Source organism: Photinus pyralis, unplaced genomic scaffold (genome assembly GCF_008802855.1).
Source record: "Photinus pyralis isolate 1611_PpyrPB1 unplaced genomic scaffold, Ppyr1.3 Ppyr1.4_LG4, whole genome shotgun sequence".
NCBI lineage: Eukaryota > Metazoa > Arthropoda > Insecta > Coleoptera > Lampyridae > Photinus > Photinus pyralis.
Genome location: NW_022170511.1, coordinates 25608318 through 25752496, shown reverse-complemented (window position 1 = coordinate 25752496; position 144179 = coordinate 25608318). Strand labels below are relative to the sequence as shown.

General features: G+C 35.7%; 2 protein-coding genes and 1 long non-coding RNA gene across 3 annotated transcripts; 2 read left to right on the top strand and 1 right to left on the bottom strand.

Moving 5' to 3' along the window:
• Positions 1-2686: 2686 nt before the first annotated feature.
• LOC116169037 (uncharacterized protein K02A2.6-like) lies at positions 2687-4516 on the top strand. Its single transcript, XM_031485067.1, has 3 exons — positions 2687-3098; positions 3162-4312; positions 4379-4516. Exons 1-3 carry the CDS (start codon positions 2687-2689, stop codon positions 4514-4516), a joined length of 1701 nt encoding a protein of 566 aa, XP_031340927.1.
• Positions 4517-5505: 989 nt separating this feature from the next.
• LOC116169035 (uncharacterized protein K02A2.6-like) lies at positions 5506-6900 on the top strand. Its single transcript, XM_031485066.1, has one exon. The coding sequence runs from the start codon at positions 5506-5508 to the stop codon at positions 6898-6900; it is 1395 nt and encodes a 464-aa protein (XP_031340926.1).
• Positions 6901-52219: 45319 nt separating this feature from the next.
• Positions 52220-124807, bottom strand: LOC116169849. Its single transcript, XR_004145091.1, has 3 exons — positions 124230-124807; positions 74963-75005; positions 52220-52256 (listed from the first exon to the last, which is right to left on the bottom strand). It is a non-coding gene; the product is annotated as an uncharacterized LOC116169849 (long non-coding RNA).
• Positions 124808-144179: the final 19372 nt, after the last annotated feature.

Sequence of the window (144179 nt, the reverse complement as noted above, 5' to 3'; positions counted from 1 at the left end):
TTATCTCGAAACGAATTGAACTGAAAGTTCGATTCAATTTCGTTCGTTCTTGGATAGGACATACGCGCGGTCTCGGTGGCTGCGCCGCCTCAGCCAGTGGACTATATAATCATCTAGCAATATGAAATATATTTTACGATATATTCACATACCAAACACAATATTTTATAAGAATAGGTTGAGTCGTTTCGTAGGAGTGCGCCTACAACCGGCGGGACACAAGATGTTTATACAGGGTGTTACGAAATTTGCGCCTACTAACAATGGAGGCATAATTCTGAAACAAAACTGAATAGAAAGCCCCATCGCACTTTTGTGATCACACAAGCACATTTCAAGATACGAGGTAGCAAAGAAAATGAGAAAGAAATGAAGAATTTGTTATGGGTTGTTAGACGTTTGTCAAAATTTGTTAATCAGGCAGTTGACGTTTTGACCTGTTGTTATCTATTTTTGAACGGCAAAGATGTATAACCTCATAAGCCGATGTGCGAACTTACCAGTGGCGGCTCGTAACACATGAATTAAAAGTGGTAATAAAAAAACCGAATAGGCGCCACTTAGTCTTTAGTAAATTGCAAAAGAAAGGAGAGAATAGTTAGCAAAAGGGAAAAATCAGGGCAGACTGAGAGATCGTTGTTCTGGTCTGGATAAGCTAAAAAAATAAAATAATTGACAGGGATAGAAAGATAATTGACGTCTCAATCGAGGGTGATTTCATAAATGATCTCAAAAATATTACAAATAGTACGCTATAATATTTACATATGCAATGTCAACATTTAAATTTAAATTAATTAAAGGGTTTCGTAGAAAGTATTAATATCAAAACCAGGTTTCGGCAGAAAACAACGGAGCTATAATCGTTAAATGAATTTCAAGCAAAGGTGGTAATTACAATTCGATTGTATCGAAAACAATATGCAATCAAACGTTATACCAAGGAGTCGTCGAAAATAAAAAAAAATTGCTTTTCAACTTCAGGTCACAACCTTCTGAGCTCAGAAGGACGCGTACTGCCAATCTGTAACACACAGCAACACAAACAGACAAACAAAAATGGTAGTGAATAGTGCGGCACATAAAATATCGGCAATCGAATATAAAACCGTAATTAAACCTCAATAAAACCAATAATTCGAATGATTTGACACTAGCAAACGCAATATTTTGACTCGACTACGGATTACCCTTACAAAATCTGCACATGACGTTAAATTAAAGAAAACTACTTTACGGTACACAAATAACTAAATTTCTATTCAACACCAAAGCAATCTAATTAATTCAAAATGCAAATCAGGTAACATGAACAAATTCTTCGGAGTAAAACAAATAACGTAACTAAAAATTGTAGATATCGGCTTCGGACAAAGTCCTCGTAACTTTAAAAATTTTGTTACCAAGCAACGGTAACTAAGATCTCAAAAAACACAGCGAATCTAAAGGATACTATGCAATCAAACTAACAGAAATGAATTTTCGGAGTCACAAAAATGATCGTCCACAAAATCGTGTCTCGGAAGATATATTTTTTTTAGCAAAACAAGATTGACAAGATCGTTAATCTCCAAACGTTTCGTTATACTTGCGGTCACAATTCAGGATCAAATATCGAAGTGTAGGTAAACAAATTCCACGTCAGTAGGTCACGAGAAATAGAATAGAATTTGTAAAGCCGGTAAGGTAGAAACATACACCGCGTTCTTTAATTGATAAGATGGCGGTGGACGTTCCGAATGAGAAAATCCAAAATTCTGCGGTTTCCACTCAGGAATATCGATGTAGAAAGTAACAATCAGGTAGGTAATAATGAAGAAAAGGGTAAGGTAGGAGTGAGAAGCCTAAAAAATTATTATTCAAAGCCAAAGTAATCCGTACATTATGGTACATACCGAACCGAGAAGTGTCGAAAGCAAAATATCACCGAACTGATATGCCCACAATAAATCCATAACTAAACCGTCGAGTAGCCAATATGGCGTGTAAGTTCTTCTTACAGGTGATGGTTGCATCTGGTTGTGTACAAAAAAGTGTCTGCGACGAAAAAAATTAAGAAAAGCTCTGAACGACCTTGAGCGGCAAAACAAAGAACTATTGTAATAAGAAATCTATAACACTAGGAACCAATTTACTACAGGAACCACTAACATCTAAACAAGTGGATGCTAAAGGAAATACTTAGATGGCGTAAGAATTTAAATTAGGGTAACAATACACAATCGGTAAGAAAATAACGTTACTTTTTGTTGTCCAGAATAAACAAAGTAAACAAACATTTATTTTGTACATTTATTGAACGGTGGTCGGTGATTCGTATGAATTGAAGAAAGGAATGCACGAGTACATACCATCAGATCTGGTCTATGCAAGAGGTTGTTTGAGCTTCATGCGGGCGTATGAGATACACACGCGTCTTGCAAATGCGAAGCTCGGTTAGAATACGACTTAGGAACCTCTAAAATTTGAGCTTCACACTTTTACTATTTTTATTTCAAGATTTTTTGCCATATTAATCCCCGGTATAATAAATTGTGGCCATTGTTATGTCTCTGAATTAATGATACGTATAATGCATAGTTGGCATCGCTCTAATTTTTCGAGATGTAATTATTTTTATTACGAATTGAATAGAACGAAAAAGTAACAACTTGCAACTTATTTCATTAAACGTGAATATATAAAAATGGCGACGGAGATGGGATCAAAACTCGAGAACGTTTTGGACCGAATTTGTAATGTTTTACAAGATTTACATGAAACGCAACGAAATTCCACGGGAACAGGAAATGCAATTCCAAAACGGAAGGTACATTTTCACTCCTACGATGAGACAAACGAAACGATGGAAAACTTTATCGATCGATTAGAAAACTATTTAGAAAGAAAAGAAATCGCAGAGGATAAGGAAAAGGTGGGAATGCTGCTTGAACTTATTCCGCCGTCAGTATTCCAAACGCTCACAAATTTGACAGTTCCGGAAAAGCCAAAGGCAAAAACCTACGACGTATTAATTAACTTGTTGAGGACACATTTGAGCCCGAAGCCGAACGTATTTGCACAGCAACATCGCTTCGCAGTGCGAATACAGAATGAGAGTCTATCATGAAGTTTATTGAAGAATTGAAACGCCTCTCCATCAATTGCTCTTTTACATGTAGGTACCGATTGTGGAAAATCGACCATCGAGACACATTTGCGGACACAATTTATTCGTGGATTACGTGACGACGATATTCGGCAGGAGTTGTTGCGTCTAAAAGAGGACACAAAGTTCGACGAAATTGTACGGGAGGCGACAGCGATTAACACATCAAAAATTGAAAGCAGAGAAATCCAGAGAAGCCAGCAAACCCATAATAGTGAGCCTGTTAATGCAGTGAAGGAGCAACGAACATGGAAAGCGTACGGAGGCCGACAAAAAGTTAACCCGACATCGTCGAAAGAAACTACAAGATTTGACTTCACGGGAAAATGTTACAGATGCGGCCACGAAGGGCACCGTGCTTTTAGATGTTCCATGAAAGACAAAATTTGTGCGAAGTGTAAGAAGGTAGGCCACATTGCCACCGTTTGTATGCAGGGGGGAAACATTAAAACAGTTCAACAAGTAACGCAATCCGAGGATAATGATGACATCGTTGAAGACGATCAATTTGAAATGTATACGATTGGAAATATTTTTCACATGCACGGCGTAAAAAGCGGAGGGAGTGGCAAGTTTATGGTGAACATCCAGGTGGAACAGAACAATTGTGAATTTGAACTGGACACGGGGGCAGCAGTTTCGACGATGTCTTACCGAAATTTTTTGAAGGTGTGTCCTGGGCTCTCGATTTCCGACACATCTTCTCGATTGAGGACTTACTCTGGTGAGATAATTGAGCCACTGGGCACATGTAATGTTACGATCAGTTTTGGAAACAAAGTAACCATTGGGCGCTTATTTATTGTGGGAGATGATGTTGACTCTATTTGCGGCCGACAGTGGATTAGGATCCTGGATCTTCATAAACGTCCGCTGAATGACTTAGAAATTCACGAGGTCACGGTCACGCAAGCAAATTCCGATGAATTGTTGAAGTCGTTTTTGAAGGAATTCGGCGATGTTTTCGATGATAAATTAGGTCGAATTCCAACGATGGAGAGCAATTTACAAATGCTAGAGAACACCGCACCAAAATTTTGGAGAGCTCGACCAGTACCGTATGCCTTGAAAGATCGTGTGAACGCTGAAATTGATCGACTTGAGGCGATGGGCGTGATTGAAAAGGTTGTTCACAGTCAATGGGGAACACCTGTGGTTCCGATTGTAAAATCTGACGACTCCATTCGTTTGTGTGCGGATTAGAAGGTGACATTGAATCGATTTTTGAAGGATGACAAGTACCCCATTCCCAGGATCGAAGATATTTTTGCGAAAATGAGCGGGGGAAGATTTTTCTGTACACTTGATGTCAGTCGCGCGTATCTACACATGCCTGTTGACGAACATAGCGCAATGTTGCAAGCATAAGTACTGAAAAAGGGGTTTACAAGGTCAATAGATTAATGTTCGGAGTAAAGACTGCACCCAATATCTGGCAGCGCTTTATGGATCAACTACTGCACGAATTGGATGGGGTAGCCTGTTTCTTTGATGATATAATCGTGCAAGGATCAACGATCGAAGAAACTATGCAAAGATTAAGAAACGTACTGAAGAAACTGCGAGACAACGATTTGCACTTGAAGAAGGAAAAGTGCCAATTCTTCAAGTCGAACGTGAAGTATTTGGGCCATCGAATTGATTCGAGGGGCCTGCATCCTCTGGATGATAAGACCACTGCGATACGCAATGCTACAACACCTACAAACGTCGAGGAACTGCGTACATTTTTGGGCTTGATAAATTATTATCACCGTTTTATACCCGATCTGGCTACAAAGATAAAACCGTTGAACAGTCTCCTGGGAAAGGAGGTTAAATTTATCTGGTCAGATAAATGCAAAAAGGCGTTTGATATAATAAAAAAAGAATTGACCAGCGACCGGGTTTTGATGCACTATGACCCGAAATTGCCATTGATCGTGGAAACTGATGCATCATCTGTTGGTCTCGGTGCCGTGTTATCACATAAGATGTCCAATGGAATGGAAAGACCAATCGCCTTTGCATCCCGAACATTGTCGAAAAGCGAACAAAATTATAGCCAAATAGATAAGGAAGCAACCGCAATTTTTTTGGGCATTAACAAATTTTTCCAATATTGCTACGGCCGGAAATTTGTATTGCGCACGGACCATAAGCCGCTAGTGACGATCTTTAACCCCGACAAGGCACTACCAACGCTTTCAGCAATGCGAATGCTGAATTACGCAATATACTTGTCAGAATTCAATTATACAATAGAGTATCGGAGCACGCACGAAAATTTAAATGCAGATTATTTTTCACGTTTCCCAGAACCAACAAAGATTGCTGAAGACGAAACAAGCATATTTTAAACGAAGCAGATAGAGTACATGCCAGTAACACGAGAACAAATTCGACGAGAAACTATTAAAGATGAAGTATTGCGTAAAGTTTGCCACGAACTGGAGAGTAGTTCATCGAACCCGAACGAAACACAAACGAAGTATAACATGCACGATGGATGCATTTTCTATGGTATGCGCGTTGTCATCCCAAAATCACTGCAACAAACAGTTTTGAACGAATTACACGATGCTCATTTGGGAATGACGAAGATGAAGGCTATGGCACGTAGTTACTGTTTTTGGAATGGTATTGATGCCGATATTGAAATGACGGTAAAGAAATGTCGAAGTTGCTGTTTGGTTCAGAAGGAAGCCGCCAAAGTTCCAGTGCATTCGTGGGAGTTTCCATCGTTCCCATTTCAACGAATTCATATAGACTATGCTGGGCCATTCATGAACACGAACTTTCTATTGATCGTCGACGCTTACAGTAAGTGGCCGGAGATTTTTCCTACGAGGAATACTGACACGAAAACTACGATTCGAATTTTGAGAAGGACGTTTGCTAGGTTTGGTATTCCAGTTACGATGGTTAGCGACAATGGCCCACAATTTCGATCAAACGAGATGGACACATTTACGAAACAAAATGGTATTCGCCACAAATTCACGGCGCCATACCATCCAGCAAGTAATGGGCAGGCTGAACGTTATGTGCAAATGCTGAAGAAGGGTTTGCGTTGCATGGCAGATGAGCCTGGTGATTTGGATTTGAAGTTGGATCGCCTGCTGATACAATATCGAAAGGCACCGAACAGTACAACAGGTCAAAGTCCAGCTGAACTCATGTTTGGGCGACAAATCCGAACCAAATTGGTTCTCATGAAACGAGATCTGACCACTGAGATGAATGAAAATTCGTCGAATGAACCAGTATCACGAGAATTTGTATCAGGTGACAAAGTACAGATACGGTCATACCGAAACTTACGAGTTAAATGGGAATTTGGGACTGTATTCGCACGATGTGGCCTTACACATTATGATGTAGAAGTGGATGGCAGACATCGAAAGTGTCACGTAAACCAGATGCGACGAACGCTTTGTGAAGGAGGAGATGATACCCATGCAGATCATTCAGATTCGGCCTTAGAAGCCGCACCAAGTACATCGCAACCACATCCAACCATTATGTCGAAATCATCCGAGACAAGACCAGCGTGTGTTTCTACCGATTCTTCGGTGATTGACTCAACTTCACCCATGAGATTACCGGTTGGTCAATCAACACCTTATAGGCAATCAAATACTTGGCAACAATCGCCGCAGCAACAGGAGTCTGAAACTGACCAAGAACCGACGTTGGTACAACCAGATTCAGCAGATATTCTTCGTAGATCAGGCCGATTGCGTTTACCGCCAAACCGCTTGAATTTATAGTTGTAATTAAGGAGGGAGGATTGTTATGTCTCTGAATTAATGATACGTATAATGCATAGTTGGCATCGCTCTAATTTTTCGAGATGTAATTTTTTTATTACGAATTGAATAGAACGAAAAAGTAACAACTTGCAACTTATTTCATTAAACGTGAAAAAAATTTAAAAAAGACTAAAAAAAATGTTTTTAAGGCCTGACCCAAAAAAAACTTTACAGTTACGGAGGCCCTGTATTCCTGGCAAAACAAATAGGTCGCACCATGTAAAGATGTTTGATCGAAAACGGTGCAGAGCCATCAACTTGTAATTATGTGTCTTCCCTATTCTCTATTTGTGAATAGTTTGCAAATAAAAAACTAAAAGGTACATGTTATGTAAATGTATGAAATACTCCTATTTGGGCACACAAGCAATGCGTTTGTACTGTTCCACATCAAAATTGGTCAATAAATAATCCCTTTCTACACACTAGAACCAATCGATGCGCTTCGTCCACATCTATCATTGTCCCATTGTAATTATCCTCTTCCGACACTACGTTTTGGAGATATTCACACTTGAAATTTTGACCCCCCGACGCTACGGATGCCTCTCGTGTCGTGTCTATCATTTTTCCCTTTTTGGCCCCGTTTTCTATATTTGACAGTCGATTAATTTGTTTTTATTAGAAAGAGACAGCATTAAAATCCCTCCACACATAAGATTCAGTAAATGTTTCTTTACTTCATTAGAATTCTCCCTTTAAAGTGAGAGTCTTTCATGAAGCTCCAAATCAATAGGGTTCATACAATGAGGCACGGTAAACAATATTTAGTAATAAAAGGTTTTTGTACACAAGAGAATCTATCGTGATAGAAAAAGTTCGACAGCGAAACAGGATTTTTGTTATTGTTTGTTTTAACAACAGTTAGTTATAATACTAATATACCAAACTGGGAACATTATATGCTCAATATGTTTAACAATATTTGGGAATTAGAAAAAATACCTCGTTCTTGGTCAATAATAATCATCACGCCAATTCATAAGAAAGGACCGAAAAATGATCCAGCAAATTACAGAGGTATAGCCCTAACCAATAGTGTTACAAAATTATTTACCCAAATCCTATACAATAGAATTTACAACTTTGTTGAAGAATCTTCCATTCTAAAGGAATACCAAATGGGATTTAGAAAAACTAGAGGCACTTCGGATAACATATTCTCATTAATGGCAATTATTCATATACAACTAAGGTTGGCAAGAAATGCAGTATATGTAATGTTTATCGATTTTAAACAAGCATTCGACAGAATCAACCATAACATACTTTGGAGGAAATTGTATGATAATGGCATTAGTGCAAAAGTTATTAGAATGATAGAGAGTCTGTATAAGAATGCAAGTTTGCAGGTTAAAGTGAACAACAACTTAAGTAATACGATTCCTATCACAGAAGGGGTGTTGCAGGGGGAAAAACTATCTCCAATACTGTTTTCACTTTTTATAAATGATATAGAGAGTTATTTCCGAGCACATGGAGTTCGTGGTTTAAATATCGATCAGAACAATGATATTTTGTTAATTGCATATGCTGACGACATTGCTTTGTTCTCCCATTCTCCCATAGACTTGCAAAAGAAAATTAATATTTTATACAATTATTGTAAGGAAAATAGTCTGACGTTAAATACTAACAAAACTAAAATAATGAAATTTCAAAGAAACTGGACACATTCAAAAACTGTTAAGTTTTATTATGATCGCGATCCATTAGAAGTTGTAAATAAATTTTCATATCTTGGCGTTACATTTACATCAACGGGCAAATTTAATGAAGCAACAAAAGAGGCAAAAAAGAAGGCCTTAGTTGCAATCGGTAATGTTAAAGCAATCCTCATAAAAGGCAAATCGAGTTCATGGAATGAAAAATTCAAACTATTTCATAGTCTTGTCCAAGCTACCGCTCTGCATGGAGCTGAAACATGGGCCGTTTTTAAACCGGAAGGGCTTGAAGGAATACTCACCAAGTATCTCAAAGACGTTCTGCAATGTCAGAAAACTACCCCTAATCATATGCTCCGCCTGGAAACCGGCGCGAGGCATGTTAGTAACTTCGTATGGGCGCGAGCATTAAATTGGTGGAGGAAAGTATTAAAACAAAAACCAACGTCTTATACGAATTTGCTTTATAATCGGTTGAAACACCTCGACTCCTGGGAACAGAATACGGCTGAATACAACTGGGCATCACAAATACGTCATTTTATAGAAAATCTGGGGTATGGGAACACCTGGCTACAGCAATCGCATCATATGACTAAAAGCTCTATCAGAAATGTAATTGACCAACACTTCACAACTTTAAAATCTGCAGATATCGTAACGAGTACAAAATTTAACGACCACTACAACAAATTACAGGCTATGAAGCATAATTATGAAATGTCAGCATATTTAACGTTTAAAGTCCCAATTATAAAGATCAGAACAGTAGCACAACTCAGACTGGCTTACAAAAATGGGACGCGCATTCTTATAAAAAATATGCTTTACAAACTAGATAACATAAACAAATGCCAAGTATGTAATCTTAACGAAAACGAAAATCTTATACACTTCCTTTTTAAATGCCCAATATATCAACCGATAAGGGTCGTTTATTTAAAAAAATATTGCATCGATGAGGACGACGAATCTAATATCTGTCACTTACTACAAGTAAAGGACGCAGCCCAACTAAACTGTGTTTATAATTATATACTTAATGCATTAAGAATAAGATCATTTTGTTTAAATGAATGATAGTTGATTTACTTATTTATAGAAAAATGGTTTCTTTTATGTCATAATTATTTAGAAATTTATAATTTGTTTAAGTTATCTATCATATCTCTCTCTATTTCTTTGTATGAGGCATTGCCTTAAAACAAATATACGTTTATTATTATTATTATTATTACTAATATTTAAATGATTGATGCAGATTGAAAAGGGAAATGGAAACAAACAACTGAAACGAAACAATACGTAGTTTGTAAACTCGAAAAGGAAATCCATAAATTATATTAAGCACCTGACGTTTGAATTTGCACAAGGTAGCACCTGGTATCATTTTCTCGTGTAACCCGCGCAAGTACATAACACACAAAATATAAATTTTAGGAGCATCGTCATTCCCGAGGGAGTTGCTGGTATCCCGGGTCATAAACTGGAACAATATTATCATACAAATCAATGTCTTTTTTTGTCACCTTCCATCTATGCCTTTATTTGCTATATCTAAACATGTAGGAAAGGTTTTCTTCCAATATGAAAAGTAGTTTCCGGTTGAGAAACTCAAGACATGTGATTTCAAACAAAAACTGAAATTTAAGACGCCCTCCGCATCGACAAAATTTATAGCCCTTCCCTTTGATCTTTAAACAAAATCAAATAAATTTCGATGCTCTTACATTTTACATAGCCGTTTTCTGCACACACAATACAATGAAGAATGGCAGTTTCTATAACTACCCTTGAGGGAGAGAATACACTGGCCCCTTACGTCCATTACAGTCTCGAGAGAGTTACTTTATAAAGGCACTCACTCACTCCATGATGACTACGTCGGATTCGTCTGGTAACGTGATTACATATCGCCCGCAATTCAACGGAAACAAATTCTAGATCAATAAAGACGGTTTTTAATTTCTGTACTAAAAATGGACAAATTCTGAGTTAAATAAGCTCTCATTCTACTTTGTTCGAGTTTTCCTTTCTTGTTATGACATTATTTGATCTCTCACAACAATTTAATTTAAACTGCAGGAGAAGCGAATAATCCATCTCACAAACAGTGTTAGCGATCTACGAGAGAGAGCTTTTTCTTCTTTAGAAATAATTGGTAATATTGGAGGAAAGGATCGGTCGCTCGTCACTGCTAGATGAAATTTGACATTTGGGCCAATATCTCATTCCATTAAAGTAAGTTGGGATTCTATTTCCGTGTATCTCAAAACGAAGGGTCTGAACGTAAATGTCTATTATATTTTTAGACATGGGGATCTTGTAAAATGAAAAAGGTCTTAGTATAATATTAGTAAAAAGCGAATCATATTAAAGATTTTTTAATTGACTGTTCATTTTCTCTATTTCGTTAGAGTGCAGCTTTACTTATTGGCTGATAAGAATTATGAGTTATGACAAATGCTACTATAAAACATCGGAATCTATTTTGTGATGTCAAATTGCAAAAGCTTTCCATTATGGTCTCTGTTGTTCACACGATCATTCTAAACCTTCATACGGACATGAACAGTCGCTAGAACCTCTTATGGTTTTAATTTTACTTCCACGACTCACTAGTTCCGTATAAAAAGAACTAATGCGAAACGAAATGTTGGCGCCCGTACGGTACTTCATTTTTGTGGTTAAACACATGGAATTTTGATTTAGGTAGTCATAAACAGCGCTGCCTCTATCGGGTGTATGCTCGTAAAAGAAGTTATAAATGGAATTTAATGCTTGTTTCGTTAACTTCGTTTCGTGTTGGGTGGTGTACTTGGGTTTGGTAAATTGTGCACGTTACCTAAGCCATTCTTTGGCATTTTATTATACCTGAATCACAATCTCCGTTTTAAACACTCAAATGCGTGCGAAAAAAGGCTTTAAAACACACGTGCTTTAAAATTGCTAAGTAATGATACTTACGATGACTTTTGAAACTCAAATAACAAATCCTCTTAGGCCGCTTTCTGTAAATGCAGAACATTTCTTTGGCTTGTACCTATCCTTTGGTTGAATCTTTCACAAACGCGCGGAATTTAGGGTTTGCTTCCAAATCTGTTCCACTTTTTAATCACAGCATTGTTTGAAGTTTTGAATGAATGCACCAAAAGATAGAATATTTAAATACCTTTGACATTTCCTTCATATATGCCAGCATTATCGATGCATTTAAGACTTTATTCGTAAGTGCTTCCTATTCATCCACGAAGAGAACTTTTCATATTCTTTATAATAGGTTTTACTGGATTTGGATTTTACACCTACCAACGTTTGTTTAGATTTTACAACAAACGATTTAATGGACGGTGTATTATGTTTTTCAAAGGAAATCGTTTTATTCACAAAGCAGGCCCGTAGCCAGGAAGAAGTAGCAGGGTGGAGGGTATTTGTCTAGAGGGGGCTTAAGAAGTTTTTGATAAGCCTTCCCTTGTAATTTTTGTAAAAGGACCATCAACCGTAACTTTCAGTGGGGGCAAGACCACGTTCTAGGTGGGGCTCAGCCCCCCATGGCCACCCCCGAGCTACGGGCCTGTCACAAAGACGATGTTTTTTATAAACAAACGTCAAGTGACATTTCTATGACAATCGTGAAATTACGAACACCCAGCCCACTTAATTAGACATGTATTCGAGTACAACGTAGTAATATGCGCTCGCTTTGTTAAAAGACCTTTATTCGTTTATTGATATAATAAAAAATACGTGTATAATTGGTCTTTAAAGCACTTGCAACGTTAAAGGCACTCCGCTTCGCGTCGGGCCATTAAACTCCTTGCGCGTGCTTTAAAGACTTGATTATACACTTATATCTTAATATAACATTTCATTACATACCTATGCATTAAAATTTAGTTAGGGGTTGAGTGTTCATATCACCGCATTCAATAAGTAATAATAATAATAATAATAATAATATTGCCTTTATTAAAAAAAAAACAAGAAGTATAAACAACAAATAAGTTCAGATTAGCAGTAAAATAATGCCATCTGTTCTTACACTTAACCTTAAATAATAGTATATGTGCGTGTCACAACACGAGACGTAATGTGATGCAACGAAGGACTGGAATCTGAGTAGGACAGTGGCACAGAAAAACAGAAAAATAGCATTCGCTCGATATGGGCAAAACAAATATTTTTAACTGGTTAGTACGTACTATCAAGGAACTTATAAAAAAGTCAGAAAACGATGTAGATAGTATAAGAAAACCAAGGCGAGTAACCATAAGGCATTTTCCATGCATTGATCAGTGTTTCCCAAAAGGCTATAGCTATGTGCGATATGTTTTCCTTTACTAGAGGCACCTATACTAAAAATTTCAAAGAAATTTGTCCATAAATAAGAAAGTTGGCATTACATAGTCTGTCACATGTGCATATCTGATTTTTACAATATGCGATACGTTTGTCTTTAGGTACTAGAAGCATCTGTGGTTAAAAAAAAATATCTCCACAAATAAGAAAGTTGACATTGCGCAGTGTGCGCATGTGCAAATCTCATTTTTACAATAGGCGATATGCTTGCATTTATTCGAAACACCTGTGGTTAAAATTTCAAAACACCATTAGAAGTATTTCAGGAACGGTTTGGAATTTCGAATCGGGACCCCATTACCTTTTTTGAATAATCGATCGAAAGAAATCATTTAAAAATATTTTCAAGATAGCCGCTTTTCCGATTGTATCAGAACGGTACCGGACTTTCTTATTTCAAACGGTACTATCTTTTCTGATGGCATTTTCGGATTGCTCATAAAAAATCAGTATGATTTTGTTAATATGATGCTATGTCTAACTGGCATGGTTTTGAAGTTATTTGACATTTTTGAAATTTTTTTAGAGTTTCAGAGGTTCAGCCATATCTGACTGTTTCAAAAACTCAAAATTTTCAAATGGAAACCACTATGTATCAACAGAAAAATTGTACTTGCAAAATTTTTCTAAAGTGGACAGTTTTTTTAAGTTTTTTTTTTTAAGAAAAATTTTGCATGTACAATTCTTTATCCGTTTTTTTATGCTCTTTCCATTGATGCATAGTAAAGATATGGTTTCCATTTGAAATTTTCGAGTTTTTGACCAAAAACCGATTGTTAACTTTAAACGCTTATTCGTATTATTTTCGAATCGCATTTGAAAATCAGACCAATAGCGTTTGATAGAGTGGACTTTTAGCTGTCCATTCGTGAAACAAACATTTTGCTAAGTTGCCCGACAACAGTAATGTGGCTAAGTTACTGAACCTCTGAAACTGTAAAAAAATGTCAAAAATGTCAAATGACTCCGAAACCATGTCATTTAGACATAGCATCATTTTAACAAAATCATACTGATTTTTTATGAGGAGTTCAAAAATACCATCAGAAGGGATAGTGCCATTAAAAAATAAGAAAATTCCGGTATCGTTCTGATACAACCGGAATAGCGGATCTCGAAAATATTTTTAAATGATTCCTTTTGGTCGATTATTCAAAAAATGAGTCCCGAATCAAAATTCCAAACCGTTCTTGAGATACTTCTGATGGTCCACTTAAAAATACCACCCTGTATAAATAAACAAGCAATCAGCATATGCATGATTAAAGCGCATTTTTGGTCATGCAGGTCAGTATTTTATTAGCGAAGTTTAAAATTATCGATCTCACGAGAAATTTTGGCTGCGTTAAATAATTAATTTTATTTAATTTCAATTGACGGTACGTCTTCATTTTATAAAACAAATCACAAAGTAAATAATAAGTTTTTATACTGGTAGCGCTATCTAACGGTAAAATTATAGCACCTCCGAAACCCATATCGAAATTATTTTCTTCAATTATCGATCTCACAAGTAATCTAACTCAAAATAGACTAGTGCCTGCACATCTACACTATAGCAGAAAGCTTTTAGTGAAAATTTGAAGTCTCTAGCTATTGTAGTTGTGGAGATCTAACGCGGACAGCCGGCCTGCCAGCAATAACGAATATAATAGCGTATTTTTTTCAAAAATGCGCTAAAAAGTTGACACGTACGCATGTGCACATTAGTCGTTAAGATTTTTCTTGGTTCATGTGCCAGAGTTATAAGCTACCGAAGGCAAAAGAACGAAATAAATATTTTGAAAACTGTAGGAGTAGTTAAGGCCTTGGACGGACGGAGGAATGGAGAAAGTGGCCAGAACAGGAGTTGAAAATGCGCTGAAAACTAGAAACCCACACAAACAATTGGCATTGCTGGAACTCAATTCTACAATTAATGAGAAAAAGAAGAATTTGCTGTGGCCAGCGCAGTAAGCACCTGTACGATATTTCAGTTGTTAGTAATGTGTCTATGGAACATACCTATGTACCAAATTTGGTTTAATTAGATGCAGTAGTAATATGGAAAAACGTCAAAAATTGACAGATTTTTTTCTTACTTTGACACACTTGCGCATACGCGATTCTGCGCAAAAGCTTCTCAGCTCTTCCTGTTATGTTTAAGAATATTTGTACCAAATTTGGTTCCAATTGTATTAGAGGAAAATGATAGTACAGACAGACGGACCGGCATCATTGACCCTTTGATTCGCATTCCTGGTGCTTCAAAACGTGTACTGACGTAAAAAAAGTGGAGGGTCATTTTTTATCCCAATGCATACCCCCCTTACTAACGTGCATGTGGTAAAAATGGCCACTCTCTTTGGTCTCAGTTCAATTGTTATTTATATAAGAAATATACAAATATGTTTGCGGGATAAATCCGTGAAAATCAACCTTTTCAGGAATTTAAAAATTACTTTAAATGCAAATTCCTTTCTTTCTTGCTTTTATCGATGCATTGAAATATTTCTCCAATTGTCAGATGGATTTCTTCTTTGAAAGGCAGTAGCAATTTGGAAAGTTGGATAGTGAAACACCTTAGGTTCGGCAATATGAATGGACTTCCCGTACTACTTGTTGACAATTCATTTGATAGGATGGTTGACGCAATTTGATTCAGGAATAAACCTTGCTTCAAGCTTGATTTAACGGATTGAATTGAGTTATTCACAATACCAATTACTGACGTTCCACAACGTGTAAATGTCAAACGGTAGGTACACTTGTTAGGATTTTAACAGCTTGAATTAATTGTTATTAATGTTTTTTACCAGTAGCCGTCTTATTTGTAAATTATTTGCATTTATTATAAACAAATTGGATGCGCAACGTAATTAATAAATCAAGTTTTTACGTAACTTGCCACTGCAAATATGGCACAACGGAACGTTTTTGCACCTTGGGCCCAAACGCTTTCGTAGTTAATTTAAACGCGAAACATCTTAATCCAAATATGCACCAAAAACGAAAAAAGGTTCGCTTTCTACGGCAACGCTTCATCCGACTCACGATTTAAAATTATAGTAATCGTCCAATCGTCTCTTTCACGCAGTGAATTTATCTTCCTACATAAACCAGCAACGTACTATTAATTTACTTCTGCTAGTCACACGTAGCGAATTTAGAAGGCATCTACGTTTCGTTAAACTTGTTAAAAATGGTGGCACTGTCTCCGGTTCTCACACACATCGCGATTATACGGCTTTCGGTTCGAACTTTAAATTAACAATAAGGTTTTTTCACTACTAGCGTCTGATGACATGATTATTAAGCTTTTTTCCACTTGTAAAGTAGGCTTTCTCGGCAGTTGTTCAAAGTGGTTAATAATGTGGACATTATTAACTAGTAGTCAATAATGAGAACTGTCACGCTGTCACTTTTAGAAAACACAACCCGAAATTTCGCTCAATAAACGTTTAGACAAGTTCTCTAAAATGAATAATTGCCACCATCCGCCATTTCCAGAGAAATTACATACCTAAAATTATCACATTTTGAAAAAATTCGAACGAAATTACTCTTTGAAAATATCTCAATGACAGAACAAAATACGGCCTGTTTGACTTGTACTTCCACGCACTTGATTGACATGTTAAATTAATAAACCAAAATTCTGTCCAACCGTTCACTTTCTTATCAATATAATATGTTAATTTAGAGGACTTCAAGTACTAGTAGTGAAAAAAATAGTGTATATACCACGGTAGAGAAGTCTATTATTGCCTTCGCACCTTACACCCCTCGACGCAAGCGCCTCGAGATGTAATCTTGCCTACAATATGTAACTTTGCCCCAGCGGTTCGGTTAAAAAATCAATACCCTCATGTTAGTCAGAATGAATCTTTCCCACCAGATTTTTCCTTAAGTACTTCACCGAATCCAAATGTGAAACTGACCCAACTCAAACAACGCGTCCATGCGATTTTTTACACACGCCAAAGTATAGCGGTGATTACCCCTCTCATGCTCCGTAGCGACGGTTTTTAGAACCGGCAACATTGTAACGTTTCGGATCTGCTTAAACACTCTTCCTTATCTTTCTCAAATATAAGTTCTGTTCGGCTGTTCTCTTTCATAATGAAGCGGTACATTATAAAATTTCCTACACTTGTAAATTTAACGGAAAAATCTTTAAAGCCTAAGGTTGCAGGTGCCAGAGCTATAAGCTACCGAATTCAAAAAGAACGCACTAAATATATTGAAAACTGTAGGCCTCGATCCGATATACGGGCGAATGGACGGACTGAGAAAGTGGCTGCAATATCACACCCAACTTCGTTGGAAAATGAACAGGTCCTTAAACTGGTACTTATTATAAATTAAAATCAAAGGCAAACCCTCTTCGTTGATATCATAAATAAGATGGCTTATTATAGATGAAGTAACAATTGTTGAAGGAAAAAAAGCCCAATTATATCCTCCTTTAAGGAGTTAAAGCCGAAGCCGTCCACTAATTCTTCTAGAATCCCCAATTTAATAAATCCAATTGGCAGAGATTAATAAATTATGGATGATGGCAATAAAAATTCCATGCGTTCTCAACTAACGGTTCGGCTGTTTTATTAAAATGAAGTGCACTTTACCACGGCTCACAAAAGAAAGAGGACAATCAATAACCACAAATCACGGAATCACCTGGAAGTATTAATAGAAAATAGACATAAAAAGTCCCTTCGTTATCACTTACCTTAAAGTCTTAAATCAGCGGTCTCTAAACTACAGTCCGTGGGCCAAAACCGGTACGCCAACATCACCAATCCGGCCCGTGTACTTGAAAATTGTACTTTTATTAATCAGTGGGCCGCACCTCACCTATTTAACCGGGTTGAAGGAATACAAAAAAAATTCATACGTGTATCTAATTACAAAAAACAGATGGCACTAATAATACTATTTATATATATTGTTTGATAGCTAACGAGACGAGGCCTGCAGGAATGATTGCAATAATTAGGAATACGGTTGAAGATAAGTAGATACGTTTTGGCCCCGAGGAGAAATTAATATGACAGTACAGTTCAAAAGTTTGGCGACCTCTGTCAAGCCACTGCGAAGGGATCAAAGTTGAGGTTTGCTGTCTGTTTTCGACGCGGGTATAATCGAACGTAATACGTTAAAATCAGTAGCTACCTACGTAAAATCTGCACAATAATTTATTCTTCACCACCGACGACATGTACATGGTATATCGTCTCTCGGAATTAACATTTACTTTTTTCAGCTAAATGAATTAAAAACGAACTGGAATCAATTGGGTCGTAAGCAATAATTACGGTTATAGAGTATTGATAAGTATTATACATCAAGCACTGTTCAGCGTTAACATCTCATTACAATGCTGACCACGATGTTAGTTTCAATAAAATCAAACAGTTGCCACCGGAAATTCGGTATAAATTCATAAAGGCCAATTCAACGAAAAGAATGCAGGGATTTCCACTCTGAATCACGAGCACTAACGTGCGTGCCTTGCCGGATTTCATCCACAATTGCTTGTGCTTTCGCAAAATGAAATTGCCCTTTTTCACGTTTTATTTCATTAATTATAATTAGAGCAGCGGAGGAAAAGGTTTCATAGTAGGTATGTGACTAATTTTTGTTTCAAGCCTCGGCCACCATATTTACTCAATTTCAAACTAATCTGCATTAATCCACCTTTTAAAATTCAATTGTTGCACAACATCATATTTTATAAAACCCTTCCCAAACAATGCAATTTAATAATTATACATTGAATCTCCCAAGCACGCTTTAAAGCTTAATTGTGTTTATTTTACTGGTTTAATATGTAACGCTCGCCCATTGTATTAATGTTGGTTTCATAAAATTCAATAAACCCCAAAATCCATTCACAAATTTAAATTAAAAACACATCGTAGATAAAAGTGTATAAATGGGAAACCCGAAAATATTACGGTAGGGCAATATATTGCTTCGAAGATTAATGATGTTAGCTACCGTTCCGAAATTTTATCAATTAATTATGTCGCACTGGAAAATTGCCAAACACAAATAGTGATTAGATCACCAGCCATAAAAGCGTTAAACTGTGTATTGCCGTCACAAATTAATTAGGCATGTAAAATTTCTTTCTCTTTTTGCTAACTTGACTACATCTTTAATTTCCGTGGACCTTCTGGAACAAGAACAAGTCAAGTATTATTTGATAGCACGTATAGCATCTCTAGATGTCCGCCATTACTAATCATTACTAAAATATTTATATTTGTAGCTTAATTACATTTTTTTCCTCTTAGTTTGGTTTCATGTTTTTCCCATTCGGGTTTTATTTTGCGCCATCGTCTGTATGAACTGCTTGGCTGTTGCCATTACAGTTCTAATGTAAATAATTAATGCGAAGGGGTTAAGTGGTAGAACAGACGGTAGTTTTATACCTAATACGGCAACCGTTGAAAACTTAATCGCTTCAAACCACAAATGGCAAAATCCTAAAACGAACATACCGGAAAATTATGTGGTTAAAGAAGATGGCCGTATTTACGTATGCATCAACTTTAAATTCAAATTATAGCCTCCAGCACGAGAGGAAAGTGTATCTCGGTCCGAGTCAGTTCGTGAACACACCAAATTTGGTTAATCGTCAGCAACAAGACTTTAAAAATGTTGCAATTAAACCTGTTAAAAGTTGCCAATTTTTAAGTGAAATCCCAACAAAACATAAACGAAGTGCGTGAAGCCTGCGCGTAAAAAATGGTGCACCAATAGGAGCTTGTTAAACTAAACCAGCTGCGATAGCAATGGTCCTCATTCAAAAATGACAGTGATACCCAACCAATAATAATTTATATGTACTTCGGAGATAGCTGCTGCATAACCCATTTGCCCGTTTCAAAAATGATACGATATCATTACAAACGAATGTGAATATCATTACAAACACTTTTGAAACCACTTTGGATCTAAATTACGAGTTCTATATTAATCTTGCTGTCAATTTTACATTAGCTCTAAGTAGTTCGTAAGTAGACTAAGCCCTGACACGATTTGATGCTACAGATGTACATACCTACCCAACTGCATTAAAATTTTACGCTGAAGGGAAATTTATTGTGGGGTAAAGCTCTAAAATTATTGCATGGCATGCACAAAACCTTTTCCGTGTCATACCGGCATTAAACTAGATTTAACAATTCAATTCGCATAAAGCACTTCTTGTTTTTGTGGAAAAGTTTTTATATTCACATTTAGCGGTGGGCATTAGTGGCCAACGAATCGGATCGCCAATCACCATGCATTCGATTTAATGTCGGTTTAAAACGAAAATGCCTTTTCTTTTTCAGTAAAAGTCTCGAAATATAATTTTATTATTCCAACACGTAAGCCTAAAAGTTACTGTCTTGTCGTTAAATAACAAATAAAAGCGGAAAAATGTTCCTCTTTGATGGAATATCGGAATTGCTATTGCAAATTTTATAGGAAAACTTTGCTGAATTTAAGCTGTTGTGACGTTATGTCTCACTCGATCTTCGTCAATTTTGTTATATCTTTTTTATTTTGTAAAGAGTAAATGAGAAACCGTAAATGTTACAGCGTAGCTTTAATTCAAATGTATCTAGCTACTAAAATGGAATTAGTAACGAAATTTGTACAGTAGCTGTAAAACGGTGCTTGTCATCGACTTTAAGTTGACTCTACCAAATTGAATATTAAGCTCTGCTAGTAATTCTGGGATAATTTTCTAGACAGGAAAAAGTACCTAATAATGTACGAAGCACTATTCAAACAGCTTTCATACTATAGTTTTTCTATGACTGACTGAAATTGTTCAATGATTGATTAATGTAGCTGCATTTTCATACATGTGTAAAATTCTCACGGTGTTTCAAAAAATAGTTTAATTTAAAAAAATGATTCATCACGGATGTTAACAAATTACTATGTACTATGTCTTTGTTAAAGGTATAATCTCGGGTATAATTCATGTCTTGGAATTACAGTCATTATCACTGAGTCGATTTTCTGTCAATGTCAAATGGGCCCCTATTATGTAAAAAATCGCTAAAAATAAAAGAAGTTTGTTCGTCATAATATCCATTTAATTTCATTCTTTTCTCACTGTAAAGTATTTTATTAATTCTCCTAGTACAACAATATCATCTCAGTTTAATATCACTGCTTTGAAATCCAATAATGGTTTTTAATCTGTTTTATACATCTCCTTTTTTTCTCCAATTTTTGAGGTCCTAATATCTACATCAATGGCATTCAAAGATAGGCCTGGTAATAGTAAAAAGGCAAGATTTGTTACACCAGAAGTACCAAATGATTTAGTAAGAAAAACAGAATAGCATCTTTAAAACTTCTTTTATAACACACACTTGTTTTTTAAAGAGGACTTCCATTTACATATTTAAAAATGATATTTTCATTCAAATCGTTTATTAAATATATCATAGCAACTTTTCCGCATGTTGTAAAATCCCTCCGTTAGATGTCGCCTGCTCGTCGTCTGAAATTAAATTCCTCACTTGTTTGTGGCCATTCATGTCCCGTGTCTCTATAAAAGCATGTCTGTATTGCATAAATAAAGAGAACTTTTCCTATATTACTTACCGACCAGAACCCAATTCCGTTGTATTCTAGACGACATATTTCCAGATTCTTATTCCCGTACCGGTTTCTTAGTAGGGATTCATATGGGGTTGTTTGAATCGATCGGATGGAACCTTTTAAGGGCATAAGCCAGGTTAATCCTAGCCGCCCTTGTTTGGAAACACCTAATTAGACACTTGCAACACAACAGTCGCACAGAGGGTTTATTTACTTGACCGCCATCATAATATCCGACCTTAAGGTACGCGTTCACTGAGACAGAGCGGACGCGTCGGACTTAATGTGAGTGCGCGTTAGGTCCAATTGAAAGCATCTTTATATTATAATACCATTTAAAAATATTTCCTTCGCCCCCCCCCCCCCCATCCCCCGATTCAGTGTGAACGGTTACCTTTATCTACCTTGCCTATGTTATAACTTAATATTTGCAATATTCAATTAAAACATTTAAAATTATTACATCCTTTGACCACTGGCAAGCCGGCATGAGCTCCAAAAAGGCAAAACCACCGCAAGATCTTCGTTCATGGGGGGGGGGTTATTCCATACGCCTCCCAGACCCCCCTCCCCCCGGTGTTACGTTCTCCATCAAAACATTCAGCCCTACGGGCTCTTATGCTATATTTTCATAAAGAATTATGGAAACTGGATCTGGACGGTTATTCCCTAGCATAAGGGTTCCTGGTCTATGTTCCAGAATTATGGTGTAAGTCACAGACAATGTACGAGTATGTCTTGAGGAAGAATGTAGAACCAGTGGTCTGGGGGGTATTCCCCCAGGGAAAGAACGAATTAGCGCTTGTGTCTTTAAAACTATCGCAAGCACTTGGTACACTGGGGGTTCCATACCGTACCGGTGTACGTTCACTTTGTGTAAATGCAACAAAATTGCCTTGAGATAAGCACACGGAAATCTCAGGCAAAGTATAGGTGGGTCGGGGTGGATATCGGGTTCTTATACACAAGCGATGGTAAAGCAAAAGGGAAAAGTGGTAATAGTAATCCGAATAGGCGCCACTTAGTCTTCAGTAAATGTCAAAAGAAAGGGGAGAATACTTACCATAAGGGGGAAGCAAGGCAGACTAAGAGATAATATCCTAGTAACAAGAGAAGTAGTCAACAAAACCGGTATCGTTGAAAGTAGGTCAATGTTGGTACAATTGAAGTAGAATTTCATCGGCGGTGGACCTTCACAAATTAATTTTCCTTCCCACTACATTGAGAAAATCCAAAATTCAGCAGTTTCCACTCAAAAATATCTATTTCGAAAGCACAAGCCAGTAGGTAATAATGAAGAAAGGAGTAAATCAGAAGTAAGTAGTAAGAAGACGCCTAAAAATGATCATTCAAAATCAAGGGTAAGACGTAATTGTTGTTAATATACTAAACGGCCAAAAAATATATCCGCAAATAGCCTCGGCGAAGCTTTGAAAGCAAAATAATAAGAGCAACACTTCAAAATACAGTATCAGTAATTATCCCAAAAAAAGGTAAAATTGTCAAGTAACTAATGGCGTGTATGTTCTACCTACAAGCACTTAACAGGGAAATACAGACAACTGTTTTATAAAAGCTTCCAGTTTGTCAGAAATCTTAATGATAATAGCAGCTAATTTAACGGCCATACAGCATGATTTCTGTAAAAATATAAATACACGATTTATTACCCTTTATACATATATATATTGCAGCGAACCTCGTAACGAAAAAAGAAATTGGCACAGGCTAGCAAGGGGAAATGGGTCTTCTGGTGAAACAACCACCTAGGTGTGGCAAAACTCACATAATTTTGGGCGCCAGGCGCGTAGAAGCTTTGTCTTAGCAATGACCATTTAATTGCATAAACAGTAAATAAATTAGCACTTTTGGGTGCATAAAACAGTAAATGAATTGGTAGTCTGTGCAAGGTTACACTCAACTAAATGCAAATGTTCAGCTCAGCTGAGTACTTAGAAGCTATATGTACCTTAATCTAATCGCTTTCACAGACAGGCAGATAAATACTAAATACTAAATGAATTACCTTGCGTTAACACTAACGACAAAGGCAAAAGATAAATTAAACTGCAGTTTACAGTTGATTGGACAGAAGCAACTTCTATATCTCATGTAATCAAGTACAGAGCAATTCGTCACGACACCGACGTTGGTATAGATAAACGGCTAACGACAAGGGCAATTATCACACGTATGCAACTTCCGGTTTTTGCGATAAACATTTGCGTACCGCTTCTTGCATCTTAGATACAATGTAATAGATCAGTTCCAAGTCGAAAGCGAGTAGGTATTTGCATTTCATCCAAAACAAGGTAAGATCACCGACAAAAATAATGATAAAATGAAGCTTATTGCCACTTAGGCAACCAACCATACACTATCTAAAATGGCAACGTTGAAGTGTAAGTTGTTGGTGTAGGATGGGCCGTACGGCATCGCGCACTGTCGTCTTTGCTTCGGTATTTCTTCCTCGCTACGTTGAGACACACGCTACAGTAGGTAAAATTACAAAAATTTTACAAAGTTTTACGAATTATATTTTGGCAAACTTAAGGGACACATTCATATGTTCAATCTTGTTTTTCTTTGAAATAAAAACTGGTTTTTAAGGTTAATTTTCTTTTTTTAAATAAATACTGTCTTAAGTTTAAATGATCCAGTTTATTTGCACAGTGACAAAATGGGCTCACGTACGTAAATACAGTAAAAAAATAAAACTGAAAAATTTAAATAGTACTTGTTTTTTTTATTACGTATTCAATAATAAAAAAACACTATGTTCTGTTTTTAAAAAAATTTGGTTTACTTTCTCGATTGTTGTTTCCAGCCAAACCGCAAGTGAAAAAATTGTAATTATTGTCAACGAATCCTTTTCTTTTTACTTTAAATTGAGAAAATAGAAGTAACAACTTCAGCGAACAATTCATAACAAGTAACTAAAGAGGAAATTTATACGCCCTCGGCATTTAAAATCACATTACGTTTCAATGCAAGAATCATAATATGAACACACTGCTTATCTAATAAGTCATTACCAAGATATTTATTAACATTTCCAGGTTAGATTCTTAGGGGCCGTTCAAAAATACTAGCAACAATATCAAGTGAAAAACTAAGTTGAAGATACCAATGTGTAATTTATTTATGTCTCTTAAATTTGTCCAGAATATAATACATAAAATTCGGTTTTTCCAATTCTTGTAATTATATACCTGTATAAATATACTAATTTAAACACCACCGCGAGAAAACTTACCTTTCAATGTTGCCATTGCAGATAGTGTATGGTTGGTTGTCTAAGCGGCAGTAAGCTTCATTTTATCATTATTTTTGTCGATGATCGTACTTCTTGACTGTAATAACCCCAATGCTCGTAACGTACAAACAAAAATATATCCAAAAGTCAAATAAGTATAATATTTGTAGCTGGAAACACAGGTACCAACTACAGTTATTTAGGAAATGAATTGTATTAGCAACTTTGTTATTAAATGAAAAGACCGGGCCTCAGACTCAGAATTTAGAATAAACTCCATAGTTGAGAATGAGGACTTTGATATGAAAATTTAAAGAAAATGACACAGAGGTATAAAATTTGTGTAACCTTTGAACCTTAGAGAAAATTTTATATGAAAAGCTAACTTTTACATAAGCTTAGAATGTTACAGGGGAATTTAACAAAATCCGGGTTGAATAAATGAGGTTATTTTTAGAATGAATTGCCTAACTAAAGGTGAGCTGCTATAAAGGTATTAGCATTGCTTATATTAAATAATGGTATTAGTAAAGTAATGCGGCGCGGATTAATTTGGTAATGTATGTTGTATGCCTACTTTTGGGTTTTTGCGTTGAAATTTGGGCCAAAAAGAATATGTCAAAGTTGGTAAATTTATTCGGCAAATTTGATATCTTTATAACATATCGCCACTTCTTTGTAAGTTGATTTTAGATACGTGGCTTGATGACTTTCGTGCTAAAGGTGCACTTTTAATTTAAAAAATTATGTTTAGGAATATGAAGGCTTTGTCCATTAGCAGCCTGAAAATGCCAGAAAAATTACACCGCTGCGTGTTCTTTAGATGGAACATGAAACGTAATTTAAATCCAGTAATATTTAATTAAGTACAGTAGCACGAACGGTTGTATTTTAGAATTTTTTTTACCTATTCAATCTCGTCTCATGCTTTCGTGTACGCAGTCTTTTTCGAAATTTTTTAATTCAGTACCTTGTAATTGTATTTCCGTATCTGAGGTTGAAACTATACACCCATTTTCTTAGATTGTCCCATCATGTGGAATTTTCACTTATCTCTTTAAATAAGCTGCCGAAAGCTCCACACGTTCTCACTGTAATTTGCCAATGTATTATATTTACGATATTTTACTTTCTGTGTGTTAGTTTTATTTACAGATTGCCAGTCCAGTGAGTTTTAAAGGGTCTTGAGACGTTTTTGTGAGAAGTGATCGTTATTTGTTCATACTGGACCCAAATGGAGTATTGATATTGATATTATCCCTACACATATCCCTTTAAAAAATTGTAGATTGGTCAATTCTGAAATACAATTGTATAACTGACACATTTGATACTTTCGGAAATTCAAATGGTTAAACCGAGAGTTAATCTGAAACACAGGCAATATTTTCTGAAATTTAAATGCCTTAGTACAAAATACAAAATTTGAAGGTTTTTTCGTAAAACGTATCCAAGGAAGTGATATCCTGAAATAAAAAATGAGGATTTGAGATATGTAAATAACCATTCAAAAGGTCTAATAAACTGGGCTGAGAAATAAATTGTGTTTACAGACAATTCAACCTCCATAATGTACGAATGTATATACTCAACCCCGGTAGGCAAATAATATTTTGAAATTGCGAAATGTTAAGACCCATATTCCCGTCGAGCATACCGATTTATGCTTTCATATTTGTTTAGCCTTCACCATACGCCAAATTTCAATGTTAGCAATACATCCCCCATTACAATCCATGCAAGAATTGCGCATACAATGAAATATAACAACGCCAGATTTTTTTCCCGATTCGAAAAACTGTACATCATGTAAACTAAGCGACGATACGTTCTTACTAAATAAATCATGTCACCTTTACACGCAAACCCTCCCAAAAAAAATTGGGAATTGGAGATACTGAGCGATCACACATTTACTCCAGTTGTGCGTGAATATGCTTCATAAGTATACGGGCATCGATTTTTCCTCTTTCTGTGCGGAAGCTCATTCGAAGAATTTTATTAATATAGGAGGATACGCAATGTGTATGACATTATCGTATATTTGCTCTGAATTTTTTATTTCTTGTTCACTGTCGTTTTGTATCCCGGAATGGGATATAATATGCGGATTAATGACACGTTGTGGAATTCTTAATTTGGCTTACAGGAATTGAGCTTCCGGGTATTATGCCCTCTTTATACTTCATTGTTAGTGTGAACTCCCATGATATACTTAACGGATATATTACTGTTTCTTGGGGTTAGTTTGAAATTCTAGTGATTTGTTGCTTTTAGTTGACTCTTTAGGTTTACTTTAAAATTGAATGTTGTTTTCCAGTTTTGGTTTTATAGAGAAGTTGTATATTTAGAAGATTATTTAAACCCTTGCACTAGGGAATGCAATCCCGCAGCAAAATTTCGATCCCAGGGATCTACATATGTTAATCCCGTGGGATCCTGGTGTTTGAGGAATCACGCAAAATGTTCAATGTACAGGGAAAAATGCAATTTTGTGCGTTTAACCGAATATTCTCGAGCAAAACACATCGTATTTCCGGGAAATACGAGTCACATCCGTCTTCGGTTCTTATCATCGGTGACTAATCTTTCATGGCGCCTCCATGTTCATCTAGATTCCTAGAATATTCACTCCAATATTTCCATACACCCAGATAAAATTGGATATTCTTAGAATATTTATTTGACATGCCAGAAGGTATTTGAATATTCCAAATATCCATTGAATGTTTTATAAATGTATAAGTTTATCAGGCATATTCCAAGGATATTCAGGAATGAATATACTGAGAATACACTATTAATATATTCCTTGATTTTTCGGTATGAACAGAATATTCATACCGAAAAATTACAAACATTTCAAAATTCCTAGAATGTACGGGGAATATTCGTCAATCACGTGTCAATTTCAAACCTTATGGAAAATGTTTCTTTTAGGTAACTATGTCGTGGATTGTATTGCAATATACTACATACCTATTCTAATAACCATATGAATATCCTGTGAATATTCATACTTCCAAATTGAAATTATGTAGATTGTAGGTAGAGTATACCGGATAAACCTCATTTAGTCATATACATATATTCAGAATAAACTGAGAATATTCCGTCAAGTTGATTCTCAGAATATCCCAAGTGGTATACAATACATGCATCATGTTCTAAGGATATTTTTTATTTTAATATTTAATACATATTCGAATATACCTTTTTGAATATTTCTGGTATATTACAGAAATATTCAATGCTATCTGAGCAGCCACTTTACTACTATAGTCTTTATAAACAATTGACGAATTCGACATATTGTATAGGAATAACGGTACCCATGTTTAGATCAGTTGAAAAATAAGTCAGATTTTCGCACTCACTAGCCGTTAAACAAACTTAATAACCCATTTTTTGTATGTTGAAATTATTGACGGCTGGCAGAGTTATTAGGGTTGTTAGGGGACCTTAATAACCCATATAAGTTAGCGAGTAATTATTCCATGAACCGCAACAACCAAAAAGTGCGAAAAAATCAAAAATTCATGGAGTTCCAAATGTATGGAAAAATGTCTTTACGATTTACGGACGACCTGTATGTATCTGCACTTCTCCGTTACGCGTTTTATTAATAAATTTTAAACAACGTCGTGCCCGTGGTAAGCTTGGTCGATAAAATTCGCAATTTTAAGTAAGTGCGGCAAAAAAGACTCACTTGCAGTTACAAGTGCGAGAGAGATAGTTTATCCATACCTGCCGGCAGATGACGGAGCCCCTGGCTCCTCGGCATGTGATTGGTCGCGGTAAGACCACCCACATAGCATTCGATATCTTACGTATATACCTTTTAAATTCACAATGTACAGGGAATATTCCGTCCATCTTATGTAGGTACATACTATATTGTACATCCATTATGGACATATGTATTTTCATTTCAGTATAGATATTCTATAAATATGTATACATTTTGGATGTGATATGGATGTTTAGGCACACAAAGTAAACAGCATACGCATCTTAGATCGAAAGTATACCAGTATCACACACATTGTATGTATCTTTTATGTACATAAAAAGTACATCAGCTGATCATGTACCTTATATCTCCTCGCAATGATATTCTATGTATATACATGGGATTATCATGTATGTATATAAGTTTTGGATTAAATACATGCGTTTTCTGTATTACCGACATTACAAACGTTGGTGTCTCATTTTTTTGAATTATGGCGCAAATACCGTTCATTTTTCTAAAATCAGGAGTGTTATTCCGCGAGTTATTAATGAGTTTGTTTTTCTAATTTGGGCAGTGGAAGTATAAATTAATTTTATTGTTTGAATTTGGTTTGTGCATGCCTAAAGTTACAAATATGTGTTAGTGAGATGTAAAGACTGGATGGGACAAGAATGGCAAGTATGTTCATAAAATGTTGGTCATAGACGCCATTATAGTGTACGTACATTACAAATGCATAGTACGTACAGCGCTGGATTTACGGACGTACATTTCACGTACACTTACGGTTCATGTACGTACATTTCACGTACACGGTACGTTTTGCTACTAAAAGAACGTAGTATGCATGTTCAGAAAAGCACGTATTATGTACATGAGCAAAGGTAAGTACATTAAACATACATAACAGTACGTTTAATGTACGTACGATAAAGTACTTACCTAGCATGTAAAAAGTACTACAAAATAACGTACCATGTACGTGAAATGTACGTCCGTAAATTCAGAGCTGTACGTAGGTACTATGCATTATGTATTTGTAATGTAATGTACGTACTTTTCAATTATTAAACATTTGCTTTGTGTAATAAAATTGTTCAAATTCTGTCAAATATCACCATTTAAAAGAATCTTGATTTGATAAATTAGTTTGGTGATTTATCATTTTTAAAATTGAAGTTAGCTATTAGCGTAGCAAACATGACAATACCTTCTCGAAATTGTGCAATTATTTAAATATATAAATAATTCCGTCGAAAATCAAATTATCCTAAATTAGTAGCAAACGTTACTTTAGCGTTAAATGGAGGCTTTATGGCACAGTAAAGGCGATTTAAACAGATTGATGATAATACGTTCGCACATTTTAAATGGAAAGGAAATTGTTATGCTTATCTATAGCTCTACATTAATCACTGTTGCTCTAAAACAGATTACTGGATGCTAACGCAGATACGTTTGAAATTTTATAACTAACCCTTAATTGGATTAAGTATTAAATTTTTTGATCTCTTAGCGTTTTGTTTTCTCTCTACACTACCTAGGATCATACCTCCGCCCCTACCCTTTAATGATTTAATAACGATGAAACTTTTAATGAAGTGGACGAGCTTTGTATTATGTTCCATGGCAAAATAGAGCTCATTAATGCTTATTCAAATGTTTACCAAGATAATAACTAACGTTATTTGTCGTGAAAGGCAGTACAAGTCGTAATCAGTTAAGGTAGATTGCTTTTTTAACTTTGGATTGAAAAAAGGAAGAGTTCTAGACTAAAACACAGCCGGGGATGTAATAATAAAAGCCTGGTATTTATTTACTTTCAACAAGAAATTTGAAGTTCGTCGAGATTTTCCCGGGAACCTGGGTATTTATTTACAACAAAATGAAAAGTTTCAGTTGACAATCTAGAATTAAATTGCTAGCTTGGAGTTTGACAAAGGAAATTGTCTTTGCAAGAAAAATTTCCATGGGGATAATACCTCAGTCGGAACTTTAATTGTGGTTTACGCTTATAATTAAACCCCAGGTTTCCAGTTATAAACTATACGGGATATAATAAGATTACGTAACGTGGAAAATGCGAAGTCTAAAGATAATCCTAAAAGGATAATTAGTGCGAAATTAAACTGAATATGACGGCGTAAACCTATTACTGGGAGCATACGGTGAAACTACTAAATGGAGGTCCAGTGCCCAATTTACACATTAACTACAAAATTATGTAGTCCACTAACAACGGATGCGTGTTTTCGTACTTTGCCTGTACCATTAATCGATAACGCCCTTTAAATGATGCAATCCGTAGTAATTGCACATGAATAACTGTCGTGGAACTTCCTTGAAAAAAATAGCACGCGTTAAGCAGGGGCGTAATGTTTATTTCATTTTCGTGAGCTTTCTGTATTGGAAAAACCGTCATGCCTGTAACATTTTTCTTATTTTTCTTTTCCATTTTAGCTCCGGCGTGTTATTTTAAATTCTATTTTAGTAGATTGCGGTTGCGTGCACCTGTTACTGGAAGTATTTTAAAAGAAACAATCGAAAGAATGTACGGGTAATAACTGATAATATACAACCCAGGGAGAGGACGTCATATGTAAATGTCTGAATTTGAATAAATGAACGAAATGCGCTAAAGAAAAAACCTATTTTCTTTTATTGCGTTCTTGAATTACTCGTGTTGTACAAGTGCAGTGAAATTACGGAATAAGTTCCTATATTATGCCATAACGTCAACCTAGTTGTAGAACTACATAATATACTGTTTCATCTATAGTTATTTGTTTCATTAGTACAAAAAATGTCAGTTTTCGGGACGAGGAAGATAGTTGCTGGACGACGCGTTAGCGGAGTCCAGCAACCTTCCGAGTCCCGAAAACGCATTTTTTGTACGAATAAAACATAAAATTTTTTCTCCAACCCCCTTTACTTCAAATTATATTCGAATTTAGATTCAGTCACAGTTTCACTACTATAGTAAGTATAAGAACTTCTGCTTTCTTGTCCTCATGTGTCATGTCACTCTAGTTTTTAGGTTAACTTATAACCTATTCGTTTTTACTTCTTACTTCTCACCTCTCGCGACTTTGTAGGGAGCAAATCTTGAGGTAGCATATTCTGCCGTTTCTATAATCTCTGGCGGAGTGCAATCCATGTCGCTATCAGTTTCAGTCATTTTATTGTATACACAATTAATATTGTTATATTTTGTATTGAAATAAAAAACTTACCATACAGTTTTTTAATTAAAATTAATTGCAATTAACTTTTTCAAATTTTGAATTCAAAATGACGGATAATAGTACAATGGGCCTGAAGTAGATGGCGTTACGCGCGACGGCGGGTTGTATACGTATTAAAATTACGTTCACGGAATATGTAAATTACGTTACACATGGTTTAAATAAAGATAGCGAGCGTAAATCATTTTCAATACATGTACATACGTATAGGTAACATCATTATTTGCATTGAATATGCAAAAAATATTTCATTTGTATGTATAGAAATATCTTACAACCTGCAATGTAAAACGATGTCAATGTGACATATCTCCGTGATTGTAATTTTTTAATTGGCCAACTTTCAAGGTCAATTTCTTTTTGGTACTAGGACCAAAAGTATCCACTTTTTATACAGTTGCCATGGTGAAAGCGATTAATCCGCAAAACGTCAATTTTAGGTACCGAACACTGTCACAAAATAGCGTCTTATTCAGGTGGTTGGAGAAAAAAATTATTGTGGTGTATTTTGCATTTCTTTTGTTCATTCAGTTCACGTTTTGTGGGAATTTTTGATCTACGATGACTTAATGCCAATGCACCAATCTCCAATCAAGTTCAATTTTTCATGGGGAATTGTGCCCGTTTTGTACGTCAACCCCTTCAGATCCTCAAAATCCATGGATATTCTCTGGAATACTCGAAGATCCCTTAAGTTTTGTGGAGATTCCTTATAGAATCTAAGCTGATATCTAATCCCGAAAATGTCCATGGTGTCTCTATCGGTTTTGGGTTTGTCCTATTGGTCCTAATATTAGCATCTAGGGATTAAAAATTCGTATAGTGATCCAAAATCGATACATTGTAATGCATACATTAGTTAACAGAAGTCTTCATTTCATAATGGTGGCCATATCTAAATTCCACTAAACATTTAACTAGCCGCTTTCATTTAAACAATTCACTACGCTTTTTCACTGATTTTGATGAAAAATAACCCTTCAAAATTCTTTTCGTCCAAGTTGCGTTCGGCTTTCCATGGAGGGTTCTGAACCCTCAGTGTTCGTCTATGATGCCCCCTCCTCCTTTTACACATAAATACTACCTCCGCTACTGATCAAGAACTACAATATTACTTATTTGATACCTAAAGGCTGCTTCAAAGGGAACGTCGGATTTGAAATGGCAGCCATTTTTGTTTCCTTTGTCAAGGAATTTCGTTGTTTGGTTCATAGTGACATGTGTTACAGTTGTCAGAGATTACCGTGCAAAGATACACTACGGAACAACGAATTTCAATCATCAAAACACTTTACCCAAGCGGTGAAAGTTTCGTATAGCTACTGTTCCCCGACCCCGTACGATTCTCTGGCGCCATAATGTACCAAACGATTCGACTGTTAGCCTAATTCGTAGCAAGGCCGTTTATTTTCTAGTGATAAAAAAATACGCTACTACACAATTCTGAATCTGATTTAAAATGGAATTTACCCACTTTGTGTAATTGACAAATGGATCAAACGGAAAGTGACAAGAGAATTAGATTTAGAGGTTATGTTTAGTATTGGTTCAGCATCAAATCCGTTGCGGCAAATGGTTACTAAAATCATGTTTCATAAGAGCGGCACAGGAAATGATTGATGATCGCACTGTATATGTTATCAAATTACGGATAACGCAGTGTTTTGTTTTTATTTTAATGAAACCACCACTTCCGAATACGTAACCCGTCAGTGTGGTATGATCTTTAGTATCTGAATGGTACATTGGATGTGACGTAGTCACTACCACAGCGTAACATTCACGATGTCGAGGCCCAACTAGTCTCAAGCTTCCGGTCTTTGACAATTGGATGAATTGCAATTGACACCGACGTTAATGATGCAGGAAAAGGTGGTTTGACGATAGGTGATAAAAGGGATAAACGGAAAACGGTACGAAATGAATAACTGGAAAACGGATGAACGGTAAGTTTTCAGGTTTTGAACAGGTCCGGAAATCAGTTTCCGTGAAGCCCTTTTTACTCATTTTAAACAAAAAAGATTATACTGAAGAATGGGAAATGAAATGTTATTGCACGCAGTATATTTTTAATGTTAGATAGTAACACATCTAGCGATCGCCAATGTAGTTGTTTTTAAGGCAGCGTTCCCATGTTCTCTAAAGAAAATAACGTCTACATTGTGGCTTTACATGTACCAACAATTTATTTTGTGGTAAAGATGAATTTTAATGTGGAAGGTAGGTCACAGGTCACTCGCCCCCCGCTTATCTTGACCTTGGGAAGTCTGTGACCTTGGACAGTAGGTCAAGGTCAGAAGGTCTCTCACCCTCCAAAGATGATGAAGTCTGAAAATTAAATTTCAAAGTAATCAAATGTTAATTTTTTGGAACATTTCATTTTCAATGTCATTGAACGCCCATTTAACCTGCACGTTTGGGTTTACGTTCACGCTTGGGCTCGCGTCACATTTGGATTCGCGTTCTGGTTTTGGGTTCGCGTTCACGTGTGGTTCAGTGGAGTTTAGGTTTGGTATTAATTGGCGTTTCAGCGGGATTCTACAAACTGGATCAAGGGTTAATAGCAAACCCAAATCCGGGAACCCAAAAGTGAAGATTTAATTGGGGTTAACGTCTGGATCAGATCCGAGTTCACGTTTGGGTTCGTTTCGCGTTCATGCACAAAAATGGAGGCATTGACATTTTATGACTTCGAAATTGAATTATGAGAGCACATAAAATGTGGTCATTGACTTCTGATGTCTTTGAAATATAATTATGAGACCACAAGGAAGGGGGTCATTGACCTTTCGGGGCGAGAGATCTTTTAAGCCACCTTGATCTACTTTCAAACGTCACACACAATTTCCGACTTTTCAAGGTCATCGCCAGCTGACAAGCGACCTTAAATGGTCCAAGTATGCCCCTATTACTCTACTGGTGAAATATTAAAATTTCTTGCCAGTTCCGTGGAAGCTCAATTTTATTTTATGCAAGTGAGGTCTTCGACCCTTGTAACTTGCAACTAAGCTGTTACAATGAGAATCCAAGAGAAATTCGAGAACGAGTTACGGTTCGGTGTGAGGTTTCTAGTAGAGGTTTGATGGGCCCTATCTTCTTTATGAATGTAATGCAGTCACTGTTAATGGATTTCGTTACCGAGCAATGCCCACTGATTTTCTATGGCCTTAGGTGGATCGAATGAACATTAAGAACCTTTGGTTCCAACAGGACGGTGCAAGGTGCCACACTTCAAGGGAAACACTCCCACCTCTATCCCGTGACTGGACTACACCCCACTGTGTGGGGTTACATTAGGTCACAAGTCTTCGAAAACAAAGCTCACAATTTTACGGAATTCAAGCGTGAAATTCGATGACTCGATTTGAAAGTGTATGGTGTAGTTATGGCGAACTTCATGGACAGAGCGATTGCGTGCAGGGCTTGTAGGGGAGGTTAAATGCCCAATGTTGTTTTTCGCGTTTGAAGAAACTTATGAAGATTAATAAAAGATTCATCGAAATCGGTGGACTTTTAACAGGAAACATTCACTGGTGAAAATGATCGTTTTTCACTATACATTACGGCTGCTTGTTGTTGTTCTTTGAGGTTGACCGGGATTCAGCAAAATCTACTAGTCCGATTTTAATCAATGATGTACTATTGAACTCGGATTGAGTGTAAGCTGTGCCTCTGACTATTTATATACCTAGCTCTAAAAAGCACTTTCGGTTCCTAAAATCAAAAATAGAATTAAGTCGCCCATAAAGAATTTTTTGAAAGAAAAAAATTCCTATTACGTGATGGTTTTGTCCGTCTGTCCCTCTCTAACTCGAGAACGAAAAAAGACAGCGATTTCAAACCTACGCCAATGGATTTCTACGAGTTCAAGCACAAATGGTATTGAATCTGAGCCGGATCAAAAGTCGTGTTTCCGAATGCGAGCTGAGCACCAAAAAATTCCCCTGCTGAAAATCTTATGCGATATTCTTCAAATCTTGTTCTACCTGCCGTAACTTAATTACATTAACGATGAAGTCAGGCATTAGGTACCAACATACTTCGGGCGATAATGCCATTTCCAGCAATAACATGCAGATTACAGAAGTTTCAGGCGCATATATTCCGTCTTATCTCAAAGGCAGGCTAATCTTAAATACAAAACCCATATTATACCTTGAACGAATACTACGATGACTCAAAAACAAAAAAAAATTATATACAATGTGGCATAAAATGATATATATAGATCTACGTATGTTTATTTACGAATAATGAAATACTAAATGTTGATGTAGATGAAAATTTTAAATTTCTTCCAAACAGTAGTACGGAATATGAATAATCAGAACATATACAACTATAAGAAGTTTGATAACCATAAACATCAGTTTGCCGTTATTTCATAACGAATTATAGTTAGAAGCTAAAAGCAATTTCTACGGAAGATTAGCAAAAAGAAACAGACAAAATCCAATACACTGCTATTTTATGTACGTGAAACTGAATACGAAACAAAGACCATTTTAAATTTTAAAGGATATTTCTACTCATAAAAATGTCGGATGAAATTGGAATTTTTTTATTTCCTTAAATACGTAAGCAAGAGATAAGCAGTTATCAGTCAGTTTACCTATACATTTTTGCCACATCTATCAGTCATATTTTATTAACGACCTCAGATCGCTTATAATTTTGTATTGCTGTATGTCCGGCCGTCTGTCTGTTTTTTTCTTTACTTTTTTTTTAAATATAATTTTATCAGTAAATAGTTTTATAAAATTAGTAATTTAATTTTAGTAATTAATTTTATGTTTAATAAAATTTGTGCTAATTTACTTTACTAAACGGAATCGGACTCAGCCAAAACAATTTGAATCCCAGATGGCTTTTAAGGTCGCTAATCACCTTCCTACTCATCCAAAGTTGCATATTCATCTCGAGGTAATGGTTTATCACACGTTGAGTTCAGAAATGTAATTTAATATCTCTATTAAAAAGGATGTAATTTGATACTAATAGTTCAAAATCTGGTGACATAATTTATAGAAGGTGTTTTCCCACGCTGAAATTATAAAAAAAACAACACTATTACTATAGGTGCATGTGGAAACATGCTGTTATTTCGTTATTGCGCAGCCCATTCATAGATTTGCAAAAAAATGCCCAAAAATATCTCTTGCAATATTTTTATCTAGTAGCCTTAATAGCTGTACAATACATAAATATCACTGCCAGACTAATTTTTGGGTTTTAAAGTATGACCTGACCCCTCCGAATTTATTTAAATGATGTACCCAAACTATATATGCTTCCTAAAATTTTTGTGGCATTTCTACGCTACGGAAAATAGGGTCCAAATTCAATGTTATGATGCAATGCATAAACCGCTCTACTCTTAGAAGTATCAAAATCTTACTGCACAACGAAATTTCGAAAATATTTAAATGCATCTATAGAACTACTGTTACAATAGATCGCCGACAGCGAAGGTTGGCCAGACAAGTAGGTCGCTTTTGACGATATATTAGCAATTATTTTAATGCACTCGGAGGCGGTACGACTACTTGATTTTTTTTTCAAGAATGGATACCCTAAAACTGGAATTTTGGTGTGTCAAATTTGGCAGGAGAGGTAGCGTAAAATATGATCTCCGTCAGAAACCCAAATACATTTAAATTGAGAGCAGTAAAAAGGTGGTACACAGGGGACACTTCCGCCCTGTTAGTTGAAAAGGACGTATAAACGAATATGATGGGGTTAGCGGCCGTTTCGCTAACCTCGCATCTCACTTCTGTGACATTAGTGGAATTGCATTATTTCCCTACACGAACCGTATGGAAATATTTCCTCTAATACGTCAATCACACTTTAAAATTTCATTTCAGTTGCAAAAATTAGTAATTTCCCTACGTGTAGGTATATCTACGAGGTACTTTTCATAAAATCACAAACAATATATAAGAACTAAAAGTGAACAATCATGGGTAGAAAACTTCCCAAACCCCTGTTAACTACAAAGCCCCAGGTAGTCATTGTTTTGATTAGCTATTAATAATAGGTAAGTAGGGAGTTAGAGGACAAACTTGTTAACAAAAGAAAAATGGCGCAGACTTTTCGATTTGAGTTGTAAATTACTTGGCCAAAACTCGATTACCTACGACCAAACTTATCCAGGGAAATTAAGCCGAGATCTTTCAGTGAACATCACGTACACTCTTAAGATGTATCACTTTAATCTGTTAGTAAGCTTATGCGGTTCCGAACTCCACGTTCAAGTATGTTTTCATTCTACTTCAAAAGCTCTAAACTTACGCATCACTTTCGTCTAAGCGTCGACCTTCGGTAAGTTAATAAAGCCGGAGAAACTTCCATTGAAACACATGCTTTGTATTAATTAACCCTTCGACTATACACCACAACTTTACTGGCACCGACAATTAGTCCTTTTTTAGCTTTGTAATTAATTAAGCTGGAAGCTGATAATATAATTATGCGAAGATAATGTGTTAGGGGACGAAATAAATGGCTTTTATATTTCACCTTGATTTATTGTTACTGAAAACGAGGTTGGGATGTAATTCGGGTAAAATAGCAAAATTACTAAAACCGTTTCCTGCCCAAATAATATCGTTCCTAATACTCGTAGGGTTCGTTTCTGCTAAACTTTTATGAACTGAAGCATCGTCTTCTCGGATTTCTTGGTGTTATTGGCAGTCATAGATTTTCGTATAAAATGTCAAAAATGTAAAATGTATAGTTTTTATGTAGGTATTAGCAAAATTTCACTTGAAAGTGACATAGAGTGCAGCATGTATACCTAAACCACAGCTGTCACTTCAAAAACCACAGTAAGTCGGACATATTTACACCTCGACAGTCCTATTAGACAGCAACTCGCGCAAGAAATCTTGCTGGTATATTCCCGCCTTTAGGTAACCCTCGTGAAGCGCATCGCCTGATAAACGCACCGAATGTTATCGATTTTATTTCCCAATTTATTATTCTACCGCTAGAGGTCACGCATAGTACCATTTTTTCTTTAAAAATTAGTTCCTTCCTTGGACCGAACACCTACACAAAGCTGAACTGGTAGTTGATTGCTTGCTCTCCCCCAATGTTCATTTTTGGCTTGTAAAAGGTAATAGACCCCATTGTTTTTTACTCAAACATTTTTGAGATTTAATTTTGGCCCTGTTTTACGGTTTCTCTAAAGTTTTCTCTGTGATTTGCTTACTAAACATTACGATATTACGGACGACATCGACGTTCTTGATACATACGGAGAATGTAGTTACCACACCTTTGGCAAATTACTGACCGGTCACGTTATTCATATATTATCCACTTTAAAATTATTAGACCCGAAATACCCAAAATAATTTCAATTTTCCCATTTTTTTTGTAGGAATTCCTTCCAATGGAGTTTCTAAGGAGACTTATAAGCTTTGTGATATCGAAAAATTATTTCTAGGAAGATTCCTGACATGTTTTTTTCTACAAATACTCTTAAAAATACGTTCAAAAGCTTATCACCAAAGATCTACCAAAATATATGGTTTCCGAAATGTCTAGAAATTCCGTCTCTAGCAAGCTTTTACCTTTTTAAGGTACTTGGATGATTTCGAAGATGTCTAGTGTTTTATAGAATGATGTCTTGTCTAAGACGATTGGCAAGGAAGTTCTGAGAAGTTTGCCAATGATGTTTTTGAAGATACCAAAAACGGTTTCATGTGAAGATTCTTATTTCTTTAAAAAAAAACCTAATGGGGCTATAGCTAGAAATTTCCAATAGAGAGAGAAGAGAGAACAAAAAGGGAAAAATAATAATTATTCGTCACACCTCTATACTTTTACAGAAATATTGTTGTGCAAACAACGTTATATACACCCTGTATATGAGAATGTTTCAGTTTATTAAGTAAATCTGTGGATTATTCGAAATAAACAGATAATTAGTTCGTTTCATGTGAATTTGTATGTCAGTGTTTGTAAATGCGTAATTCTCGTTTAAATTTTATCGCTTTGTAATTGTTCAATTTATATAAGGTGTTGGAAGTGCATCTGGTCAAGTTTGCGAACTTGATAAAAGGTTTTATCTGGTCTTTGTGATAATGAGTTTTAACGCACGTGTTTTATCGAAAGTGGGGACTTTTAGCGCGTCCCGTCTTGGCTAGCGTTTATCAAATCTAATTGTGAATAGCGGTTGATTTGAAAATTTTTCCAGAAAAGGAGTTTATTTTATGGTGAAAGTGTTGTTTCTTTAAATACTGGAATTAACGAAGTGCGAGGCAGCTGGTTTCGCGACGGTTACAGAGCGTGTACATCTTTTTACGCTAAATTTTCGGGCAGTCGACCCTATTTGTTTAGTTATCAAAAAAGTTGTGTGAGAAGTTTAACGCGTTTGTCCGACTATGGAAAAAGTTTCGTCGAGTTGAAAAAGCAAGTAGTTATAGTACAGCGAGGCCTTTCGTTAACGTTCTCTTATTAAAAGTTAAAAGTTTCTACCCTCCGAACATCCAAAGAAAATTTATCATCGTATTCATCAAGCCAGATTGGTTTGTCATCTAATTCTGTCTATACAGAAAAGATCAGAAGCTGTCAAAATTTGTGTGTGAGTTAAGTGCCCGTAGTAACGCAAACCTTTTACATCCAGATTAATTGAACTATTAAGAAAAAAACCGTACGTAATTTAAGATTTTTTGTTTTAATTGTCGACCGTATGCGTGCGGGGTAATATGTCCAAACAGAATTTGTAAGGTTTCTTTCAGAGATTTTCTTCTTTCATGTGTTTCGGAATAAATGTTTGTCTTTGTGAATCAATTAATGTTTACTGTTATTGTTGATTCGAATACAAAGTACGAAATGTCTTGAATCTTGCTTCTACTACCTTGAGTTTGAGTCACTGGCTATAGATCATATAGTATTGCGTCTTATGGGTTCCTGGTCTTGTGATGCAAAACAGTATTTAATGGAATGGATAAACACATTTCTTACATGTGATTCCCATTTCTTTTCTTTTCGAAAAAAATTCTGGACAATTTATATTCTTCCCTAAAATCCAAGTTGTACTGCGTCTCAACATTTGGAAAGAGTAGCGCAGAACGTAAATGTAATTGTTTCAAATTCCATTTAAAGTTTTGGTAAGGAATTAATCTACTGTATTTGTCTAGCATATCGTAATACTCTTAACTACAATTTAAGACTGTACTGTTCTCGAGACCGTTTTATACCAGGGAATTACTTTCAGCAAGTATTTCGTTGTTGCTGAATTTCATGGGCGGTTGAAAAAGCGAATTTATGGCGACAATAAATATTTATATACCGTCCCAGTAACTCCGTTTTAAATAGATTGCAGGCGGTACCAAATACATACGACTTTAGTGAAAAGCTGCCTTGCACAATAAGCTCCGCAAACCCAAGTCTGGTTGCACGTAGATTATGGTAAGTTTTTATGCATGAGAATAGTGGATAGGAAGGAACGAAGCATCTCTCTTCCGCTATGTCGTCTTTACTCCCATTTAAAATTTAATGGTGACGCAAGCTACAAAGAAATAAAATAGGAAGCGGGTTTTCTTTTTCCGTTTCCTCTGGCGTACTCGTTAAGCTTCGATAGCGAATAATTTTGCCTTATTCTCCATCGTGTATCGTTACCCACCCTACTACCTATATGACTTTGTTACCCTCACTAATATCGCCAAAAAGCTCCAGATAAAATCGGCTACTTTTGTAGATGGCCAATATTAATGTCACTTTAAAAAGTTCGTGGGATTCGATAAATTGCAACGAAACTATCCTCCTCTAGCGTTCTATTACAATAAAAATGATATATATTTGGTTTAGCTGTAAGGCCAAATGTTATAATCGCGCACTAAATCACAAAAGTTAATAATACAGATTTATTTTCGGAACAAAAGTAGTTGATGCATATACATCTCTGAATTATAAATTATTCGCAAAGTAACTCGGGTAAAAATAATTTCCATTCAAATTTCACCGATTTAAAGTTGAGGATACATTTGTAAAGCAAATGAAGAAAATAAATGTAGCAATAAAATTACACTGCAAAGTGTCCGCTTTTTTTTACCAAAATGTACAACAAACACTTTTGGTGTAGTGTACTAGCGTATAAATTGGCACTCCTTTTTTTATATGTCTGTTTTCATACGCCCGCTTCATAAATGAGATGACTGACGAAATCGAATCCGTTGAATGGGATTAGGTAATAAAATGAAGGTACATAATTGTTTTCTGGGTGTAAATTACACTCCATTAAATGGAGCTTTATTGCGTAGCGATGTTGTTTTTTATTACGAGTCGGATAATTAAAGAAGTATTTGTTTCGAATAGCACCCTAGTGCAACCCCCGAACCCCTTTTGTAAGCAATTTGTGTAACGACATTTTTAGTGATTTCGTACAAACGTTCGTGAATGTGTTTTGTGAATGTCCAGACACAAAGGAATTACAGCAAAATTTCGTTTATGTTTTATTGTTATGTTGTTAACTGTATAATTTAGTTAAGACGTTTTCCTCTAATATAGCACCCTTATTTATTTTATAACGGTTGAAGGTAAACAATTATATAACGTTTAATTGAAATAAGGTTTCGCCAACTTAGTTGCTTAGTCATTTATTCCAAACTGAACAACTAAGTCTGGTACTTATTTACCTTAATTACACAAAAAAAATCGGTTCTAAGCGCATCCCTAGTTTCGTAATTATCTTCCTTACTTCTTTTTACGTAGAATCACTTGTTGATTTTAAAAATTGTAATCTTGTGGCGTGCAAATTAGGTCGCAATTGGAGTTGCACTGTAATATTAAATTGTTTTCTGCACAGAAACCCGCCCTAACATGAATTTTACAATAATGATTTTAATGAAAATTTTTCCTCTTACCTTCTAATTTGAAAATCAAATTTCAAACGTTCTTTTTTAAGTTCACGTTCTTTTTTAACGACTCCTTATTTCAATAACAACGTTGTAAAAATCTACGGTAAAGTTTCCACACAAAAATACATCTTATGGCTAACACAGTTGAAGCTATTTACATGGACATTCTTACTGACTGAAAGACACCAACTTAAATAGAAAATTAAATCAAATCCTTGCTAAATGGGTTCCTGCGTGATAAATTTAGCGAATCCAAGGTGGGTTCAGTCAGCCGATTGACACTGATTGGCACTTTTTTTTATTACAACATTAATGAAATATCAATTACACAATTATTAAATTTTTGTACGAATCGCTCAAGAAACAATTTGGCCGAATAAAGTTTTAAATTCCGGTCCACTTTACGTGACTCTCTCGTGGTTCGAACCCAAATTAGACTTGAGATTTTCCACGACCCAAAACCGATGCCAAAAATCTCTTCTCCTCTCGCACACTTTTGATCTCTCAAAACACTCGCATATAGCGCCAAGCAATTAGCGATTTTAATCATGTAATCTAACGGGTTTCGTTACATTTATAAGGGGCTGAAGACCCCCTTGAACCTCTACGGTACTGACAAAAATGCTAATTTGACAATCAATATTTATGGTTCCCACGGCTAGCTCAGTAATAAAATTGTTTAATTGTTTTGTTTACCTTGTGGAAGTTTGGCTTCTTATCTCCTAAGATCGGAAATTCAAAATCTAATGCTCTGGTTTGATTGAACTCTAATAAATACGCATATGACTTGAGTTGGTTGAATATATTAAGTAGGTAATGCAATAACGATCAAATTCTAACTTTTTTCGTGACGTGTCCCTGCTAAATTTGGTTCTCATCTAAATATTTTATTTTTACTACATGATAAATCCTGGTGAATTCTTCTGTTCAAAATACACACACACATCTTGAATACGAAACAAAATTTTAATGCAACCAAAGGAATGGAAGGAAGGCTGAAATGAAATAAACAATCAATGAAATAATCCAAATCCTTTGCTTGGAACTAACTCATCCATAATACAAATACAAATCTGTTCATGGAAATAACTCTCATGGTTCGATTCCTTCAGGAAAAAATGAAAATTATATCAAATAAAATGGATACAAATGCCTAAAAATAACCAACCACTATTTTATATAATTTAAAAAAATAAAATAACCTACAGTTGCTGATGTGGGTAAAAATCTCTTCTGCTACAAATTGACCTGATCTCTTCTTGGACAAGGTAGTTTTTTTAAAATAGAAATATGGAAATAGATCGCTACTGTACTGTACAGCTAAACCTCCTGCCCCACCACCCATGTACGTTATCTTTGTGATGAATGCCAATTTTAACGGTAGGAAAATTCGTATGAATCTAAACAAACCAGTTTAACAATTCATAAAATTAATAAATCGCTTGAATTCAGAATACGTACGAACATTTTTATTTTACATTCATCATGGAGTCAACTGTAACCTATTCTAAGGGAGCGACATTTTTAGGGGAGAGATAAGACCAATTGTAATCAGAAGAGAATATTACCAACAAGTTATTTTATCTTTTGATAGTCGGTTATTTTTAAGAACTTCCACATTAAATTTGGTTTGAAAAAGTTTTGATATTTCTAAAGGAATCGGTAGTTACGTGACTTATGAAGCCTCTCAGCTATAACCATGAAATTAATAAAAATTGATACAGGGAACCTTAATTAAGCGTTTTCAACAAAAAATTGCGGAAGGAGCCCGAAATTTTCCACAAGCTTGATTGCACTTATTTTTTTCAATCCTGTAAATGGCTCCATACGATTGATCTGTCGAATCCGTCGTTTCAGAGCGATCGAAACGATGAATCAATAATGCATATCACGATAGTGAAATTGACTGTGTACGGCTCTTTGCGATCAACGATTCGATGTTTGTCCTAGTCAAACGTATTCAGTACGTTATCGTTCCGTTTCAAACATGTTCGAGGTAAAGTTAATCGGCGGTCGGTAACAAACAGCCGGTCTATGGAAGATGCGAAAGATGTTTCTTCGCCTTTCGAGTGATAAGACGGTGGATACTAGTCACCGGCTGATACGAAAAAGGCGTTCGATAACAAAGAGGTAGTCTATGGAAGATGCGAAAGGTGTCCCTTCTCCTTTCGAGTGATAAGGCGGTCGATTCTAGTCACCGGCAGATGCCGAAAACAAAATCCGAAGTTAATCGGCGGTAGAGAACAAAGGGGAATCCACCTATGGTGGATGCGAAAGGTGCCCCGGAGTTTCGTTGTCGGTGTTCAATACGGAAAACATGATTCTTGCCAGATGAAAAATCGAACCTTCTGTGCGGCGTTCTTCTTTCCTAAGGCGTTCAAGATGTATAAGGACGGCCGTACACGAGCATTTTGCAGTCACGGTAGTCGAATAGCCCATCTGCAGTCAACTCGCTGCCGGTATCCTCCGAGTGGTTGTCTCGTCCACTGCCGTACAACAACCGCTCGTGTACGGCCGCCTTAAGTCGGTAAACTAAATCTAAAATTTATTGTATTGCATATTATACCTATTATACCATTTTTATCACATTAACTGTAAATAACCTCAACATATTTCAATTTAGTACCCGAAGAAGTTAACATAACCTCTTACAAAAATTAGCTGTCACTTAAGATTTTTCAGTTTCACCAACACAAGGATGACAATAAGTGACCTCATATTTCGACGAAATAGGACTTTTAATAAATTAAGGTTCGGGCTTCTTCCGCAATTTTTTTTTGAAAACGCTTATTTAAGGTGCCCTCTAGCCATGTTTATTAATTTCATGATCATAGATGGGGGGCATAATAACGTCACCTACCCCACGGAGCGGAGGCCTCAATCAACTTGATCGACTTGAAATAAATCTTTGGCACGAATAGAAAAATTTGACATGAAAAACTCTACCCGGAACGCGCAATGGATTCGAATAGACATACGATTAAACGATAAATGTTTCTTAAACACAATGAACCAAAATTAAAGCATAATCCCTGCAAGAAACAAAAGATCAAAGCTTGTTTTGACGTATTACCCCACACACAGGCGTTCGATAGACAAATAAATATAACATCTTAAATTACTTACATTTTTTTACTATCAAATAATCTAACACTGACAAAAAGACACGCGTTGACAACTTCAGGAAACTGCATACAGAATTACATAAGCCAACTTGCTTGATGCCTAAAATGAACAAACTTTCGGTGGCTGTTCGGACGGTAGAAACTTTTAACTTTTAATAAAAAGAGAACCTTAACAAAAAGCCTCGCTGTATCACATTCCTTCCTTTTTCAACTCGCCAAAACTTTTTGCGTAATCGGACACGCGTATACTTCTCACACAACCTTTGTTAACTTGCCTGTACAGATTCATTATAAAAAACGACGAACAGCGTCTTCAACAAAACAAGTGAGGCTGACTGCCGGGAAATGAGCGTAAACAAAAATCAATGCTTTTTTACCTTCGCAAAAACTAAGAGCAACAGCAGCTTCGTCTCCATTATCTAAGGAAACACCACTTCCGCTATAAAATAATCTCCTTTAAAAATATTTAAATAACTCGCCAATCAACGACGGAACGCACCAAACGTCCCGACCTATCCAATATGAAACGCATAATTCTTTGTAGCACCTATCTCTTCGTTGTCAGCACTAAAACACGTGCGATAATTAATTTTCGCCCGATAAAAATTCTTATCGCAAACGACCAGATATGCCTTACTTCTAACATCTTGTCTAAATTGAATAATTTAGAAAATGTCTAAATAATCCCTCCAATTTACTTAATGAAATAAAATAAATAAATTTCCTTTTTATGAATCCAGCTAATAATTTACATCCAGAAGCGTGTAAAGAAAAATGGAATTTGAGAGCGTTTGCTTTAATTCATATATTCAACCAACTAAAATCACATGCGTTTTTATCTGAGTTCAATCAAACCAGAGCATTAGATTTTGACTTTCAGATTTTAAGAGGAGATAAGAGACCAACCTTTTGCAAGGTAAGGAGTATAAAGATTTTTATTACTGCGTTAGCCGTGGACAAATTAATAATTAAAATTTTTTCCCGTGCCGTAGAGGTTCAAGTTTATTTTATGCAAGTGTATAAATGTAACTAAGGCCGTTACGAGACGAAAGCGAATTTTCAAATTTTGTTTCCGGTAACCGATAGCAAAGACTAGCGATCGGACGAGTTCGTTAATCAGCAAAATAGGTATACTTGGGTGGATCTGAATACTACGTAACAGGGGGTCCCACAACTACAAATCCTGATTTAAATTATTACTTGGATATATAAAGGTAGGAATAGGCTGGAGCGGTTGCTAATTAACAATTTATGATATACTTGGAATGAGGTGAAGTTGCATCCAGTATGGTACACTTGCATGAGAAATACATGTAGATAGGTACGTAAATCGTAAATTTGCATATAGTAATGCGTATCTTTGGTATTAATTACTGCCGTTTAAGGTCATCCAAACTTAATTGCATCGTATCAGCAACAAAAGCATACCATCTTAAACAATACGTCTTATCGTTTGCACCAACCACACAATAGATATATCGATCCTTTTTAAGAGATTGTTTGCAGTTACTTCAACTAATGACTCTCATTCAACTCTGAATTAGGTCGTCTAATCAAAATCAACTACGCATTCATCTTGAAAATGAATATGCACGCAAATTCAGGTAGTATCATGATTAATGGTTATGCATGCATGTCATGGAAAACGTCGGTTTTCTTTGATTTGAGCACGTTCTACGAAATTTAGCATGCAATTTTGGCCAAAAGTGGAATAATTGAAGGAATTAGGTTCGTATACTAAATGCAAATAAAAACGTTGAAAAGGGGTAATAAAATATTAATGGGGTAAACATTATTGAAACTCCCTCAGGTTTATACGATTTGATTTTTTATGTCTTTATGAAAACTTAATCACGTAGCGGCAAAATATGCATTATTTCAACACAATCAATAAAAATCCTGCAGCGGGGAAGCAGAAAAACTTCAATAATGACTCTATAAAGGCTGAAAACTTAGTAATGTTAAAAAATCATACAACTATTCACATCTAAAATCCCACAAGTTACACCATACAATAAACTCACTAAAACAAAAAATCACTACACAAAATATTACAATTACGTCAGCAGATAAGAACGCAGGCTTAGTCCTCATTAACAATAACGAATACATTTCAAAAACAGAACAATTCTTTACAGAAAATAACATCATTATTATCAAACAAAACCCCATCAATAAATACATTAGCATAACAAACAAAATACTCAATAACACATTAGATACACTTAAAAAATTTACACACACCACACACCTCATTCATAAACTAAAACAAAAAAACCCAAAAACACCACACTTGTACAGCCTAATAAAATTACATAAACCTACACACCCTATTCGTCCTATCACATCCTCAACAAATTCACCTACACACAATATTGCCAAATTACTCAACAATATAACCCTACAACATCTTAAATATAAATCACCATATTCAATTAAAAATTCCCTTGAGCTTATCAATAATATACAAAAAACACAACTACAACATACACCTTTTACACTAGTTTCATTCGACATAGTAAATTTATACACTAACATCCCTAAACACACAGCACTACAAATACTCGGCGACATATTATATGACAACTATACATTCAGACATACTTACAAACTAGACCCAACTGATATTGACAATTTACTCAAAATATTCTCACATGTTACCAATTTAGACTTTTTCACCTTCAACAATAAATGCTACCAAATGAAAGATGGACTACCAATGGGATCCCCGATTAGCGGGTTACTAGCTAACATATATATAGACCACCTTGAACAAAAAAATATCCCAACTACCAGACTTTAAACACATCTCACTATGGAATAGATATGTAGACGACATCTTATGCATCTGGACTGGTAGCTTGCAACAACTACACAATTTCCATAATACCATCAACAACTTATCAAATATCAAATTTACTATAGAAATAGAAACTAATAACAAACTAAATTTTCTAGACCTGACTTTAACTAACGACATACAGAACATTTCCTACAACATATACCGAAAACCCACCTCCACAGACATAATCATACCAGCAAACTCCTACCACTCACCACACATAAAAACAACTGCATTCAACTATTTATTTAACAGACTACTTACAATACCACTTAACAGACATAACTACAACAACGAACTCAACACCATCTTCCAAATAGGCACAAACAACAACTACACCTACCAACACATATACAGACTCTACCAAGCTATAAAACAAAAACACATCATAAACAAATATTACCCACACTACAAATCAGACAACAAATACATATCTACACACTACCATCAACATATACACAAACCAATGAATAATATTCTACACACACACAACCTACACCTGATAACAAAATCACACCCCACGATACATAATATATTAACTAACACACACACACACAAAAGAACCACATCACTTACAATCCGGCATATACAAAATCTCTTGCACACAATGCAACAGCATATACATAGGTATGACCACACGTAATATACTCACCAGATTCAAGGAACACACAACACCCCACAATACACACTCTGCCATAAGCACACACATAAAACAAACAAACCATAACATCACCATCAACAACACTACACTAATTCACAAATGTAACAAATACCACAAACTCATCTTACTCGAACAATATGAAATACACAAAGCACTATTAAATCCACACAGCAACATAATCAACGAAATTACAGACTTTAACACACATCACATTTATCACACTATACCCCCCTTTAATAAACACACATAACACGCCACTGACACTTCATTTTATTTGTATAGGTTACACACGTTTCATTCAAGACAATTATACACAACCTCACTTTTAGCAAACATGTAAGTTTTATATTTTATATTTATTTATTTATATTTATGTAACTGATCTCTCCAATTTTATTAATTAACCACATTTACAGCTTTCCTGATAACTAACACATACTACTCCGCTAATAATAGTACATGCCTCCTCATCTCACAGTATTGACGGTAAGACATCACCACATTGTAATTGTATCGTTAAACAATATATTATAGCTCGGCCTGAAGATGACCTTACGAGGTTGAAATCGATAGCCGCAATAGAACCAATAAAAACGTGTTTAAAAAAGATTTTCTTTGATCCCATTCTACATCGCACAACACGTTTAAAAACAATGGAACAATACATCAACCGAAAAATTTCAGAACATGAAAATTATTGCACCTAATCCACAGAGTGTTATATTTGAGTTGTGAAAAAAAATCGATGGATACCAAGACAAACATTTTTGCCAAGGATAGCCAATATTTCATTTGGAAAAGTCCTCGTCTCTTTTTAGCGTATTTTCCTCAAAGTGAAAAAATCGCTATTGGCTGCACTTTGTCGTCCGTCCGTCCATCACACGTACTCCTTCTACACCACTGAACCGATTTGGGCGATATAGGGTTCATTTGAAAGGGCTTGGTCCAAGGATTCCGTGCATACCGATATTTTTTGGTTTTGCGCATGCGCAGTGTCAAAAATTTGGTTTAAGGCATGTGCAATGCTAACTTTTTTAGTTATGAAAATATTTAAATGAAACTTTGTATGTAAACACAAGGAATATAAGTAAAATTAACTACGTTTTCATAATGTTGTTTTGCGCAAAGGAAAAGGCAACTTTCTTATTTATGAAAACATTTAAATGAAATTTTATACATAGGCACTTTGAATACAAGCAAATCTAACACCAGTTTTAAAATTTGGTTTTGCGAATGCGCAATGGCAACTTTCTCATTTGTAAAAGCAGTTAAACGAAATATCATATGTAGGCACTTTGAATGAAACTAAAACTATTACCGGTTTTTAAATTACTGTTTACGCATGCTGAATGTTTTATTTATTGAAATTTGTAATGAAGACAATGCGCAATGCTACTTACGAAAGCCTTTAAAAAAGTTTCAAATGTAGACACTTCGAATAGAAGTAAAACTAATGCCCATTTCAAAATTTGCTCCACTATTTTTTATTATAATGTATATACTTCGACGATAGGAGGCTCATTTGAAAGAGAATGGGGTAAGGATCTCGTTCCAACCGGTATTTTTTTCCGGTCCTAGCATTAATATTATTAGGAGGAAAATACGCTCTCGTCATTTATGTTTGCATATATGACTTGTTTAATTTGTTATCGAAAACTATAAGATGCATCAAGAAGCATGGCACGTCTTTAGATAGTATCCTTTCCGATTTTGAGAGCATTTTTTCCAAAATACCGACTCCAAGATGGCGCACCCCTAAACGGAGGTTGGGAACAAATTTGATTTCGACGAAATTTGGTTTTTGGTGAGCTTTAACATGACAATTCCGAAGCTGCAATTTCAATTGTAAATCTGGGTCGGACAAGGAAAGTGTCAGGAGTAGGTAAAAGGTATGACCAACAAAATTGGATTCGGGGAAGGCCGTGGAAATTTTAGATCACGTCTAATATTAATTAAGTCGCGTTTAAGCGTGACATTAAAAATTAACTACAATTACACATGGCCGATGCGTCTATCTCTCTCTTTCATGGTCAATTCGAGTTACTCTTATGTTGATCAGGTCTCAAAACCGTAGAACTTTACGGACTTTATGTGAATCGATAGATATGTTTTATTTGCAGTTTTTTTCTTTCATATCGGTATATGAACTATACCAGATCCGTTTTGAAAGGAAAGTTTAGTGGGGAAGAATGTATAACGGTGTTTTGTTATCCACATTTAAAATTCACCTAAAAATGAGGAAAAATTCTTCAGTGATAATGGGGTATTGTTACTGATAGCGTAGACGTAAAACGGTTGCATATGACTGTGCCTTTGCCCTAAATAACAATCACAAAATTAAGTTAATCTAATGCAAATTGCACAAGGTGCAACCGGAAATATAGCATAACGACAAGACAACAATCACATTCGTCTTAACCCGAAACCGTAATTTTTCAATTATAACTAATTATCATTGCTGTCACAAAAGATAATCACACCAATAGTGAAGAACCCATTCGGCAGAATGAGTTGCACTTTTTTCTTAATGAGCGCCAAATACACGTATCTTTAGTGCAGTCATTCCACATAATAAGCATATAAATACGTACACAACAAAACTGAACAATCATCGCGGACTTACAAAGACAAATGGACGATCCCGAAAAAGGTGCATCGCCCTACGTTGTCGGACTGTCGTGACAAATAATAATTGCATGTTTGCGCAAACCTTACGCACGAGCGACGGCTCGGTGCAGCAAAAATGTCAAAAAAGGCGCGACCAAAAAACACGCGAATTTCATGCAAATACCTCCTAATTACAGTTAATCCCCAATATTTCCTTTTCGTCTCATACAAGATGCAGTTATAATGGATTTAATTAAAAATAAAACGTGTTATCGGTCGAATTAATGAAGCTGTTATCTTGTATGCATTTTATTTACCTGATATGCCCCCATCGAAAATCCTTAATGGCTCACCTGAAACAAAAAAGAATCTAATTAAGTTGTTTTATATTATACTAATTAACATACAAATTTCGCCTTAGATTAATAGTAAACTGTTTAAGCGTGTAATAACCTTAAGTTGAATACGGTAAATTTTTTTTATAAAGCCCAGCCCTCGGTCCAAGCCTGTATGGAGCAGGCGCAGACGTAATTAATTCCCGCCAAATATACAAACTTGGATAGGAGATGAATTAAACATAAATTTGTACAGGCGTTTTACAAATATATGATGGTTTGAATGGTGACAAATAAGGTAATAAATCATTCGTAATAGCTGTAATATATGATAATAGAAACGCGAGCATATTATTTTAAGATTATTTACAATTAAAATACAACGAATAAATGTCTAGAAAAAACAATCATTTGTAGAAACAACCAATTCACAAGTTAACAACACATTGTTAAAAAAATGTCTGTAAAAAACCTTTTTCACTCTACACACAATGTGAAAAAATTTAGGATTTGTTGGGATTAAATAACAATGTTTTTTCTATAATTTTTTTACATTTTAAAACTGACAAGTGCACAAGTGTACAGACATAAGTAATAAACCCCTAAAGCAGTCATTGGATTTGACCCATTTTCAATAAGCTTGTTACATGCGGCATATAGGCCAATTGTGAAAAGTTTGAACCAAATCGGTCCAAGCGTTTGACTGTTATCGTGTTCACGGACAGACGGACACCATCGATTCCCCTTATAAAGCTTGCATCGAGAGAGCTGCAATTTCAATACGTTTCGTTTCGGGGAAATCATCCTCGACTTTATTTTTTTATATGACCCTAAAGTACACACTGTCTTGACTAGGATTTTTATTACGAATAGAACGATATACGGCACACAACAGAAAAAAAACAAAAGTTGGTTCAACAGGATGGTGCACCGGCGCACGATTAAGGCGTTGTGCGCGGGTGCGCCATCCTGTTGAAACCAACAGTTTCTAACTTTTGTTTTTTGTGTGTGCCGTATATCTTTGTATTTGTAAAAAAAAGCTACACAATACAGTGGGTTTTTGTATGGGCCATATATATGTAGTTTATGATGATTTCTCCGAAAGGAAACGTTGCATTCAAAATCTTTCAACGGTGTATGGTAGAGCTTAAAAAATGGCAATGAGAAAGTTTTTTTTATTTTTTAAATCTGCAAATATCAGAAAAAAATTACGAAGTCGGCAAAATTCGATTTGTCTGACATATCTTCGGAAGTAATCGGAATTTTCTAGTTTTCTTTAATTGCGCATGGTTTCTCTAATTTGCCCATCGCCATATCGTCCATGGTTTCGAAGATCCCCATGATAGACAACCTTATCTTGGGCACCTCTCACCTTTAAATAATAATAATAATATAATAACACTCTCCCTGACAATAAAAGAGCAGCAATGGGCAGCAAAGAATCTTATACTATTAGGAAGGCTGTTGTAAAGTAGTTGAGATTGGTGAACTACACCATCCAGGGTTTTAGACAGACTACTACAGTCTCGAAGGTTATGTTTAAGCCTAGTGTCATGATCGTGCACGTTACATTGTTTTTTTGACAAAAAGAATTGTAAAATACTCTGATTTTATTATTTTGTTATAGATGCAGGTGTTTTATCTATTACTACTCTCGTAACATTCTTATCCTAATATAACCGCAGTTCGGTCCGCTTTCAGAGGACATCGCCAGCGCCAGATCAACGAGAGAAAGTATTTCCGGTGGAAGAAGAAAGTACAAGAAAGAAGTTTATCCTGGCAGCAGAACTTCACGTGCACTAACCATACGAAGTAATAACGAGTGTATAACCACATTCTCTTGATTAGAATTGTAATATAGGTAAGAACAGAATCAATTCTGTTTAAAATTTGCGTTTGTAGTATTTGCAGAGTCGTAGAAACTGCGTTGTGAATATTTTGTAGTAGTTTTTGCCATAAGAAGTTGTCATTTAGATTTGTTTTGACGGCCTTGAACGAATTTCAATCTAATGTATCTTTATTTGGATTTAAACGAATGTACTTCCAGCTACGTATTTCAGCTGCCTCTTTCCAATTTCCCAACTCCTAGTCGAATTTGTAAATCGTCGCATTGTTCAAAACTGCGTCGATGACTAACATCGATTTATAGTATGAATGATAAATTAACACAACATATAAGTGCAGTTAAAATTCCGCTTCAAAAAGTTTCATTCTCACCTTGCTAATTTTAATTGAGCGCGAGAAATCGTCAAAATATTTATCGAAACGCGAATAAGATAAACGAAACATTTTCAGTAATAAATAACAAGTAGGTACCTTATCTGTGCCAAATGCGTTTTTTATCTCACTTTAAGATAAACTCGGGCGTATCTTAACAATAATGAACATTTTTTACATTTCTAAATTGTTTACGATAACAAAAGTAAAGCACTAAAACTTAATTTTAGTCCTTATTCGCTCACTTTCGACGGGACACAACAGTCTGATTTTTTGAGATATTATTGTATTTAGTCTGTGTATAATAATAAGGGTTACCTTTGTTAATTTTATTAGATAAATTACTGCATTTTTCTTAGTATGCTCCATCAATCCATGGAAATTATGGAAAAAGAAATGCATGCGGGCCCATTTAAATGTCCATACTGAAAGAAAAGAACGAGCACACATTTGAAATTTGTTTTCATTTTGCAATAAGTAATGTGCTCAATTTTAACGTTCAAAGAAAATGACTTTAATATTCAACAAAACGCAATTGACTTTAAATAAAACGAGAATAGACATTCTTTTTAGACAGAAGAGGCGTTCGACGTGTTAAAGTAAGCGCTTATCGCTAGTGTGGTGTCGGAAAACAACTACGTAGCTCAAATAATTTCATTAATTTTATTATAGTAGGCACTTACGTCGTCTTGACATAATGTTGTTCGATTATGGTTGCAGAAAGTGATACGTAACATCGCAATCACCTTTAGAATGCGGCTTTATACAAGAGTCCAAGATAAAGATGTCTATCACGGGGATCTCGGAAACCATAGAAGATAGGAAGATGATCAAATTAGAGAAAAGTTGAGCAGCTAAAGGGTAACTAATTATCATGCTGCAAAGAAAACCAGAAAATTCCGATTACTTCCAAAGATATGCCAGAAAAACAGAAAGAAAGTTGCCGAATGCGTTTTTATTTTTTTCTGAAGATATTTGAGCATACAAAAATAAAATAAAAACAAGTTTCTCATTGCCACTGTTTGAGCTCCACAAGACACTGCTGAGAGATTTTCAATACAACATTTGGTTTCGCAGAAATCATCAAGTTTATATTTTAATATGACTTGTAAAAAAAATATACACTGTATTGAATAGCACTTTTTATTACCAATACAACGATCTATGGTACACATAAAATAACAAAAGTTGGTAACTGTTTGTTTCAAGAGGATGGTGCACCCGCGCACAACGCCCAAGATATGATTGATAACATCCCAAAAAGTCAAACTTTTCGTTTTCAGCCTGTATATCATAAAAAAACGTAGCCGGATTGATTTTGATTGTGGCATTAAAAGTTTCACAAAAAAGTGGCACAGGGTCCCGAAAACCCCAGGACTCTATCAATATAAGCTGAGATACACCGTAGTCTCAACCAAAATGGGACACGGTACATAAATTAAGTGAATCGTATACTGGTAACGATTATTTTCAATGGGGGTTGTAATTTTTGTTTTTACATCAGTTGCGTTTCGACTAAGAATGATTTTTTTAATAAAATACTTACTTTTTGAGTTACTCGCGGAAAACTATCTGAAAATTTGGGGTTTTTGGTTGAAACATTGTCCAAAAGTATTGAATTTCAGAAAAAATGTATGGAAGAAAAGTTGCTTAGTCGATCACTTTGACTTCTTTTCAATTTTTCACACCTCAAAATGGGGGTGGCATCCATACCGATGGGTAAAAGCAACCCTCGTACATGGTTGCTGTGAATAAAAGAATAAGTCAAACCCAAACCCAAATTTTCCTGAAAAGAGACGATGTCAAACCCTCGCCAATCGATTTCGACGAGTTCAAGGATCAGTGCTATTGAATATGACCCGGATTAAAAGTCGTGGTTCGGAATAGGAGCCGAGTTCCCATTCTGAAAATCCTATGCGATTCTTCGTACCCTGTTTATTTGACACCGTAAGCGATTTGAAATCGTTATTTTTTTTAGTAATTGCGACATTTTCAATTAACTACATGCGATATTAGATAACTCACTAGTAAGCGGGGGACACTTTGTAACCCTAAGGCTCAATCTTCAAATGAGTATAACTTTTGTTTAAAGATTTTTTAAAAATCTGTTCGACAATTTTGTTCCTTAACTGATCAAGTATGTACACAACAAATTTCGTGGAATTCCTCCATTTTCGTTGTCCGTCCAAGAATTGCAATGGAACTTTTATTTTAGAATTTTTAAAAACTAATTCCAGATTCGTTATTTTAATGTTCAAAAACCCCAGATACCAAATTTCGTCGAAATTTTTCGCACCCCCAACTCCCAAGTAGGGGTGCGCCCTTGCGTGGTAGAAATTTTGAAAAAAAAATTTCAAAATCGGATGGGGCAAAACCTTTTCAAAGACGTGCGTGCCACCCATCTTTGTAACTCTTATGGTTGCTGAGAAAAAAATTAAAGAAGAAATCCAAATTTTATCACTTCTTTTGGGGGTGGCTCCCAAACAAAACACGTTGAATCCTTGGTTGAAAAAGTGCTCGTCTTAATTTTTTTACATGCGGTCATGTAACACCCTGTATATTTCATAGATATAGCGTTCCATTTAGTTGCAATAAAGAGCATTATAACAGTTTGTTTCGTTCCCTATGTTTCTTCCGTATGTATGGTTGGTTGCCTGTTAGAATACAGTACAGATTCAGTATTTAAATTTTAAAAACCAGTATTGTCCTTGTCCTTGTGATAAAATTCCTTTACCTTTTATCTTCTTTTCCGGTCACTTTTTGATTTGACAATCGTCTGTCCTGCATGGGTTTTATCAATACGCTTGAAAATTTGCATCCCTTAATTATTTAAGGATCTCCGAGTTTATTGGTGTTATATTTCAACTTTACTATCCATTGGAAACGTCTTGGTAGCTCTGTGGTAGTATTTTTGGATTTTCGCTTTGCGGTTCTGTAACCACATGGGGGTTGGCGTCTACTTTTAGCTCGATTACCACCTTAAGAGGTATGTTCTATTGCTTTTTACCTTCTCTTATATGTTCCTTACAGCTTTTTGTGTGGATTGTTGGTACGTCCAATGACGACATCCCGTACCTAAAAGTTAGGTGTATTTACGTCACGTTAGTCGTGAACGTACCCTCTTCCGTGTGTTTTCTCTCTCTCTACGACTGATATCTTGCCGACCAACGATACCTGGATCACCGGTTACATTCCGAGTCGACGTGCTATCCTGCAACTGTCCGTTTAGTGTAGCGGAGTAACCACTACAACCAGCAAGGAAGTAGATGTCCGGTAGCCAGTCCTTACCTCCAGCTTGATCGTCCTCACGGGCAAGGTCAGACCGTCTCTGTGTGTGTGTCCTAGTGTTGTCCTACAATCTTAATTATAATGAGGTTACGTTCCTCTATTTATTTATAAAACAGTACTTACATTTGACCTATAATTTTGTGTACCCAACGATTCTTTAATTTATGTTATTATTGTAAATCTTTCCGGTTAACATAACCACTACTAGCACTGTCACTTTTTGTCGCTATATGTAAACAATACATCTGTCATACCTTGACACCCAACAAGTAAAAGTGTAAGGAGTACACCAAGGAGCACCCCAAAATTTCCTTGTTGTAGAATACCCGCTGTCAGGTGTGTTTTAGGGTACCCGTGTAAAGAAAAGGCCTTTTTATTTACCGCCAGGTCCCTTTGCGTCATTTACCTTTTTTTTGGTTTATTTATGAAATTGGTTTATATATATATATTCAACATCACTTGGTTGCGACCCAAACAAAATTTCGCTGTACCGTCGTTCATTTCCCTAACCTTCTTCCTTCCTCTTTGCACTTAATTTTAATTTTAATGGCCGGATTATTCCATTTGTGAATACTACGATTTATTTATGAATTATTAAAATTTACCCAAACGTAACTGTGGTACATTTATGGTCGTATTTACTTGTTTTGTTGCCTATCCTTCTGTATTCTCTTTCAGGATTTTCTGTGTTTAGTCCCTCTCCTTCCTTTTCCTTTAAAACACAGTGGCGCTTCTTGTCAATCTACCCCCGCGAATCCCTGAGCTGAGTGACCATCGCCTCCAGAGTAGAGCTAGACAGGAGCAATACCGGTCCTGGTTTGCGCCAAAACCAAACCGTTATAGCATCTCTGCCAACATACCTAACAACGACTAGAAATTATGCAATCAAAAACAATTCTGAATAGGAAACATAGACACTAAAATAGTAAATTCTGATTTTAAAAAACCAATTCCGTGCTTGTTCGTCAAGATTTAAATTAAATTAAAACATTGGCACATACAGGATGGTCCGTTATTATTTCAGACTAAATAACGTCCACCTGACGTTGTTTAGACCACAATATATTAATGATTACTTAAAAGTAATCTATCAAATTCAAAAATGTGGAGAAGAGGGCGCTTAAAAACGAAATTTTGATTTATCTAACAATATTCTAAACGTAACTAGATTTGTTTAACCCGAACATAAACTAGCCTTGGTTATTAGCTGTCAGCGAAATTGATTGGTGTCTAATTTTTCAACTATACCAAGAGAATAAGTGTAGATAATAATACGTTCGGTTGGCGATTTAAGTATGTGAAAGTTGGATGGATTCCTTCCCAATACATTTAAAAGCTCCATCGTGAACCCCGCTCGATATTAAATAAATTGATTCAGATAAAATTGCATGTTGTCTATAGACATAACTCTGCCCTTGCAATATCGTTTCTGCTTCATCAAAGTTATGCATGCTAAGGTACCTACTATCAATCTACTTGCTTAACATTCACGTCACGCTGCACATGAACCAGTATTCAATATCTTATGGCAGTAATACACAACTATGAGGTGCCGCCGCTGCTGCAGGTGAGACTCAAAAGATTGATAACGCCAATAGTATTGCACGTTCCCACGTCTTAATTAAGTTTTGTTCTACGGTTGCCAAAGCAATGGCCAACTTCCTCCACTTTTTTCTACAATTCAACGCTGGACAGGTGCGATTTATTTTTAGTTTTTTATACGCGACCAATCAAATTGTACGCATGATTTCATGTAAATTATAGCGTTACGGTTGAAGCATTAATAACGCGCTATAGCGATTTCCTTAAAATATTTGACAATAATTGGACCCGTATTTATTGCGTGGCAATTAATCTTGGCTCTAATTTTTTTAACTAAGCTTAATCAAATGCTTACCATTAGGAAAGATTATTAGCAATAATTTATGGAGCTTAAAAGTTAAATTTATTGTATTACGTGTTAAATATATAAGGCTACTCGAATAAAATGGGAATTTTTAACATATCCACGGTTTATGAGGTGTAAAAAATGTCTTGGAACAGGAACACGTGTATTTACCAATTTCTATTGCCAACTTTTGTTGGAGAAATTTCGAACTAAAGTAGGAGCGTTTTAATTACCCAAGTTTCTATAATGATATATGTTAATATTAATAATTCCAGTAAACATTGGGAAATATTAGACAGATGTAACTAATTTTAAATTATTTACTATTCGTTTTACATGAACATCGTATTTCTCGATTGCTTAATCGCATAGCTAAATTTAATGAGATGCATTAATTAGATCGTTCTATTTTAAATGAGTAAAGGGCGTTATCTACTTTATGGCAATTCTGACGAGTATTATAATATTTTTAGATTTGTGCTTAATTAACTAAATAAATGATTGGGAATGATTCTAATCATTTATACTGTTTAATGAGGTGTAGGAAGATCATTTTTAATTAACTTAATTAACAATATAAATGTATCCATATCTTCATTTAACATAAAAAAGGAACCTTTGGAAAATGGTATTTTGAATCTGTCTAATTTTTATCAATTTACCGCCCATTTTCTGAATGTAGGTATACAAGAAAATCTAGAAGTGAAGAGACTAGGAGCGGAAAGTATTTCAAATTAGAAAGGGAGTGAATAGTTAGAATCCACATACTTCCAAAAGCGTTTTAGGTTCCCACCTCCCACTTTTCAACAATGATAGGTCAGACCTTAGGAATGCATTGCTTATATTTACCATTAAAGTAAACTAAGTATTCTACACTTGGGGCCGGGGTGAACCAATGACTCCCTCTCCCTGTGGTGATTGGTGAATCAATCATGTCCAGATATTAGCACTGCTTCATTTTCACCAAGAACTAGGTACCTAGGCGAGTGGATACACCAATTTGAACCGGTTGGAAACTTGGTGGCAATGTAATGATACTTCCCTTGTCTCTCTCAATTTTAACGAAAAGCACATCTCTCGGCACAAATTGCTGTACCCAATCCCCTAGAAGCGCCATGGTACAGTTAAAAGAAACAAAATGCTAAGATGTAACCAAGATGGATAAAGGGTACATCAATGATACCTAAGTAGCCAAAACGGCGAAACCCGTAATGAATTGGGACCGTGGAAATTCCCCCATCAGGTTCCACATCAAAAGGTCGAGCGCTTCCACCCTGTATATACACAGTACGACGATGCACAAATTTTTTTGAAAGCTAACAACCGTGCGACTTTTTACAAGAAGGGAAGAACGGTCTGCGTCGTCTCTGGGAGCACCAACGCATCTTAGAAGCATCTTGTTTTTAATGTCCATTGGGAAAGCATCCTTCCGTAAACGTTTGTTATTTTTGTTATTTAATGCGGGTAGTAATCTTTGCATTTCTCTACAATGTATTTGTGTTTTGTATACAACATTTTATAATTTTTGTGTCATGAATTTTTCAGTGGTCTAAATCGAACCTCATACCTTCCGGTGAAATTGAAGGTCGCCTTTGTACCTCTGCTAATTATTAAAATATTTATTGTTCAATAAATAAAAGCGAAATTCCTTTAAATGTAGGTACGTACTTTTTTACCATCTTGTCTAATTGTGGATTATACTTTCATTGCGGTTACCCTCGCGGTTACCTATAACTTTGTATATTTTCCGCTGCTTTTTAAGCCCACCAAGTATATAGTTGCGGGACAATTTTCAAGGAATCTTTTTGATTTAATCACTTTCGGAGCTCCATTATTCAATAGAGGTTCCACTTTAAACACTATACTTTTTGTGAAAATAAAATTCATTTTAGGCACGTAAATAAGAAACAGGTAATTTGCCCAATAATGATCATAATAAATAGGGATGAATTTATTACGATGAATTTTTAATGAATGTAAATCATACATGAATATGTTTAACAACAGTATGAATGAACTCATAGGTATTAGGTAAATGTTATTTTAAAAAATAGACAAAGAATGTCAACATTTTATAAATGCAATTAAAAAACAAAACCTTATTATATAATTAATGCATAGTGTCGCACCTACACCGTCAAGTCATATAAATTGTTCGAAGATCGTACCCTCTGCTTCTTCATGGACCTACAAATTCTGGGATCAACAAATTGTAATAAAACTCACACCAAAAAACCAAAATCCAAAAAAACCTCTACAAGAAATAACGTTATCTTTTTATAGAAAAAATGCGGATTATTATACCTTTCGATTTGTTCTATACATGTATGCCACATCTGGTGTATACGATTTCCGCCCAAAATTGTACGTATGAGCCGAATACATTTGCCAACCATTTTTTTATGGTAATTTGCATTGAAAGTTCATACCTTCCTTTAGTGTTTCTAAAATTGTCAGATTTAAATTATCGGGACTTGATTCTGAACGACATACAACGTACGAAGAATCGAATAAGTACTATTTTCAAGAAACCCGACTTTTTATCCGGCTCATATTGAACTGAACTGGTTGAAATCGATCAGCCAAGGTTTGGCATCTTTTATCGTTCCCGAGTTAGACGAGGAAGATACAGACGGACAGACAAAACCATCAGATAAAGAGGATTGTTTTCTTCCGAAAAATTCGCCTAAGAATAAATCAAATAATAATATTATATTAAAAATACGAAACTTTTGAAACCGTAAAAATCATTGCACAGTACTGTACAGTATGTTTGATTTGTATCAAAAATATTGGTTTAGTACAATGTTTGGAGAAATATTTTGAATAAACATTAAAAAGGCAAATACGTAAACTAATATGGAATTTTAATTCCCAGTACACATGCAATGCAATAAATAAAGAAGTGTATTTATTATCAATCGAAACACCTCACTAGGCAAGTGTCATTAGAGTCTTCGCATTTATAATTAAATTCCATTAAAAGGTAAATAAAAAGACAACAAAGATAAGTATAGTAAAATGAGAGTAATTCATTCTTCTTTTTCTACTTCAACTTACTATATTTCGGAAGAAGTTAGGCAACTTTATACTCCGTTTAGAGAAATTAATTCAGTTCAGAGGAGCCTTAAGGGCGATTAACTTAAAAGTTTTTTGAACCGCTCGACTCCAACATTGTCGGTGATTCACGTGAATTGCCCCACGACTCTTTCTCATGGACCAACTTTCCAACACATTCACTTTTTAAAACTACGCCCATCGAACATTCAAAGCTGTTCTACTAATCACCTAGCCAATGAAATCTCTAGAAACCCAAATTAACAGTTTTTCTCCAACGTACGTTGACTAATTTCTCATAGATTCGGCAAAACCTACGCCGTACACGAACTTTTACACGCTCGATAAGACTTCTTCTAAAAAATTGATAAAATTACACCCCCCAGCATCAAGACAAGGTTGTGAGAATCAAAACCGCAGGAGGAACAAATGGAGATTTTTAAAATTTCAAAAACACTTAGGACTTCATCTAGATGCATACGATGGTTTAATTACTTTTGAGTTTTTAGAAAAGCAAAGTTCTCATCTATGAGTTATTCATACGTCGCTCGCAAACCTCATCGAAAAGGAAAACCGAGTGATTTTCAAAATACCAAAAAATACCATTTCATTTTTTGAAGTGTTCGTCTAATTTGGCTACTCGAATTCAATGGATGACGATGGCATTGTGTCAAAAAAAATTCACAGAAAGTAAATATCTAGAAATCCTCTGCATATCTGTGAAATCCCACAAAATCTCTTTCATCTGTCGAAATCCATTATTTTCACAAAATTATCACAATCGATTAGTCCCTCGTCGAGTTCATGGCTCCGATAACGAGATTCGCCATAGAACCAACTTTGGTTGGAACATATACGCTTTTTGGTTTTAAAAAATTGAACCCATTACCTATGTCATATTTGAAGGTTATAGTCATTAATTCCTATGATATCGATCGAGCAGGCAACCAATAAAAACTATGTCAAAGTCCCCAAAAAGTTACTTTACTATAATAACCCAATCCATAATTGTCATTGTTTTCTCGTTTAGTTTACCGAATAAATTTATAAAATTACTATTTTCGTATCAAGTTAAGGGTAACACGCAAAGTTAATTAATCGATAAATCTTTTTATGCGAATTTCTATAACCAGAACTAATAATTAAGGATACTTAAAATTTGATTCTGATGTAATTCGGAAGCGATTATTTTTCGAATAGCTTCATCAGTGTAAGTATACTAAAGGGCAAAGTTCTATTAGCGCTTTTTCATTACCTAAATGGTCCCTTGCAGCCGAAATAAGTTTTATTGGCCATCTTTCTTCATTAAAAGCCGCTATGAGATGTACTCGGTCCTTTTTATATTTCATTACTATAAAAAAAAAGTGAATTGAACACTCTCGTACCAATTTATCTATAAAGGGCTCTTTAGGGAACCCTTCGAATTAAATAATAATTTCTATATCGTTGACCAAACATTAAGCAATTGCCGGAATCCCATTTATAATAGAGATTTGTGTCGGTCGTTATGGAGCCGGGATGGAGCATTGTAGCCAGGAATGCGAAGAATAGGGGAGACCAATATATTTCAGCGGCAATGAGTTTGATGGCAGTTTATAACGCAGGAGGGAATCCCGCACCGGGCCGATCAGCCGAGCGCACATCCGGCCGCTCGCACTCATTGTTCTTTGCTATGGGATTGCGTACTGGATGGATATCGTGCCGGTGCCAGTTAAGTTTTTCATCTCACCTACTGTCAATGTCATAAAGCAAGTGCCGAAAGAAAAATTACCATTTACGTATAAACAAATGATCAATCTCGCATGGCGATGCCAATCTCACTTGAACTTCACGTTTACGCGTGTTTAACCTCGTAAACGCTACAACAGTGAAAGGACTCTCTATAATAAACAAAATCCCCGATAGTAAAGGTTCACTTTAATTCCTGCCCCTCCCAAATAAGCAGTTAATAACTCGCCCTTCGCTTTCGTGTTCTTCATTTCTATTGAAACATCAATAGCAAAAGTTTCTGAAATTTCTGTTGTCGCAGGAGAAGCCAGCATAATGGATTATAATTGAAACAGAATATACGTATTAGCGGGTAGGTATACTAGGTACAATTAATTAAATGTCCAAAGCACACGAAAGTGGGGAAATGAGTTCGCGTTCTCCACCCAGTGTGATGGAAATCGGGGTAAAACTGATATTCAAATTTTGCCCGTAACGCACATGGAAAATATAAACGGTTGATATCTTTACAATTATACGAGTGTGACTTCTAAAATAATCTATCTAGTAGCGTAACAGACGAGGTGACACAAATTTTTTGGCCTTTGGTTGTCAAATACGTAACTTTTTACTTCAGGTAAAATATTGTCGAAATAGACTAGATTCGACACTGATCTACAAAGGACAACACCAGTTCTTCCAAACGTTTGGACGTGTTCTCGTATAAGTCGAGTTAATGGAGAGATACAGTGTTCAAATCAGGAATGAATTTTCTATACCTGTTATGTTTAAATGGCATTCATTTTATCAGGATGGGGATCCAAATGAGTCGACAACTCACGATCTTTAAGCTCCGCTCTGCAGAACTGTCTTGATTAACAAGGAGTCCCGAAACAATAAATCGTCACACAACATTTTCAGATGAGATTTAAACTTAGGAGACGCAACGAGGCAAACATTAACACGTTGATTCCTAATTTCGGATCCCAGAACTATTCATTGCCTGCTAGCAGGAGGATTCGTCAGCCCAAAGGGCATTCGAAAAAATTTATATAAACCTCGTCGAGGCGCGGTGAACGGAGTATAAGGCTTTCCATATGGAGGCTCTCCAACCTGTCAATACGCGGACTTAATATCAATGAAACTTCGGTAATGAGCGTCTCGTTATTGGTTTAAAACTGTAGAAATATAAGGTATAGGATACACATCCTTTTTCAGTACCGAGTTTAACTTACGGTTATTGACACAAAACCCATAAGTACCGCCCTTTTTTGGAATTAAGCACGCTAGAAACGCATTAGATGGAGCAGATCTCAAGTGCCAACAATAATCCGACATATTGGGCAGAACACCCACTGTAACGGTAGCTAGCTACACAGTTATACATTTTTCGAATTTCATTCAAGCATAGGAAAATTTACATATGTACCGCTTTATACGAAAGGTGCACACGAGTTGGGTGTAGCGGTGAGCGAGCGATAAAACGAGTGCGCTGTTGCCGCGATAACAGTGGCCGCTGCGAGGTTGCGCAGGACCGATCGGAGACGGGTGTAGGAGAAAGAAATACGCGAAGATTATTGGCTTACAGGACACATCGTCGTGGAATTTGCTTTGGTTCTGTTTCGTTTTTTATGGCAACTGCATATGGAAAATTAGGGAGAGAAAAGAAAGAGTTCCAGTTTAACTTTGATCGCAATAGCATGCGAGTTCTCCGTTCAATTGTTACGCTCGCACAATTTCAATAGCGCAGTTTTAAGAGAGATTGCCTCAAACAACTAGTAACAGAATATTAATTTGCCCTGCCAATTTTTGTGAATCGCGGAACCATTATAAAGGGCCTAGTTAACCTCGTATATAAAATTGTGCGAATATTGGGAAGTAAAATACGTAACACCGTTCTCGTGTAATGCAACGAGTACGCATATGCAACTGTTATCGTGAATGTTTAATTCATTTGTTACAAAGAGAAAACTGTTTTTAAACTACAAGAGGGTAAAGTTTTGAATGCGGTCGAAGTAAGTACAAGCTTCATTATTCTGAACATTTCCATAATACTAGAGGAAATTTTGTACCGTATTCAACTGTATCATCCCAAAAGCGATCCAGTTTTAAATTTTTCTTGGAGGGAATTTTTCAAGGGAGGGCCGTACTATTTGTAACCTAAATAAAAACACAGATTCTGACAATATCTGTAAATGCATGTAATTTTTTTAGCTTCCTAGCGCGTAATGACATAACCACTAGAAGCAACGGTGCGACCATCAGCAGTAAAGTAAACGTTGTAATTTGGAAGAGATCGTTGATCAATAACCGATTGTGAAGCGATGGAATCTAACAATTTGATAAAAAGTGTATCAAAAATTTGTACTTCTGTATAAGGTCGAACATCTTGGTCCAAATGTTGTAACAAACAAATCTAGTTTTGGTTTGTGGAAAGATAATTAATGGGCGACGTCTTAGATTGACCATAACAGAGCTCGCAACAACTCTTGGTGCGTTTCCCGAGCAAAAGGACATGATCGCACAATACGGACGGTGCCTCCGCATTTATAACAAAAAAAGTAGCGGCGATTCTGGACATTCAGATTGGTTTCCCAAACGTTGCCTGTTCCAACATGGAAATTGTTCTGCGGTTTGACTAGATGTAGCTTCTCATCCGTCGTGGTGTAACCGAATTACTCACACCAAAATACAAACCAAGTTTGCGACGTATTGGGTAGGAATTTTGCACACGTTTCTGCAAAATCAAAAACCAAACCAATGCCGTTAATTCGATCCTTTCTGTGATATGGTTTCCAAAAAAAAATAAATACAAATTTTGTGGGCGTAGCTTAAAAAATCGCACTTCCACGATCAATGTTAAAAATAGTTTACCTTTAAAAACTTTTATATTTCGAAAGAATAGTGCTTCTTTGGCGTTTATAATAAGGGCTTACAAAAATGCAGTGACACTAGTGAAATATTAACATGCTAATTACTTTTTCCCCCAACCATTACCATTACGAATAGTGAGAAAGATAAATCCTATATAAGCCTTCATGTTAATTATTTATCGGAACCTTCAAAATGGTTTCCAATTGAGCAAAGCAATTATAAAAGGTTAAAATGGCGCAGGACTGTCACTCGATATAGTAAATGTGTGCGGCGTTAAACAATACGCATATACGTATGCTAATATTCCATTTATATTCAAGTAGAAACGATACTGTATTTAATACAGTATAAGGCGTAGCAAGTTAATGTAGCTATAAAATTTGCCGACTAAAGGTATTTTGGAGAACTGTAAATTACTGTACGTTAAAATGAAAGCTGATACCGGTACTGCATCTATTCGTTCGTATACGTATCTACACCTATACTACACGTCGTATATATCCGCCATTAAACAACGTTTGCGTTTATAAACTTAGATCAATCTCGTGTTTTGATGTATACAGCACTTCGGTTCGTTCCATCAACCACAATTAACTGCACCCACTCCGTTCCAACCCAATATCGAAACCCATCACTGTGGCGTGATTACGTTCTGTTGTCTTGAGCAAATTGATTACAGTTCAAATTAAAGTTTTTGCCGGCGATGATTAAACATAGATGCCCGGATAGCGTTAATAGCGTTTTAATGAGAAACTGCCCATGACAATGCTCCGGCAAGTGTTTAGCCATCAGGTGCAGCTCGCACATACACGCTGACTTTCAAAGATATACGTATTTTCCGCCAAAGGTAAATCATTTACGTTTTTTTAACGTCCTAATTAAGCAGGAAGGCATATAAATTAATCTCGCCGTTTTCCAGCGAATGCAACCGGCTCAAACTCCATGATATATACGTGCCAACAGCGATGCTGCGTTCGTTATAATCACATATTGGCAATTAGTTAGGGGACTAAATTGACCGCCATCATTATACTTGGGTGATTTATTTTAAGCGATTCGACACGCGTTAAATTAGGAACAGGTCGATTGAGGTCTCACACCCTTTCAATTTTGTCAATCACTTTTCAAAAATAATAAACAGCGATTCGATAATTGTTACATCTAAATTCAATTAATTCCCCCCCATGAAGCATCGATTCGACACCATTAGCGAAAAATATCGGCCGCGCTTCGCCAAATCGAAAAACAAAGATTAATTATTATCAATATCGGAGTAACCCGAGTGGCAGAACAATAATTAGCCTTTTCCCTGAAAATATTCAAGATGTAATAATAAAAGTTGTAAAATCTTCTTCGAGGGGAAGTTAATTTCCTCTAATTCGAGTTCAGAGTAGCCAAGATAATCAAAAACAGAAAAACAAACAGGAGTTAAGATGAATTACGAAATGATAAAAACGGCAGGGGGATAAAATACGCTTTATATTAGCAAATATGATTATGTATAGGGATTTCTTAACTAATCGCATTTGCTCGTTGTTCTATTGGGGCAAGTTTAATTCCGACAAAATCTGAATTTAAATTGATATTCCATTTCTTATGTAGGGCATTAGTTTTCTTACCTGACGATAATCAAACCACATAAACTTTTCAAAATCTTATAAGTCTAGAGTTGTAATAAATTGTCAAGATAATAATCCTTTTATCTTATCACTTTAATATTGTAGTAGATTGGGAAACAACCTGACACTTTACGTCAATATAAGATTCCAAAAAATTCGACAGATTTGTCTCAACGAGATGACTTTCTGTTTTGTGGGTACCGCATTCGACATTCGATTCATCTGTCGTCCACTTTCGGAATGGTGTAGAGGTTAGGGCTCTACCTGAACGGCTACGTTTTGTCCATTTAAAGTGATTTTCTTTTTGTTCCTAACGTAGTGCAAATACATTATAAATTATTTTAGTATTGGAATGGTAAGGTAGATAAGACAGCCAATCTGTTAAGAAGGTGCAGGAATATGCATTCGAGGTCAAGCTTTCCAAAATCCAGCATTCCCATCAATGCGCGAATCTGATTAGAAGAGATCATCGATACAAAACACAACACCAAGAAGTAGATCTGCAAGCGCTGATTGAAACTCGATCCGATCGAGATATTTCGTAGCAACGTCCTTCAACAGTGATACGGTACTATTTTCATTATTTGCGTTTTTTATGCGAATTATCGGTGAATTCGACCAGAATTAAGTATCACTCTGTGAGTATTTAAAAAACGCTTATTAGATAATTTAATTTGCTTATTTAGAATTAATTGTTACATTGTTTACTAATGCCCTTTTGCACCGACAAATTTAAGCGGAACTTAGCTTAAAATCCATGGCAACCATTGTCTCAATAATCGTTGTCATGGACTTTAAGCGACGCTTAAGCTAAGCGCCCCTTAAATTTGTCGGTGCAAACGGGCATAAGATAGGTTAAATTATCTGGCCAGTAGGAATATTTTTAGTTCAGTTAAGGAATTAGGTTTTTCTATTTTTTGAGTGACTGTAGAAGTTTCGTGTTTACTCATAGTCAATATATTCTATTAATAATAATAATAATAATGTTTATTCGTTTTCAACAAAAAAAATGTAACAATAAAACTTAATTATATCGAAAATGTATAACAAACGATATTAAGTAACTCTAGAGCCGTGCTTCTCAAACTGGGAGGCGCAAGGCGTTGGTAAGGGGGGCGCGAGATCCCTGATGTGTTTGAGGCAAATATTTACCTTTAAAATATTGATATTAGGTATTTTTATGTACAATTGTATTTGACCAATTCTTACACCAATAAGAAGGTATCTCTAATTTCGTTAGAGTAGCTAGGAGTGAAGTAAGGCTACGAACTGTGCAGAGAGCGGTTGTCGGATTTCAGTTTTCCTAAAATGACAAAAAAAAACGATTTTGCATCAAATATTGCTACAATCTTGACGATGCGCAAGTGAACACCATTCGCAAGATTCAATAAGCTCACGCAGAAACGAAGATGCAACTCCAAAATATATAGGGTGGTCCATATAAAAAAATGTAGTTAAGGGTGGTATGGGAAAAACCAAACTCCCTGTATAAAAACTGTGTATCGCGATGGATTCTACATAAAAAGTGTCCTAAGAAAAATTTTGCCAAAAAATTATCTCTCTTAAAATAAAGGGCGTTTCTATACGACATTTGGTATCAAACGAAAGCTTATAGTTACATTTTTGTCCTACCTGCCAGGAGTTATTTTTTAAATTCCCTTAGAGGCGATCTGAAAGTACTCAAATCCAGAGTGAGTCAGGATTTGAAATCTTTTTTTAATAAACGACAGGAAATTCAAAATGTTCATCAGCTCCTAGACTGTAGAGCGTTAAACTATATCGCGCCCCGGGCGCCAACGATATATGCTAATAGATAAAAAAATGTAAAGAAATTGATCAAGAAATGTACTTCAAAAGCAGGGTGTACTTATCAAAGTATACCATGATTTTGTTGAAACCCAGTTCTTCTACTTCACAACAGAGGTTGAAGTGTTAGAATCATTAACTGGATTGAAAGCGAAATACAAAACAGGAATGGAAAGAGGACGCAATGGATTCGTGGATTACATAACCAATTCAACTAAGAGTAAGAGGACTATCTTGTTTAAGTTATTCATATTATACAGTAATCATGTACCTACGAGTACTAAAAAACTATAAAACAAAGAAGCCTGGCGTGTTTTTAGGTACAAGACCAATGGTACTACCAGTAAAAGACGTGTAAAAGGTATTCAATTGTGATCAGTACTCCATCCATGATGTAGAATTTTGCAATTTGACCGTGATTCATCTCAGTTTCGCAAAGGTAACAAACAAATTGTGAATTTTCCTTACGTCACCTCGTATTGCACAACCGCATTCGCTTTACAGATTTAGAGCACTTTTCCGTTTGAAATGCACGCGATATTAATTCTCCAACTCACTCTCATTGCAAGAATAATAAAACCGCAACATTATGAGTATTACAATTAGAATGAAAATCGAAAATCCCATCACGAATTTGAACAAAAGTTAACACAATTTAATAACCCATTCAACTGATTGCCACTACCTTATTAAATCGTTCATTAGAAACCAAACAAGGAAGTCGTTTAGGACGAATGCAGGTGTAAGTATTTATGAATCGTCATGCATCTGATTCAATCGTAAAAACCCGCAACTACGTGTGCAATATCATGTAAACGTATCGATAATGTAATGAACTCGTGATGCCGGCGTCCCCGCTCAAAGAACGTTTTTTTCCTATGATTGTTTTTTTTTTAATTATTTGAAACAATTACAGTCGATTGGTTTTCGTAAAACTTTTTTGTTTGGGGTTTAGGCTACAAGATGCTCCTTTTGGATACCATAACGTAATCCTTAGGTAAATTAGAGTGCAAAACAGTTGTGATAATCTCACCCTGCCCACTTTAAGTATACCATCGTAGATAAATAAATTGCTTTATGTGGTCATAAAGTCATAAACTCTACTTTTTATGTCGACGTGATGATGACAGATGTAATTATATAATTACTATCAAGCGGTTTTCTCAATATTCGCAATATTAATACAGTAAACAATTGATTTAAGGTTATATTCAGTGAAGAACAAAATGCAGTTGTTCATTAAAAATTATTGTGCTGTGTCACTACGTTGATTCCGGAAGTGATATGTGTTCTTCATATTTTATCCCAGTGTGACTTTTACTTTTCTGTAGTAGTTATGGCTACTTTTAAATGTTTCATTACATTTTAAGGGTTCAATGGTTTCAGGGTAAATGAAATTCTTGGTACAGCGTCAACTTTGAAGAAGAGAGCAAGTAGAATCTATAAAGCATTGCTGTTTGCCAAATTATATTGAAAACAGTCATAATTGACTGGATTAAAATCCACCTGAAGACCCTTAAAAGCTCGGCCCTTCAAGGTCCGTAATGTTATTGAGAGCATCTTGAAAATTCTCAGAGCCTTTAGATAAGATTCTTAGGAGCTCTCAAAGATTCACAAAGAGTTCTTAAAGGCTCGACTCTTAACGAAGGAATCTTCTGGAACACAAAGAGCCCAAAGAATCTCTTGGAGGTTTTGGTGACTTGTTTGCCATTCTTAAACACTCTTAGACCTTTAAAAAACCCATAACAGCTTCTCACAACCTTAAAGGACTCTAAAAGTCTGTGAAAGTATCTAAGCCTGCCTCTTAGACACTTTTGAAAACGTTTGCAGATTCTGATGCATAGAATCTCAAGGCTCTTCAAAATTCGCATATTAAATACTCTGAATGGATTTAATAGATCTCTTAGATCTCTCATAGGTCCTTAAGGAATAATAATTCATTCTGTTGCGCCTCTTCTATGATTGTTTTTTGTGACATGTTTACACTTCACCCCTTCTATCTAACCCCTTCCAAAAAGGGGCGGAGGGGCTGGTATAATTAAAAGTGTCCTCCTCCTGGACCCCTTTTCTTGACCGGATATAATTCCTTATATCTCAAGAACAGATTGAGAAATATATCCATTGGTGATGTTCGAACTTTGAGCGAATATCTCGAAAACGGTTCGTCGGAGAAAAGTACCTCGAAAAGTACTCTCAAAGGCAAAATGAATCGTCTCGCCAGTCGCCATCTATTCGTGAAGTTGAATATTTTGAAAACAAAGGTCGGAAGAGGGTATTCATGAAAAGGAAGTAGAACGGCAGGACGAGACATATCTACTGGTGATGTCAAAAAGTTCAGTTAAAATATCTGCAGAACGGAGTGTTAGAGGAGGGTACTCTAACAGGGCGGAAAGGTCGTCTAGACGATGTAAAAACTTAATTGTGAACTTCTCGAAAATGTTGGAGGAAGGTACCTACAAAGTGAAAACGCAATATTTTTGAGAATTACTCTAAGGCCTTGATTCTTTTTGCATTATATAGCGAAGCTTTGAACCAGACGACCTTTCAATGTTTATGTGTGAAAAAGCCTCTCCTCCCCATTTATCATCTAACAATAAGGTAAACATTGATAAATATAGCAGTATTAGCCAACCATTTACTAAGTTATTTCGGTTTTAAAAAAATGCGCTTTATCTGCACGAGAATTGTGCACAATTTACACTTGTTGTGTTTGCCATCAGGTGTTTAACACATTTTTATATTGCTTTTGTAATTTATGTGCTTTGAGTCAATAATTTTTGCATGGAGGTTTTTCATATTATTTTGCATTGTGTGTTCTGTGTTCATATCTCTATTATGTTTTTGTGTTATGTATATAATTACTGTTCTCTGTTCCGTATTATGAGCTTCATGTTGGGTATAAATTGTAATTCAATGATGTTTGTTACATGGTCTTGGTCCGAACTTTAATTTTTAATATTGTATGACTCAGCTTATGTGCAAGGTAGGGAATTGTATGCTGTGTGCATCGACACTCTTCATCAACATCTCGATTATGTTTGTTTGTTTATCGGTCTGTCGGTACGCTCATTGCCGGCTAAACGGCTGAAACGATTGGAACCAAATTTAGTACACATATTCTTAGACATAAAAGGGCAGAATCGCACATGCGCAGGTGTACGAGTGTTATATGTGCTAGTCACAGCGAGTTTTTTCCTTGTTGTGATGGGTCAAAGCGACTCTTTTGAGTCTGGCGGCTCCTAAGACACAGCACATTTATACGTGTCGTTCAACGCGAATCGTTCAAATGTGCTGTTGATCGTATAATTTACGATCATCCGTCACTGACACTGGAACTAGCACCAAATTACCGGACTTTCAGAATCTTGATAATAACAAACTTACCCAATTTCATTGTTTTATTTTGCGTTCCTTCCCTACCGCACTTCAAGTCAAACGTTGTTTGCAACCAACGTAAGGGGATCCTGCGTTAGGTGTTCGATCACGTGCCACTTTTCTATTTGAAATTTAGGAGAGATAAAGGGCGATTGAAACGTCTGGACAAGACATCCCCCCCCCCCCTTCTCTTTAATCCCCCCTCCCTTAAGCACCATTTACGATGAGGTTAAACAACAACTTTGTTAATAATATTTAATCATCCAACTTTGGTTATCAACTTTTTTGGATATGTCCCTTCCACTTTTGAGTGAAACTGTTGTGGATTTTCATCACGGTATTCCAATAGCTATACAGTAAACAACTCTTGGATGCAGATGGATGCCCCCCCCCCCACAATACGACCACTGTCAAAAATAAGACATCAATAGGTACATCAACGGGCGGATTGGTAGAAACAGTGCAATCAACACGTCCTAAGTCCTAAAGTTACTACACTAAGCTTTTTTTTGTTGAATTTTATAAAAAGCCACATTTCCCGAAGAGTTCTCCACAATGATGGAATTCCGAACATTTACTTTCATACCAAGCACACAGTTGTTGACATGCACGTCCCTGGGATTTGTTATATTTAACTACAAAATGTTTTCTTGGATAATTAATTTTGTTACAAAGTGCTTTATTTTAAAAAAAAGTTTGCTATTGCAATTTGTTGTTCAACATGGTTGCCACACTTACGTGGGGCGTTTCTGAATAGTGCAGTATGAACATTAATTACTTGGACACCCTGTATTCTGTATATACACTCATTCAATTAAGACAGGGCAAAAGCAAAGCCCGTACTTAAAAATGCATTCAAAATGATTCAGTCTCATTATTATAAGACCACCTACCTTTTAAAACGGACCAACTTGCGGTTGTCGAATTTCAGGCCTCCTGCAACGAAAACGATCGATTTTAATAAATGTCACAATAGAAAACTCGTTCTTAAAAAGCTTCATTATTAAGAAAGCACAAAAATAGGTTACTAAAAATATTATATTTCAAGGCTGATCCAGGTACAACGACCAGTTAAATATCCATTGGCGAACTACAGACAAAATAGCAACCGTAAGGTTAAACAGCCTCATCATTTAACTGTGGGTTCCGTGCAACACATCGCTTACCACAAAACGTTGTTAGTTTCATATTTCATGGCTTTTATGGCTAATTCTGAAACCAGTACATACCACCTCTCTGTTACTTGTAGCATAATAGATATATAAATATTACGCTTCTTCCCTTCACAAGCTATTACATCAAAGATATTGTATTTTCCTAACGCCGCGCGCGCGTACGATAATGTCCTCTATTATTTCCTTGTTTACTACCCAAACAATTTTTTCTATTATCTGCGTTCTCTCCATCAAAATGCGGGCCAGTTCTAATGAAGAGAGACCCGCGAAATAAATTAGAAAAATCTCTACCGCCATTTCTTTTTTATACTCCTACTATTTTATCATTAAACTAACGACGTGAGAAGCGGAGCAATTTAATTTAACATTTTGAGATTATTAAGTGGTTGCCATTCTAATTGGGATTATGGGCGCCCCTCTTGTATATATAGAATAGCATGTAGTGCGCGTTAATGTAAAAACTTTGTCAATTTCACGGGCCAATTATGTTTCAAATAAACCATTTACTGGAGTTTGACTGACATCATCCGAGTTGGCGGAGAAAACTAACAGGTCCTATAATGGTTCTATTAAGCTCGGCTCTTAGATCGAACCTGCTGGCTTTAAGGTTAATTATATTATCGGGGCGGAGGTATTGATATATGTATATGAAATTCTTTGTGAAACTATCCGGGTTGTAATTAAGCTCATTTAATTACACCGACAGCAAACTAATTCTGTGCAGCCTCATAAATTGAAATTTCATGTAGAACCTTATAGACATAATGACACATAATATATACACTACACATTCCCGACTCGAAGCTATCCCTTATCCTTTATTTGTTAGGTAAACTAAAACCGTGTTCCAAGCTCATATAATAGAGAACTCACTTGTAATTCACCTACTTTTCTAAAGTGACGGAACGTAATTGTAAGTGCTTTTCGCCTACCAGGAGGCATTAAGCTCACTCTCACATTACACTAGATACAACAGTTGAACATTATTCAACGTGTTGAAGTTCCCCTAGACCTTTTCATTATTTTTTGTATCAGACTTTAAACCGAAATTAAAGATTTTATTAATTATTTTGGACGTTGCGCCCTTTTAATATAGCAGAGATGTGCTTCCAATATGCCCTAACACGAAACATGTCCGATGAAGCTCCACCACAAATCTTCACTTCACTCAGTATGACTTTGTCAGATGCATTTAGATTACCTTTTCTTTTACATCTCTTAATGAGAATGCACACAGAAGAAATCACAGCAGAAGAAACACTAAATTTTTTATTTTCTTTAATAATAATCTTTAGTCCGCTTTAATAGAGTTAAGAGATGCAGCTCTTTGAGAGCTTTTATATTTCTTTATGGACCTTCAAAGATTTTTAAGAGTGCAATCAGTGTCCGAAAGCCTTAGAGTCTTCCAACCTATTCCAGAAGCAGGTTTCTTAAGATCTGCTCTTTGATCTTCAGAATATAAAGGATCGTTCTCCCACTAGTGAAATAATTATTATCTCACTAGTGCACAATTACTAGCACTACGTGTTTGTAAGGAGCATAATAATGGACATACTACTAAACTAATGAGTGTTGGATAAACACTTCGTAACGAGTCTTCCAACAACAGAACTCTCAAAAGGCTCTAGCACCTTGCACAGTGGTCTGCAAACCGTAAAAGTATTTAGCCACCAGTAAGAGCCTTCACTTGAAAGTTTCCAAAAATCTCCAAGAGACTCTAAAGAACTTTCTATAACCTTTAAAGGCTCTCCTAGGGTTTTCTGATGTATTCCACAGTGTTCTCCTCTTTAATAGCATTAAAGAATTTGTAAGGGTATTCAAGAGCCTTCAAGCGGTTGAAAGAGTCTTCAAGAAAAAGATTTCAAGGAGCGTCCTCTTAAAACTACAGCCTTAAAGTACATTTAATTGCCTTTATCAGTCTTTAAGAACTTCCTTCAGTCGCCAAACATTTTTGTCTTAAGAGTCTTCAATCGTCTCCACAGCACTTAAAGCCTCTGATCGTCAATTAAGGTTCATAAGAGCTTTTACTAGTTTTTAAAAGTATGATTTAATATCCAAGGAATGAAGAGCCTTTACAGCCATTTAAACGTCTTTAAGGATTGCAAACAGCTTCAAAGAGAATCTCCAAGAATATTCCAGAAGCTTTTAAGAGTGCTTAAAACTCTCCTCTTTTAAAAGCCGAGCCTATAAGGTTCAAAATCCCCTCTTATTAATAAATATTTAACCTTTAAGACCCTTAAGAAGCTTTCATAAGTTCTTGGGGACCTCGTCTTCAACCGTTACCTAGTCTTGTAGACCAGAAGATCTAAAATCTAGATCCTTTTGGAACCTTCAAAAAATTTTCTCTAAGAGCTTTACCAAGGTGTGAAACGGTACACAAAAGCTTTCAAGAGTGCGTATATGCTTCTACATCACTTTAGAGTCTAGCCCACTCTTTATTACTATAATAGCTGAGCCTTTAAGAAACTCTTAAGACTATGAAATGCTCTGAAAGAGGGTCCAAGAGTGCTCGCGAGTCTCCTACAGCCTTATCGATAATTTTAGAACCTTTACAGTTATTTACATAAAAGTCAGGAAAATTTCTGGCGAAGAAATATTGAAGTGCGAGGCCCCTTGGAGCCGAGTACTTTAATTTCCGAGTCAAGTAATGTCATTTTACTGACGAGTTTTGTATTAAATTTTACCCGAAATCGTATTTTAATATATCATTTCAATTTATATATAAAACTTTTGATTAATGTCAATCTGTCAGTGATGACAGGAGTCATTATAAATGTCACAAATGCGGTCGATGAAGTGAAAGCTGCGGCCAGTAAAGTGACAAGCGGCAGGAAACGTAGTCTGCCCTGTCTCCGTCATGGAAACTCAAATTTCCTGACAGAGTGGGCATGAAAATGAAGGTTTCAGGACGATTTTGGGTAAAAGTATTTATTAGTATAATATAGCTGTGTCTCGATCTGAGTCTTGAAAACTTGAAAGCTAAGGAATTTTGTGTGATCTCAGTAAAGGATTTGATTGCAAGTATACTTTGACTTTGACATCTTAATTCAGAAAACGCTGTACCTTCCGTAAAATGAATCTACTCGAATTTGAGTAATCGAAAACCATTCCTCTATTATAAGAATATTAAATCTTTGAAGCATCCTATTGCATATGGCGTCCCGCAGAGTTCCCTCTTAAGGCCACTATTATTCCTCATATGTATAAATGATTTTTTTCTCCAACCACCTGAATAAGACGCTATTTTGTGACAGTGTTCGGTACGTAAAATTGACGTTTTGCGGATTAATCGCTTTCACCATGGCAACTGTACAAAAAGTGGATACTTTTGGTCCTAGTACCAAAAAGAAATTGACCTTGAAAGTTGGTCAATTAAAAAATTACAATCACTGAGATATGTCACATTGACATCGTTTTACATTGCAGGTTGTAAGATATTTCTATACATACAAAACAAATATTTTTGCGTATTCAGTGCAAATAATGATGTTACCTATACGTATGTACATGTATTGAAAATGACGTATACAACCCGCCGTCGCGCGTAACGCCATCTACTTCAGACCCATTGCACTATTATCTGTCATTTTGAATTCAAAATTTGAAAAAGTTAATTGCAATTAATTTTATTAAAAAAACTGTATGGTAAGTTTTTTATTTCAATACAAAATATAACAATATTAATTGTGTATACAATAGAAATGACTGAAACTGATAGCGACATGGATTGCACTCCGCCAGAGATTATAGAAACGGCAGAACATGCTACCTCAAGATTTGCTCCCTACAAAGCCGCGAGAGGTGAGAAGTAAGAAGTAAGAACGAATAGGTTATAAGTTAACCTAAAAACTAGAGTGGCATGACACGTGAGGACAAGAAAGCAGAAGTTCTTATACTATAGTAGTGAAACTGTGACTGAATCTAAATTCGAATATAATTTGAAGTAAAGGGGGTTGGAGAAAAAATTTTATGTTTTATTCGTACAAAAAATGCGTTTTCAGGACTCGGAAGGTTGCTGGACTCCGTTAACGCGTCGTCCAGCAACTATCTTCCTCGTCCCGAAAACTGACATTTTTTGTACTAATGAAACAAATAACTATTCCTCATTATATGCAACCTAAAATTGGTGTGCTTTATGCGGACGACACTACACTACTGAAATACAGGCAAATGTGTAAAACTATTCTGCTTTCTTTTTCTTGAATACGAAACTTTCCAGTCAGTTGTTTTTACTCAGATAATTTACACGGTTATTCCGTATATTTAGACAGCGCGTTTATTATACGAGCTAGAAAAAACTTTAAATACCAAAGTTGTGGCGTTGATTATAAATCGCTAGAAAATGTAAAGTAAAAAATTCACAGATTGCATTAAACCATCGGAAACATTAGAAATAAAAACTGTATAACGCTGTATCTAAAACACAAATAACTCTTTCTGAATATTAATCGTCGTAACCTGCTCGTAATACTACCCAGCAAAAGAGATTGCGAAAATTGTAGATTGGAATTATCAAAACAATTGAGCACTATTAAGTAAGTACCGTATCGACTTTTCCTTACGGTACAACCGTCACTTGATGCGACACCGTTGTCTTTTGGCCTTGAACGAAACTTGTAACTTTGTACCCATATACGAAAACATTAACGTTGTGGTCGCTATCAGTCCACATTCTAGCTTGACCCAGTTAATTCAACCAAGGTCCTTCAGGAACAGAATTGATCCTTGCACAGAGCTCTTTCTTTGCCGGTAGTTTACTGCAAAGACTAGGTATATTTGCGAGAAATTCTTTGCCAACATTTCCTTGTTACGCTGCTCCAGTAGTTATATACTTCCAGTGTCTCCAATTATCCGAACTGAGACTGCTTTCCCAGTTTCATCAACGATATCCAAAGTATTTAGGAGCGTATTGGGAGTGCACTGATGATACACATTGTGGTATACTTTCTCTTCCACCTTAACATCCTCTTCATGCGATAATGTAATGACTCACATCGGACTTTCTTCTTGCATTTCTTGGAGTGGTGACCTACTTTCAAGCACCTGAAGCAAGAATTTTTCTCAATCTGCGTATCTTCATAGGTCGCTTTTTTCGCTTTCCAACATTTGGGAGAGTGATGATATTTATCACAAAAATGTCGAAATCCTTCCCCATTACATTTCATTTGATAACAATCCGGAAGCTGTATTAGCATTATCTTCTTGAATATTGCTTTTATTCTGGCGTTCTCTCCTCCTACCATTCCAGTTTGATTGTTGTTGTGGAGGTGACTGAAACACTTTCATTCTTTACTTCTTGTTGCATGAAGTCTCTTGAAAACTCCAACCGTGACCTCTGCGGTAAGAATTGAGATCCATCTTTTGCCGACAGTGGGCTTCCCTGCCAAGCTCGAAGTAGTAAATCTTTGAAATTTTAACTAAACTCGCTTTTAGTAAAAGCAAACGTATTGCATATTGTAAACATCAGATTAACGTACGCAGGATGCGCAATATCAACAGTCTTATTTATCAAAAATATCTTTTTGAAATTTTAATGACAAGTGATTCTGTTATAGGCAAACATATCTCATATTGTAAACATTAGATGTGCATGCGCACTTCCAAATTCCTTATATATGAAGATAGTTCTTTGAAATTTTAATCATAAATGCTTCTAGTTTGAAATTTAAACACAGATGCTTCTAGTAAAAGCAAACATATCGCACATTTCAAAAATAAGATACGCGAATGCGTAGAAGCCCAACGCCAACTTTCTTATTTATTGAGACATTTCTTTGAAATTTTAACCATAGATGCTTTTAGGAAAAACCTAGCCATAGCCTTTCGGGAAGTACCTACTGATAAATGCATGGAACATTCACCTTAGGACGAAAACCTTTTTACCTGTTTATCTAACCACTTTCGTATTTTAATTCGCGTGTCTAATGTTTTAAAAATATTCAACACTTTAATTTCACTCATTTTTTGAAGCAGAAAATTCTTCCAAAACTGCCCAATGTTGTGTAGACGTACAACATTCAGAGTTGGACTGGGTCACTGGGTCAACTGGGTCACCTGGGTCACTAAATTAAACTGGGTCACTGGGTCGCTGGGTCACGTCCTACTCTTTTCAGTTAGACCCAGTGACCCAGTTTGACCCAGTGACCCAGTTTGACCCAGTGACCCAACTTGACCCAGTGACCCAGTTTGACCCAGCGACCCAATTTCACCCGGGGACCCAATTCGACCCAGTCACCTAGTTTGATCGAATAACGCAGTTAAGTCAGTGCCCTCGGTTCAAGTGTACAGATTATGAAATAAATGAAATGCTGGTTTGTTGAAAATAATACTCGATTGCTTGACAACTGCCATTTCTGTGATGTTTGCTTTAATACTGCCGTAAAAAGCTTTCCATGTCCCGAATTGTATTAGAATAATGTTATTTCTTTGCTTCAGGGCTTACCAGTTTGCTTACAGGTGTTCATTCACATTTAATTTTTTTCTACTAGTTAGCTTAATCCAAATAAATCTTTTTTCTAAATACTTTCATTGACTGCTTGACTACAAACTATAAACAAATGCATTTGATTTTTTTAGGTATTAGTTCTCTTGAATGAAATTGGGCTACGTGCTTGTTGCCGAATATTATTGAGGAAGTTTTTTTTTAAATTAAAAGTTACTTGAAATTGTTTTGGATGATACCTAACAATAATTTAATTACTGGGCCACCGGGTCAAGACGGGTCACTGAGTAAAGCTGGGTCAAGATGGGTCACTGGGTCAAGCTGGGTCACCGGGTCAAGCTGGTCACCGGGGTCACCGGGTCAAGCTGGGTCACCGGGTCAAACTGGGTCACCTGGGTCACCGGGTCAAGCTGGGTCACTGGGTCAAACTGGGTCAAGCTGGGTCACCGGGTCAAGCTGGGTCACCGGGTCACCGGGTCAGTAAACTAACTGGGTCACCGGGTCACTGGGTCACTCTATGCTTGACCCAGTCCAACTCTGACAACATTACGTCAAATTACGGTGAGTGATGGAATCGCCACTCAACGGTCAAAGTATTTACAACACTAGCCAACCAATTTGTTTGTGTAACGTCATTGTCAGAGGTAAGACGCTTAATAAAGGAGGCATACTCGTCCGCCATTTTGGTTCTAAAAGTTTAGCGGGAAATTCAATTTACTATAAAGTTACACTTTATTGAGATGATTGGTCTTTTTAAAATTAGTACTAAGCTGGAAGTAGGGCCCTGAATTTACATTTAACATGATCAGAAACTGACAAAGTTGCCTGTATTGGTAATATAAATATTGATTTCGGATACCAATTTGGGAGCAAATTTTAAAACCCTACATACAACCTTCACCAAGCGCAATAAACCACGGTATTGATAAAGCGACAACCGATAAGATGCATTAATCAACCTGCAAAATTTAAATGTGTTTGTTTGTTTTTATTTACGGTTAATCATATCCTGTCGGTTTCATTATGATTGCACATGTTGAATCTTCGACTTAACAGTGCAGTGAATATTGGGTTTTTATATGATTACACCACCACACCACAATACTGTATAAAAAAAGCGGATACCCTTGAAACTTAAATAACGTTATTAAATTACAGTAACTCTAATTAATCTAGAAATGTTCTAAATATCGACGTAGATAAGTGTAATAATAAGATTAGAATGATTACAATTAGTATTTATTTAAAACACGTGCTCACTTCATACTCGACTTCATATCTAAGGTATAAGATAAAGTAATCCGTAATGATCCATAATAATCACTGGTTTATTTATACCACTACTGGAACATAACTGTGCCAATATGCTGCATTAGACTGAAGATGAAACTAGTATAGACTAAGTCCCTGGATCGCTTGCGACCAGCCATGAAAACTGAACCTCACCTCAGGACCACGGAGTTTTGAAGATTTTTGAGCAACACAAATTTGAAGATGCTACTTCTGTCAAGTTCGAAAGTAATGCCCAAAGAAATGAAGAGTATGTGTAGATGAACACCCCTAAATATGACATTTACACGTGCATATTAATTTCCAGACCGTTATTGCCAACTTCACACGCTTATAGTGCAATCGCTGATTTGTATATGTCTTTACCGTATCTTACGATTTCTTAAACATTATCGATTAATTGACACTTTTCAATTATGTAAGGCAGGTAAACAAATTGTCTGCAAAAAGTTGGTGCTAAAAATGCCATATTTATTTCAATGAAATGGGAAAAAAATTAAAACTGAATTTTGCTCGAGGTCTGGCAATTAAAACCGATATTCGATTTGCATTTAAGAACATAATTATAAACACCTTTTGAGTTAATTATATAGTTAAAATTATATGACATATAATTATAGCAGTTAGGTATTTTTTACCGTTGCAAAATCATTGCATTGACATTAATAAGCTGAACATCGTACCCTCGTTAAGTGTTTCAGTTGTTATTCACAGTTGTAGTGCTAAAATGTCTAAAAGGTTGGTAAAATGCGATAGGACATCGCAAATAACAACCTCAACTTTTAATTAAGGCGATTAACATGCAAAAGCTTAATTAACGCAGTTTTGGCTAAAAGCATATTGCAACAGCCATCAATTTTCAAATTAACGACCGAGAGCTGAATAACGATTGCGAAATATTCGCACAGTTACTTTACTTACGTGATAACACCATTAACAAAATTGGCCATAAGTAATGAACTGCAAATGTGAAGATACAGTAATTCGAATTGTTGAGAAAGCTTTAAAAAAAATTACACTCATAAAATTACCGTACAATGCTCAATCTAGATCAAGATTTTTACTTAACGTTGAGTGTCTACTACATTAATTAAACAAAATTATGCAAATAGTAGTTGAAAGCAAAATGTGTACTGTAAACGTTCGAAAAATAAACAAAATTATAAATAATTTATTTTAGTTTGTTAACTATACGGTATAAAAACAAGTCTAGTCGGACTAAACTACCAACTTTTTTAGTTTTTTTTTTGTACGAAAACGCCTCCTCGTATGCGTAACTAACCGTAGTACGCCTAACCGGAAAACGCCGAAATTGTCGTCTCTTTGTTTTCTTAATTGGATAACTCGAAATCTTTTTACATGATCGCGAACCTGCCATTTCCGGCGTGCTAACAAAAATCGTTTCAACGTTTCGGTCATGTATAATCGCCGGGAAGAACAGCGGGTAGTCGTCGTCGTTAAGATACTTACCATCAAGAAAGAGATAGAGCCAGCTTTACCGAACGCACTCGACTAAATAATTCTACAATGTTAGGCAGGCGTGAAAAAAATGTTAGCATTCACGATAGGAATCTTTATAGTTAACTATCTTACAGTCTAGACCTTGTGATCTGAGAACATTAGGCGCTCACAAAAAAAGTTCTAATGGTGGAACCTACTTTCAATGCTAGAACCTCTGATCACATCGTACCCAAATCAAGAGAAGTTTGAATCGATAGATTATTAAGAAAAATGGTATTACCATCAATTACTATGGCAGGGTAATTATAGATAATTGATTTGTTGCTCACAATTACTAATGGCTACAATTTCCAGGCACATTTCGACTCCCCAAAAAAAGGGTGGACCTTACAGCCAGGTCATACCGTATAATTAAATACTGTAACCAAATGACAAATAGCATACCTATTTTTTTATTTGAATACCGAAGCCATACACTTTTCAGGAGATTCCTTGGATCTTAGCTAAGATATCTCGATCACAGCACGGATTTCACAATATTGACTACTACTTTTGATGAGTGTAATAGCAGTACAGTGGCGGCTGGTGGGTTTTCTATGTGGAGGGGCGCCGAGCAAAACTTCGACATTTATAAAAAGCAAACAGTTTATTTTTACATGCTTGCTTACAATGTTGGTACTTTTAAATGGAATTGTATCCTGTTTTATCTTAAATGAATTTTTCAAGGACTTTTTCTTAGAAGTCGGGAATGATCTGAACTAGAGTTTTTTCAGCAAAAATATCCCATATAGAAATCCGATTAGATTTTGACGTTTTCGTTTTCATTTTGTCACGTTAACATGGTGAAAAAAACATTTTGGGTGTAAATTTTCTGAAAAGTGTTTCTTCTTACGAAATAATTTGATGAACAACGATAAAATTTAATCACGCTATTTTTAAACACGCAGTATATTCAGCATACATATTTATTTCCTGAATAAATATCAAATTACGCAACACAATTTGACGTTTGCAAATAATCGCTGAAGTATGGACAGTAACCGTAGCAATTCTAATCATTTAAATATACGATAGAATTAATCAACTGACTGAGTTGTCAATTTCTTTTCCTCAGACACCTAAGTTTTAATTCATTTTCAGAAACAGCTTTGTACAACAGTTGTAATTAGAAACGTTATTAAATTTTAAAACCTTCATTTGATTTGCTTATGATGCAAATTTACGACTACGACGTGCGACTACGATCGCACAATCAAGAAAATGATATAAATAATCTCGTACATACTGAGTAACTGGGCTCTGCAGTTTCCGCCCACACTATAAATGTAAGCACGCATCGTTACCATGGAAACCACATACAGCGCCGGCGCGATAGCGTCTGCGGACTAGCTAACATCAGAGGGAGGATTTCGGGCGGACGATAGAGAGCCCTTCGACCGTGCTTTTACGCGCGCTTCATTCATGCATACTGATTTGCCCGTTTATTTTTATGTAAATAATTCGGAAATTATCTAATTTTTGAAAACAATATTTGTGTTAAATGACCAAACATTTATAAAATTTGAAATATGTGTTATGACGTGATCTAGTGTTTCTTGTAGGGAGGGCGGCGCCCCAGAGCCCCCCTGCACGAGCCGCCACTGTAGCAGTAATAAAACGTTTAGCGGTACAAACCAACCCCTACAGTAACCCTATTGTATTATTTTTCATGCACTCTGTACGATTTTAAAAAGCAATAGAATTGTTTTGTTCTACTATCTTAATTTCGTTAAATTTGTAACAATAAGTGTTATTATTTCACTTCGTTGTACCAAGAGTTAAACTTGGCATTTTGGAAGTCGTTTATGGATCGACATACAATGTTAATGTTGGGTTGACAAAGTAAAGCAGATAAAAAATTGGAAAAAGCATAAGCATGGCGTACTCCAGCTTTTGTTTATGTACCGTTATCTGAATCATGTTTGTTTGTTATAAAGTGGTGATTGTGGGTCATTGGGCCGTATGAATAAAAGTAAGCAAATGCTTATACTTGCAAAATTCAAAGTAAATACTCGTAACTGCCCCTTCATACTGGTCTGTTTAGCAGCGCTGCACTGCGTCCTGCCCTGCTGCTTAGAAGCGCTGCTAAGTCGCCCAGTACGAAGGAGCACTTACGAGTATTTACTTTGAATTTTGCAAGTATAAGCATTTGCTTACTTTTATTCATAGGGGCCATTATTTTGTTTTATTAGCTATTTTTGATGTATTCACGTGCGAGTGGATTATCAGTAGGTATAATGTCGCCCTGGATGCTTGATCTAACAATTTATCTCCGTGGAAAAGGAACCGCATGCAGTCATATTTGTCGCTGTATATGTTTTTTTAAAATCTGGTGCTAGCAATGCGAGAAAGGGACGAGTACTCAAATGTGATGTTTCTGTGTATGAGTGGTTCAACTCCGTGGAGTAAGCACCTAATACAGTCCCATTTTTCGCTGCCTGCTCGTCTCGTGCGGATTGTGGAAGTTACATCCTAGCAATACGAGAATTAAGGGGCCCACTAATTAACATCCTATATTTAAAATATGTTTTGCTTAGGCGATAATGGACTTGGAAATACTTACTAATTGGCATTGTCACATGTACTTTGCACGATAAATTACTTTATGGTGGAGTACAGCTCCATCATTTTGATGTTTTCTTATTGTACATGCAATTTATCATTTTACGAGTGTTTTATTTATCTCAATTGATCGTATATGTGTTTATGTACTAAATTGATTTATCATGTTTATGGTGTCTCGTATGTTTTGTTTTTATGAATTTATTTAACTGCATTTGATTAGATTAAGTACCTCATTTTCATCGTATAATTTGAGCTGTTTTATTTGTGTATTTTCTCTTGCATTTTGTTGCAGTAGCTGATTTATTTCGTGTATTTGTGTGTGTTATGCCAGGTTATTTTTCCCCGCTTTTCGGTTTGGATTTGCTACGCGGGACGAAGTCCCGTGCGTAATAAATTTCATTTTTGTATTCCCTCAGACGCACAAAATTCTGTCTTTTATTAACAAGCTCCTAGCGAATTTATAATTTTGTGGTGTCTGTCCGTCTGTCCGTCCGTTAGCACGATAACTCATAAACGAATGGACCGATTAGGATGAAATTTTGTAGGTGGATTCTTTATCAAATTTGTAGATCGGAGTTCGTGAATTGGCAATGTAGCCCAAAAAATAAGGAAAGCCCTTTTGACATCTCCGTGAGTTAAGAACCGAATTGCATGAAATTCAATATGCGTAGATATAGCTTTAGCCATATAAAACGCAATTACAAAAATTGAGCCTAATAGATCAACATTCACAGTGCCCTTTTCGCATCTCGACCATTTACAAACCGGATTGCAAACTTTCTTATTTATGAAGGTATTTAAATGAAATTTGATGCATAGCCAGAATAAAAGCAAATTTCACACCAGTTTCAAAATTTGGTTTTCCGCATGCGCACTGCGCAGTGCCAACTTTCTTTTTTATGGAAGCGTTCAAATGAGATTTGATACACAGCCACTTGGAATAAAACCAAATTTAACGCCAGTTTCAAAATTTCGTTTTGCACATACTTTCTTATTTATGCAAGCAATTAAATGAAATTTCATACATGTACACTTTAAATAAAAGCAAAACTAACATCAGGTTTAAAATTTGGTTTTGCACATGCTATAGCCATACCCAGGAGTTCGTTTCTATATTTGTTTATTTAATTCCCTTCCCGATTATGTCTCACGTGCCAACACATAAAAGAACAGATTACACAGCGTACCGTTCATATTTGTCCGACTGCTACCGAGATTCAAAAGTGCCGCGAAAAGTTCGTCATTTTAACTTGAAAGGTAGGGGGCGCTGCTCGTAGTTTTTTTTACCAGAGTTGCCAACTGTAAGTATAGGGTAAGTCACCATTCTCAGTGTCAGATCGGGAACCCCGATCATTACAACCTTTATTTTTTTATATAGTCTCTAAAAAAAGTAGATACTGTATTGAATATCATTTTTTATTACGAATACAACGATGTATGGCACATAAAGAAAATTATTTGGCTTCAACAGGATGGTGTCCCCGCGAACAACACCCTCATCGTGCAAGAATACCCATGGAGCAAATTTCCTGGAATCTCAAAAATTTGTCCGATACATTCTTTAAAAATAGTGCTTTCCTCTGAGTTCTGTAAGACGCACGCCACTGGAAATAATTTTTAAGCATGTAGATTTATTGATTGTTCGTTTTTTTTCATTTTTGACATAACTAACGAAAGAATAAGGTTTTTATTCAACGTAAACTAGTATGATTATAAAGTTAATTGACAGAACTGTTTTTTAATTTTGATTTTTCTCTTACATGATTATGTAATATAAGTTTTTTTAAACGGCTATATCCAAAAAAGTGTACTCACGTCACGTCAACTATCTTAGCTGCAGGCGTAGTATTCCGAAATTTTAATAAAAGGTAACGCATCGTCATCATTTTGTTTAAATGGCTGAAAACGAATTTGGCTGGGACAATGAATTTTTTGGGAAAAAAAACTGTGAATGTGGAATGTGCTTTTTGTGCTTTTGTAACAAGCAGTCTCATTATATTTTCTACCACTGGAGGTGGATAAATCTCCACGTGGATGTGCGTGAGAGAGTGTGGGTGTGAGGTGTTTTTGGATGAAAGGAGATACCAATTACCTATAAGTGCGATGACGTTTACTCGTGTAGAAGTTATGAGTTCAACGCCCGCAGTCGTGTGTGGGCTCGCCTTAAGAGGTAAACCTCTGCTGTTCATCTCTGCGGTATAAGTACCTCCAAGGGTATGGCCGGCCTAAGATAGAAAAAAGGGAAAAATTGCCTATTTTAGATATTTTTACGTAGAATCGCCCGTTTCTGATTTGACTCAAAGTTGGTATTTTTTAAATGCAACACTGTATATCTTAAGGTCATTTTTTCCATTTTTTTGCTGATTACATAAATATATCACCACCTATATTTTTTTAATATAATATTATATATTATATTATATCATATTTTTAAAAATTTGAAATGACTGCATGTTTATTTTTTTTTATTGGTATCCACTGCCTTAATTACCATGGATACAAAATCTCCATGAATCGATGACCTACTATTTAAAAACAGTAAAAAATAAGGTTTTCATTAATTTTCATGAGCAAAATTTAGGTTGTAATACATCAATGTAATTAGGAAAAAGAAATGCAAAAATTATCACGCTAAGATCTACAGGGTGTTGCATATAAAAAAACAATATTGAATTTTTTTACTACGCGTACAGAATTTTACGGCAGTTTTTACTTATTTTTCTATCTTACATGGGTAGTAAGATATAACATTTCAAAAAGTCAAACTTTTCGTTTTCACCGTGTATTTCAGAAACAAACGTAGCTAGATTGATTCTGTTTGTTCAAATCACTCATTTTAATTAAACGCGAGTACAATTACAGGTGAACTTTGTGCCACAAATTTTTGACGTTTAATAAAAACAATAATTTTAGGGTGTATTTTAATGAAATTGTTTGGAATATTCATTCCATCATTAAATGAAATATGTACATGCAAAATACATAAGAGGACAAGCAGTATAGAATGTTGGGTACCTAGCAAGGGTTAGAACGTTAACTTTTTGTTTTCGAAATTGATTTCAGAGTCGCTATATTTAATGTTACCGTTTGTCGTGGAGAAAAAATTATTGGTAATTAATTACTTAATGGGTAGTGAATGAGATCATCAGTTCTTCTCAAAATGAAACTCAAGAAACTTCGCAATGTATTCACCTGAAAAAATTCCTTCATTGAATTACCTACTTCAAGAAGAAGATCACTGATATCTATAATTAGAGAATATGACATACTACCGTTGTATTGTTTTAATTGGAAAACCTGCACCAATTTCTAAAAAAGTTAGCATTGATTTTTGCTTGTTCATTTGTTTATTTTTTTGCCCTCAAAGCGTTCATCAGGCAAAAGTGAATATACCGAGGTAAGGTATGTATAGAAATGAGTTGAAAATTAGCGAAATTGCATTCTGATAACTTGGAATTCATTCAAGTGATGGCTTTTAAAATTCCATTCTGAGAAAATTTGATACAAGGCCGTTAAATCGCCTCCCTGATTGGATTTTTGTGCGGTAATAAAATAAGCGGAGGCTAATTAAAAAACAGCTAATATTTTTACACAAAATATACGACAAAAATACAGCTGGCAAGCAAAGTATTTAGTATAATTTGTTACGTCCAAGTTAACGATTATTTTTAGCTTCTATATATAAATAATTGGCGTTTATAATAAGTATCGCCATAAATTAAAACAGAAATAAACTCCAGCGACAACTAAAGTAGGAAGGCGCGGTATATTAAAAATCGATGTGCGATATAAAAGTACCATTAGATAACCACTTAAAGGTAAGTGAAGAAAAAGAAAATCAAACTTACGGAATGTTTTCTAAGTAATACTAACTTAGAAAGCTTAGAAAGCCTGCCATTAAATATAACAACTCCGAGCACTTGTAAAGTTAATGAATGTCGGCTCTATATTACCGTGATTACATATTATACGTATAAGAACATCTTAAACTTAATTACAAAATTTACAGTTTCAACTGAGCTAACACACAATAAAAATAAATTAATTTTGCGTTCTTCAAATTTTCTGTCTCACATGAGCACAATTAATATAAAAAGAGTCCAATTGAATTAGTTCGGTATAATAAAAGCAGTACGTCGAGTTTTCATTATGGAGTTACCTACTGCAGAAATTGCATTTCTGGAAATCAATACGACCTAGCAAATAGAATCTCCCACATACCTACAACTTAATTAAACCACGGAACGACCCCGTGTGTATGTGTTTAAGTTTTATTAAAGGCAATTAAACTATAAGATTTTCAATTTCCCGAGTTGTAAACTGAAATGCTCGCGATAAAATTATTGTCGGTTTCAGACAAGCAATTATTAACTTTCTTATTTCAAGCTCGATGTGGAAGAAATTTAAAACGCGGATCGTCGTAAATAGGTAATGGGCGGGGATGAAACAATCTACTGACAATTTTTTTATTATTCAAAAATTTGGAATTTGGCGATGTTTGTTGGCGCGCGAAATGGAAACGTGCATAAGAAATGGCGTACAAGATCGTTTTACAGGTAATTACAATTAAATGCGCTCCCGATGAGATGCTATCTAAAATATAATTAAGGGAAGTTTTCCTTTATCTACGAACGATTAGCAGCGCATTTTAATAAAATATAACCATAAACACACATTCTGCATTAACGGAGAGTCGTGGAACGCCGTCTAGTTGACACTATCAAGGGATCTGCCATATGCATTACCGAGCCTGAGAGGAAATACACTTGCAGCAGAAACTTGTTGGAGATTGAAGATAAACCATCGAAATGACGGTATTATGTACATTTTTAAATACTATAAGGCCAATTAATTTTTAATACATTAGTACCCGCGCACTTTTACTAATGTTACAGTAATTAAATTGCGCGTTTCTGTAACACGTCCTGTCAATTAAGACGATCGATGGCTCACTTAAGTCGTTAAGATCTACCACGCTGGCCTTAAAAGGCCATATACATAGTTCAAGTGTTTGAATTAATTACCTGTCAAAGCAGACTGATGTAAAAAAAATGCAAATCACGCGTGCTCAAAATGTCAATAATCCACCAAATCATGGGACTGATATAACCGAAATTGGGTAAATTCCGAGGTAAATTCGTCATGTGCAAAAATTGTGCGCTTACGTTTTTGAAAAGTTCTAGTCCAAGTTAAAAAAAATTTTTAGGTGAAGCAATATATCTCAAAAATTGCTTACCTACTTATCTATAGTTTGGTTTCTCTAAACTTGATTGTTCCTCTATAATTAAATTTTCTCTGATTTCTCATACAATTCCCATCAAATTCCTCTCAAGGACCATTGTTCCCAAATATACAATAGCGCCTTTTTCCAAAACTCGATAACCCGGAAGCGATTGAATTAAGGTACATTATTCTTCTTACAAATTTTGCTTCAAATTGAAATATCGAATAATGTACAGGGTGTTCCATTTAAAAATTGCAATTTGGGTTCGACACACCTTTATGACCAACCTTGTATAATTAAAATTATTACTGCCTAGTAGACTTCAAAGAACCCTAAAACTCCCTGTATAAGTATGAAAAAAATTGATGTTATATAGAGACGAGTAAAATAAACGTTTTCGTACTAAGTCAAAGGGCAGAGACATTTTTCCTGTACATCATTTTCCAACTCTCAGAATAATATATCGAGAATTTAAAATTTAAGAAAACAGAAACATAGATGGTTATCGGTAGCTACCGCATGTTGACAGTTATCGCAAAGCACAGGATGTTGCATAATATATTTATGTAAACAGAACTGGAATAGAAGACTATTTATATCCAAATCAACCGTCGATGTTTGAGTACATTTTATAATTTTCATCTTGACAAGAGTTTCCACGTTTTCCTTAAAAATCAGTTAAAAAAACCACTAGGCGTACAATGAAAATGCATCAAGATAAAGAGTTTCCGCGTGCTTCAAAATAGGCGTATAAAGAAGAAGAGATTCCGGATTTGAGTGAAAATACACGTGATGTCCAATAAAAATGAATCAAATTCACTTCTTGATTCTAACGAAATCGCAGGATATTGGATAAAATACCATCTTGGGCTTGATTTTTTGCCGTTAAAATCTCAAAGGATATAGCAAAAAATTAACATAACATGCCACAATTAAATTACATTGTAATTTAGTGTGGTAGATAAATTCCAGAAAATGCTTGAGTCGACCCTGTAAGGGTACTATTTTATTTAAAAACGCTGACCACTTGATTTAATTAATTGAACATGGCCGCCGTTTTCGAAGATGGCGGCACATATTAGGTATTATTCGTGATCATTATCTTTCAAATGATGATACTACCACGAAGTTTGGTAAGAATGCTCCTATAAACAGATTCGTTGGGAAATGATGACCATTTAAATTAAATTTTATTTTAATTTTGCTTTGTAAATATGTTAATTCGATGCCGATTGACCAAACTCATGAACAAAATAATAAGCGTAACAAAGGTGATGGAGAAGTAATTGATATAACGGTTGATGGTTGCTGACCATGAAATTTGTCGAATTGTTTATGAACATAAGACTTGTCATCATGTACAGAATGAACAACAATGCTGGAAAGAAGAAAAAGATTCAGAGTTGGTTTTTACACATACCACGTACGCAAGCGTTCGACAAACGAATAAATAAAAAATGTTAAATAATTACGGTTTTGCAATAATTTGGTCGTTTTTGGCGGTAACTAGCACCAACACACGCTTCTCCAGAACTGTTACTTACTCACTTTACGACGTTAAAACTTAAAGTAAAATCACCGCGTAACAAATATCACGTACTCAAACCGTCTCCCGTATTTAAAGGATCCACCACTTCCACCATAAAATAATCTTCTTCTTTATAAATTTTCTCATAAATCGCAAATCACAATTAGACTTTAATAACGCCAGCTTCGACACAACGCTTTCCCCTTACGCATAGAAACGTACATATATTCGTAAAATATGTAATTAAATTTTGCCTAACAATAAAACTTCTTATCGCAAACGACCAGATATAACCTTTTATAAATCAGGCAAGATTCGACCAGAGGTATCTTACTTCTAGCATCTTGAACGGTATGCTATAATTTAATCAATGTTTGACGGATCTTATTCGGATCGTTGGTAATGTTGGACGGGTACTGGGGTATTAGCGAAAGAGACGACAGATCTCATAAGGTTATCTAGTTATGAATTTTGGGAAGAGTATAAACACGGGGAGATTGGGGGTTCATCAAAGTAAGTAAACGGAGATTTTTAATTTTCTATTCACGGTGTTGTTTCAATAGAAAATTAAGAGACCTTTAGGTCTGGCAGGAGCGGGCTATATTTTGTCACCTGTCAGCGAGTGTTTTGTGTCTTTGATAAGTACGCCTGAATATCGCAAACCTCTGACGACAGGATTATTTGGATTATTAATAAAAAAACTCCAAGTAATTACATTTTTTAAATTTTATTTATCGACCGCCTGAGCGCGGGGCATTATCCATAGAAAGTTTGTAAGCTTTTCTTTCTTGCAAGAATGTGTAATTGTTTCATGTGTTTCGGAATAAATTTTTTGGCTTTGTCAATCAATTAAATATGTGTTTATGTTTATTCGAATCATTTGTGGGCCCCAGATAAGAGTTTTCATGTCAGGTTTTTCTATTGGTACCAAGATTTATTTCAGGTGTTAACAAAAGTTGTGCCACCGAGGCTCTCGAATTGAGAAATTTTAGGTCAATGTGCGCTTTTTCTTCTAGCAAATGCCGAATGTGTATGAGGAGAAATTATAAAATTCATTCACTTTTGATTTGTTTTGAGTTAGCTAGATAGATGTTTTCTCGGTGGTGTAGTAACCGCATTACATTGTACACAGCAGTATGTGTCCGTCTGTCCATCCGCGCAATAACTAAAATTAATTTTCGAATTCTGTTTTGAGCAATAGAAGCTATTTTGACGTAATTCTGTTCTTCACTAAAGAGGGAAAATGGTGCGAAAAGTTATCCATGAAAGGCCCAGGTATACGGTACTAATAATAATAATGGACCCTTATTATTGTCAAGTAAAATATTAGTCGAAATAATTTTAATACGGTCAGGACTCAGGACTCAATCCAGGAAGACCGGTTGAGGCAAGAAATGAGGAAACCATAGGACTGTCTTCTGATCGATAAATGAAAATGTGATAGCACAAGAAGCGGGATAGTCTGACAGTAGAATTGGGCATGAAAAAAGTGCCTGATCGACTGATTTTCCGACTCCTTACGTCAGAGCAGAAATTTTCTAGCAATATCAAGGTGCCATTAAATTTAAGGAATTTGCAATGGAATTGTGTTTAGTTTTTGGTTACACTATCGATTGTGAAGTGACAAATAGTGAAATCCGCGCTCGTGTTAAAAATGTGAGTACACGTAAGTAATAAATAGGTATAAATTAATTCTTATAAATTCAATGACTACTTTTATATACTTAAATAAATGTATCTACAATAGGATAAGCCAAATAACGTGGTCTGTATTTTTATGGTAAATAATCGATCAAGAAGGTGACATTAACAAGATCAAAATACACTAAAGACATTTCACTCGCAATTAATACAATAACCATAAACGGAAATTGTCAGGAGACTATCCACGGTGATATATCGCGATCCTCGGGGATAAGCGTGGTCAGGTAGAAACGGGCCTATCCATGATGGCGATCCTCGGGCGGCAAAGAAACGGTACTAACGCCTCCGCAAATTGACACAGTTATGAAAATGGGACAATGAAATAAACGAAAACGTCGCCTTCAATGATAAAAGCGTGAATTACACGGATTGTTGATTCTGTTCATGATACGGTTTGTAGTAAAGAAAAAAACGAAATTGAGAGATGTCTTGGTACGATTATAATCACCTATAAAATGTGCTGAAAAAATGAAATGTGTATATCAGTAGGTGAGCAATATAAATTTATCATAAAGCACACTGTTTGTGCCAACATGATAAATTTATCAACTTCCGCCTTTTTTTTATTGCACGAAACGAGCCTTTCAGCAACGATCTGTTTTATTACACTAATTGAAATATTTCTAATGTTTACGGCACGATGGCAATTGTAAAGGTGTCGTAAAAGATAAATTCACCTTTAAGTAGCGAGAGCTTATAGAGTGTAATAGTCCAATGGCGGTCCCTTAACCCGAGCTCTGTGGTTTCTGACTTTAGTTTGTGGCTCAGAGAGACAGTTTTCGTTCCACCTTGCCACAAAGATTAAATTCACAACCAGCGTACTGTGACCGCAATGTTATACACAATTTACCAAACAGTTTGACCTTCAACGGCTATTTAAAGTAACCTCAAGTTATTAAATTACTTATCTGCATAAAATGCTAATTGCTTTAACCTCAAAATACTCGAGAAGGAGAGAAAAAAGTACACCTGTCGCGAGATAAGAAAATTGCATACATTGCGCCAACTCCTTTGGCTTTTATTGCGAAATAGCGTTGGAGAATACGTTTGCATGAGGCAAGTTCAGTGAACTAATTGGAAAATATTCGGCGCGCTAGTTCGAAATTAAACTGAATTAGTTAATTGCAATTAAAACTGTTCGTCCTTTAATTAGACTACAAACACAGTACAAGCTCACCACCAAGACTTTTAAATGCCTCTACGAGAAAGTTTTGTAAAGATGAATCCATTTCCTTATTTAATTTTAGCTACTTTCTGTGAATATACAGGGTGTATATCTAGAAACGACACCTCCAGCTAGCTTTCCACTCCTTACATTTATGCAAAGCTGTCGTCATGGGAGGCACAACCCGAAAGTACAATTATTCTGGAATATACATACGGCCTCTTTAAGTAAATCCGCCAAAACGTAAAACGATGCGATTTTATGTACCTACTTTACGTAAATAACATTTTAATGAAAACAGACTTGAGTGTTGCAGTTGCATAACATTATGCCTGAGAAACTCCTAATAAACTTTAAAAGTAGGCATCTCTCTCATCTGACATACTGGCATTTCGTAAAGCTTGTTCGCACCATTACATTAACAAACAGTAGCAAATGGGCCCGCTATCAATTATTTTAAGGTTGTATTGTAAATACTCAAGTTTTTATGATGACATTTGAGTGGCATGGGAACTTCTCAAAATTAAATCTGTTTAGAGTATCCATTTCATTTGTCTAGCGCCCATTGTTAAAATACACTATAAATGTGAGACCAATAAAATACAGAAAACTCATAAGTAAATCACCCCTCGAAATTGGCACTTTGGTATCCTGATTCAACGGAAACATACCCTCAAATGCGCTATTTAAACTTTTTCCTCCGGCTAAACAGAAAGTGATAGGAAAATGCTATTTTGAGTATTCCATTCGTTGTTATTTATAGTGTCAAACAGAAAATCATGCTCATACCGCCAAATTCATCAAAGTTACAGGGTAAGCCTATTTGGTTTACACACTGTATGTAGGTACAATGTGTCCAATTTTGATTCAGACTGTAGTGTATCTCAGCTGTATTTTAATCGAGACTTGAGGTTTTCGCGATCCAGTGCCACTTTTTTGTAAAACTTTTAAGACCCCAAACAGAATCATTCTAGCTACGTTTGTTTTTGAGATATATGTATGGTGAAAATGAAAAGTTTGACTTTTTGAAATGTTATTTGGGATGTTATATGTTACTACCATGTTAGATAGAAAAAAGGTGAAAACTGCCTATTGCAGATATATTTACCTATACGCAGAATCCAGTAGTGTTGCAAAGAAAAATTGGAACCTCCATTTCTGTAATTGGACCCAAAGTTGGTTTTTCAAATGCAACACCCTGTATATCTTATCGTCAATTATTTTTCATTCTTATGCCTGATTAAATTGATTTACCTATTTTTTCAACCCCGAAAAACATTTTTTGTTTTTAAATAGTAGGCCATGGATAATGGAGATTTTGTATTGTTTATTGTGTCCATGGTAATTAAGGCAGCTGATACCAATCAATAAAAATGGCTGACGGTAGAAACATGGCATTTCAAAATTTTGAAAAATATGATATAATATAATTATATAAAAAAATACAAGTTGTGATACAACAATGTAATTTGTTCTAGGTAACAATATCTAAAACAGGCGGCGTGGCGGCGGCGGCGTTTACATTGTTTCTATCTTACATGGCTAGGATATGATAACATCCCCAAAAAGCAAACTTTTCGTGTTCACTCTGTATCTCGGAAACAAACGTGGCTCGATTGACTCTGTTTATCGTATTAAAGTGGAACAGGGTCGCGAAAACCGCAAGTCTTTATCTTTACAGCTGAAATACACTACAGTCCCAACCAAAATAGGTCACACTGTACAGCGAAGAGTAGACTGCGAATCAAATCATGTACACCAACATGGATTTCCTAAATATTTCATGGATTTCACTATGATTTCGTGGAGTTTATCAATATTCCACGGATTTTATCGAGATTTTACGGATTTCCCCAATATGCGTACACCAAGTTTCACCTGTGGTTTGCCCAAAACACAAACTTCAGAGAAATTGTATGGATTTCACTATGATTTCGCAGATTTCTTCAAGATTTCATGGGTTGCATCAAGAATTCATGGATTTCTGTCACATGTGTACATCAAAATTCATCTGTGGTTTACCTCTCGCTATACAGCCATATAATATAGCAAAGGAATCAGGGTCTGAGTTTTAATAAATTCACACTCCGAAAAAAAGATAATCACTTTTGAACGTATATTCCAACTTTTTTTTTTTTTAGCTTCCTAGCATGTGCTAGGTAGCTATTGCGATAGCCGTTTTTTGAACATTTCAAAATTTCATCAAATGTCGACGTTTTAGACCATTTTAAGCAACTTTTAAAGAATAAAATTTTTTTCCGTCTGTATGTACGTACGTACGTACGTTTGTTGGCAATTTTCTGAGAAAACGGCTCGACGGATTTTGTTGAAATTTTGTATATATGTTTTAGGCATACCGAACAGAAAAATAACGGGCCGGATTTTTGAAAACAAATTTTGGAGCGCCGTAACGGCATCGAACTTTTTTTTTCAAATAGCAACCTAAAATTTTTATTCTATTATTTGGAAGACCTTATTTTCCTGTGTACAACCTACCAAAAATTGGGCCGGGTTATATTATCAAAAAACGGAGAAAAAAATTGTCAAAGTCAAAAAATTGTGTTGCATATGTGCAAAACGCAACGATCTTGTTTCTGAAGCAATTTAAACGAAATTTCTATGGTAAGTCCCTTTAATAAAAGCAAACAAAATTCATGCGCAAAAATCGTGTTGCGCATGCGCAGAAATGCAACTTTCTTATTTATGGAACAATTTTAACGAAATTTAGATGGTAGGTCCTTTTAATAAAAGCTAACAAAATGCATGCGCAAAAAATAGTGTGCGCATGTGCAACATCCAACTTTCTTATTTATGGAGCAATTTTAACGAAAATTGGATGGTAGGTCCCTCTAATAAAAGCAAACAAAATGCATGCGCAAAAATCGTGTTGCGCATGCGCAGAAATGCAACTTTCTTATTTATGGAACAATTTTAACGAAATTTAGATGGTAGGTCCTTTTAATAAAAGCTAACAAAATGCATGCGCAAAAAATAGTGTTGCGCATGTGCAACATCCAACTTTCTTATTTATGGAGCAATTTTAACGAAATTTGGATGGTAGGTCCCTCTAATAAAAGCAAACAAAACGCATGCGCAAAAATCGTGTTGCGCATGCGCAGAAATGCAACTTTCTTATTTATGGAACAATTTTAACGAAATTTAGATGGTAGGTCCTTTTAATAAAAGCTAACAAAATGCATGCGCAAAAAATAGTGTTGCGCATGTGCAACATCCAACTTTCTTATTTATGGAGCAATTTTAACGAAATTTGGATGGTAGGTCCCTCTAATAAAAGCAAACAAAATGCATGCGTAAAAAATGCACCTTTCTTATTAGCTTCCTAGCATGTGCTAGGTAGCTATTGCGATAGCCGTTTTTTTAACATTTCAAAATTTCATCAAATGTCGACGTTTTAGACCATTTTAAGCAACTTTTAAAGAATAAATTTTTCCCGTCTGTAAGTGCGTACATATGTTGGCAATTTTTGGTTTCAGCTAGGAAGCTATTCTGTCAAGAATTTGACACCTGGTTTTTTTTGAGTTGGATCCATCGTTCCTCGAAATGGGGGTTGAAATATATTATGTATAAAAAAAAAAAACTATATGGGGAAGGTTTAGAGATTTTTGATGACATAATGTATATTCCAACATTAGATGTCCTAATTCCACCTTTTTCTCCGCCCGCATGTTTGTCGTAAACTACTTTTACGGTTTTATAAATATTGACCTCGTTTACGTCAAGAAAATTCTACACAATCATACCTTTAAGAACCCTTAAGAGGTGTTAAAAACCTTTACCAGTGTTTAAGGGTGTTTAGGAGCTCTAAACGCCTTTAAGAGACCGCCTTTAGGAGCTGCTACGGTTTTTCCAACATTTCCAAAAGTTTCCAAGGGAGTCTTTAAGAATCTTTAATGGTATTTAATCGTCCTCAGACGTTTTCAAGAAACTCCACGTCTCTACAAAAACCTCTTATTCTTTAATAGCCTTCATGAAGTTTCAAGAGTCTTCAACTCTCTTTCTCCCACATGAATCATATTTCCTAAAGAAATTTTTCCTATATAAAAGTTTCAAGGGCTGAAGGGGGGTCTGGAATACTCCCCAGCACAAGTAGAAACCCCCCCGGGAAACAAAAATTTCATTAACCCTCTGGTTAAGGTTTTTGGTTTTTTGGGAAGAACATAGTACCAGGCGGCCTGGGGGGTATTAAAAAACCCCCAGCACAAGAAGAATAACCTCCAGGAAAAAAATATTTAATAAACCTCTTCCGAAAGCCACCCGGTGCTACTCCCACATGAATACTTTCTAAAGAGATTTTTCATACATGAAAGGGCGGGGGGGGGGGGGGTAATAGAATGCCCCATCACAAGAAGAATATCCCCCAGAAAAAAAAAGTTTGCATAAACCTTTTCCGAAAGTCACTGTCAGAGTTTTTGGAAAAAAGCGAGGAAAAAAGTCATCGATCCTTCCAGTGCTGGAATCTATCATACCCTCAGGCCCTCGGTGCTACGTTCTCCCACAGGAAAGATCCCCCCTCAGAAAAAGATTTGATGCAACCCTTTCCGAAAGCAATTATCATGATACATGGTAGTTTTTGAAAGGTAATTGATCGTTCATGTGCAATGAGATATTTCATACACTCCCACCGGTGTTCCCCACTCTCAAAACAACAAACAGTATGCATGGGGATTTGGGGAGAGGGGTATGGGAGGTATGAAATACCTTCGTCCACCGAAAGCAGATTTGATAAGCCTTTTCTGAAAGCAACTATAATATCCAGATTGTTTTGAAAAAAGGTACAAGCACTTCCTGGAGGGATTCCTTAACCCTCGGTGCTATATCCCCCCCTAAAAATGGTTACAGCAGGATTCTCTTAGGTGACGACGACTGAGGTGTTACGGGAAGTGGTGTGATAATTGAGCAGCCGATTCTGTTTCTGGGGAACTTCCAGGGAAGGAGACGTGGAGATGTGTGTAAACAGTAGGACCAGAGTCTTCTTCGCTACGGGTGAAGAGAAGTCGACTGAATTAGTATGCCGATCCATGCTCTTTTATACCCCATTTCTGTGGTGGGGTATGTCACTATCAGCTGATCGAATTCTCACATCGCAGTTCGGGGTAGTGAAACCGAAAAAAAGACCGAAAGAGGTGCAAAATGGGCATTTTTCCGAACAATCGTGAATAAGAACGAATATACCGGATTTCCTATCCAATTTTCCTTGGATGAATTCCCAAAAAAGAATATACTTCAGGCCTTCAGGGAAAAGAGGTAATTGCTAGGGTAATTGACTTCCGGCGGGAGGGGGTAGGGCTCCCACCGGATATATTTGGGGGGAATCAGTACATGGGGGTATGGAATCCCTCCAGGAAAGATTGCTTGTTCCTCTTCTTGAAAACAACCCTGGCAGTTGCATTCAGAACAAACTCATCAAATTGCATACCCCCCAGACCCAGGTAGTATGTGCTCGCCCAAAACGTTCAGTTCTTACAACTTTTATGCATGGACAATCTTCCTACAAAAAAATCATATATTGCATACTGATGGGCCCATCAATTACCTTTTTCCCCTGAACTATATTCTTCTTTGGGAACTCATACGGAGTTGAATGCGTTTTCTTGAATGCGAATCTTTCTATCATGGCTGAATATGCCAGGGATAATTTCCAGCAAGATAAGTGGCGGGCGAGGGGCGATTTTGCAAGTTGAATATCAGGAAGAGTGAGTGACCTTTGGACGATTCTTCATGACGGCAAATACTTCGAAGACAAGCTTGATACAAAAAAATTCCTCCCAATGCTCTTAGACATCTCTTATGTCTTCCATGTCTCAAGATCTCTCTCTGCAAAATTGCCATACACTTGACCAGAATTTTACTCCCTGGCATTTCCTCGCAATTTTGGCAAAAAAAAATAATTTTGTTCTACGTACCATTGGTACCAATAATTGCGAAAGAAACTAAATAATCTCACCACTTTCTCAATGTTTAAGAGTTAATTAAAAGTTCATTCTACATCGTTGCAATAATTTATATCTGACATTACGTCTATAGGAAAAAAACCATCATCAATTTATTATAAACCATTATTATACGGAACAACTTTCATGTTGAAGTGACAATTAAAATGTCTTGCTAAACAGCTTTCACATTAATATAAATTAACTTTATTTCGAGGGGCATTAAACGGTACTTTCAGTTCCTGTATGTTCCACATGCTGTGTCACCCCATCCGAGAATAGGCTATTGAACACCGATTAGTGTGATACCCGACAGTTAATTTTAATTGCAACGCGATTTTTATTAAATCTGTGCAATTAATTACTGTAAACTTGCACATTTTTTTGCATTTAAGTCGGAGATAGGTATCTTGCTGCAATATTCCCTTGATATATGGGCGAATTCTTTGCAGTTAACACACATACATATTAAAAAATATGTAAATTATATAGGGACTTTAAATTAAATTACACCGTAAACATTAAAGATAATGTAAAATGTTAATGTTAATTACAGAATTCTACCGGTTTCCTTTACTCAGATTACGGAGAAAATCGTCGGCGTTTCATTATTTTTTTGTTGTCATTCACACTCGGTAATGTCAATGAAAGGTTCGTATGGAATCATACCTTTCTACCGGACAATGCGAGCAGTCAGGCATTCGTGGGATACACAAAATATGCATTACATTACCAAACCTTTGTTTACTGCATTGTCAAGTTCACACCTGTTCATTATATTCAAGCGAACGGAAAGGAAAACGAAACCTTTAGAATTCATTTTGTATCTAAACTTTCTACCATTACTTATTATTACATCTTCAATTAATAAACTTTCGTGCTTTTATAACTAAGACTTTTATTATATACGAAAACCAATCAGTGGTAATGGAGTATTGCAAGAAAATAATTAACGCGTCCAATATTTATTGCGAGCCTATAATTGAAGATATAAAATTTTTAATCTGCGAAATTTTGAGGAGTGCCAATTGTGAAGGTAACACAATACCTACAGTTAGCGGGGACCCCCTTTCGAATGTTTTAAAATTAGAAAAATGGGCGTCTTTTATTTGAGAACCAATTTGCTAAGATCACTTTGCAATGACACATAAGAAAATTAAATACGCATCAATATATTTATTTAAATGGAAATAGAGGCTTGCACATTTTACCCCACAACAACCTTAAAATGATGTAACATACCACATGAATCGCGCTGGGCGTTGATCGCTACTGATTAAATATCCAGTCAGCATGAATTCAGTCTGATTAATTTAATGATTCCGATAAACTGAAGTAAAACTGATATTAGACCAGCGTTTAAATGATAAATAGTAAACTTCATTTTTTATGTTACCTATTGTTTAAATCAATATAAATAAATAATCCACGCCATCGAGCCCAACGGCGGTGAATGTGAAATTGTTGGTTGCAATTTATGGAATTAATTTACCACTACTTTCGTTCATGTTTTTAGTTTGAAATAAACGGTTCTGTACAAGCCGTAAATAAGTAAGTAAAATCTTTGCGAGTTGTTTTGTAATGTACTGTCAAGGTTGTACGAGTATACACAGTACGAACGAATAAATCAACAAACATTAAGGATGATAGTAATTCACTTTCTGGTTATATCTATCTCGAAATGATATTGTCACCTGGAAATGGGTACAAATACGTATCCTTCTACAAATTTCGAGTTTAGACTAAAAAGTGCAAGTGCAAGAAAGCGCAGACCCAAGGGGCTGTAATACTGAAGTACCGACTATATTACCATCGATTTTAAGGTATACGCTTAAGCTACTGTTTATAGTGGAACTTACGGAACCGTAAATTATAGAACAGATAAAAATATATAAGTAAAAATCGGATGGGAGAGCGGCATTCTTCGCCAAGTTTTCGAAACTACGTAACTTGGGCGGTTTGAACGATTTAAAAATGCAGCATTTTTAAACCGTTCAAACCGCAGCCGTATTTCTGAAGTTTACGAACGATTTGTTAGCAGCGTACTACGCGAACTTTTATTGTTAAAGTGGAAGATATTTACTGAAATTTTAGAGGAAAACTGTACGGACATTTCGACAAAATTACTGACGTGTGTGCATTTAAATCCTTTGCGAGTTGCCATTACGAGAAAAACGAGTAATAAACAGCGTATTTTTGCAAAAAGAGAACTTCGTCGAGTAGTGGAAATTAACGGGCGACTGATGTTCAACCGTAAATACAGTGTGAATATGTTACTTTCTTCATACGTACGTGAACATTTGCATGTTATTACATTATTGGATTAGCGATTGTTATCAAGAAAGTGTTGTGGTCCAAGGTACAGAACGTTCATTGCGTCTACAAATTTTATAATCAAAACTGTGCACTTCTCTTGTGTATAGTTCATAGATTTTACATTAAACGGAAACCGGTAACAAATTTGAAAGATTCAAATTGCCATACATCTCTCGAGATTCACTTTCAACAACCCGTCAAGTTTACCAGGCGATACAAAAGGTACGATTGTATTGTAAGACCTTTCGAAAGGAGAGAAACAATTGTCAATGGAAAAATTTTTTTAATCATATCGATAAATGTAAGTTATTTTGAATTTTTTGCATTGTGTAACAATAGGAGTCGATCGATTTAGAGATTTCGTATAAAAGATTTATGCTGAAAGTCAATTTAGCATTCCTGAAGAGTTTTTATCAATGATAAGCGAGCCCGAAACAAAGATCTTGGTGATTTTTCAATTTTCAAGTAGGATTTTGTGTTCATGCAAATTGTGTGTTTATTCGATCCCTTTAACATTTCAGTTAGATGTCTCATGCTTAATTATGATTAATTTTGTTGATCTGTGCCCAAAGTTCATTTTAAGTGTCTTCAAAATTTCTTTTTCAAAGCTTAAGGAATTTGATCGTGACCATTCCTTGCTTGGAGTATGGAATTTAAAGTCAGAATTGAATTTTTTGTTGTGCCGGGATACGGGTGTGTACTGGGAGAGATTTAATTATAGATTCCTTTGATTTCGAAGAAATTATCGCTAATTGGGTGCCATATAAGTATATAAGTATATATATATATAAGTATATAAGTATATAAATAAGATGCGTGATTAAACGATAGTAAGATTAATTTATTTTGCATTTTAATCAAGTAGACCGAGTTTTTTATCAATTTAATAAGTATTAATTATTCTTCAGTCGATAGATCATCGTTAAAAAGAATTAAAATTACCACGACCCATTTAAAATTCATTATTGTGGCAATTAATAAATAAGGTTGGTACCTATTAATTAACGTTAAGTCTGCGATACCATTGTTTAAATAAAGTATTTCAACAATGACAATACACTCTAAACGAATGTTGGATGGTGGTTGCAGCCTCTGTTTTGTACTGTTGCCTGTAAACGGTTTTGAATCCACATGAGAGAAAAGTGCACGAATAAACATATCGTTGTCTATTTTTGCTTTATTTTCAGAAATGTAGATTCAATTGTCTCTGCCAACCCGATTCATATACACTAACGCATTAATAAAACTTAGACGCCCTCATCGAGATTTGAACTAAGAACTCATTTGGTGGTACCAACTACCCACTCATGTTGTCCGAAAAGAACATGGCATTACTTTGATATTCCCTTTTTTGCAGTTAAGATTTTAAGAAGCTTTTGCTCAATAAAAATAATAAATAAAAATTCAATAGTATTCCTACTTACGGTACCTTTTCCAATGTTAAGTTCAAAAAATAACGAATTGGATCCAACGGGTTAATCCTGCGCTTTTGTGCACCAAAAAAGTATCGACAGTAGCTGAAGAATTTAAAAATTGATTTAGTTATTCAACATCCATTTTTCCAAGTCTAATACTAATAGCCAGAAATGTAGATTTCCAATAATGAGGCAATGACCAATCTGGATCAATTTCTACGGTACCCTTACGAAACGACAATCACAAGGGCCATTCTAACAGCATACAAATGCAGGCACTGACCTTTGGTTTAACGTATACAACTGGACTCTTCACGGTTCACAAATATACTGAACTGATTGACTAAACTTCTTTTCCAGACGTGTTTGTTACAATAATCAGCGACCCCATGGACCGCTATATGGTCGAAATGGTTCATTACGATACCCAATAACTTTATTATGCGTGACACTTTTATAGACTTCCTATGTGAATTATTAACCACACGTGTTACAGTAAAAGACCAAAAATATGCTTTCGATTTAACTAAGTTTATATATTTATGGGGCTCTGATTGTCGTTACTTCATTCAAGAGGTCAAAAATTCCATAGCATGCGGCTCTAAAGCGCAATTTTATAGGATTTACATTAGAACTGATTTAAATTGGTACCATTTACAGTTTCCTTTTATATTAAATGCCCCACCCACTACACATTTTGCATTTTTATATGTTTAATTGGCGGGAAAATGAAATGTATAGGGTCTCCATTTTTTATTGTAGATGAGATAAAAGAAAAAAGTTTGCTATACAGGGCGGATTATTTGCGGCGAAATTTACGATACATAGCCGTGAGATTTCCGAATCTTTTTTAAATATAGTAGTCCAGGCTATATATTTTTTTACAAAAAAATTAGTTACCGAGCGAAACCGGGTTTTTCAGGCAGGTGAAATGAATAGAAATTGGGAAAAAATAATTAAAACAGCTGAATTTTTCCGCGGGTGAAATCCCGGAGGTTGAAAGGGGTGGAAAGTGGTGTTGTGCAAATTGTGGCAAAACTATTAATTTTAGACGAAAATGTTGAATGCAAAAGTTATAGAGATTTAAAAAATGAGCAACTTTTGTATCTGCACTATTTTCACATAACCTCCAATTTTCCTAGAAAAACCGGAAAAACTGTTTTTTTGTTTTTTATTCTTATTTTGCGAAAAAATGTCGTAGGGGTTTGAAATTTTGAGGAAACATAACTTGTTTTATGATAAAAAAGAGGATAATTTTTTGGGCCTGTAAAGTTGAACCGTTTCCGATATCTCACGATTTCTGAAAAAAAACCACCTCTTTTTCAAAGGGATGAAAAATCTATTTTTTTCATCGTACAGAGGTGCGCGGGGTAGCAAAATTTTCGGGAAGGCTTATATTTTAATAAACAAAAATAAAAAAAATATTATTCCTATAGCAAAAATTCGAGAAAATCACCAAAAACTGGAAAAACAGTTTTAAGATGTACACGGTTTTTGACATGATAAATCAACATGCTGGATATTAATAAAGATTTTTTTCGAAATCTGTCTTCTTGCTTCTCTTTAATGTTTGCTTAAATATTCTCTTTTGTTATCTTATGTTCAACTGCTTTAGTTAAAACATCTTCATTATTTCTTTTTTCTGCATTTTTACCACAATTAAAGCAATACGAAATAAAATCGGATTATCTAGCTTCCTGATTCCTGAACAACTTCTTTTTGTTCATACTGACTCTTCTTCCTGCCTGTTTTATGCTGATGCAATTGCATTGGGCATGTTGATAAACTTGCAAAATCTGCAATAAGAACGTTAGTTTTACCGGCTTAAGCAAATTATTTGAGATGTAAAACCTGGAATAAACTTTGTGATTTTATTCATAATTCGTGTAAATTAACGATCAACAGGCCCAGCTTAATTAATCCCATCAGCTGTAAAACAGGCAGGAAGAAGAGTTAGTGAACAAAAACAAATTGTTCAGGAAGCAAAAGAATTCGATTTTACTTTGAATTGCTTTTATTGCAGTAAAAATGCAGAAAAAAGAAATAATAAAGATGTTTAATTTAAAGCAGTTGGGCACAGGAAACAAAAGAAAATATTTTAGCAACATTAAAGAGGAGAGAGAAGACAGATTTCAAAAACTTTTTATTAGCGCGGATCCAATACATTAATTTATTTGCAAAAAAAGCTATTTACCTACTGTCAAAAACGGTATATCTTAAAACTGTTCCCCCCGTTTTTGCAACGCTTTTCTTAAAATTTTTCTATTGGAATAATATTTTTTATTTTTGATTATTAAAATGTAAGTCGTTGCGAAAATTTTGCTACTCCGCGCCCCTCTGTACGATGAAAATAAATACCTTTTGCATCCCCTTGAAAAAAAGTGTTTTTTTTTCAGAAATCCTGAGATCTTGGGAACGGTTCAACTTTACAGGCCCAAAAAATTTTCTTCTTTTTTATCATAAAACAAGTTATATTTTCTCCAAATTTCCAACCCCTACGACATTTTTTCGCAAAAATAAGAATAAAAAACAAAAAAAGTTTTTCCGGTTTTTCTAGGAAAATTGAAGGTTATGTGAAAATAGTGCAGATACAAAAGTTGCTCATTTTTTTAATCTCTATAACTTTTGCATTTAACATTTTCGTCTAAAATTAATAGTTTTGTCACAATTTCCAAAACACCAATTTCCACCCCTTTCAACCCCTGGGATTTCACCCGCGGAAAAATTCAGCTGTTTTAATTATTTTTTCCCAATTTCTATTCATTTCACCTGCCTGAAAAACCCGGTTTCGCCCGGTAACTAATTTCTTTTTTTAAATAAAATATTTTAGAGCTATTTAGCCTGGACTATAGCTAATTAGTAAAGTTGAGAGTAAAGTGATTGAATTTATAAATATTTATAAAAGAAAAAAAAGAGTTTAATTTATTGAATATTTAGATTTACAAGCTTCCGAATAATGCCTTTTACAATGATAGAATGTTTTAGAGGTAAGTAAAGGTTTTGGAGATATTTGACCAAAAATAAGCTTTTGACATCCTAAATTTATGCAGGGAAAATTTTATCTGGATCACTGAATAACAGCATTTTTTTAAAAAAGCTTTTTACAGTGTCTAAAATTATCTCGAAAATTATAAACAAATTTGCTACCAATTTACGTACTGTAAATTTGTGGTCAGTGGCGTACTTTATCATGATCAAGGGAGGCATATTTTTTTAATTGAAACTACTGGTTTTCATTACATATTATTATTATTAAAAAGTCAACTTTTTTGGTACAGCAACATAAAGAACTTGTATTACAAAATCATCAAAAACGTTAATTTTTTTGTTAGTTTTATCAAAGCAATTTATTGTATCAAAAATTAGTTTTTCCATTAAATTTTGTTATGTAGTATAAATATTTTTTTTTACATTTTTATATCCAAAAAGGTGTGCACTTAATCAGAAAATGGTGGTTGATATTTAAAAATAATTGCTCCCTTGACTCTGCAGACGTACGCAACTCACCACAATTTTAAAGTGCGTAGATTGGTAGCAAATTTTTTATAAGCTTAGATATCATGAAGAGCTTCTTTAAGAAATGTTGCTTTGAAGATATAATCAATGTTCCAGACACCATTCACTAAACCTAGTTTACCGACATGCAGCTTAAGTGGAGGTAAACTCGGTAACTTTATTTGATATGCTACTTTTTTTACGTCGACGCGCCGGCCGGTGGGAAGTTCTTCATGCCGCCACAGGGAAAAGTTTGTAGAGAGTTCAGGATACACATTAAAGCGCTAGATGTGATGCTGTAAAAGGTAAAACCCGGTGGACATCATTACAAAGAAACTTTAACTGCACTGGAAAAATTGACGGATTAGAAGAGAGGAATTCGTTGATAACGCCTTAAGATATGCTAAACGTTATGCGAAAAGTCTGAAATTTCTTTTGAACCCCCAAGCCGGATCAGGGGGAAGCATATATTTGGCGACGGAAGTAAAGATGTGGAGTTCGTATACGAAGATGACTTGAAGCGAACAATTTTTTCTTCCGAGGTTTTCTTCAATAGACAGAGTGGCTGCTGAACTTTGGCTGCAGAATGTAGCCCAAAAATATGCTTTTTTAAGACCTGCAGCGATATTGTGCGTGGGCGAACTTAGCTTAGCTCAAGTTCCTCAACACATTAATAAAGACGAATTCCAACTGAGTTCATAGGTACGTTTACGAGTTTTCGTAGCTGCAAGAGATCCAGGCTGTAAAAAACAGTTCATTATGTCCAGCTCTCGGGGTTAATTAAAATATAATATTATTCAGTCCAAACTTGAAGATGGCTTACCGAACATGCTCATTGACATTTGACAATTGTATAAAAGATTTTGCTATGAAAAAAAACACGAAAAGTAAATTTTTAATTAATAAATAAATTTAAATCTGCTTTATTTGACTTGATTTTCTTGATTAATAAATATTTCCGGTCGGCCCCAGGCGGCGAAAGCCCTAGCTACGCCACTGTAATTAGAACATTTGAAAAACATCTCGACTATTTTAAGATGCTCACAAATCACAAGCCATCAATGCCTAGGCAATTCTTTCGACTGGAAAAATATACAACATAAAAATCAATTTACGGAAGGCTTTAAACGAATTAAGTGATTACGCGAAAATTACTGCAGAAAGTACTATAAAATCGGATGCCGAGGACAAAGGTAATACACTGTTTATCATAAAATCGTGGTATGTCAATAAATCAATAGTAATTGTTATACCCGATAACTCATACCGATTGTTGTTTTAACAGACAGACGACCTATAATGAGCTAATGTCAATATTTAGTTAGTCGGTTAAGATGTTTGCTTCTACGAACGGTAAATATTACCAAACCCCTACTAGAAAATTTTATTAAGCCTTTGTAAAACGCCGATTTATCAAACACCACTTTGCCAAATTAAATATTTGAAAAAATTTAAATTCCGCGCTCTTCTCGCATCGACAACTACATATTAATTAGAAGCCCTTAAAAGTCAATTTCTGAACAAACAAGGACTTTAAACCCGAAACTGTTATTCGGTTCGGCGTTCGCATCCCGAAATCAATCTAAACACTTGTGATTAACTGGAAAATTGATCGGAACAATAACAATGCTATTCAAAGGGAGAAGTTTCGATGTTCTCCCATTCTGTGTTAAACTCGACTTTATTCCGTAATAGCATTTTCTTATTAAATTTATAAAGCAATTTCGTTTCAGTTAATATATAATTTTTCCCGCCGAAAGCGATCGATACGAAACAACTTAATATTAACCGTATATTCCTTAAGTGATCTCTTCCCGATTCAATTGATTTCTCATACTCTCCTTCATAAAACAATCCCCTTATGGCATTTCTCCGAAACAATACCCGATTTAATAAACTAATGCAAAACCGTAGTGGATGGGTGGAGATGAAATGAAATGAGAATGGTGTACACCCTCAGGATGCAAGGGGTATACGGGGAACACTTCCGCATGCCGTTTATAACCCCTTCCTACTAGTTTTATCCTTATCTGACTCCGTAATTAATAGTTATTTCGTAACAAAGCACCAATTTTATTTTTATTCGCTTTTTTATTACCGTTGTATAGTATTCGATACATACTAATTCTTATAGGTACTCGCTACGCCCGAAAAATGTCAAAAGGGTTAGATGACCGAAACATTTTCGTAGGCAGGTACGCCGGGATTTAAATATAGGTCTCACGTGCTGAGCCAAGGGAAACAATTTACAGATATTTATGACACCCCAAATATGCTCATAATTCAACCCTTCGACTAACTAAAGGCATTCCGACAACAAGAGGAAGCAGGGGCCGAGGGGAAGGGTTTTAGCGAGCGGGGTGAGTTTAATCAATTGTGTGTACAGCCGTACCAAGAATTGACTTAGAAAGCGAGCCGTTTGGTGTCAACTTAACGTAATTGTGACCTGATTTAAAACTGAACAGGTGTACGAGGTTAATCGATCGGAGGACATGGTCGACATCGTTTCATTTCCGAGGTATGGATTAGAAAGAAACAAGCTGCACGGCTAATAATACAAACTGAAACTTTGAGATCGATGCAACTCTTTTCGCTCATTGCCAAATTGAATAGACCTCCTCCCTTAATTAGAGGCCCACATTGAAAGCCTTCGTGTTCAATGTTGTATCTACGATAAATGCAGCCGTTTCTCTGGAGTGACGGTAATGGTCTCATCTAGATGAGTAACTTAAACTTTCTAAACTGTATTATATCCTGAACATAAATCACGAGACGCATTCATCACACCGCGACTCAATCGTCCTTACATTGTGCTTGTACCGTATTTGGAGTAATTGAATATTTAATTAAATATCTGCAATTAGTGCAGTTGCTTGTAAAATTCTTTTGACCGTCTTCGTGATGAAGATTTATTTGCAAAATACAATTTTATATACAGAGTGTCAAACGAAAAGTTGGGCTTCAGATACTTTATAGTTTTGAATTTTTGTTTGTTCGTCCGTACGTGTGCACGACAATTCTTTTAAGAAACTGAGAATTTCCGAATATCTTTGATTTCAACAAGAAAAAGATTCTTTAATAAATATTTGTATTTGAAACAAATTTCGATCGGTAGTATCTTCTGCAAAACAAAATAAGCGTCTCGCACTTTCGCAAATATCATTTCAACGTAGAGGTTTGAATTGGCTTTAAAGTGTTACCGTTCAGTCCAATCCTTAGAATCCAAGTTCTATACCTACATTTAACTCCACCAACTTCCCCAACTTCCCAACTTAAGTTTCTTTATTTTTCGTTTTATTCGAAGAGATTCAAAAATTGACTCAACAAACAATTTAAAAAATACCACAGGTTAGTATTGAAGGTTCCACCTACTGTAACGGGAGCCCGTTTTCTAATTTAACATCATATATATTTAAGGTAGTAAGAAAGAGAAAATAATCTTTCTAATGACCCTCCACATGACTTATGTTAGCATTTAAAAAACTTCAAGATGATGGTCACACAAATAAAATACAAATAAAAAGGTAATAGTTACATTTAAAGAAATTAACTTTCTTTCATTTGTTTTTATAACTATAAACCGACCTATAAACTTTCGCATTAAATTGTATTCTTAAAACGGACCAGTGGAAGCGATGTTCAAACTTGAAGTATAATTTTGATCGGTCCGAGTTTTCTAAACTCAATCAAAAGGATCGAAAGAAAAACCTACTGACGGGAGGGTCCAGATAAGATTTTCTTATTTTTTATTATCGACCCTCTGTGTACGGGGTACAATGTAAAAACAAGTTTTGTAAGCTCAATTTGAATTTGACTGAGACCTTCGAGTCTTTCCAGTTAATAAGTGTTTTAAGTCATTGTTGTCGGAACTCAGTTGTGCCCTGAGGAATAATTTAAAAAGGAAAAAAATCTAAATTGTATAATTTAAGCTGGCTAGGTGAGTATCTGTTGGGTGGTATAGTGACCGCATACCATAGAACACAGCAATATTACCATACCCAAAACCGAAATTATCTGTATTCCAATGTCTCTTTGGATGTATCAATATATCACCTACAGTTCTTGTCGCGGACTGCACTGCTTCATCCACAAATGCGCCACAACTATGATAGATCCAGATGGTAAGTGACATTACAGGAAATCTTCACCTTGGTCATCAAGACCACACCAACATGTCTTCCCGAGGTCTATTCATTATAACGATATAATCTGTGTGGAAAACAAGAAAAATTCGTTTTCTTTCCACCTGACAAACCTCGGAACAAACCATACGTTTTTTGTGTGTGTAAATCTAATTTTCCTCAAACGATTCCTCTATTCGCAGACCATTGACCTATAAGACTCACGTTTAATTTAGTTCGGAATATTTTAACGAAAAGATTGCATCTACTAACAAACGGCTTCGGAATTCCACTAAAATTATGCGTACGCACAGCGCGTTTAAAGCAATCGGAGAGTTGACCGTAAAAATGCTATTACAAAATACATGCACCACTTGATGGAGCCATGATTATAAAATATGCATCAATTGTTTGGAAAATTACAGGAAATATACAACACTCACAATCGTATAAAGGTTAATTACGTTCTTCCTGTAATCTTTTAAACTATTCAGATAATTAAATGTTTACGCTAATGGAATTGACTTTAAAAATGCTTTTGGAATGCTGATTGATTATATCTTAATCTATATCTGGTGGAGAACAACTCTTGTTCTGTTAAAGAATTATGGTGATTGCTTAATTAGGTAACGAATTCGGCTTAGTAGAAAATTTCTGATCCGTTACATCACTAATACAATTGCCTATAGTATGTCAATTATTTCATGCCTGATATACGCCATTTATTAATATTTTTTGCCTGTCTATTTTTTATGTTTTCGTATTACTTCCGAAAGTACATTAAATCAACTTCGACCAAAATTAAACTGATGTCATAGAAGCGGTCCATAGATGTTACCACGTGGTACGCCATTAATTAATAGAAAAAATTCATGTTGTAACTTGAAATTGAAACTATTTTCATATATCATTTTAATCAAATACGTCTTGTAACCTAAAACACCTCGTAAAACACCTTCAATACCTTAACAGACAACGCATCAGAATTGGGAGGAAGGGGGAGGCGAGGGCCGCGGGCGAGGCCGCGGGTCATAACTCTCAGAACAAATAATGTGATTTTGTGGTTTTCGAGGTGGTTTAATAACTTTACTAAGTTTACTACTACGATCAGAAAATTATAAAATAATGTTACATAGTCGCAAGCACTTCCAGTGCTTCCAGTTACATAGTGTAATTACAAAATGTATGACTCTGACACCCAATCTGTTTACAATTTTATACAGAGTAAATTTTCCCTTGTATAAGAATCTCCAAAGCCAGCAGAGATAGAGACGGTTAAATCCAGAAAGAAATGCAGTTTGTCGAGCATATATGTTAACTCTCTTTTTGATTTTTGGAAGAAAAAAATGCATGACTTCAGTTCGCTCCATGTCTCAGAAGAAAATATGGCATCAGTCATGACAGAACATATTGAGTTTTCATGTTCTCGTAGGTTTAGGAATAGCTAAAATTCGCCCCCTACGGGTCGCTCCACATTGATGGGATGCATCCACATCTGCTGCTTCCTAAACCCAAATCACTGAATAGTATAACAAGTATAAATTGTGCACAACTCTTGTGCAGATAAAGCGCATTTTAAAACCGAAATAGCTTTTGTGTTGACGCCTCGATCGCCCTTTGTGAGTACCCTCTTTCGACAATCCGTTCTTGAGGTATAAGGGAATATCCTCGATCACGATAAGAGGTCGAGGAGGAGGGCTATGGTTGGTAGAAATTAATTCCTTTCGTTGAGACCTTTCATTAGACATTAGTTCCACTCCCAGCGAAATTTAATGTCCGCCTGGCAAACCTTCACGGTATAGGCTACCTACTGCAAAAAATTCCAGGACTCTAGGACCATTCCCCTAGAAGTAGTTCAAAACGGTAGAAGTGGGTCCGGACGGACAAAGCGCAAACAATAGCACACTTTTTTTAATTTTTAAAAAATGCGCTAAAAAAGAAATACAATACATATACCTATTTTACCGTTCGGACTGTTCCTACTACTACTTTCTTATTTCTTACGGGCGTAATTATATTGGACATTTACGGAATGAGATAGAGGACCAAAAAAGAAAAATAATAACGTGTCACACTCTACACTTTTACATACATTTACAAGAAAATATTCAAAATCAGAAGTTTTACATTCATTTTGCAACAAAACATCCACGGGTAACTAGATCTTGCTTAATCAAGATGGCTATGGCATTCAAACAAATTTATTTTTTTGTCCCCATTCCGTAAAAATCCAATATGGCGCCCATACAAACTCGCAAAAGAGCGTTATTATTGTTCTTATATAACATGTCCGCAAATGAAGAAATCAAAGGGAAAATATTTCGGTATATCGGTTCTAGGAAATACTAAAACGGAACTGATATTTGAACTTGTAAAGGAGGCGAAGGGGGATAGTCATCGAGAGTCCATTGTAGAGTCAAGAGTAGAAATTTGCATTTTGTAAGGTAATTTCTTTTCATTTAGCACTCATTAATTGAATTTAATACATAATAATTTGCAAGTAGCTTTGTGGGCTAATTACCTCGATAAAAGACACAAATACAGCCAGTGGAGGCCTGGTTTAGGAACAGGACTTAATTAAAGTTAAAGTTGTTGCATTGCATTCCACTTTATTATGATTGATTAAAATTTAACCCTTGCGAAATTATGCGTCCAGATAACATCAATGCTTTGTAATTGGAATTAATTTGCGAACAGCTAACCTAAATTCTATTAAATTTAGCCGAAAGGATTAATTATTTCCATTTACTTGCTCTTGTATTTGACTTTATCATACATTGGAGTTTTTAAAAGAAATTTGTACTGGTTCAAGGTAGTAGTAAAAAGTTAACTGTATCTGTCAATAAGGTCAGAATTGACCCTTAAATTTTAGTTCTGTAAACCACAGACCATTTCATTGTAGCTGTCAGTGGGGTCAAAATTGAGTCTTCAACTTTGGTTCTGTAAACCCCTAATACCAGTTTGCGTTTCCGTAGTCAATCGGTATGACTGTATGAGTACTGATGCTCTCTGCGTTCGTAGTGGATCGAAATATATATAACTACAAATATCAGGAAAAAAAGTTATCGGACCATACTTTTTTTTTAGTGGAACCCTTGTATATTTTATTCTAAAAAGATAGAATATTATATTCTGATTCAAAAAATATAACACTAGGAGAAATTTAAAAAAATCAATATTGGTTAAAATAATTATAAACAATTTTTAAAAAAATTAAATAAATTCAAACATTAATAATCTTTCTGAATTTGTTTGAATCACTTGTATTTTTTTAATATAAGCCCTAATGTGTTATATTTTTAAAAAGAGAATTTAATATTAATAATATTCAATTTTAAAAAGCAGATTATTCAACAATAATTCTAAAGGAGCTTTGGTAATTTTTCTGTATATCTTTTAACACGAAAATAGGACACCCTGTACCTACTATTATACCTATATATACCTACTGTTTCGTCCCATTGTAATTTTAATTGTTCCTTAGCATTTCGTTTGTCCTATTTTCCACTTTACTTCGTTACCCTCCGTTTTCCCTTTCCAACTTACTTAAAAGCAAACCTGCGCGGAAAAGGAGGGAATCGAGAAGGGTAGATTGCAGGACAACGCACTAGAAAACCACCGAGTTCGGTCGTAAAATTAAGAAAAACCACAAGCCACCAACTGGTGTTCGTTCGTTAATATATTCGTCGTCGTTCAACGCTCAACAATTTACTACTTGGAATCAAGAATTCCTCGAAGAATTCCTAGCAACAATTTCGTCGTACCGTACTTGCAACCCTTCGTTTCCTGTCCATCCACCTAAGTGGACAATTGAACCACCAGCGCTCGTCTTTGTCGATCCACAAGTAAGTTCCTTTTTTATTAATTCGTCCTGTCAACCTCAGTTTTGCAGTGAGCCGCTCTTACCGGTCCGCCAGGAAATCCATACATTAATTTTTTGTCATTATATAAAGTAATAAATAGTTTGTTTACGTATATTTCTTTTCAATTTCCTTTTAGACAAGGCACGAGAAAGATTTCCTTTCATCATACAGTCCACTTAATCGTTCATTTATTAATCCTTTGTACCAGCGCGGAACACCTACAATAGCGAATTTCACGAGCAATTGCGATGTTATTTTGCTTTCGTGCTCCTCTCAGTTCCCTATTTACCTATACATTTATAACCAAGGTATTCGAGAAAGTTGTCAAGCCTCGTAGGGTCCTAACCGAGGTCGTAACACTATCATTAAGGAAGTTTGCGTGTGGGGAAAGGTGAGTAATATAATAATCAGAGTATTTACCGTAGTATTTACCATCTGACTGACTACAGTACTCTCGACAGTACTTTTCCAATTTTCTTGAAAATGAACACCTCACATTCCGAGTTATGAGGTGGTGCACCGTCTTGTTGAGACATTATTTCTCTCTACTTTCTAGCATCAGGCAAGCGCAATAACGTACATTGAACGCTAACTTCAAATACACATCAAGGGCCTCGTGGATCCTTCGCGAAAAAACACCTTAATTCTGTTTCCCTATGATGCGTTCTCCCTGGGACACACGGTATATTGAAAAGATCATAACACTTTTTCAATGAAATTTTTTTTTAGTTTTTTTTTTATTCTATCACTAAAAAAGCAAACAAATTTTTCTCGTTGGTGGCCGTAGGTATAGAAAGTCATTATACGGCGGGAAATCAAAAAATTGCCAACTTCAGAATGGCCCTATATTTTCTTACTCGTTTTCTTAGTTAAAAAATATACAGAAAAATGTTTATTGCAAAAGTTTCTTTATGATTGTTCAATAATGTACCGTTTTCAAAATAAGTAGGTATACGGGGTCAGGTAAAAAAGTTATCGGACCTAACCTCTTTTTTAGTCGAACACACATGGCACACACGGGTGTATCCTTTATTCTAAAAAGGTAGCATACTAAATTCTCTAAAAAAATAAAACAATAAAAAAATTCAATACTTATTGGTTTTTGAATTTTTAAAACATCCCTACTGTGTTGTATTTTTGAAGAGAATGTATGCTATTTTTTAGTTAAAATATACAAGATGTTCTATTTGAAAAATGAGGTTAGGTCCGGTAACTTTTTTAGTTTACCCTGCAATTTTGAAAACGGTATATTAATTCAGCAAGTACCATTATAATAAACATTTTTCTGTGTCTCTTTTCACTAAGAAACAGGGTTTGAACAAACCGGGTTTTTTTTAAAAACCCAAACCCACTGGGCCCAAGTGGGTTTTTTCGGGCTTTTCGGGTAAAAGTGGGCAATAGTACTTTTTCGATCGGAATTAAACAATTCGACAGTATGAAAAAAAAAGGCGCCGCAATATTGTGGTTGTGTTGTGGTGGTTCACTTTTACATTTTAGTATGGGTAAGAATAAGAATGCAAATTTTGAACTGTTTTGAATTGTTAACTAATAAGAACTAAACGAACTCAAATGAAAGTATCTATGTTTTATCTTTGTATTTTAAAAATTAAAAGTGATTCGTGTATAATTTGAAATATACCTACTTTTGCCATATAAATTTATTTCAAACCAGCCCAAGTCAAAAAAACTTGTTAATTATTTCAAAATGAAAAACCGAGGGGGTAATACATGAGCAAAATGTTGTACGAAAGACTACCAGTTGCGAAAGACTACCACAGACTACCATAGGACTACCAGTGACTACCCCATGAATACCAGAGACTACCATATAAATACCAGAGACTACCAATGAATACCAGTGACTACCACATGAATACCACAGACTACCAATGAATACCAGAGACTACCACATGAATACCAGTGACTACCACATGAATACCACAGACTACCAATGAATACCAGAGACTACCACATGAATACCAGTGACTACTCAAGACTACCACACAGGTGACAGCGAGATAAGGAGTTGTACCTGGACTGCGACCGGTGTTGGGTAACATCCTTTAATTCTAGATCTAGATACACCTCCAGATGCATTTAAAATCATGATCTAGATCCAGATCAAAGATCCGCACCTAGATAGACTAGAGATAGTCCTAAAATGATCTAGATCCTTTATACGAGTAGATCGTTCATAGGTAAATCTGATTTACATCGGTGGATTTGATTCATTATTCGGAAAATGCTTAGGTACTTATCTCATTCTGTGTAACCCCTTCAGGGTTTACTTTTATCTATGCAAAATTCGCAAAACAGCAAGAAAAATGATGCGTAAACTCTTGTGAAAAAGTCCTTCTTTGAAAATTATAATAACCGCCTAAATCTGAATTACTACTTAAGGCAAAGTGGTGTGCGTACCTACATAACAATAACGTGTTTCTCGGATAATTCGGGTAAACCGGCGGCGGCAGGCCCATGAATCAGTTGTACAGGGTGAATCGAGGGGTGAGTCAACGATTGCACGGAGTAACTTAATGCTTTGAAGATAAGATTTTTCGATAGAATACTTTTGCATTATGATGTGGTTGAATATTCTCCATATTTTAAAAATATTTGGAATTATACAGGATGCACCCCTCGGTGCACCCACAAAGTAGGGCGCCCAAATGGTACATTTTTAGCGCATTTTTGAAAAAAATACGCTATTATATTCGTTATGGCTGGCAGGCCGGCTGTCCGCGTGATATCTCCACAACTACAATAGCTAGAGAATTCAAATTTTCACTAAAAGCTTTCTGCTATAGTGTAGATGTGCAGGCACTAGTCTATTTTGAGTTAGATTACTTGTGAGATCGATAATTGAAGAAAATAATTTCGATATGGTTTCGGAGGTGCTATAATTTTACCGTTAGATAGCGCTACCAGTATAAAAACTTATTATTTACTTTGTGATTTGTTTTACAAAATGAAGACGTACCCTCAATTGAAATTAAATAAAATAAATTATTTAACGCAGCCAAAATTACTCCTGAGATCGATAATTTTAAACTTCGCTAATAAAATACTGACCTGCATTACCAAAAATGCGCTTTAATCATGCATATGCTGATTTACAACTTGTTTTAAATAGAATCCCCTGTAGCTTTTCGGATATTAACCATATAATAAAAAAGACACGTAGAATTCAAAAATGCAGGGGATTCTATTAAAAAAAATGTACCATTTGGGCGCCCTACTTTGTGGGTAGTGGGTGCACCCTGTATAATTCAAAATATTTTTAAAATGTGGAGAATATTCAACCATATCATAATGCAAAAGTATTCTATCGAAAAATCTTATCTCCAAGGCTTAATGCCTCCGCGCAATCGTTGACTCACCCTGTACTGTAAATAATTACCGATACTACCCCCTAAGCTAAACTACCCGTTATGCTAATGACTATTGACTTTCTGCTTAAACCTGTCTACTCTTAAAAGGCTGGTAAATCCCTAAAACTTGAATGGATCATATTTATTCTTTAAATATAGAAACGATTTACTCCGCCAATGTTAAAAACATTTATAACATAAATAAATTAAAATTGATCTTTGGATCTACTAGTGGAAAATCTATTATAATATAATCTAGATCTAGATACAAGATATTCTTCTAAAAAGGGTCTAGATCCAGATCTAAGATATATGTGATTATCATGGAAACCTTGGCCTCGACCTTGGCCTGTTTTTAAACACACAAGACAAATCATTGTTACTGATTGAATCGCTACCATCTTTAAAACAGAATCGTCACCTTCAATCACCAGCACTGCAACAATCAATTCAATTAATTTAAAAAGTATGCGATTTGATAGACAAAATCATAAAAACCATAGTTTATGCCGGAAATACCTACCTACAAGCAAAATGGAAAATAATAAATCAGTTAGTAAATGCTCATAGGAATACCAAAGACTACCACCAGAAAACCAGCGATTACCACTGAATACCACGGGAATGCCAGAGAATACCACTGATTACCTTCGGAATACCAGTGACTACCACAGACTACCATAGACTACCACAGGAATACCAAAGACTACCACGGGAATACCAGTGACTACCAGTCATGTGTACGAAAGAATACCACACCGACTAACCCCTCGTGAAAAACCCAATGGGTTATTTCAAGTGGGTCCAACCCGAAAAAACATTGAGTTTTCCACTGAGTCCATTCAGGCGAACCCTGCTAAGAAAATACACGGTCATTCTGAAATTGACAATTTTTTTGATTTTCCATCGTCTCTCTTAAGCGAGCGAATATTTTTAAATTTTGATCGTGCTATTTTAAGTTTGACCCAAAAAGAGCACATGACGTCTAATTTGCATTAAAAATTACAGAAATACTCTATAAAAGTGTCGAAAATGGGACACCCTGTAAATTTAACTTACTTATTTTTTCAAATCGATGAATATACATTTCAATACATTCATTTCATGAATATATACAAAATAATCGTGGAAGTATGGATGGAAGTAAATAAGTGGATACATTATTTGACAAAGTAGAAGTACAAATTTCTTGCAACGGTTTAGCTCTCGGTGGAACTAGCTGAGAGAAGAACCCGAGGAAGAATCAGATCACCTAAACTGTAGCATATACCTACATTAATTTTTGTTTAATTTCCGGGAGCGAGTGAAGGGGTTAAACTCACTAGACATTGTAGTAGAAACTTACATTGTACAGACTGAAAGAGGGGAGGGATAAAGTTTGTTTTCTTATGGTCGCCACTTGCGGGAAAGAAACGCTTTATAGTTTTCCGACTTCAATTATTGAATATCGAATTGAAGTTACAAAAGATAGAAAACAATTACTCCATTTAGCCTCTGGGCGTATATTTGAAAACGCTGCATTCTTATCCCAAGCCAAGTATAAACTCGCGAGTCCCATGTGCAACTTAAAATCGAGCGAGATAAAATGTCGTTAAATAAATTGAAGAGATAACCGTTCTTAGTCATCGAATTTATGAACACAATTCGGTTACCAAACATTGAGCATCGCCTCGAATTTCAACGTAATTACAGTTGTTTCTTAGAGATAACTGAAAATTTAATTCAATTAAAACGTAATGTGTGTGCAGTGTAAATTCTTCACAGTTGTTAATTAAATTTCTAATTCCGTTCTCGGTCTATGACAGTCATCAAAGTAGATTAAATTGGGATGAGTTTTATTAAATTGCTCATATGTCTGTTTTATATTACGTTTCATCACAATTCCCTCTAGAATGGAAACTAATTGGTAGAATGAGGAATTTCTTCCTAATATTAGTTACATTCGCGCTAGCTCGATCGCTACAAATTTTAACGTTATTTTTACTCGCCGTCGTCGTCGTCGGTGACAATGAATCTGTTGCAGTCTCGAATTACAAGAGGTAGGTAGTGGGAAACAGGTTTTGGTTTAACCTTCTCCATCTCTATCTTTAGGTGAAATCCACAGGTTGAATTCTTATAAAGCAGTGGACCAAATAAAGAACGCTAGAAAAAATTCGTCGAACACGTGTACGATACTTTAAATTAATTCGCCATCATAACTGCACAGTTCATAGTTGATATCCAACGGCGAAACTCGCTATTGTCGGCTTAAAATTACATAAAAAGAATGTCGAGACTGGAATATATGACGACTTGTCTCTCAAAGATCCCTATCTGCTCAACTTTTCAGAATTGTAAATTTTTTGGGATTCAAATTTACATCTTGAAATATACAAATGGGTTTTATTTTTACATTATTTCCCTTCTAATGGCCACTTTAAAAGTTACCTTTTTAACTTTGAGGGAGAAGGGATGGTATTATGTTAATAAGTGGGAAGAAATTAATTAGAGCTAGAGACAGGTGACGTCATCGTCGTATTTGTGACCACCAAGTCGAGCGAATGGCGTTATAAATAAACCCCGGCGCGTTACATAAAAACTAAGGCTTAGCTGTGGCATTCCTTAGCACACGCCGATCGTGCCGTGCCGTGCTACAGGTTGCGTTGTGCCATTGTGAACTGAACTTGCCTGGTTAAAAGTTTGCCTATTGCCCTCGAGCGTTACGGTTTTAAAGTAAAAGGTTCGGCAATTTACGAAGAAATATTGTAAGAGATTTAATGGAACGGGCTCTATATACAACCGGCGTTTTCGTTTCGGTTGGGGTCGCAATAGAAAATCGGCTCGAAAGTAGCGTATTCATATCGTAAAAAGCGGAAACGCGCGGCGTGGTGGGAACCGTAAACAAACATGCGTGCAATCAGCAAAAACGTCCAAAGTGATAACGGTCCCATGTGGCCGCGGTCTCATTCAATCAAGGGATGATATCGATCGAGCGCGACTTGAATGAGTCGCGACAAGGGCCAGACTACGACAACATTTAAAAACAACATAATACTCACTTTTTCGTTAATTTCTGTATTGACCCGACAGAAACAAAGCTGACCGTTCGGCCAACCCCCTGAGGAGAAAGGTTCCGACCTCTTTGTTCCACAAAGTTTTAAAGACACTACACAAGTTCTTGTTAGCCTTGGACAGTCACAGTGGTTCCTTGTCCGTAGCCAGCACTTCAGTTCAACCTCTGAGTAATAATAACAGACGAAATGCGGCAAATTTCAACACATATTCAGTAGACTACCCAACATGTTTGACCGGCACACTTAAAATAACAGAAATTGCCCTTAAAAATATCTTCGCGCCGGTTTTTCCTTCCACCACAGTTCATAACTTACTCACATTTAAAGCGAAAATCCAATTAGAATATGAACGTGTTACGCGCCGAATTCATTTATGTACATTACAAACGTACGTGGAAAACACACGCTTATGACTCGTGAAACTGTACTGTCGAAGTGCGGGTTGCAGATCCTGGTCGTTCCGTCTCTCGTAGAAAGATCGGCGAAGTTCGAGATCTCTCGTTTCGACGTCCTCACCTGGTGACGGCGTCCCAAAGTTCTGAGCATTACATCTCGCGCGAAGCTCTCGTAACGCCGCTCTTCGAATTCCTGCTGAATTTATCAAGTCGCAAGATAGGCGGTCCGGTATACGCGATTGCGCGAAAACATTACCAGTAGAATTTCATGCTCAAGAACATTAAACTAGGAGGTTGGACTTGGTTACCGACGAAGAGGACAGGTGACAAATCAGTGGCCTTTGATTGGGTATCGTTTCAAATATCACTAGGTATCGACTCGCCTCTTTAAAATAATCACCAGCGTGGTCACCTGGAGAAATTTGCGCCAGCACTGACCGTTCACCATTAATTTCTAATTACGCGCTCGCTCCTCTCTACTTAATATAAATGTAATCGACCCACCTTTATCTATTATTTCGCCAAAACTTCGGTCGCAAACTTTGACAGCTTAATAAACAATTAATTCGATAGCGTGGCGAAGCGGTTAGTACCTGCATAATAAAAACGAACAATTAAAAAAGTACCCGGTTAAAACGATCTCCATCCACTTTGGGGCTATATACACCATCTGTCATTACCCCTTTGTGCAACCCACTAATTTAATTACTTTCGATCGTTCTTTTATGTATAACCGGTCATATATACCCACCGTTTCCACCGTAGGTATTGTCTTACACAAATTTCAATCAAACCTGAAATTACAATCGTTACTAATTTATTATTTCTAAATGACTTCTTTTCATGCAAATCAAAAGCTAAAATTTTTCATATGAACTTTTTTTCAATATCGCCGAACCGTATTCCATTTAAAGCATTCAACTGCCCCTTGTACACCCTAAGGGATGAGGCAATTTATAGTATTTATATAGAATGTATGTGTCTAATCAAATAAATTTTTCCACAAATCGACGCCTGATTGAGTAGAAGTAGGAGCACAATATTTTTTGCAGCCATCAGATCCTCGGTCTTTGCATCGACGACACTTCCTGTAAAGTTGGTAGGTCTCTAATTTCGTGATACATCTGACATTCCTTGTTTCAAACTTCCACTAGCCCCGTAGAATTGGGGACCAGGGGAAGGGGGAGGCAAATACTTTCCCACATGGAGAACTCGACCCTTCCACTAGTAAAGATCTACACAAATAAAAATCAATGTTTAACAGTATAGGTAAGTAGGACTTACGCGTATATTTTGATTTTTGAACAATATTACATTTAAGGCATCTACAGGGTGAACGATATAAAAAAGATATTTTTTATTAATAAAAAAAAAATGTGGGAAAATGATCAAAATTTTACACTTAATTCACTTTAACTCCATGTGACCATGCACCTTTTGCATGCTTTAGCACACCCTTGGCACCCACTTTTCGCGCTCTTGATAATTGCTTAATATAACACAATGTAGCACGCTAATCTTATCAAACATTTAATAAAAAATGTAACAAAAGGAGAAATAGAAAGCTCCAACCAATCTAAGTCGCGATATTAATTAAAAAAATGTTTTAGGTTGAAAGATGGATCTAATAGTGGGTTTTCCATTTTTAAATGAGTTAGGTTCATTGTGTGTTTCCGTGGTTGTCTTTCCCAGTTTGTGGGCGCATAAATGATATACATATTGTAACGTAAATTTAATTTCGTTTAAAATAGATTAATTTATAACAGTAATTATAATTTATCACTTACAATTTATAACATAACACAAGCGCATCGAAGTTGGAACTGAACTTTAGCCACAATTCGATTAGCTTATATATAGCAAACAACATTACTTTTGTACTGTAACGTAAATTTAATTACGTCGTTTATTTATTTACAATTAATTAACAATAAATTTACAAGAGTATTAAGATGGGTTAATTTATAACAGTAATTACAAATTATCACCCACAATTTATAACATAACAAGAACACATCGATATAGGAACTGCACTCGAAACACAATTCGATTTGCTTAGTAAAACGTTCTGGAGCGTTCAAACACTTCAGAATGTTCTAGATCAAACACGTCATATTTCCATGAAAGATTGCGTCACATCCGCCAACGTTCTTTATCGGCAATGGCTAATCTTTTATGTCGCCTCGATGTCTATTTTAATTTCTGGAGTATTCGCTACCATATATTATCACATTAGGTAATTATTATTTTTACCACCTGCAATACAGAAATCTTCGTATTGGATCCCTAGAGACCCGATCTCAATGGTTCTCAATCCGCCTGCCTGTGCATTTATTTCCCGCCAAATCAGTAAACCAATTATAACAAAAGTTGGTGCGTGTTCTTAGGCGTAAGATGAAAAACTGAAAAGCTTTCGAAAATATGCTTGTTATTTTTATTTATTAAAGCAATGAAACGTTACTTACCTATGGTACCAAATTATGCGAACTGTATTTTGTAAGAACAATTAAACCAAACTCACATAGGCCGACGGACAGACTATTTTTAAAGTCGATATACGATAGTGTATAAATAACTGATGGATGGTAACATTAATTTTTGATAGTTGCACTTTTGGAACTTATAAGCACTCATAGCGCGAAAACCTTCTCAGGAAAAACGGTCAGTAACAATTTTGACATTTTTTGATCACAATATATTGTCACCAAAAATATATAAATGGGCCACTTGGGAATAGAGCAATCGAGTTTCCCAAGAAAATTGATGCATAAATAACGATTTTGACATCCTTTGAGTATAAATATATTTTGGTCACCAAAAATACACATGTATCATTTCTTGATAATCGAGTTAGGTCTTTTTCCCAACAAAATTGATGAATAAATAACGATTTCGACCGATTTAGGGCAACAACGTGATGAATGCAAGAGTTAATTTGTGATAGTTGCACACCTAGAACCCACAACTTTTGATATAGGTACCTACCTGAAGAAAATTGCCAGGTTTTATACTATTTTAAGTTTGGTTTCCTGGCCTATATTGCGCGATATGAAAGATATCACATCTTCACCAATCTTCCAAGTCTTGTTTTTACTTCTATAACCTCTGCAGGTTCTGACTTATTGTCCGACTCCAGACTCTCAATGGGTCGCACAATCTCTTTTCAAAGGAATTGTAAAACACTAAATCTCTTTTTCAGACTCTCTTTTGCCGATGAGTAAATCTACTTCTAAGTTCTAACGTGCAAATACGTTATAGTCACGATAATTCTCCTGTAGCTGTGCGTATGGCTACACGGCACTTCTTGCTAAAGGTCAATCTGCTCTCTTTTGATTATCGTCACCAATCTCGTGACTTTTTAGCGCATTTTTTAAAAATTAAAAAAAATGTTCTCGTGTTTGCCGTCCGGACCCACTTCTGCCGCTGCGAACTACTTCTAGGGGAATAGTCCTAGAGTCCTGGAATTTTTTGCAGTAGGTAGCCTATACCTTGAAGGTGTGCCAGATGACCATCAAATTTCGCTGTCTAAAAGCCCCCCCCCCCCCACGAATTATTTCCTGAGATGCTGTTTTTGAAAGTAAAACGTGCATGACTTTTACATACGACAACCAATTGGTCTTGGATTTTGCATACGCATGCCTTTAGATCATTTAAAGGTCTCAACGAAATGAACCGTTTTCTACCAACTACTGCCCTTCTTTCTGTCTTCTTATCAAAGTACGGGGCGAAGGGGGGAGGGCGGGGTGGAACTAATTTTCCTTCATGGTACTCTAATTAAAGGTCTCAACGAAAGGAATTAATTTCTACCAACCATAGCCCTCTTCCCCGACCTCTTATCGTGATCGGGTACATTCCCTTATACCTCAAGAACGGATTGTCGAAAGAGGGTACTCACAAAGGACTATTGAGATGTCTGCAAGAAATATATCCATTGGCGATGTCAAAACAAAAGCTATTTCGGTTTAAAAATGCGCTTTATCTGTACAAGAGTTGTGCACAATTTATACTTGTTTAGAATTTGCATCAGCTCTCAGGTATCGGCCGAGCATGACAGTTTCACAATCTATCAGCACCGTATAATGATGACGAAATTCTTCCTAGCACTTTTCTCAATAATTGCTTTAACAGGCAACAGCCGAATTAGCCGTTCAAAGAAGGGTTGAATCTCCATTCTATTTTGTATGCGGATTGCGGAACCTCGTTCCTGCATCTTATTCCAGTCTAATTTCTTGAAAAGATTTCTTGCTCCAACCAGGTTAGTCTCCTAATCGCTATAAATGGAGGATGGTCACCCACGTCTTGCAATAAAACGTCGTAATGTATCCAAGAACTTCACAGTGGCGAATCGTCAACACCTTCGAAGATTTCTGTCTCTTCAGCTGCACGTACCGTAGGTGAAGGAAAAGTCGCGAATATTGTCGATACGGTTCTGCTCAATTGCTTTGTAAATTCCAATTTAAAATCCTCGCACATCTCCTTTGATGGTATTAGGAACATGTTACGACGCTTATTAGTCTGAAAGGTGACGTTTGCGACACGAGCGAGCTTGCGAGCGAGCGGACTCTAAGATCCATTTGAATAAGAGTTATTTGTATTTTAGATATGGTGTTATATAGCTGTCATTTCCAATGTCTCCGCGTATGGTTGCATGGATTTAACCGGCTTTATAGTTCAGTGGTAGAGCGTTTGTGGTGGAAGCTAGAATAGAATTATTGTAGAATATGTAAGTTTATGTTAAGGAGGGGGACAGGTGATTGATTGAGGAACGACTGAAGAATGTAGGGAGTAATAATCGAGGTGTGAATGAGACTAGACAAATTAAGTTAGATGTGTAATTATAGGAATAAAGTTAATTAACAATTATGTTTTATTGGAACGTTACATGGCGATCCTGCCATGACTATAAATCCGGAGGTCGGGTGTTCGAACCGAACCGAACCGAATTAGGTTTTCCTGCAGTTTTCCTAATTCGTAAGGTAAATACCGGAGAGAACAACTCAAGACCTTCTGCAGATGCACCTCTAAAAAGCTTTATGCGGCTCACTCTGTAATTGGGTGCGAGCCTGTTGAGGGCCCAGAGCAAGAGAGGTATAATAAATAGGTAAATAAATTTCGAAATCTGTGAATTTTTTACCCATTTTAGGTAGATTCGTATGAGTAATAGGGAAGAGATTGCCACTTATGACTTTAAGAACAAAGTGATGAAAACTAGTATAGAGCAACCTTCACTTCTAAAGCAAAAATTGCAAGAATTGGTTTAGTGAAAAAATAACAATCAAGTAGGTAATTAACGAAAAAAGAGAAAGTTTAAAAGGATTTAATCTAATTCGTTTCTTTATCATTTTTACTCCTTTGAAGAATTTGAGGAGTTTTGTGATAATTGGGTGTAACTTTGTTGAAGTTTATGTTTGTTAGTTTCGTTTATGTCGACTGTTTGTTTTACGAGTTATATACATTTTTTTTTACCATGACAAGTGTAAGTGTACAAACACAACAGCACAATAAATATTATTATGGTCGGTGTTTCTTGTGAGAGCTCAAGTCTAGCCTGGTTAACTAATCCCACGGATTAAAATAAAGTAACGATTAGTGTGTGTCGTTCGTATAATATAAATAATAATATTAAAAAAAACACACACACAATAAGGAAATATAGGAATAGTACCTATGTACTTCAAAACTTCAATACTTACCAAAATTGATGGCCACAACAGCCAATTCTAAAAAAAAATTCCTGCAAATTTAGCAATTTAAGTAAGTGGCATTGTTTATTGTGTAAGGGTTTGTTTGGCTTTGCGTTTGGGTTGAATACGAGTAGGTTGTGATCTTGTGATCACGTAGTGTGTTTCTGAGAAGGAAGAGTTTTGTGTTTAGTTTATTATTATTATTATGACTATTATTATTATAACTGTACTGAATGCCCAACATTATCTTCAAACGAATAACTGCACTCGAGAATTCTCCATCAAATTTTCAAGTAAAATTCTGGTCTAAACAACATGGTTGGGGTTGAGAATCCATGAAAGATACTCCAAAATCTGGTAGCTATCAACACAGGAGGCAATAAGAAGATCGAATCAAGATACGAAGATTCGCATACGATTTTTAGTAGGGAAGTTTTTTGCCACTCAGCTCGCATTCGGAAACCAGGCTTTTAACCCGGGTCATGTTCAATAGCACTGATTCTTGAATTCGTAGAAATCGATTCGCGACAGTTTGACATCGCTATCTCTTTTCGTTCTGGAGTTCAGCGAGGAACAGACGGACAAAACCATCACAGAAGGAGAATATTTTTTTTCTTTCGAAAAATTCCCTTAAAAATGGCGGTGATGAAAAATTTCAGTTAGTGCAAGAAGAGTGGCAGAGGCAACAAATTTACACGATGATTTAGGGACGAGCAAAGCGTTCGCTTGATGAATTTCCATGATCCTTACACCAGAACAGAAACTTGCCAGGCAAGAAATTTGCTAGGAAAATTTGGGTGCTTTAAAATAAGATATTGATATTTTTAGCGAAGTTGAGGTAACGCTATGTGCTCGATTTTCCGTCGTCTGTCTGCTTGTCTGTTCCATCGAAATCTTGGCCCCTGCACCACCTAGAGACTAATTGATCAATGGGATCATGTAACGGAACAAGTACCTATGATGTAATCGATGTAAATGGGTACAAAAAAGGTTGTTTTGAACTACTCATTTTTACCACCCGCATGTTAGTAAGGGAGCTATTGCATTGGGGTGACTATGTTGACAAAAATGCACGTTTTGATGCACCAGGAATTCGAATCAAACAAAATCGCGATAATGTCGGTCTGATTGTCTATACTCTCATTTCTTTCTAAACGGCTGAACCGATTGGAACCAAAGTGGGTACACATATTCTTATAGACATAAAAAGATTCTGAAAAGCTTTTGGGCAGAATCCTGCAAATGCAGGTACGCGGTTGATGCCTATCTATGATGGGCACAGCAAATTTTTCAATATAAACTGATACTGATTGTTGCGTCCCCAAACTAGAATAAAATATCCTTTCGTTTTTCCTTTAATGAAAATACCCTGTACATAACCGTTTTGCCTTGCCTGTATATAATATTCCTATTTGTTACGTGTGCGCGCATGAGCCGCAGAAGCGCAATATATTATGTGTACTCGTCGCGCAGAATTCGTCGGATTCTTCGCTTAGAAGCCATCAACTCAACTACGTTGAGAAGTCGCCGTTAACCAATGGCCGATTAGCCTTCGTCGTTCGCATATAGATCTCGATCGATCCCCAACGGGTCAAGATGTCGCCGTGCAGTTCGCAACATCGTTATTAACAAGCAGAACGTCAAAGCACCGCACATCAATTAGAAGATTTCGTTGTAACAAAATCGACACAATCGACAACTTCGTAGAATAGAGCAATCTTCGCCATTGCAACATCGCCTTCGTTGATAATGGACTTCGAAACAACACGTAAGTTCCTTTGTTTACATTATCCCTTCGTAACTTTACCATACCTATTCTAGTAGCCGTCGTGCCTACGTCAACCATATTCAATAGAAATTCATTTACTTTGTATTTTTTGATAATAAACACGTTTATTTATGTGTCTATATTCTTTCATTCCCAGCATAAACAAGGCCTTGGAAGTAATTCATAATTACAGTCCACTTACAATCAAATTCTTTGTTATCGAAGCCCCTTTGTACGGTACACTGATAGAGAAATACTTTCTTTCTGGTTATAGTTTGCACCAGCACCACAGCCGGCCGATCATGCGACTAGAATGTAGACACATGTCACGTGTCACGGGGCGACCTAACAAAAGAATACCTAAAGGGAGGGCCAAAAAATAATAAACCCAATTGCATTTGCATCCACTTACACTTCCACCTTACACTTCTTTAAGAACTCCAATAACATTTAGCCAAGATAAGAACCATTCAAGATTGCGTCATTCCAGGGCCGAGAGAGTGGTCGGGGCTGATCAAGCGCGGATTCAGGTAGGGGGTTGCGGGGATGCAACCACCCCGCAACCCCCCCTTTTCCGAAGAAAATGGACGTGTTGGACGAAATTTGCACTATGACGTCCGTCCTATTTTTTACTGCATGCAACTCCCCCCTTTTGTAGAAGCTGGATTCGCGCTTGGGGTGGGGTTGATCACGTCACAAAATCCAAGATGGTGGCAAGTGCCTCTCTTATATTATTGTAAATTAATTTGTAGAAATGCCATATATATATATATATATATAGAAAGAAAAAGCAAACCTTGGTCTCTTTCGGAAAAGACGAAGTGACTATGTGAATAATTTTTGACAGCAGCTGCAAACCTTGAGACTGCTGGAATTTTTCGCTATGTACGCAGATGTACGGAGTGACACACAGGGACGTATCTAGGTACCTACAACCTCTATAGCCCCCGAAATTTTCCATTTCCAGTTGATTAGGGGGAAAGCTCATGCTCACGCTTCCTGGTAACCTTACTTGGAAGGAGGCAAATTGATAATTGTGCTTTTAAACTTGGGGATAGAGAATACCTATTGTAAACATTCCCGCACGGGCTTACCATTGCATTGCAACTTGCAAGCAACATCTATGCAACTCGGATTAAATTGGTAGGTAATATATCATCAATTACATTATTACTATTTTGTAAAGATGAATATCTTAACTCAAAAAATTTCTGCTTCTTTGAGGCACAATGCGGAGCACTAAGTTCCTTGAAAAATGAGTATTTTTTGTTTTTTTTTCGATTTCTTCGGAAAATTTGTGATTTTGTTATCACCTATAACTTTCACGTTAAAGTTTTTTAATACAAGGTTCAGTTTCGTTGGAAATCGTGAAGAACCATTTTCCACCCCATAAAACTCATCCTCCTCGATTCGGATTTCGTATCGACCTTCATTTATGTTTCTTGTTATAAGCACAATGTTATCTTTCCTTTTCCAATGATTGTTAATTATTGTTTGTTACTACCTTTAAAAAACGGTAGCCGTCGTTTCAGTTTTCAGTGTATACAGACAAAGAATACTTAAGTTACTCTTTGATGCAGATATAACAATAAAATTTGTTTCCTGCATCACCGAAAATTAGCTATAACACTATTGTGGCAGCCACATTAAAATAGTATATTAAGATACAAGTGTATAATCAAGTCTTTAAAGCACGCGCAACGAGTTTAAGGGCACGACGCAAAGCGGAGTGCCTTTAACGTTGCAAGTGCTTTAAAGACTAATTATACACGTGTATCTTATAGTATTTTTTATTATACCTGCAGTATCATTTAAAAATAGGGAATACAATGAAGTCATGTTGACGTTATACTCGAATACATGTCTAATTAAGTGGGCTGGGTGTTCGTAATTTCACGATTGCCATGGAAATGTCACTGAAGGTCTTATTCTGTGATGTCACTTGACGTTTGCTTATAAAAATCATCGTCTTTGTGAATTAAACGATTTCCGTCTAAAAAGATAATACACCGCCCATTAAATCGATTGTTGTAAAATCTAAACAAACGTTGGTAGGTATAAAATCCAACTCCAGTAAAGCCTATTATAAAGAATATGAAAAGTTGTTTCCATGGATGAATAGGAAGTTACTTACGAATACAGTCTTAAATGCATCCATAATGCTGGCATATATGAAGGAAATGTCAAAGGTATTTATCAATCTTCTATATTTTGGTGCATTCATTCAAAACTTTAAAGCAGTGCTGCGATTAAAAAGTGGAACAGATTTGGAAGCATACCCTAAATTACGCGCGTTTGTGAAAGCTTCAACCAAAGGATAGGTACAAAAGCCAAAGAAATGTTCTGCATTTACAGAAAGCGACCTAAGAGGATTTTTTATTTCATCCAGACGACAGTTTCAAAAGTCATACTTGAAGTATCGTTACTTAGCAACTTTAAAGCACGTGTGTTTTAAAGGCCCTTTTTCGCACGCATTTGAGTGTTTAAAACGGAGATTGTGATTCAGGTATAATAAAAAATTGTTTATAATTTAATTCTATTTTATCACAACTCACTCATTTTAATAAAAAATTAATGAAGTTCAGTGAAACAGAAGAATCTTCAAATGGATATCAGACAAAATTGTATAAGGACGTAACAAAACATCTCCATTTCTTTTACTTTCGTATCGACGTCGTTTACAGTTCTTGGGTCTCCGAGAAGCATATTTTAATCTTTTTTCCCTTCAAAGACTGTTTGAGAAGTACAACGATGCCGCAATCCGATAGCGGTGATAGATGCGGCGTTAATCGTTAGTTGAATTCTTACAGTGACGGGAAGGGATGGTAATAATCACCTGTTGTATCTGATTCATTGCATTTAAATACAGGATAAAGCCGACCATATACGCCGCTGGGTTAGTCGTATTCTGTATAATGTATGGCTGTGCAGTACGGTACCCTATTCATTCTTCACTTTTACATTCTAAAGTGTATACATTTTAAGCGGAGATTTATGTTAATTATTATTTTGCCAGTAACACACCCTTCTTTACCTTATACTTACCTACTTAAGCATATCAAACTTAATTGATGTATTTCAGTTGCATGTCATTTGTATGACTGCTGACTCTATCGACGATTTACGATTATAGAGTGCAACAGATTACTTCCAATGTATCTAATTAGATGGGACTTGCCTCATGCTCAGATAATTAAAAATAATTAATTAAAATACTGGTGTTATATTCACCATACCGTAATGTTTAAAATTTTTTCAAATACTTAACAATTATGAATTGATTGTTATTATAGGTAGATACTTATTGTTTCTATAAAGCAAGGCAAGAGGCCTTTAGTACAGGGAATTGCATTGCTTCTGACTAACATCCGTAAACGCATAAGTGATTTAGTACAAATGTACCAATAGTAATAATCACATATTCATTTTTTTTAATTCTTGAGAGGACTACTGATGTACATGGTCAGTTTAATTAGTATCCATTACACTGGCCATTTGGATTTTACGTAATAGGTAAAAGGTAAGGCCATAAGTTCAGCGAAAAGAAAGTTTGTCTAAAAAAGAGTTAACAGCCCTCCGATCATTTTCCAAAGTGAAGAGATGATATTTTCAGCAGAAGGAATTTTCTGTGGAGGAATATATCAGATGTTATTATCTAGAAGATCTTCAACTAATTGCAAACTTATGCCACACTCAGCGACATATTCGCGGGGCGAATTTCTATCTACATACGTAGACCGGGCTTGTAGAAAGGCACGTAAAGTACCTTACTATTAACTTAGCATGGTTCAAGGTCATTTTAGAGTGGTAATACTCTAAAATGACTGTAATAGTCTTTTGGAGTTTGTAATAGCATTTCACCTTTAAAGATATTCCATAATCTTCACAAGTTATCAGTGTATCTGGCAAAAAAACTCCTGTGTATCTCTCTCTTTAAGACTAAACGCTTTCAAGAGTATTCAAGAAAGTTCAAAAGTTATCAGAAGGAGTCTACAACCCTGCTTGAGGCTTAGAACCTTTAATAGTATATTAAGTATTAAGGTCAGTAGCTGTACTTTACCGGTTGAGGATAATAATTGCAATATTATCCGAAATCGGTTAAGCACCTACTGGCCGTGGTGCTTACGCTATTTTTTGCACGATCAATTTATTATTAATATAAACTAAATTCGAATGCATCAATGTGGTAGCATCACAATGGGTTCAGTAATTTGTGGGTTGCTACAGTTACGTTTCTGTTTTTGAAAACAAAACAACACGTACGCGTAACGTGGTTTGGTTGAGAATAAGTGAACATGAATGATTCAGAAGATTCCGAAATAGAAAATTCACAGAGTATTGGCTGCTCGTCGATTATTCCCGACAAATCTATAAGTAGATATGAAGCCGCATATGATTCTTTCCTTAAATGGTGTGAAAGTAAATGTCAAACTGACATAAGTGAAAAAAATGTGTTGGCATATTTTGTTCAACGTAGTGAAGGATTGAAATCGCCATCAAGCTTATGGTGTGATTATTCCATGTTGAAAAGTATGATTTTTCTAAGAAGGGGTGTTGGTATTTCTAAATACAGTACGCTGATAGCATTTTTGAAAAGAAAGAACGTTGGGTATCAGCCAAAAAATCTAGCGTTTTTTCTAAAGCAGATTTCCATAAATTTCTTACGGAAGCACCCGATGACACGTACTTGGTGATAAAGGTAAGTAATGTATAGACTCCAGTCACTGATTATAACATTAATATGTACAGCTAAGCATGAGCAGAAGATTTTATGTGGAACTCCAGGAAACCCTTCATCATCTTCGTTGCCATCAACAGCACCTGCTATTTCATACCGTACTAATTCAAATCCTCTATCGACTGCTGAGTGTGAAGAATCTGTAAACACCGTGTTTTCCAATTGCCTGTCTAATTCCCGAACTAAGTTTTGTAACTTGACAAATTGTACATTTAACTTCTACATTAATAAACAATAATTTGATTTTTGACACATATCCTACTTGTCGCATGTTACTATAACTGTCACTTGTTGCTAAGCACGTTGCTATGATACACTTACCGCCCTAGGTTGGTAAGTGCACCTTACCGCCTTGAAAATCAATTAGTAAGTAGTCGACAATAACCGATCGTGCAAAAAATTTTTTAAGGGGCTCTAAAGAGCTTTAAAACGCTCTAAAAAGTATCCTAATTCCTAAGAATCTTCACGAAATATTTCCTTTCCATGAAGTTTATAGTGGTTTTCAGAATCTGTTAGTAGCATTTAAAGCCTTTAAGATCTTTAGAGAGTCATTAAAAGATTTTAATAATCTTTACGAATCTTGAAGAGCTTTTAATACCATTTACTTATTAAGTTTAACTTTAAGTGTTTTTAAGTGCACTGAAGGATCCTCAAGAGGCTTTAAGAGCGTTTACGTATCACCCATCGATTCTAAAGCTTTGAAAAACGTCATTGAATTTAAAGTCTCCTTAAGGCTTATAGATTCTTTAACCCTTGAGTCTCCAAAAGCTTTTAAGAGTCTTCAAAATATTCTAACAGTCCTCTAAAATGTTTCAGAACGTTCTACGGACTCTTAAAGTCCTTAAGAGTCTTTAATAATCTTTAATATGGCATAATATTATTCAATTGTTCTGAAGAGCTTTTTGGGGCTTTGAATACATAATGTTCGATTGGTGTGGCCCCAAATGGGATTAATCGACAGTACGGTTGAAGAAACTTCTAAACCTCCCCCCATACATTCGTGTTTAAGGATTAGAAATGTAGGTTTCAACAATCGTGTCATCATGGAGCCGCTATAAAAGTATTTATAATATTAATGGGTAAATTAAAATGAAATATACGCCGTGTTTCGAAATAAATATTAGGGTTTTGACGTTTTGCAGTGTTTATTACATATACAACTTAATACTATTATTCATGGAGGTACAATAAGTAGGGAGACGACACGACAGTTACCGCGCGACAGCAGATTAGCCATATTTGGTGTGACACAAACAGGGCCGTACCCAAGGGGGGGGTTAGAGGGGTTGAAACCCCCTCCGAAATAATAAAGGAAAAGAAAATTATTAGTCGCAGCCAGCAGCCGACTACAGAAAATTCGTGGTTTGAGTTCGGAAATGATAGCGAAAATCGGAGCGTGCATCATTTTCTATTTCTGTACTTTATTTTTCTAATAACAACCCCCCTCGAAAAAATATTCTGGGTACGGCCCTGGACACAAATGTCATCTAGGTATTGTCAGTAGCTGGCAGCTATTACATTAGTTAATTGGTGCTTGACGATTAAGTATTTCCAAGTGCTATTGTTATTGGCGTGTCGTCCATGTTGGTATGACCATAGGCTCCGCCTACTGATACTAGTTCATAATGCACGTCACAAGCCTGGTGTCATCTCCCCTTATCTTTTACCTCCATGCTATTATTCATGCATCAAATGAAAGAGTAACTCGAACAGTCCTGCGTGATGCAACATGAGCGAATGCGGAGGCTATGTTTCCGATGTCATCCATTAGAAAGTGGTAGTAGTAAAAATGACTACTAGCGAACTGAAAGCTTTTTGCCGATTGCAAAGACCGGCTCTGCAGTTACTGTGCCAACAGAAACTGTCGAACAGTTTCGTAAAATCACTTTTCAAACAAAAGTTATACTCATTTGAAAATTGGGACTTTGGGTAACAAAGTGTCCCCCGCCTACTAGTGAGTGATCTAATTTCGCATGTAGATAATTGAATATGGGGTGCCTCCCAAACGAAACACTTTGGACCCTCGGTTTATTTGGAGAAAGTGCTTGGTTTGATCTCCTCTAGCGCCCATTTTTTGTACATACTTATATGTAACACCCTGTATGGCAGGGAGACATGTTGGAACTCAGTAGGTAGTAGTTTGGGAACGAATGTGGTTTAATAGTCTGTGCAAAAAAAAACCTAAAAGCGGTTCAATGGTCATTTGTGACATGGGGTTGAAGGAGTCAAAGAAGGTAACGTGGTATGAGTGACGACATGTAAACATTAGTTCGAGGAAATTTAGGGACAGACCCTCTGATTTTATTTCTAGTGTAATTTTTTGCGCATTTTACGATTGTGTAAGTGGAGAGATAAAATATGCTACCTACACCTAAGCCTGGAAAAGGACTATTTGAGTTTTTTGTAGTAGCTGTCGCGGTATTAGAGAAGGCGGAAGTTGAACTTGGTTTCTTCCAAGGTTTGACCACGGAAAATTATGATTACTTATATATTTAACATATGCATTTGTCTATCTGAAAAGGCATAATGCAAATTTAATACGAACCACCTGGGTCTCATTTGATAAATGATAAACACTTCATATTAAAAAGAGACGCGTGAAACAGGCAACACTAGCTCGAAATCTAGAAAAAAAATACTCAATTTATTTGAAATTGACCATGCGGCCCGTAGCCTGTTAGTAGGGTAAATAATTTCGTACATAGAATTAGATAAGATGAAACTTTTTTGTTAAGCGAAAAACTGACATTCGTGTACACACTATATATGATATTATATTTCCTTATTTTAAAATTCACTCAACGTTTTAACACATTTTTATAAATTATCAACTTTAAGATTGGCTTTCAGCTTTCAGACTATGCGATGCAGGAATAACACGATACTAGCACTATACTGCCAAAAATCCAAAAGTTTTGCGATTCTCAAAAGGCGTCCGAATAGCCCATAGTTAGTGAAACAATAATCCCCTTTTTGAAAATCAAAAATACGCAAAAAACTAAAACCACTTTCAGGGACACAACAGGGACAGAACCCTTATACCAAAATTATTGCATCACATGGTATTATAAGATTGTACATACAAAATCCAATTACGATTGTATTTAAAAGGTTAAATGCAATGTTAGGTAATTGTTATAACAGAATGAGATGTAAGTCGTATCTGCGGCATTTAATCGGTACGGCTGTAATGCTTACGAAAAATCGTAAAGCTTATAGGATATCAAGGTAACGCAACTTGTATTTAAATACACTATATGCCCATTCAAAAGGATTTAAAACATATTCACGAAGTCCTTATGCAATTTCTAAACTTTAACCATTAATTCCTGCGCAAAGGATTACACTTATTTGAAAACTAAAATGCTGGATTATATGTATACAGTATGCGGAATATTTTTTTTAAACAATTCAACGCTTTAAATCCCCATTGTCGAGTATAAATTGTATTTTTTTCGGAATTGAAGGGGTGAGCGTTCGTTACCCTCAAAGTTCATTTACGTTTAAACATGTTTAAAAAGTTATGCGTTTTACCAATTTAAAAATGCATGTTGTTACCTAAAGTATCTAATATTTTAAATTGTATATAGGTACCTGTCTAAAAGCAACATGAACGTTTTATGAGACAGTTGGTAGACAAGTGGTGTAAAGCACGTATTACTGAAAACACATGAAGGACCGAAGCGTTCTCTAAGGAATCGCCACTCGTGCCATCTTTTAACTCAGTCATCAGGGCCTTTCTGAATGTGGAATCCGCTTGACACCAGACATGACGTGTGATGTAAAATATTTCGCGCTTTGTTTATTTATTCATTTTTAAGACTTTTGCGCGGTCTATATCCATGGTCATAAAGGTAGACGTCTCCCTCACATTTTCCAATTCCAACTTTATTTAAATCGAATTTAAAATTAAGGCCAATTATCCTCATATAAACGAGCGTAATACAATTTTACGAAATTTCCAAGCAATTTTTGTTGACCGTTTAATTGCTTTGCGGGACTACTGCAGTAGTAGGTACACGAAAGATTTGACATTCAATTTAAATCACATTAAGTCCGGTACAAAGTTAATCACATCAATGCGGTTAGGTGTGGTATCAATCTTACAAAAAAAACTGTTCAAAAATTCCTTAAAATTTCTCCGCGGGAGGCTCAAACTGACAGCTGCCATTGCGGTTTTAAAACTACGAGAACGAATGTTGTTCAAGCGTCAAAAGTTATTTTTAAATCGACGCCAGTGTTTCATATGTAAATGAATTTATTTACTTTTTACAGTACATATTGAGTGCAATTTGACATATTTTATCAAAGTTTAATGATACCCTTAACAATGTGCAATGTATCTGTTTCTATACCCAATAATAGAATCTTTACTACAACTGCTATAAAATTGCTCAAAAACGCACGCGTTGCGTTAAAAAGTACCGGGTGATTGAAAAGTAGTGCGAAGAGTTTGAATTTCCCACAAAACAAAAAAATTTTAAAATTGGTAATACGCCAAATGTCATTTATTTAAAAGCCGTGGGAAATCAATTTAATGGGCTACTAAAAATACTCACAATTAATTACTTAATTAAAGAGCATTTCATTTTAAAGCACAAGTTTACATCTCAATGATTCTTCATAACGTCCACCACCATATTCAAGACACAGCTGCACTCGACGGATCATCTAACATTGCCGGTGTGATGTTTATCACCTCTTCTACGATCGCTTTTGGAAACATCTTTAATGTGGGAAATAGAGAAAAATCTAGTGGGGTGAAATCTGGCGAACTGGGATGTCATAAACCTCTGCTGATGAAACGATCATCATAAAATTGTTGTACAAGTACTGAAGAGTGGCGTTTGCTGTATGAGCTGCTGCACCATCTGGCTGGAAATATCCTTGTCTCAGTTATCATGAAGTTGATTCAGAAACGTATCCAGTAATTCCAGTAATTTTAGACTAAAATGTTCAATGTAAAAGTTATAGAGATTAAAAAAATGAACAACTTTTGTATCTGCACTATTTTCACATAACCTCCAATTTTCCTAGAAAAACCGGAAAAACTGTTTTTTTCGTATTTATTCTTATTTTTGCGAAAAAAATCGTAGGAGTTTGAAATTTGGAGGGGACATAGCTTGTTTTATGATAAAAAAGAAGATTTTTTGGGCCCGTAAAGCTGAACCGTTTCCAAGATCTCACCATTTCTGAAAAAAAGCACCTCTTTTTCAAGGGGATGAAAAATCTATTTTTTTTCATCGTACAGAGGTACGCGGGGTAGCAAAATCGTAAGGACTTACAGTTTAATAATCAAAAATAAAAAATATTATTCCAATGGAAAAATTTTAAGAAAAGCGGCAAAAACTGGGGAACAGTTTTAAGATATACCGTTTTTGACAGTAGGCCAATAGCTTTTTTTGCAACTAAATTAACCTACTGGTTCCGCGCTAATAAAAAATGTTTGAAATCTGTCCTCTCTCCTCTTTAATGTTGCTAAAATATTTTCTTTTGTTTCTTAGTGCCCAACTGCCTCAATTAAAACATCTTTTTTATGCATTTTTGCCGCAATAAAAGCAATTCGAAGTAAAATCGAATTCTTTTGCTTCCTGAACAATTTGTTTTTGTTCACTAACTCTTTTTCTTGCCTATTTTACAGCTGATGGGATTAGGTAAGCTGGGTCTGTTGATCGTTAATTTACAGGAATTATGAGTAAAATCCTCACAAAGTTTATTCCAGGTTTTACATCTGAAATCATTTGCTTTGGCCGGTAAAACTAACGTTCTTATTGCAGAGTTTGCAAGTTTATCAACAGAGTAAATGCAATTGCATCAGCTATAAAACAGATAGGAAGAAGAGTCAGTGAACAAAAACAAATTGTTCAGGAATCAGGAAGCAAGATAATTCGATTTTATTTGGAATTGCTTTTATTGCGGTAAAAATGCAGAAAAAAGAAATAATAAAGAAGTTTTAATTAAAACAGTTGAACATAAGATAACAAAAGAGAATATTTAAGCAAACATTAAAGAGAAGCAAGAAGACAGATTTCGAAAAAATCTTTATTAGCATCCAACATGTTGATTTATGATGGCAAAAACCGTGTATATCTTAAAAACTGTCTTTCCGGTTTTTGGCGATTTTCTCGAATTTTTGCTATAGGAATAATATTTTTTTATTTTTGTTTATTAAAATATAAGCCTTCCCGAAAACTTTGCTACTCCGCGCACCTTTGTACGATGAAACAAAATAGATTTTCCATCCCCTTGAAAAAGAGGTGGTTTTTTCAGAAATCGTGAGATCTCGGAAATGGTTCAACTTTACGGGCCCAAAAAATTATCTCCTTTTTTATCATAAAACCAGTTATCTTTACTCCAAAATTCAAACCCCTACGATTTTTTTTTCGCAAAAATAAGAATAAAAATCGAAAAAAAAGGTTTTTCCGGTTTTTCTAGGAAAATTGGAGGTTATGTGTCAATAGTGCAGATGCAAAAGTTGTTCATTTTTTTATTCTCTATAACTGTTATATTGAACATTTTCGCCTAAAATTAATAGTTTTGCCATAAATTGCAAAATACCAGTTTCCACCCCTTTCATCCCCCGTGTTTTCACCCGCTGAAAAATTCAGTTGTTTCAATTATTTTTCCCCAATTTCTAATCATTTCACGAGCCCGGTTTGAACCGGTAACTAATTTTTTTTGTAAAAAATATATAGCCTGGACCACATGAAATAAACCTTGTAAGCAAACGTATATTATAACCGAAATTGAACTAATCAACAAAATAAAATAAATTCAATGCATCCCAATTTGGATTGACTGTGGTTTTAAACATGAATTTGATTGAGCAGGTACGGGAATTCTCTCTTGTGCTCTTGCTTATAGCAGTTTCAAGTAAGTGGGACTAATGATGGGGGAGACATTTATATTATTTGAGGAATTCCTATTGAAATTCTAATGAATTTCACATCATTACCTAGATTAATTATACCCTTGCCTTCTTTCTCTTCTCTTGTAATTGACATTATATTTTAATTTTCTCACTTCATGAATATACATGGAAGTGAAAAATTTGTCTGCTGGTTTAGGGTGGTTGTTAAAAGTTTACTGCAGCTGACGGTAAGGTCAGGATTGAGCCTTATATTATCATCAATCGACTTTCTGACTGTGGAGCTGCACGGAATTAAGGAGTAGTACAGTCAAAACTCAAAATTGTGTAAAAATTATCTTGACCTGGGAAAAATTGCAACACAAATGATTCTTTTTGCATTTTATTGTGAAAAGTATCCATTTTAACATATTCAAAATCCCCATTAATGCCAGGATCCAGAAAGACAGATTTTTTCTTGGACGAAAATGATGATGTGGTTG

Bases quoted from the DNA above. Each gene is read 5' to 3' on its own strand.
- LOC116169037 (XM_031485067.1), top strand. From the start codon at position 2,687: ATGGCGACGGAGATGGGATCAAAACTCGAGAACGTTTTGGACCGAATT. The intron at 3,099-3,161 runs GTCTATCATGAA...TTTTACATGTAG, and splicing joins AGTGCGAATACAGAATGAGA to GTACCGATTGTGGAAAATCG. The intron at 4,313-4,378 runs GTAAAATCTGAC...CGATTTTTGAAG, and splicing joins GAACACCTGTGGTTCCGATT to GATGACAAGTACCCCATTCC.
- LOC116169035 (XM_031485066.1), top strand. From the start codon at position 5,506: ATGCCAGTAACACGAGAACAAATTCGACGAGAAACTATTAAAGATGAA.